Below are 144,179 nucleotides of genomic sequence, written 5' to 3' on the forward strand. Positions count from 1 at the left end.
GAGTACCGGGACATTTCTTTACAGCCTAAAGGTGGTTAGCTTAGCTTAGCATAAAGCTATAGCAGTGCGTTGGACCAAGAAGTAGTCCAACGTATAATCCCTCCTAAAAACTACAACCTGGCATTTTTACACCTCCAGATGTAAAGTTTTATAGTTGGTGAGTTTAAGAGCTGCTGGGTTTTGTTCCCAGGCTAGCTGTTTCCAGTCTTTATGCTAAGCTAAGCTAATCCCGGCTTCATTGTCACATTAAATGTACGGATATAAGAGTGGTATCGATCTTCTTATCTTATCTCTCAGTAAGAAAGTGAATAAGCGCTCAACCTTTGCTTTACAAAATAAATAAAATGAGTCTGATATTGAGTCCTTTAACGAGGGAGAAGAAACCAATTGGGTAGCTTTCTTTTGTTTGTTGTTAGTTTAATTTGACAGTTGAAAGAAAGAACGGTCAAAACGAACGCAGCAGAAGCCAAAATATCCCGACTTGTAGTCCTTAGCGTGCGTCACGCTCCAAAAACACTGGGTACTACACTTCCCATGTTGCAACTCTACAGCGTCTTTCGTTCCCTCCTTGTGTGGTAAAAGCGCACTTCTTCCGATATTCATGCTCCGGGTTGATTACACGGTTTGATGACATCACCAGGATTATTTTCTTAGACTTCAGAAAGCTCCCTTCAAAGCCACAGAAAGCCTTATTGTTCCCACAGGTTGAGTCGTACTCTGCATGACATGTAAACTGAACTTTATATGTAAAATCCCCCTTTTACAACAAGCGAAAGAGGTGTGCCACAGGCTGTGATTATGTCACTATCTCAAGGCAGCAATCCTTCCTACATATTATTCTGTAAACACTCATAGGAACTACATTATCTCGACCTACCGAAGTAATGTGTTGATCAACAAGGTTACAGAAAACCATTTCGATGACAACACCGACAGTGAATCCAAGACAAATAGTTGTGAAACGCTCTGTTTCTGACTGATCTACCAACTTAATCAGAGCATCAGCTGTGCAAATATACATCTTAGTGACAAGCAATCTGCTTCAACATGATCTCTTCAGCATTAGCTTTCATTAAAGTAAGGACACTGATTGTATCTCTCTAATGAGCCCTGAGAGCTTTGAGCCGGTGCCATTTCACCCCTGGCTGCAAAAACAGAGGTAATAGTTCCCTTCTGACTAAAAGGAGGTGTTTGGAAGACAACAAACGGCAGGAAAGCTTAATCATGCCCAGTTAGCAGGCTTCCACACTACCCATGCAAACCGCACTAACCACCTGAGTGTCTGGTAGTTACTTGTGATACGCTAACATGCTGCTCAGGCGTTCTTCTTCTCACTCAGCTCTTTCTCATCTGCCTTAATGATATCTGCAAAACAATGCGTCTGTCATCAAGCTGACACAAAGCTGTTTATTTGTTGGCTTGTTAAATATAGATTACTTGCATATTTCAAATTTCCCCAGTTTGCGTCACTAGACGTCATTTCCTGTGCGCTGGCATTACATTTCCCCCCCCTTTTTAATTTCTCCCAATTGCAAGTTGATTTTGCTCAAAGATATCCCCACGCTCCGTGATGTCACAGTTTGTGTTGAATCAAAGTTGATAGCGATCATTTCCACAGCAATTGCCATTCTGTTTGTTCATTCAAACTTTTTTAATCCAGGAAATTGCTGCCACTGATCAAAGTTATTGCCTGGCAGGAACAAGGAAGCTAAACAAAAGTGACACTGCCTCATTTCTAATTATGAGTTGTGGCTTTGGATGGACACACATCTCTGTCAGCTGGATATTTGATGGTGTTTCAAAGTGAAAGCGACAATTAATTTATTGTGTCGCGATGAAGATGAAGATAAATCTGTTGATTTATTGGAATGTGTGGATTATTTAGATTCAGCTCCTCAAATCAAATGAAACTGATTAATATCAAGTACAAACACAGTACTGTTCCTTACCTGTGTAATAGTGAAAGTGATGTATCTATTGAGCTTTAACTAACAAGGGGAAAGAAGTACACACTTATCATGTCAGCACACTCTGAAATCAATTCATCTGATCAGAGGGTGACAGACAGAAAGTGAATCCTGCAGCCGCAGTAATTCACACAAGCAGCAAAACGTCAAAACATGTCAAAATGTGTAAACTGACACTCGGCTGCCTGCGAGTGGGAAACTTTGACTCAGTGGATGTATGCAAGTGTGCATATGAGAGGGCGCGTGTATGTACGACTACAGCAGTGGGAATAACAGCCCAACAGGAGTTAATGAGGCGAGTGACTGACGGAGCAGCCTGCCTGTGTCAACAGAGTATGGAAGACAGTCTGGTTGGGAGCTAAGCGTCTGAGAGAGCCCAGGTGAGGAGAGAGAGCGAGCCGGCAGCCAGTGTTGATGGGAAATGTCAAACGCTGCTCCGGAGGACGAGTCTGATTAGCACCCAGACTGCACTGCACCTCTCGCTCGAACCTTGGTGATGACCCCTGTCTGTCACACCCCTTCCTCCGCCGACACCCTGAATAACAAAATCCACCTCGAGACATCTTCATTCATTTTTCTTTTTTTTAAAGAAGCAGAAACTCCCCCGGTAAACTTCAAATACTTCAAATCCCTTTATGGCAGCTTCATAAAAAGCTGCCAAACAATCTGCCGCTGGGCTCTCTTACCTATTTTTATGATTTGTTTAGTCGGTGTGGTTGTGTGGGGGTAATTGTCTTGGCAGAAGCTTCTGTTCGTTGTTTCCTGACAGAGAAATTGTCTGTAATGGGTATTGACCTGCATTAAAACTCCTTTGATGCCTGATCAGTAACAGATTAAACTGACAGATGATAGATGGATGGATGGGTAGCTTGTCCAATATGTCAATGCGTTGTTATGATACATCTTTTAGTGTGGTAGATTAGGGCGTGTGTGAACAGGTTGGAGGGTCAGCACAGACGTCACACAAAGGATGGGTGTCGCTTGTATTTAGCCGTTGATGTGACAAACGTGGGAGACGCCAAGAGATGTTGAGTTGAGTTGATGTTTGATTAGTTTTTTCTGGGCCTGTGTAAAACTTTGTGGTTCAGACACTTACTATCATCACTAGGCAGCAAAAGGACGTTTCAATCTTGGGGGTTGGTTAAATCGAACTCCCCCCCCCCCCCCCCCCCCCCCAGGTCCTGGAAGCAGAACACAATCATAAAGGACAAAGAGGAACATCCTATTCTTAGTCCTCTAAATGAAGCGATAAAATCTGTGGTTTGTCTGTGCCCTCTAGAACAACACACACAAGTAATTAGTTAAGGTTAAATATTGTGGCGTGGGTTTAAATGTGTGCTTCGTTACAATGCTTTTTATCAACAACAATAATAATAATAATAATAATAATTAATTGTATTTGTACGCACACTTTGCATTTGCGTAAAACAAAACTCAAAGTGCTACAGAATATAAACAGCGGACAGTTGTGCCTTGAGAGTTAACCAAAACAATGAGCTGAAAGACGCTAAAAGGTTCCAAATACGTAGCTGAGGGGAACCAAAGAGTAGTCAAGAAAGTTTACAGATGTGTAGTTGAGATCAAAATGAAGGAGTCTGAGGTCCAAGCAAGTTTACTTTACGCCCCGTGCCCCATTTGGCGTTGCGGCTGGTGTGATGTCCAGTTCTCCATGTGTGTGTCACTACAAGTGACCCCTTTCACATTACATGTAATCATTTGATTCCCTGTTAATATAAAACATATTGATCAATGCAGCTTCAACTTGTAATACATGATATATATGAAATTACTTTCTCCCTATTTGTCTTCGCATGTATACACATTTAGCCGGTTACATTCTTTCATGCTCCACCAGGGTTCACACAGTCCAAAGGGCCAACTGCTTCTCTTTCTCGATGCGTCTGTGTACAGCTTGGTAATCCGGGACTAATCCCGTCCTGCCACTGCAAATACAACCCCAAGAACTAATACATTTCAACACTACAAACAAGTAACTAGAACATTGCATTAGATGGGATGTATGTAGAAGAAGGGGGCTGCATGGGCATGTCAGGACAAGTCCCACACATCATTTTACGTTGTGTTATCAGAGACTTTATGGTTAACCCAACGGTTGTCCTGGGTGTTTGTTCATATTCTGAATTAGGATAAAGTCTGAGAGGTGAAAGTACAATCAAGTGTCTGGCAGCTTTGGTAGTAAGTGAACTTCTCCCCACTTCCTGTCTGCAGGTGGGAAACTCCTCATCCTTTATCTTTACTACCTCAGAGAACGGCTGCCCCGTCAGGAGCAGAGGGGAGGAGTTTACGGGTTGAAAGTTTTTCCGCCCGTGCTACTGCAGGCTGGAGAGCTTTATAAAAGGCTTAGATCACAGGTGAGGGGATCACAGAGCAGACTGTGCAGGTGTTTGAGGAGTGTACTGAAGGCTGTTTTAGTACCGTGTACACATGAACATAATGTCATATCGTACATTATCTTTCAGCTTTGTGAAGACGTGTTCCATCTGCACATCAAAAGCACAGGAAACGGACTCGCTCAGAGTGGAGATGATGGTTACACCTTGCAGTGCAGCCAATCTCACAGAGATTATCTCGCTCAAGGCTCTTATTATTTAATAGTAGCACAGATTGATTATTGTTTAGTGCTGCTCAAATTGATGTTTATGCTCGGTTCTTGCAGAAAAGGTGTTTTCCCATCTTTTGTTTCTCATGTAACGTCACCTAATGCCATTTCTTATAAGAACATTCTACATTACGGTCATATTGTAGGATATTCTTCAGTAGCTACGTGGATTTGTCGCTGTTATTGCCTCTTTTCAAGGGTTTTTGTTCATCTTAGACCCTCTTCTGTTCCTCTATAATCTCACCAAACTATCAGAGGCCGGCTTCCACCGCAGAGTTTTTGGGATAGTCGGTGCCGGTGTGAGACTTTGCCACATCCTCTGCTTGCGTAGCTCCCTGAAAACTGACAGCGCAGTGTTTAAAAACTCACCCACTCGCTACATTGTCGAGTAAGCTGCCGCAAAGACTGGAGCTCGGCGCTCAAATATGTGTTGAATTTACTGCCCTGAATGCTTTTTCTTCAAATACAGAAAGTCGGAGACCGAGAGAAGGGTTATTGTCCAAACAGGCGATAGGACTCAGACATGAGGGGGTTTCAATCCTCTTTAAATGATTGTGAAAACTCTGTCGTAATCTAGTTTCTGTAAATCTGCACAAGGCAAAGAATATCCATGAGAAGAATAGCAAGAGCTGCGTAAAAGGAGGACAAACTGATTTGTATTCAGCGTGTCCACTTGTCTTGTCCCTGTCAGTGTGTTTGTTTGGCTGGATGTCTGGGTCAGGGTTGAAACAACGTGCAGCGTGACGCATAGCAGGCCGATATAGGAAGCAACACTGCCGATAGGCTGATCAGATCTGGCCTCATTGGACCTGTTGGAGGTCTGTGCTAGTTTATGTCCTTTGATGTGGATCAAGAAGCACCTTGACGTCCTCCTGAAATCTATTCTCATTAAAATAACAGAAGCTAGATTCTTATAAACACGGTCGTTTTAGAATTTACAGTCTGGGCATTGCATTTAATATGAGATCATCTATAAACTGTGATCATCCTGGGAAATAAGAAATCCTTTGTGCGTCTAAATGACTGAAATGCACCTTTTATATAAATGTTTTTTTAAGTTCACAGGGTCCTAAAAGTGATGAAAGTCAAAAAGTAACAGCAACACTGGAGTTGTAGGGCTGTCACACGACGGCAGTGAATAATAATAATATGGGGTCAGCGCTGCTCTGATCCCTAAACTATGTTAAGAGCCTTATTTTGCATTGAAAAGACATTTAAGGCACTCGTATAAAAGTAGCAAGTGAATAAAATGGATGTAATGGAGGTGGATCGATCCGTGGGAGAAGTTTGCATAAAATCATCTTCTGATAGTCCTGTCGTTGTTGAAAAGGTGGTTGTTAACAGCTCAGAGAGAGACTTTTAGAGTGGCGACTGCCGCAGTGTTTAAAGCACTTAAAGAGCAGCGAGTGCATCAAAGACTGAAAAAGGAGAAAGTGAACAAATTTAATGAGGGTATGATCAGTGTGCAGCCGCCGTTCTTTGTCGTGTAGCAAGCGAGGAAGCTGGCAGGGCTAGAATATAGACTTCTCCCCTGCTGCGTGCCATAATTTCCTCCCATAAGAGCACCTTACCTCACGTCTGCACCTCTATATCCCTGAGCCTGGAGAAAGAAAGTGTAAAGACATTAAAACAGAGAAGATGTAGGTGGAGGATCATAAGAACACATAAAGCATCATCTTTTCTTATATATAGTTTCTCTTATATATCAATACCAAATGGAGGCATGTGTATCTTATGATGAACATTGAACAATCATTTTTCACACTCTTGTTTTTCCCTCATGAATGTAAAGGATCAGTGTATGTGAGAGGATCAACAGATGATTTGGGGGCCAATAGGGGGCACTGGGGGCCTAATCCACAAGTAGCACTGCACATGCATTTCCTTTTACTTCATCCCCGTTGCACTGAACCTACTTTGAGCTGGTAAAGTGAGAAAGATGAAAACTTCATGACTCAGGTGTCATTTGCCGAGATTAATCTGGGGCAAGGCGGCCTCGTGCAATCAATCTCACGCGCTCGGTGAGACCGCGGACACGGCTGCTGCCGTCTGAACCGTCATCAACGAGCCAGTGAGGTCTAATCAGGGCTTGATTGGCACCCCGGGTAGAAACGGCCTGTAAATCAATCAGAAGTGAAGTGCTCAGTTTCAAGGGCTCAGTCAGCTCTCTGTAGAAGGAGAGATGCTGCTGATCAGGAATCACATGCATGTGTTAGCCATTGTTCAAACTAAACGCAGTTTTTAGAATATAAATCTGCTCATTATCAAACTGTATTCAACAACTTTTAGAAGCCTTCCCACTCATTATAGCTACTCGGCTTCTGTGATGTATTCGCTGTACTGAATTATGATAAAGGACATTGTTGTCACCAATTACCCTGCACAGAGAGACTGACCTGCTCTGCTTCTCTACCTCATGAGCTGTGGTTACCAATGGAAACAGTGCAAGGCTAACATTTACCCTCACTCCTTTGTGTGATGTATTGCAGTAAGAAAAAAAAAGATGAACAAAGCACAGTAGCATACTGTGTGTGTGTGTGTGTGTGTGTGTGTGCGAGAGAGAGAGAGAGAGAGAGAGAGAGAGAGAGAGAGAGAGAGAGAGAGAGAGAGAGAGAGAGGGAGAGAGAGAGAGAGAGAGAGAGAGAGAGAGACAGAGAGAGAGACAGAGAGAGAGAGAGAGACAAGGCTCTGCAGAGACTGAACTTTCCCAACTAATGTACCTTTGCAAGTCTGCCGGTGACAAAGATAAATTAGCCAAAGAAAGAGCGGGGGACGCTTCAACAGCAACCGACCCTCCGACACCAATTAGCAGATTGATTACGCGCCTGAGAGAAGCGGACGCTTGTCAATCAGCGCCACACAAGGGGAGCGACAGGAAGGAGCTGGCGTGGATGTACCTGGAATGTTAAAGGAACAAGAGGCTGCTCCAGGGGATCCATACAGAGGCACTGATCCATAGAACTGTGTAGCGCTCAACACTGACACACTGAAACAGCAAAGGTGCAAATACCACTATGCCACATGGAAGCCGGAATACCTTCACAGGCTGCAAACTCAAATACCTGTATAACTGGAGACACACAGGGCCTGTTGTGATGGCTGGTCATGCACCCAGCTTCCTGTACTGTATGATCTGAGTGGATTACTGCAAACAGTAATTGTGCAGAAGGAGGTTTTTTTGTGTGTGCACGTGTGTGTGCATGCATAGATTATATGCACACATGAATATTCTTGTTCTGCTCACGCACACACACACACACACACACACACACATGCAGATGTATACATCCCCACGTTATCCATCAACTCCCGAGGGGCTGGGCAGTGCTGTCCTCTGGATGGTGACAGTCCTGTTCGCCTTCATTTAGTAAGGACACACCAGCAAGGACATAAAGTAAATAAACGCCGGCGGCTAGATTTAGTGCTGCCTGACACAAACAGCAGAAGAAGAAGAAGAAGAAGAAGAAGAAGAGAGAGTTGGTTTTAACTCAGATATAAGAAAACTGCTGCTGTTTGAGGAGGTTCAAACCAGGTTACCTGCATGCTGATTATAGCAGAAATATCAAGAAGCACTGCAGCTCAATTAGATATAAAACTACACATATGCAAAAACACACACAGGCAAGCCAACAGTTAATGTCCAGACAGCTCAATCCTCTTCAATGGGGCAGTTAAACTTGGAAGATAAGGGCACAATTAGATTTGGCTGAAGGAGGAAAGACCATTAGGTCCTGATTCTCTGCCTCCCCTTCAGAATATATGGTCCACAGTCACTCTTAAAAGGATGAGACGATGACATCACCGCCATATTCAGAATACCTACTGCATGAAAGAATGAAAAAAAAAGAAACAGAAACCAATTTGTTAGATTAAACATTTCTCATGCAGCCGCATGATTTAGAAGGTCTGCTGACCGCAGTCGTACAAGGTTTTACCTCCCCTAAGACACAGCATTCTGTCAATCTGCCCCAGCCAGAATTTCTAATTATAGGCTGCAGACGCAAGAAGGTCAAAAGCTTATTAAAAGTCAAGATTAAAATTCCCAATGCATATTATAAGCTACCGCCTCCCCTGACTAGCAATTATTTGCTAACTCATGCCAGTAAAGTGAGCAATATATCTCGGGAGGAACAGGTTACGTGTGAGGTGAATGTGTTGGGGAGATAATGGTGTTATAAATGATAGTGCTCATAGTTATTTGACTTCGCTGACATCTGGTTACACCTTTGCACTTACTAATCTCTTAATGGTCAGAAATAAATGACAGTTTAGATACGAGCAATTATTGAACAGTTTACTTTGTTTATCAAGTTGTCTCTTTGTGGTTTGTCCTGACCGAGACACAGATGAGCACACAAATATTAAGCTGATGGGTCCAGTAGAAAGTGAGAATAGGCGTGGACAGACAGATAATCTCCTCTCAGGTTAACGCCTGGTGGATATAAAACAATCAAAGAAATAGTTCAGAGAAACACATCCAGGTTTATTATGTATTAACAGTTTAGCATTTTGATTTGAATGTTGTTAAATCCTGATTGGTGAACAGAAACACATGACATAATCTTATGCAGCTAAGCCCCGCCCCTTCAAACCAATGAGAATAGCTAGGACAAAAACACAAATATAAAAACTGTTCAAAGTTTGACAAAAACACTTTTTTCATGCCTGTAATTCTGGTTTATTACAATTTATTATCATCATTTGCTTTTGCTTTCTCGTCCAAATAAATCCCGCCAACATGGGGGCTTCTGTAAAACATGTCCGCTATGTTCCCAGATCCCAACAATTAACATGGTAAATGAAATGTTATTATAACTGACGGACATGATGGCTGAAACTATGAAAATACTATCCAATTTTCCAGTCCTACAATGATCTGATAAAACAAGTACAGCTACAGACTACAGCAGAAGAAGAAGAAGAAGAAGAAGAAGCACTTCAGCAGCTTTGAGGAAGTAAAGGTAGCAGAACAGAAAGATATGGAGAATGGAAACATCGGGTGATCTGCTTCATGCCACGTTAATATAGTTTCAGAAGTCTTTGCTTGCAGGTTGTCTGAAAGCCTAGCCCTGGAGTAGCATGTTGTTGTACCGAGGAAGCAGCCTCACAGTGTCAAGCGGGGTCATCACAATAAACATCTTTTCCTCCTTCTTTCTCAGAGAGACTGCTTTACTCACCGTCTTTAAAGAACCCCCCCAAAAGATGTGTGGACAGACACCTCAGTGGACCAGCTAAGCTGTTGCTAGCAGACATGGTCTGTTATGAACCAAGGCCATTTCAGTCAACAGGGTCGATCTTACTCGGGGGAAAAAAAAAAGTGTCTCCCTCTTTCTTTTTTTCTTCTTCTCTGGAAAGCTTCCAGCGGCGTCTAATCACCCCGCTGCTCCGGTATAGATCCGAGTTCATCTTCCATTACAGCATTATAGAGCCTGAATCATAATTGAAAAATTGATTACAGAATAATGACATGACACTTGTTAAATCAGCTCACTCCGAGTCAAGCAAATAAACCTGCACACGGGCATGCACACACTTTGTGGTGTGTGGATAATGAAAGCGGCAAGGTGAAAAGCACTTTATCAAATGAATGGCTGAAACACTGCAGACCATAGTTATTATCAGTCCAGGCTGGAGGCTGAGACTCCTGTGAAGACCAGGATGCAGCTGAGAGTAATCTCTAACTGGATTTAATTGCTAGGTGGAGAACGGGTGTGGGGAGGGGGGATGATTTGGGGGGGGATTGCCATATTTATGAAAGTAAACGTGATACCTCGCGTCCATGCTGCCTCTTCACATGTGGTTTCCCAATCTCAGGTCATCTTCCCTGCATCTGCTCCTCATGAAGGCAACTGCTGGGGAATAGAGTATTAATTATGGCTGTGTGGTTGAATGGTGTCTCAGCGTGGCAGCACATTTTGAGCTTTGCCCTTCATAATTCCTGTATGTTTGAGCTCCGACGCAGGACCGGGCATGTTTACAGTCTGCATTGATGCATTCACGGCCTTCAGAAAAGCCTCAAGAAAGCCATACATCTGTATTCATGTATTCGTGATACAACAATGACCCTCTCTGTGGCTTTAAAAGGGAATAACACAAGCTATGTGACATCCACACGGTGATCAATTTACTGTGCCAGACAGACATTATTTCCTGTATCTTCCTGTATCCTCTGAATCTACTTTGTGATAAAAGGGTCACTTGATATTTCGTGGTTGTCCACATTGCATCATTTATGGCACCTGCTGGGGGGAGAAAAAACAAAAACCCTTCAGCTCACCACAGTTTTGCACATTTCCATTATGGTGATTTTCAAGTCTCTGTTTTTGTTTTGAGTTTCCGGGTAGAGCTTGTCATCTTCAGGCTTAACCATATAGTGGATCACCTTGTTTTTAAGTTTTAATTTTAATCTCCTTTTGATGTGTTCTTCCACGGGGGGGGGGGGGGGGGGAGAGGTAGTTTAATGCACAGGTATCAGTAGGAATTACAGGAGGGCTCCTGCACAGCGTCAGCCACACTTTCTTGTGGCTTACTAAGTAGAGCTGGCTGCTGTCGAAGATGAAGGGCCACTGTGAAGTTTTACATAGATGATCATGCCTGATTTTTTTTTATGTTCTCTGCTCCAACCTTTGAACACAGGATGTGTTTCCAAGTCGAGTCATTAACTCAGAGCACAGCCATTTTCATCCACAAACGCTTCGATGGAAAGTTTCCAAAATAACGGAAATAAAAGATCAATACTTTGCAATATTACATCCCCAGTTGCATTATTCAAATGTGTGTGACTCAGTTGCAGTGATTACTTAAATTGTGTAATGAGGTCATCGAAGCCACAACTTAATTCGAGCCAAGTTCTAAAACCGTTTTTTTTTTTTTTTTTGCTTGGCTCATAATTCAGAAATGCCTCGGTTGAACCCGTTGCTCTGCCTTCGCCAAAGAGGAAAGTATATTAAGGATTATAAATTTCAGAAAAAAATTAATGACAGGCAGTTTTTGCATTGGAGTGAGTCTGAGAGTGCGACTGCGTGAGTGTGTTTCTATACGTGTCAGATTCTGTCCTCAGAATCCACTTATTGTTGTCATTTTAATGTCTTGTTGGCCTCGTGGCAATAAAGTAAGATTTGAGCGCACTTTCATTTCCTGTGAGTCTCTGACTGGATCAAAGCAGGTGATAGGCAGGAAGGGCGGACATTGTGCGAAGTCATATAGGCTGCTATTGGGGGTCCGATTCCCTGCTCCTCTTGTCCACATGTCTAAGTTGAGTTTTATCTCTGCAGTACTGGAAAATTAAAATGTGTTTTTTGTCTGATAATCCCTGTAGCTCTGGGGTGTTGGTAACAATGCACTTGGACATTAACTCCACATATGAATCTTTATTTCTCAGCACAGAGCAGACGAGTCACTGCATCAAAAAAAGAGGTTATTGTAAAAAGTAGCATCTGAATTTCCTAGACTGATAATAAATTACGGAAACAAAACAGCATTTCACTACAAATACATAGAAAAAACATGATTAAATGATTAAATAAACTGCAGAAATCCTAAATCAGCATTTAAGTATAGTAGCTAAAACCTCCTTTAAGCAGTAAAACTTCACTTTAGCTATAGCAGAAGTTGACTTACCCACACTTAAAACAAGAACCTAATCCTCTGAGCTCACAGAAAGTCTTTGCAAAACAAATGACTGACACTCGCCACTGAACAGGAAATAATAATTGACTAACATGATGTGCTGTTGCTTTGCTAGCCAGTTGAGCTGATCAGGTGACTTTAGCCACTAACATGATTCAGTGTGCCTTAACTCTTCTTAAAGACAAATGGAGATACATTATGAGCGACGTGACAGGCTCTCATTTTCAAAACCCAGCCTCTCCACCAGAGTTGATCAAAGGCTGCGCTCCGCACGAGGCGCTTCGCTTAAAAGTAATAAATTTGTCAGGAGGAAAAGCAGACGACATCTCAGTCGGTGTCAGTTTATTAGAGCGTGACAGACGGAGCTGTGCCTCTGGTTGTGTGAGCTGTCAAAGTGAGCTAAAACCTTTGCATTAGCTACAGTTTACCTGCTGCCGTAATATGTCTAACATGAAATGAGATTCAGTCTCAGCAGTAAATGTGGTTGTCAGTCCCTGACACTGACAGGCTGGGTGATCAGATGGCTTCTTCAGGGTGAAATACGCAAATTATAGACAATGCTTGTACATGTTGAATCCCTTGTGCAGCGGCACAAACGGCACCTTCTTCAGGGTGGACCTTTAGTGTTCCCTCTCACAGAGCACAGGCACTACACTTGTTTGAACCTTTTCTTTTTGGAGGTTGTGCTGCATGCGTAGAAGCCCTTGATCAATTACTGTACGTAGGACTTGGCCAATAACTGATTTATTTTAAATCACTGTTAATATTTCAGGGTGGTGTTTTGACAGAACATGAAGCAAACTTTATCGACGTTACTGACGTGACAAAGTTGAAAAATGCAAGCAAATGTGAATAAACACACATGGACAACACAAACTGAGGCAAAGACGTGTTTGCACGAGTTGAAAACCTATCCCATGGCTCTAATGAAACTATTTAATGAATGTTCAGAGACAAGGGAAAGAGACTTCTAAGATCATCCAAAGGCTGAGCTGTCACAAAGACACGCTGTCGGTGTGTCTGTGGCGAGCTAGCTTAACGTCCGTACAGTTGGTACTTACTTGGCAAATAGAAACAGTCTATTGAATGTTGGGAACCACTGGCTCACTGTGTTCAACCCTGTCTCCTAGAAATAATATAGGAATATCTATATATATATATATATATATATATTTACAGGCAATGTTCTTTCAAGTGAACTGACTGACATCGCGCCCTTTACTGCTGGAAAATAAATGAAATACGTTGTCAGTGAGTTTTATTCTGGTGCGTTCAATATCAACATTTACCGACTTGGCAAATTTGTTAATTATTGACGTTTCCTAATTAAGTACGAACCTAATTCTCAGACGTACCGAACGCATTCTCCGGCTGCCTTCGCTGCTTCAGCTCCAGCGTCGCTGTAGCCCGAGCTCTGCCAGCCGGGGGTATCAATGATGTAATGCTCATCCAGAGACAAATACAGATCCATGATATTACATCATCGCTACTAAACCTGGGTTGAGAGCACACACACACACACACACACACACACACACACACACACACACACACACACACACTCACACACACACACACACACATTTAGGATAATTAAGCTTTTGCTGCTCAGCCTCCATTGTTGACATTCAGCAGCCTTTCAGAACTTTTGAATGTGGCGCTAATTTGGCAACGACGGTGCCTTTTTATCATTTAGCAGATGCTTTTCAATCATGTGTAACGCTGTGCGGGAAAATGAGTATCTCAGGATAGTCTAGAGGAGTTTGGTAAGTTGGTGGATTTTGGGGGGAAATGAGGAAGCTTTCAATGTGTCTACACTCGGGGTGGGAATGACAAGACCAGGGTGCAGGAAGAAGCAATTATATCCCCTGAAGAGTTGTTTGACAGTTTTATAGTGCAACATCTATTTTCTCTATCCTCCATATCGACATCTGTCTGGGGAAAAGAGTGCCATTAGTTCCTCTAAAACACATCTCAATAATTAATGTTATGCTTTGGAAAATCACTGAATATGGTGGATAGAAATGTTGTAGTTGGGCCATTGTTTTCACTCTGGTCTGAAGAAAGTATCGGGCTCTATTTTCATAACACGCTTAAGGGTATTAAATGCTCTTGACGTGTTCTCACATGTTTAAAATGAGGCGCTGACAAAGATAAATGCTACTTATGACATGTGTAAATCATTTTAAAAGCTTTCTGTGCTCAAATGTCAAAGTATATTTATAATTAGATACTTTAAAGTCTGTTATTTTAGACATCTGACAACAAACAGAATAAGATCAACAACTGCAGGATATGATTTCTTAAGGAACATCCATAATGAGATATTTCATATATATATATATTAAATGGAGACTTCCCTGTGCTTCAACTGCAAATTCAGCAAACCCTGTTGTTTGTGCAGCACTTGTTTTTCTCCTCATATGTACGCCTGCGTTTCCTTCACGCTTATCAGTTGTGGTGCAGAGCTGGAGAAGGAAATGAAGCACCTCAGCGCGGCCTTATGTAGTTTAATTACACTAGAGATAAGGATGAGTTTCCAGATATTGGAGTCCAGGACAGCAAATATTTACCTCTCCCTGCTCACAAGCCTGCCAAAGTACAATGACACTCTATAACGGGAGAAACTGCTTCCAACAGTATAAAGTGACAAACCTCAAGTTTACGATATGCTCCCTAGAAGATGGGATTAAAATCAATACTAATTACCCACTCCAACTATATCTGCATTACACGTCAGTATTTCTCTTTAAGTGATTATATTATACTCGACCAAACTAATTTGTGCTAATGTAGTATTTTTATGAACAGAAATTCACATTGGGACTATAAAATACCAAATCCAGCAGGACTAAATGTATCAAAGGTCATTTTGTGGTCACTGGAATGAGATCTTTGGTCCATTTAAAGTGTCTGATAACATTTCAACAGGAGACACAAGCAGTAAATGAAGTTATGATATCATCAGTGAGATCAGAGAAGCAGCAGACGGCGTTTCCTCACACCGTGGAACGGCCTCGGGTCACGCACTCTCGGCCAAGTAGCTTCCACGCCGCTCAACTGCGTGTCGCAGTTAAAACCCCCGTAGGCCTACATAAATCACAATGTATTGCATGACGAGCCTACAGTGTGTAATCTGAGATGTTATTAATTAGCACATCAGTATTTGGGATCAATAAGACATTCCTGTGAGATTTGTCAGAGCCTGCAACGTACAAGATCTCCATCCCGGGATCTGTCCGTCACAGGCAGGAAAGAAGCTGCACATCTGTCTTTTTAAGGAGTCATTTCACCGTCACAGGTCGTTCGCTGCAGTATTAAAAACCTGCAGGACTTCCAATGTAAACATCAGGAGGATGTGAGGAAGCTTTCCACCTGACACACAAACTCTGGTGCAAATAACTCTCAGTCTGAACATGCAAAAACATACATGCATGTGCCTCGCCAGGGTTAAAAGATTTCACTCAGCGTTGCAATCAATTAGCATCAGTTAAGTGTTGTATACAGTTTCATGTAGGACACTTAAATATGCATCCAATGCAGACGTGTTGACGTGTTTTCTTTGCTGTTATTGTACACTAGCTTCTAAAGATTGGGTAAATGCATTCTTTCTAGATACACTGTTGTAATATTGGATAAGAACAACTGTATGGATTGAAGAAGGTGCTTAAGTCATCACATACTGTTGAATCGTAGAGATTATGCAGACAAGCAGAGTGAAAGTAAAGTCGCTGTTTTGTTCCTTGATTGAGACAATGTTAGCTTCACGTGACCACATGAAGCTAGAGGCTAAATCTAGTTGATAAATAAGTGTTGTTGGCCATGAAGGCACGCGAGCAGACATCACCAAAGTTCAGTGTAACAGCTGCTGCAGCCTTATGCGTCAAAAACGTGTTGAGTTGTGCGTCCTGAAGTGGCATTCGGCACATCGCTGAGCTGCTATTGTCTTCAGAGTTCTCATCAGTGGCTTTAATCCAAAGATCTGCCCATAATTGGATGTTTATTGAACCGAAATGGTTCGAATTCAAGCCACTGTACTTAAAAACGGCACGACTGCGTGGAGCTGCTGATGCATCAGCAATCATATCGTGCTGAAAGTTGCCTAAATCACACGTCTTGCCCTTTCTCACATTTAGTCAAACAGAAAGTAACTGCTGACTCACCGTCTGCGGGATCAAGCTGTGTATAAACAGGAAGGTGTACCTAATGAAGTGGCCGCAGTGTATACGTGAAGAAAAGGGAAAACCTGCCTTCTGACCCACCTAGTATTTTCCCACAGAATTAAATTCATCACGATATTGTTACGACGCATCCTGTAACATAGGCGTCAATGTATTGCAGCTTCTGTAAGAGTTCTTGTTGCGTCTCACAATTACCTGAGTGTCATCACTGTTTAGCAGAAAACCCTGTAATATTATTTCTTCTCACCGTGAATTAGGGACTATGAAAATTACAGGCTGGAGATCTGCATCGCAGTTTTATGAACTTTAAGTGCTGATATTGATGGAAGGGTAATGGTAGTCCTCGGCCCCGAGTGTAAATAGTATCTAAGGTGATTACTCTTTTATCACGTGGGGGAAAAGGTGGAGAAGCACTTAAAGGGGAAATATTAAATGTGACGCAGGGCCACTGAGACTGAGAACACCAACGCCATGCTTTGTTTCGATGCTTTCATCTTTATTGGTTGTTACTTTCGGTGCATGATGGTGATAATAAACAAAGAGGGAAATATCGTCCCTATTAACGCCACTAATTGAATCTTTTAAAACTTTGCCAATTAAGAAAAACACATTATTAAAGAGAAAGATATCGAGCAATAAATAAACATATTGAAATCAACTGCAACAGTGATATGCTGCCTACACATTAATGCATCAGTAATACTAATACAATAATGTAATGTATAATATTCTGCTGTTTGAATATTTCTTCCTCTATTGTTCATATCTTAGGTGATGTTGAGAAACATGTTACACATAAACCAACACGCATACGCAGATAAATACAAACATGCAGACAAATTTACGCAAATGAAATTATTTTATAATAAAAAGGCTTTTGATAAAAGTAGTCAATGTCAAACTATAACTCATTTTGTGACACTTGTCGTGGACTGCAGATCAAAATATGTAAATGTTGGCACTTTTACATTTTAATTGAATAATTGAAGGAAATCCCTTTTGTGTGCACGTGTAACGCAAGTGCACCGTGACGGCAGAATAAAACAAAATAGAAGAAATCCAAATATATTTATGTGATCTAACACAACAAACAAGTGCAGTCGCTCTGCCATGTAGTGCACTGCATCTCCTCTGCATACTGTTCATGTGATCTTAAGACCTGGCAGTGGTCCACGATCTGTTCAGCATCGTTCCACAGCTGAGGACTCTCCGTCACAGACAAACCTGAAAGTTTCTCTCCTTTGCTACATCTCCAATCAATCTGCCTGGCAGCTCCTCTGTTCGCGGTTAAGTAGCTGTTAAATTATTTTGGTTAATTTATATCTGGAGGCTCTCGTTACGCAGAACTCCCTCTCTTGACACCCATGTCGAAGGGTTAAGATTTTTGATTTTCATCAGTGAGTGGTTGCCCCCTCCCTCCCTCCCTCCCTCCCTCCCTCCTCCTCCTCCTACACACTCTTGCATTTGCCCTCCTCTCTCTGGAAAGCTGAACATATAGCTGATATCTTTCAATCAAGAGCTCTCCTGTCCTTGCAATCACAGTGTCATTGTTCGTCTCATGTTGTGGAAAGCTCTTTTGACAGAGCGCTGTGATGAATCACCTGGCTAAGGCTTTTGGAAAAGAAGCCTTCAGATCCCATCGCCCTCTTTTTCATAGAGTTGGAGAAAAAAAAACAACATTCAATTCATTTCTCCTGCTCTTTCATGTCTTCTGCCGCTTTTTTCGTACACACAGTGTTTTAAAAGTTATTCACTGCAAACCCTCCTCTTTTCTTCTCGCTGGGCTTCGCAAAGCAAATATCTGGCGGGTTTAGTTCATAAAGGAAGCGCTTTTACTTGCTTAAGGTGCTGACGGCAAGACACACTCTGTTATGTTGGAGGCTTAGAAAAACAAAACTTTGCAGGGTAAATCTCAGCCGCCAAATTAAGTGGCAGAGGCTTCTAATTCTCCCCACTCTCACCCTGTGGAAAAACCAAGCCCCTCACTCTTTTGTCCAATAATCTGTAGCAATGTAGAGAAACTTGTGCTCTTTTTCAAGTTTGTCATGAAATTCTGATGTTTTTTCCCTCTTATATCAACTCCTAAAAGTGAAAAGAGGGACAAATATAAACTTGCAGGAGCAGCGTGTGAGCACATGAACAGGTCCAGGGTGAGTGTTTTTCAAAAGGCTTGAACACATCATAGAAGAAACCGACTGTGGGAGAAGTGCAAATGACACTCCCTCAAACCAGGCAAAGAGAGTGATTTAGAGCACCTGTGATTTCACTACAGAGAGCACAATGTGCTTTCAAAGCCTGTCAATGATCACTCATTCACTGCAATAGGCTGATTAAAAAACGCTGTTACACATATGCAGCATATGTCAGTATTTAGATCATGACAAGCGGCGGATTAGCCGGAGCATTTTCCTGCGATAAGGCAGCATCTTGTTAGGTTTGTAGCAGCTCTATCGGATGGGGTTGGGTAAAGGTGAGGGATGTCATGCGTGGCAGCCAAAGGGAATTTATAGATCCAGACGCATTGTACCTGCCAGCTGTGAAGCGATCACTCCGCCCAATCCTCCAAATGCAGACATAACAAGCTTCCTGAGTGATGGGATACAACCTTTTGGACTGGCCTCCAAAAGCTTAACCTTAACCAAACACAGCAAACTTCAATGCCACACAGATCAAACCATATAAATACTGATATGTTTTTACATCATGAAATTCCTGACCACACCAAACACTAGAGTGTCTGCCAAACACCTCAGGGGATGGCTTTCTATATCCACGGCAGAGCGATTAAAACACCTTATTGCAGCCGTATATACAATGCAGGGAAGTTATAACGTTAAAGGTATAATGTGAGCGCAAGTACAGTGCTTAACGTGTACAAAACAAGACTGGATATCAGGCTAGTTCGTGAGAGTTTAAAGGTCGGACGTTTTCTTAAGACCGCATTTAAAACCACTACTTTCAAAAGTGTTTTGAAAGAGTCTCTTCCTATTTCTATTTCAGTCTTGAATACACGTTTCAACATTTCAACAAAGGCTTATTTTGCCCCGATTATTTTTCAGAGCTTCTTTTCATGGCAATATTGAATGAAGCAATCTGCACAATTAAGGCACAGAAGCTTCAGCAATGTGAAGTTCGGAGACCTGGACAAACCCTTTGCTGTCTGCAGCGGGGAGGCCTGACACCTGGGCAAACACTGCAGCCCAATGATCTGTCATCAGCTATGGAAACCAGCACCAACCTGGTCGCTTTTGTCAGCGCACAAAAGAAAATGCCTCAAATTAATTTAGCACTCGGCATTCATCTTCTGTTGAGGCTTAAGACCTCATCTAAGCTTGCGAAACAGCAAGGGGCTCATGGGGCTTCATGTAAGAATTTTGGCTCATAGGTGAAGCCAAACACTGTTAAGACGTGACATGTTGACTGTTTAGTAAAGTATGTGTATCCTGTTAATTCAGATAGTTGGTAATACCTGGGATCTACGAAGCCCTCAGATGTACTTCTGTGTGTACCCTCCTTCTCTGATCTCTTTTACTCAGCCTTTTCCTCCACAATGCCAGACCTCTTGAGGACATACAAGATAATTGTCCCTCAGCCTTCGCTCTCCCACAGACAACTTCAAACAGAGCTTTGCCAATTCAAGATTATGTTGAGTATTGCACTGATGACTTCTAAGGCCCTCAATGATGACATGTTGAGGTGTGTGGTGGCCGCGCTGGTGACGCATTGCTCAGACCTGAAGTAAATATTCACACAGTCTGGAATGCAAATGATTAATATGGTACGGCTGTTGGACGTGGTCGTGTGTCACGGCTGATCATTTTGCTCTGGATGAATGAAATGCTTGATCCGCCTAATTTACAAAGCAAACATATTTACTGAAGGTACACTCTTTAATGGTGAAATAAATACAGACAATATCCAAAACAAAGGTAAACTTTTCATTCAAATCACCTTATCCACAGAAAGGATACGTGAAATAGACCATAGCACTAAAATGTATTTCTTACTGTAGTTAAAATAAATGGTTAACAGACAAAAGTACCATCAGTGGTAAAATTCTACATAAATGAACTCGTCGCAGCAAAGTTCTTTCCGACAGTCTAATAACTAATCTAACATATCCAGTCTAATATCTTGAGCAGCAGATGGTATGTCCCTTCAGTATTTTTAGATAAGGTTATAGGAGCAAAACAAAACATTTAAATAGCTCTGTGCAACCCCTCACTCCTACACACTACATTTAGATATCACTCATGTGCAATAGCAAATGTATTTTAAGAAAAACATAATGCAAAAAGTAACTGCAATGCTTTTGTGGCCTACTAAGCAAAACTTCATCACAGTAGAGGGTATGGCCTCAGTATTTCTGCATTAGGTCAAAGGCTTAAACACATATTGATACAAACTAGAGTAAAATACATTCTGTTCTTCGCTGCAGAAGAAATAATTCCTATGAGAACTGTTGAGAGTGTATTTTGGGGATTATCCAGAGTTCGCTGCAAAGAGATGCTGTAGAGGAATTTCTTTAAATCTCATTTGTCAATAACATGAGCACCACAAATTACAGGCAGAAGTCTCCGAGGTGGATACATCAGAATCTCTGCAAATAAAGACAAAACTATTGGCATGGCTACGTGTGTGTGTGTCCCCCCTCTCTCCCCTGTAATTTAGGTGAATTGACCCTTTAAATGTTAAAACAACGTCACACTGCACATCAATTTGCACGCTGCATTCACTTAGTTTCACACTGCGCATTAACTGCAGCTATGAATAAATGTATTGCAGGTATGGCTGCTATAGATTGCCACAAAGCGTAGCAGCATTGCACAAAAGGAGTAACCTGAGTGCCATTTCCATGGTAACACCATGTGGCTTGGCTGCAATCACTGCAGCGTAGCTACGGTTGTCACACAAAGCCATTCAGACAGTCAAATGACGAGAGACCTTGAGAGTAAGACGGAAGGAGAAGCCAGTATGACAGGGCCTTTTCTTCTTAGCGCTGCATTATAAGGCACACTGCTCAGACTTGATCACACACCAGAGGAACTCATCTTAAGCTCTTTAAACTAGCCAGTAATCCACCAATATGTGCGATGTGACACAAATCTTTGGGCTGGAAAGGAGGGCATGCTACTGCATCGCATTCAGGTCACCTAATTCCTTGTCAGTATTATCCATCCCACATCCATGTTATTATTCTTAACAATACTTGCTTTCAGATCAAGCACTTAAAAGGGAGTTAGTGTATCATCTGGATTTACTTGAATGGCAGGAGAATTTGGCAAACACATCAACATGCAGCGGCAGATATAACTAAGAAACATATTTTCGCCGTGACATATTTCTTTTAATTTTGACGTTCGTTGCATCACATACTGCTGCTACTGAATTTAAAGCTTCTATATTAATGTCCATGGCCAGTTATTATCTTCGTTGGTTAGCAGACAGGAAATATCTGAACACTAAACTCAATATGATTTAAGAAGAGCTCGAGATAAATGCAGAAATCAACTCCCAAAAGTATTTTAATTAATGCAATATTTTAGTATTACACATTTTAATTGCAATACATTTGAAATAAATTGCTTATTGTTGTAAAATCTTTTAAAATGTGAAAATATTTACATAAAAAGCAATGCATTTATTTGTAAAAGTATCTGCAAAAAGCCCACCATGTGCACAGTAAGTCAGTCAACAATAAGTTAAATAAAGTTGAAATATAAATCATTTATAATTATAATAGCATCCTCCACAGTGAAAACTCTTCCACAGCATCTAAACATGTCGCTTCTCTGCTCCAGTTGTTTTTTAGTAGTATGAACTCATTCTAACTACAAATGTAACTGCCATCTTTCATTTGTAAAATTCAATCAAAAGCTCAAAATCTATTAACGTGAGTGATAAGAAACTAATTGAGTATTTTATAATTCAGTCGCCCACTTTACAAATCCTTCCCAGGTTTCCTTCAATGTAGCCGGAGGATGAACAGTATACTTTGTCAGCCCACCAGTCTCATAGCTGGCTTCCCTGCAGGTTTCTTTTCAGCGACAGGTTAGCCACCAGGGCAGATTAAGCCTTCTCCCCTCCCCAATCATCCAGTAATACCAGCAGGCTGAATAAAGCCCATGTTGGGTTTTGCCTGTTGAATGGTGGCTTATGGCAGCTAAAGACCTCTAGAGGGGGAATCCTGAGGGGATTACTCTCACGTTCTCCATGAAGTGGGAAATCAAAACAGTCTTGAGCGTCTGGGGATGATCTCAAACATCCAGCATTCCCCCACACGCGCACACACACTCACACACACACATATCTATGCTCATTTGCAAACATGCACGATTACACAATCGCGCAGACACACACGTAAACTTTAAGCATATTGGACACTCCCATCTCTTTTACCCATTGACACCCAGGGTTTTTTGATACCCAAGTATAGACATCTAACAAGGGCCAACTCCACTCTGAGAGGATTAGTGTAAGTCGGACTGATAATGAAATCATGGGCTGAGTAGCTCTTGGGAGGATTTTATACAAAAGAGGCCTGAATACTTTGTCTTTTCTTTTTTCTAATTCTTTATTCTCTACGGTGAGAACATTAAGAACAGTATGAATTCTGCAACGCATGTCACCCTGCGGCCCCCCGTCCTTCTGTGCGGGGAACCCAAACATTTCCACCGTCCATAAAGAAACTGCTTAGCCCGCTCTCATCAGCAGCGGAACACATCGTCATGGCATTAATCTGCTGTAAGGCCTGCATCCTCTTTCACACAAGAATTTCTACTGGGATTACACAGGCGATCAGCGTTCTTTCGCATAAATAGATTATTGCACAAACTAGGTACAAAAAGTAGGCGGTGCTATGGTGAATAGTCAAGTGTCATCCTGAATTTCTTAATTATCATAGAAATGCAATAAGGCTATGTACATGTCCTGCGCAGTTCTTTGGTAGAGTCTCAGTAGCTTTATGGGATCATAGGCCGTAGTTCATGTTGTATCTTTTTGCAAAATGCATTTTTTAATCTAAGAAGAATTACGTTAATGCTTGAATCAAAAGAACAATTCTCTGTTATTAAGTAATATATACTCTTTGCATATTGATAGTTGTTACTCTATATAAAGGATAAAGCCTTATTGTGAAATCTAGAATCTCACATTTTTCAAACCTTTCACTTTGCCTACTTTTAATTGTGTCTTTCTTTTTAAGCCACTGGCGGTCCATGACCTCATCTTTCCACCACAACAAGGAGGCTATACTCTCCGAACTGAACCACTGCTATAGAGTTGTGAATGCTCTCTGTTTTGGCTCTTCAGCATTTATGTCACGTTACGTTATACCACAGTTTGTTATGTTGCTTAATGTGATGTCATACTACATTACTTTATGCCATGATATGTCCTTCTATATGGTGTCTTGTCACATTTTGTCATGCTTTGAGCATTTGTTATGTTACATTCTGTGTCATAGCACTTCATGGTGCATTGTCATGTTTTGTCATGCCTTTAATTGTGATGTCACATTTTATCATGCCAATAAGTGTTATTTCACATTATGTCCTGCCATTAAATGTAATGTCCCATTATGACATGTCATGCATGTTATGTGAGTTCACATTATGACATGTCATGTAATGAAAATGTCATTTTGTGTTATAGTAAATGATGCCATGGTACATTATATTATGTCTTGTTATATTGTTATATTTTGTTGTTATATTACACTTTCATTCTGTGACTTGTTAGCATTAGAAGGAACATATTTATTCAGACAATCCATTAGAAGCCAAACTTCATCCAGTTGAACACCACTCAAGGACCTGTCCACCCACACCATCACATCATCAAAGCAGGGTTTTCAGTGTGAGCAAGTTATCTTTTAGCATTTACAATTGGAGTGAGTCATGCACAAACGCCCTCTCAATTCGCTTTGAGGCAACACAACCATAAACAGCTGTTACTTGTGAAAAGATGGTTACATTTTTGTTTGACAAACACTGTGAGACATTTGTCAATGACTTGGGCTTCTTTAGTTCTGGTCAGAGAATAAAGATTTCCTTCAAGTGTCGAGTCACAATCCCAGTGAAGCTGACCTGTAGCTTATGCACAAAAAAGCTTGGGGAGAAATGTAGGTCAAAAGCTAATTACGTGGTCTGGCAAGTGGGGCTTATATCAAGATATTTCACAAGGACTACCACAGATCTGCCTGCACATGCTTGCTCAAGACCTGTACCATGTGATCGGTTAGGCTATTATTTGTTTGGGTACGGGATACAGTCACACAGTCACACCTTCACCTCATGAACTTAATGATCTTCAAAAGCCAAAGTCCAAATGTCAGCTCAAGCTGTCACGATGCTTTTGTTGACTTGAATACAACAACGGGCGATCGTATTTGTCAAACCTATCCCTCATGGAGGGTCTCACAGAAGAGCAGTAATTTAGGGATCAGGAAGGGAGAGCCACCTGTTGAGAGACGGAGGGTAAAAGGTATCTACTGGTTTTCCCAGCATGCCTCTGCTCACAACCAGGAAGTACAGTTTTCTGGTCTTAACGTTGCATTCCACAAGTCGCCTCGACTGTGATCTCAGAGGAATGCTGCTCTCAAAGTGTGTGAGATTAATATTTAACACAACATTGGTTGAAATGCTGAACCGAGTCTGTGGTTTGGATGGCTGTGTTTTCTTAAGAGCTCTGCTGCCAGCGTTATCAGGTTCTTGTTCATAACAAAGTATTTATGGGTTGTCTCAAGTGATTGATGCACAGGTGGGTGTGTTGTTGTTGTCTCAGAATATATGGTGACGTTTAAGGGAACAGGTATTATTTTGCAACGTATAAGCACTGTATTGTTATCGGCAAGGTTAATATAAAGTAAGTTGTCACGGTACAATCAAAATACAAATAGCAAAGTAATTTAACATAAAGCACAATCAAATATATATATATATTTGCAACTTTAAATTATATTCAGCTTCTTAACATGCAGTGTATCAGTTATACTCAGACTATCAAGATGTAAGATGATCAACGAAGAGGACACAATTTTCCTAATAGTTAAATTCCTCTGATTTTAATAATGTAACAATTCAAGTAAGAATTTAAAGTCTTTATTATTTTAAAGAGTTAATAGAGCTGTGATATGCAGTTGATTGTATGGCATGCCATCTGGAAAACATTTGAATAATGTTTTTGCATTTTATCCAAGGGAAGTTGAATGTGTGTATACGTGGAAAGTGTATATAAGTCCTTCTACATGACTTAAATGTGTGTGTGTGTGATGTAGTCGTGCATACACCATTCTATCTTCTATCTCCTTAATATAAATGTTGCAATACACAACAAGGTAACCATTTACTTTATTCAGGAGCAACCTGGGCCCTTGTCAGCTCCACATATTGCTATAGCAACAACAGCCTGGCCATTGAGATATGAACAATGTGACGGGGCAAATGGAGCAGGCTGAGTCTGGAGGCGCAGGAGAGATGGGAAATGTCTGCTATAATGAAGATGTATTGCGTGTCTGCTCCAGTTCTGCTGTACATCATTCAGAATGACATTTTTTTTTGTCCTCTTCAAAGTTTGTATGTTCTCCAAATTCAAAGGGAATTTGGTAGATTGTCACCAAATCAAACCAAAAAGCATAGTTTACTAAATATTAAGTGGTATTTAACTGATGCATGGCTGCTTAATATTATGCAAACAGGTCCAATTAGATACTTTAATTCATTTCATTGTATTTGTAGTATAAACATTGCTGCTGTTAACCTGCAGAACAGATTACTGTGTATGTGCTGCCGTTTAGAATAAAAACAAATGCAGTGGCAGGATTATTCACATCCCTCCTCTCGTATCATGTTGATTATTTTTGGCTCATAGTAACACACAGTAGCATTACTGTCCAATATGTATGAGTCACAAAAAAGACACCTTTGACAGGAAGCTTAGCTTTACAATAAAAAGAAACATCCTGCTGTTACTGTGACATACAAGATAATTGATGAAAATACACACATTAGACTTAACTTTAAAACGACGGAAGGAAACCAAAAAAGTAGCTTGTAGGTGAAGAATGTGGAGTCTCAAGAAGTAGAAAAAACTGTTGGTCAAACATAACTCCCTCAGAGCGATCATTGCACTGATTGGGTGACAAAGATGAAAAAGGCCTTTTCAATAACTCAGACTAATGTTGTGCCTTTGCTCAGACCGGCTGTTGCCCTGGGTGCGTGTGAAATGCTTGGCGTGGACAAAGTAAACCGCGGCCGGTGCCCATGCTCCATTGTCCTCAAAGCCTCCTAAAGAGGTCTCTTCACAGGTCCAGCAAACACACTCTCCAGACTCTTGGCATATCTCTGAAGATCCTCCTTTTGTGTGAGGAAACACATTACTCTCTCAAGGAGAGGAACAGGGGAAACAAGGCAGCACTAGTGAAAAGGCTTAAGTATCTCACCCCCCACCCCAGACCGCCTCTCCTCCTTGCCAGATGATAATTGGGACCGAAACACTTTTTTTTTGGTCCGAGCCTAATTCAGTGAGTAAATTGCAACATGGGAAAAACATGAATGGGGCCCAAGCTGTGTGGTGACTCAGCCACAGAGACGCTAAGAGTCGCTCTTTGTGGTCGCCTACAAAAGGGAAATGTTCTGTTAATCAGCATTGTTATATAAGTAAGTGTGCTTTCCTTCAAAACTATGTGATTGAACGCTCCCCCTGAGGGGATGCATGAAAAATATTGATAGCGAGGGATGAGCATGAGCACTGCAAATAGTATGTGAGCATAACGTCGGGAAACTCAAAGTTGTAACATCTGTCTGTGCGGTTCATCGGCTCGTTTTTTGTTTCGAGAGAAAGTCAACAGAAAGTTATGAGTGTGTAGTGTGACTGCATCAATCGGCCGTTTCTCACAGCCGTTTAATTCCTTGCAGTTGGCATGGAAAACAACACACAATGCTGATCTGACCAGCTTATGCTGAATTATTTCCCTCTGCTCATACGAACAAAAAAATGCAAAGCAGATTAAAATTCAACTAGGAATGCAAAAAATGCCTCTGCAAGGATCAGCAGCAGTCTAAACTACGCTACACGTATGTTTACTTCACTGTCATACAGAGCGGGTCGACCACCTAGTAAATGCACCTCAGAAAAAGGAAGGCTAATTTACAAAGTAGCTGTTTTCATTTTAGCAAAAGTTTGCAGTGTCTTTCGAAAATAAGGCAACTTCCTGATATCCGAAGAGACCAAATCTTAAGGTTACAAGTCACATAGACTGTCAATCTGCTTGTATCCAAAGCTCCACGTCCAGTCTCATTGCCATCACCACAGGACACCCCGAGAGCGACAACAGTTTATGATGTTCCTGTTGTCCTAGATGATCGTGTCCCTTCAAACGTGCTGCAAAACCCTTGAAAGAGTTGTGTTATGGATCAGGATGGCATTGAACGCCTTTCATGGCTTCCGTAGTTAGAACTATACATCATATAGAGTTGGGTTGCTCAGCATAAACACAGAAAGATATGACTTAACCTAAGAACAGGTGAAATGCTTTGCTTTGTTCAAATTTGTTGTTGAATTTGGGTTTTAAAAATGACCTATAGAATGACAGGTGCAAACTATAGTGTGTGTACAGTGTGCCACAATAAAAATGAAGCCAAAATAAAATATGAATAAGGAAATTATGAATGAAACAGCCTCCCTACAGTAGCTGCTAACTCCCTAAAAGCTTGCGCAGGCCCTACTTATACCAGGAAACATGTTGAAAATAAGAACAAGAATATACAAAAGTATAGCTTCAGGCAATCTCAAGTGATAATTTTCCAAATTGCTAGTCTCCTCTTTCTTCTGTCTCACCGTAAGTTCAAATCCCTCACTCAGACAGACGACTCTCTCATTACCGCTCTCCATACATGAGATGTGAACAGGTAAACAGTAGCAGAGCAGAAGTGAGCTGAATGTGCGTCAAAACTAAGCCGCACTACGTAACGATATTACAAAAGAGGTGGCTTTGCAGCAAGTCACACTATCTGTGTGGACAGGCTGTTGTAAGACAGGGTGGGTTAGGGTTAGGGTTACTTTGAATCAGTAATTGATGACAATCAAACCCAAAGCACTTACACCATACATTAGATTTCATGATTTTAACTTTTATGAAGCCGAGTACATTAGCAGAACGCCGTGTTCTTGCCAGCTTCAGTGCAAAGATCCTGGGAATGTGCTCCGTGTTTCCTGGTGTATTCTGTATATCCACCACCCGCAATGGGTAGCAAACCAAGGGACATAAAGGATGATAATCTCCTTGGAATTCCACTGCATTTTCTTATAGAGACGAGGGGAGTGATGGACAGTGGGGTTGAAAGGTCAACGGGACCAGTTTGCTGAGGCCCATCTGTCGGCTCCTGCTCTATTTACGCACCATCTCAGGAGTGAAAGGCGAGCGTCTCAAGAGCTATCCTGTTCTCATAACACCACAGCGCTTCATATTGGTGGAGGACACACTGAGGGGAAGCTTGTGGTGGTCTGCGCCCAGCTACCAGCAGTGTTCCCCCTACTATTCATCATCCGCTTGTCCGACAAGACCTGCAGACAAAACCTAATAAGTGGTAGAAAAGGTTTCGACTCTAGAGGGCCTTCTCTTTCACAGATTCAACTTTGATGCTGCCAATTTCAAGACACTAGAAATACATAAAAGCCTTACATTTGTTCTTTTAAAAAGGTTATTTTTAGCCAAATCGTGTCAAAACATGGGTATTTATAGACCGCTTAAAGTAACAGATTTGACACATCTATAGAAACACATGACAGAGATAAAAATAAAGATAACTCAACACAAAATGCCAAGAAACAGTTTGTGTACTGTGTGTCCTTTCCAAAGGTATACAGCGTAATTACAAATATCAGCAGATTAACACTGTAAAATATAATGTGGTTGTAGCAATTAGAGAGCAGGCTTCCCATTAGTTTTTCTGTTTCTGTTTTTTTAAGTAAACCCATGTTCATATTCCAACTCAGAAAGGAAAGATTTCATGTTTTTAAAATGACACATTCACACCTGGAGGCTTGCCGGGTCTGAAATACTCCAAGTGCGTGCTTCATGCCTACTTTTATGACTCGACATTCATTCACAAAATCTATGATTATACATTTTAATAACACCGTGCCACTCGATGAGAGAAAGGATGGCTGACTAAATATCAAATGGTGATATATACAAAATGAGATGGTTATCCCAGCCATTTGAAACTATGATACTGTATTTAGAGTGAATTTTGCCTTAACTTGTAAAAATTACAGCCCTGGCTATGTATTTAAGAGGAGCTGACTGCAGTCGGAAAGCAATATATGAACAACCCATGACCACATTAAACAGCACTTTAATATTTGACTTCAAAGTTGCAGAGTAAAAGCACCAGGAGCAAGCACCGACAGCAAAAACAATAATTTCAAACATCATTATAAATATTAGTTCCAATTTAAATGGACTTTCGGTGGGATTTTATGATGTTTACCTCGTGTAATGAGAGGTTTGGATGTGTGAGAAAAAAAGTCCTGCTTTTTCTGAAAAGAGCTCCAATGAATCACTTCTCATATTGTATATGACGAATACAGCTCAAGGTCATTTTGCATCTGTAATGCAATAAAGTATTCATTTAAATACAAAACGTTCTACTTTCTTGTAGATAATTAGATAAGAAGATCAATACAACTCTAATATAAGGCTACAGCCAGCATCCAATTAGCTTAGCTTAGCATAAAGACTGGAAAAAGGGGTACACAGCTAACCTTGCGCAGTCCAAAGGTTAAACAATCCACCTACCAGCACCTCTAAAGCTCTCTAATTAAAATGTCATATATTATTTGTTTTATCTGTGTTATCCACAGACATGCAGCCATTAATGTTTTATTAATGCCATTTCACAGAAAAGGCTATCTACATGATCCTTTTTGTCGTTTGTAAAGACTGGAGGTGATGTGTGCTGTGATTGAATTACACACAACGTAAATTAAATATATAATAATTGTCAGAGGAAACAAGAAGGGAAGTTGTAGTGTTTTTACTCATTTGTAAAATTAGATTTACATGAGCGGTTTGACATGTTTACAGTACTGTTTTTTAATATGAAAGAGGGTGTAATTACAATACAACCCTGTGAGCAATGTTCCTTACATTAATCACAGGAGATTAAGCTGATTTAGTTAATAGGTTCTGGTGTTACATCAGTCACCTTTGTGGAATGAACCCTCCAAAAAGGAAACAATGAGGCTAAATCTTTGGAGATAACCTCACTTTGTGTCAGAGTTGTGTAAACTGGGGAAATTCCTATTGTTGGCAGATGTACCAGCAGGCCTTGAAAGACCTTTAGGCATCTACTGTGCAAGTCTTGGCTGTACGAGACACAGCCTGAGGACCTCAGACAAACTCAGATACAAAAAGAAAGTCAGCTCACAGGTGAGAGAAGAAACATAAGTTGTCTTGTCAACTCGGGGAAAAAATGCTCAATTATGTCATCTTAATTTAATACCACTTAGTAAATAGCTAGTATGAAATAATAAAGTGACAAATAGGAACATCAAAGTTCTTCTAGACTTGCTTTGTGTAGGCAGACCTGAGCATGCATGGACAAGCCTGCATGAACATTTAATAAATCTTACATTGAAGGAGGAAAACCCTTAACAGATTGATTAACTGCTGACAGCTTTATGACAAAATTACTATTGTTGCACTCGGAGCACTCATCATTAGTTAAATCAATGGTAAGGCATGATCATTTATACTATACCGCACTTCTAGTGTCTCTGTCAGCCCTTTCATTTGGTCCAAGTCTATCACCAGTCCTAAGCAGTACAACACACAGGCTCTCCTAATAGCCAGTAGTTATGATAGTAACTGTCATGTGACACCTAATAGCTTTTAGTATGTTCTTTATATCCCAGCAAAGTTGGAATGAAATTTGTAAAGGGCTCATACAAAGTATTTTTAAATGCAACTGTTTCTGTTCTGATATTTAATTTAGTTTAATTTCTTTTTTAATCCTAGCTGAAGATAGAAATGCTTTTTAAATTCAGTCAATTTGGGTTTTTATCGCCTTTTCTTTGTCAATGTGGCAAACATGTTAGCAAACAGTTGCCTACACATCCAGTAGACATGGAAAACATTAGCATTAATTTGGAGTCATGTTTCTGTCCACCAGTGTTGTGCTAGTTACCTATTCTGTATTAAAATAATTACTTTATTAATTACTCAATAGCAAAAGTGATTAGTTACATTACTTTCATCCATCAACAGCTAGCTTAGCCCCAGTGCTGCGCAGTCTGGCTCTTTAGCTTTACAAGCTAGTTGCTAACGTTGTCTGTTTGTTTGGTGCTAGGAGGATAGCTTGTAGTTGGTTTATCAGAGCTTTTTCACTAAAAGAACTAATGGTAATGGAGTTAGCGAGAGACTGAACCATAGCAGTAAAGTTGTGGCCTGTAAAACCAAAACAATGATCTGAAAGATGTAAAAATGTTCGGTAAAGTTGACTTTTTAATTCTCTGTGGGTTCGTCACTTCAAGCCTCAAGTCTCTCATGTTACAGGAAGTTATTTGATTTATACTTAATGTAAAATTATTCTATCAAATAGAATTCTGTCATTATTTATTCCCATTGTTTAAGGTATTTGTGCTGTCTTTATATAACATCTTGAGCATTACTAGGCTACAACTAGCCAGGTGGAACTTTAAAGTGCTGTTTCCTGTCCTAGCACATGGCAACAAAGTGGAAATTAAGTGGAAAAACACTGCAAACAATACCAACTTGTTTGAGTGAAATGATTAGGCTAAATCACATTTGTTTGGGTAAAGCAGCTTAGAGCAAGAAGCATGCATCGCCAACAGTGTAATAACACTGACTGCTGAGGAGCTTAAGAAATACCAAAAGTCTGACAAAACAACAAACAGTTGGGCCTAATGGCCTCATTCTGTCTGAGTTTAGGTATATTATATAATTATAGTTACATTTACACACTGTTTCCAGGTCAAAGGGGTTCATCTGTAGTATTAGTGTACACCTGTGCATCATTGCAGATCTTCAAAAAAAAGATCTGAGCTACATTCTTTATGTGATTTTAATTTAGTTTGAATGAGATATCCATTGTGGCATTTAGTATGACATTTCCCACCACTGTAATGAACCCGGAGGGCCCATATGATAACTCTGAGTAAATCATAGAGGTAATTAGCACTCAGTTTTGCCTAAATGTTTGGCAGGAAAAATCACCGCGCACTTTTACAGCTCTACTGCCACTGATGGAAGTCTTACTGCTGGCGTTTCCTGAGTTTTGACAACTTCTTGTAAGTGCTCACTGTGCCGGCTCTCACTCGACACGTACCCCTTTCAAGACGGGGCAATCTAATATGCCCTTAGCCTCGGGTCAGCCCCTTCCTTCAGCAACAAACGCACAGCTCCAGAAGTTAGTAACTTCATCTCATTCACATCATCTTTCACAAAAGGTGTGTCTGTTTACAAAACGCCGGCAAACGCGACACTTACCACGTCGGCGGGTACAAAGCCCGAGTCGAGTGATCCGGGCCTGGCAATGAAAGATGAAAGACTGAGACTGGTGCTCTGAAGCATGTGTCTGGATGATGCTCTCATCGGCCTTCAGATGGACAGGTGGAGGAGAAAGAGTGCAGAGAAGGCCGAGCAATGAGGACAGGGAGGACGGGGGGTTAAGCCTTGGCAAAGTTTGGGCTAACTTCACTTCTGTTTGATACACTTTGATATGTTCACTCCACCTGAGCCCAGACTGTGAGTGTGGAGGGCGATGAGCAGGGACTTGTCAGACGCTTTATGGGATGCGGCGTTTGTTTATTAATCACTAGGTTCTGTGATGTGTCTCTCATCACCCCAACAGGTATAATTAAGCTTTAAAGGGCATGGGAGGCTTGATGTGTCTGCAATTCATTTTGTTTTATCTCCTTGTTCCTTTTGAAGTCACTGCTGCGTGGGTAAGGTGTGAGTGCACACTGCAGAGTGTGTATGTATGTGCACGTACAGTAGGTGAGTATGTGCAAATCTCTGTATGGTCAGAATGCGTCTTAATAAAGAATGTGTCTGTGGTTCCCATGTTGCATGACCTTCAAAATGTCTGCTTACACGCCAGCTTGTTTAGCCTGACACGTCTGGTTTAGCCTCAGCAGATTCAGTCGTTTTTTGAGGAGTGACAGTTCAAAGGTTGTCAGTTTCTGATGGCCAGGTATTGTGCTGCTTGTATGACATCTTGGGTTCCCAGCAGACAGCTGCGGCGGCCTGTTTTTCAGCACTAGTATGTGACAAATGTTGGGGGGAAAATAAACACAAAGTTGTCTAGCCGTGACTGACGTGCCGCTATTGACCCTATCGAAAGGTCAAGCGAATTGGAATATACATCAGAGAAATGTTTGAATTTCATGAGTTCTTCCCCACTTCATCTCTCCTGAAATTGATTTGTGGTGTCAAATGAGACATGTTGAGTGGGACTATATGTAGGAATGTAAACAAAGCAGCGCTGCCCTTTACTAGCCTTGATCTTTCCGTACAGCTCTGTTCATGCAAGAAAGTTCCCTACATTTACCTTTAAAGGAAAAGAATGTTGTTTTTGCATATTCCAAGCAAAATTAGAAGTTGCATCTGAAGAGGTTTGATAAAGCAACGTAGGCTATCAAAACACCTTTGCTAGCTGTAAGTAGGCCAAGTGATTGTCCATAACTTCTGATGTGCTTCTTCTTGATTCTGTTCCATTTGATTCTCTGTCAGCAGCTGGCAGAGGTGTGAAAAGATGAGAAGCTCACCTGTTTACTTTGGCAGTGGAGAATGAGCAGGCAAACAGCCAGTAGCCTGTCACTTCTCCCACTGGATCCTCCGCTTGTGTCCCCTCACATGTGAGTGAATCGATGCAACTCATGCAGAAATGTTACCTGGCATTGCACTTAACATGACGAGCACGGGTCAGGGGAACGTTTCAGGATCAGTCCCGCCTGGAGAAGCTTACGTAAATCAAAAGGCGGCATTTCTCTGGTATAAATCACATCCATGTGGAAAAACTGATTGTGTCAATAAGAGAAGGGTAAAACAGTAGATTAATATTCATTATTGATGCAGAATTACACTATTTCTAGATACACCAGTAGGATTGTGTTATTGTTTTCCTTGTCTATATTTGTTCCAATGCTTTTATCTATGACTCAAATCTTAGTTTTTCCAATATCCAACTTTCCCATCCCCCACCCGTTTACAAGCTGTCTCTCAAAGTCTTCTGTACTCGCCTGAATGCAACATGGGAAATCCAATTAAGTCATGACAGTCAAACATCACATCAGCTTACAAGTAAAACATTCAGCCTCACATTTACTGTAGCTTCTAGTTAGTCATGTTAGGTGTGGACAGTATGTCACTAGTACAGATTTATTTGATATTCCCTGGTAAAGCTAACAACCATAAATAAACATTCATCAGATGATCGGAGGAATAGATTCGATGAGACAGACAGTGGAAACAAAAACATCTGTGGCTGCACCTTTGGCACATTGAGTAACAAGTAAATAAGTGTTGCTACTTTACCTTTCATCGCAAACTAAAATTACAACAAGAAACCAAGAGACTGAGCTTGTTTGGCAGAATCTCAACACGCTTTGAAGTATGCGAGCGATGGTGAATGACTTGCCCTCTGAATGGAGAAGCAACATGTGTCATTTACACGGCAGAGATTTGATGTTTTTTTTTAATGATCGGGTTTACATTTGACGATCAAATTGTTTGAGGTTGTTTTACTAGAGCAGATGATTGACTGCTTAATACTAAACGCTAAGGTGGTAATGAGACATGAGATATTGTATGGCTCCCATGCAATGCATATGCGATAAGGCAATCCTTTTTTATTTTTGGTCCATTTTATTCCTTTATAAGCCAATGGAAAGTAGAGAGTTAACAGGGAATAAGGGGAGAATACGATGAGTAATTACATGAAACAAAGCTAAACCCCTAACCCATTTGGATCCCACAATGCTTCTTTACTGATCTTTAGTAGAATCAGAAGTAGAAATAAACATAAACAAATTTGGCAATTTCATCATTTTCTGGCTTTGGTCCTGAATGACACCAATCATATTAGCACCTCCCACCCCTGTCTTGCTTTAACCAATCAGGGTCCAGTATTGTGATGGGTCTGCCTCTCCCAAGTTCATACTACATACCATCACTACACACACTACACAGTATGTACTATAAAGAGGACCCGCGTTAGCAGAATTAATCCCATTTGCCATCGCAGCCCTAAATACAATGCTTGCTTGAACTCTGTGTTTTTAGATGTGTGTGTAACACATTGGAACCTTGAAGCCGTCTTAAATGTTGTTCATTGACGGGCTAAATATGGCTCTTCCCACCATGTTCCCACCCCTCATCACCTAAATATGGACTCATCCGTTGTAGTACATATAGGGTAGGAGGAGGAGACAGCGGGGTCCTGTGCAGACGCGGAAAGTCCCCAATTATGTGGTAATTCTAGAGAGTGGTTGTGATATTTATTCTTATTGCCCAAAGAACTTGGCATTTATGAGACTCACCACAAACACATTCCCCACAGCACAGGCAAACTTCATGCTCTTTGCACTCGTTCAATCAGATGAAATAGCAGCTGGTGCTGATTTATGGAGTTTGAAAGGAAGTCTCCAGCAGCCCTGCTTATTTAATTCAGGTGCTCCTTTAAAAAAAATAAAAAATGAAATAAGTTAATTACGTTTACAGTAGCTCCTCTTTGAGGGGGTTGATGGATGTGTGTGTAATTCTCCACAGCCTGTGATAAACACTGCTCTGTGTTTCCAGTCCAAAGATTATACTTTTTAATGTGCTGATCTTAAAAATACAATCAAAAAGTGTTCCCATAGTACTGACGAATGTGGAAATTACATCCGACAAATTTCAACTTCTCAAGAAAGCATCTTTTATTTTGCAGAATTACTGCCATACATTGTGCCTCTCACACATCTCAAAGGTCAATCCACTGCACTCTGGGCTTAAAAGGTATGATTTGACTCGACTGGATGTGCATTGTATGCAATCAGCATGGAGGCAAAATGTAAGGATGAAAAGGCAATGTTGCAGTGCCTCTCAGACGCAGCGGGGGCGGCTGGATTTTCAGTACTCATGCCTTCACAGGGCACAATTGATGGTCATTATGGTGGTCTATTTCTAGCTATAGTGATGGATTCTGCTCAATTATTGTCCATTATGGAGAAAGATGGCCGCACAACCATGCCAGAAGTTATCGGTTCCCACTACAGGGACATTACATTGAAATCATCGCTGTTCTGCCAAAAGAAAATCAAACTGAATTTCTGTTGTTCTGTGACGGATTCATGCAGCAGTTCTTAACCTATTGTTCTGATTCCTAAAATGATCCCTGAATACTTATAACAGGTTTCATATCTACTAGTACAATGAAGTGCATATTTAAGTTTGAGGTTTTTTTTTTAAATCAAGTCCGTCAGAGGTAGCGTTTTCAACCGATTTGTGGCGCTAACCTTCGCTTAAATAGCTAGCGAGATAAAATCTTCCAGCGACAGTTGTCAATTCAGCCGAACCAAATCGACAGTCGCCTGCTAGAAATGAGAAGTCAGCTGTTAACTAGCTGAAATCAAGGACCCATTGTTTAAAAAATGACCAGTGGATAAATTTGCCATTGTTATCATTATAAACTTCATCATGCGGAAACTATTCTTGGTTTGAGGGGATTATACACAATGAAAACATAGTTAAGAATATTATATTCTATTTCTGCTCACAAATCCCCCTAAATCCTGCACACTGCTCCTTTAACTGAAAATGCATCTCACAAGATCCAGTCCAGGATCTTTGAATGTGTTTTTGGACCGTATGTTGTCTGCACAACTTTGCTAATTATCTAACAATTTTCCTACGGCGGTGCTGACCCATACATCGCTATATCCAATAAGTAAGCCCTCCATAGCCATTCTCCTTCCTTTAATATGTTTATGACTGAATAATGGTGAAGAATTGGGAAATTGAGCATAAGTTCCTATTATTCCTGGCATCGGGTCGCTGCAGTGGCTGTCGTCTCGCCAGGGCTCAGGCTGGCAGTCAGCACAAACTGGAGGTAAGTGAGTGGGAGAAGTCCCAGCCAGTTTCACAGCAGGCTTCCACGAGCCTCTGAATGCCACCATAGCCCCCCAGTGGATATTAATCAAAATACTCGATCAATAACTTCTCAAGTGCTAATAAGCACTGGCACATTTCGTGATATGTGAGCCCCTTCATCATTTCAACTACCCGGAGATTTATAGGAAATCCATTGTTAGGTCCAAAGTATGAGGTAATGTAGCACTTAGTAAATGAAGTAAAACCAAAAGCCTAGGGTGATTTGTATTTCATTTACAAAGGACATGTCTAATCATTAGTAGCTCCATCTCTCTAAAAAGCAACCAAACGGCTGTAATGATGGCTGTGTTCTTTTATAGCTTACTTACTCAGCAATGACGCAGGAGATAACAGAAAATAGTAAAGCCTCGCCATCCTCCACTCCTGACTGGTTCACTCCCAGATAGCCATGGGGGACTCCTATCCACCATGGAGAGATTAAAGTCATGTTAAGGAAGCATTATGGTTCAGGTCATAAAATAATTAGATTTCTGTCCCCCTCCACTGTCTCCTATCAAAGTGATTGGTCTCCTGGTCATCTCACTGGCTGACATAATTGCTAATTAACCATTATGGGCTGCCCTCTCTCATCTATATCTCACAGCAATTACTCATTTGACAACAATGCAATATATCACAGTGTATGATGTATGGACACAGACCCGTTTTATGTGTATGAACTGACTCAGTATCATGAAAGTGTTGCGCATTCACTCACGTCTAGATGCTTTATTTACTCAAGTATTGATTGCCGTCATGTTTGTCTCACATGATATTTTCTACAAGTGCCTACGATGAAGTGGTATAGTTTAAAGTCTTGGCAGCTCTATCTCAGTTAGCACCACAGCCTATGCATGGGCTCTGAGGAACTGACTGTTCCCTTTCAAATCTGTCGGACTTGCAAAGCAGTTCCTTCACACAGCTTTTTTTTTCTTCCTCTTTTTTCAACCTTTCGCTTAAGTCATCAGCTCTTTGCACGTCAAGGTGAGTTGTCTTTTCAAAAAATACCACAGATCAGGTAAAGAGGTCCAGGGGGAAGAAAGTTAAATAAAAAGCTCTTTAAAATGGTATTCATAAAGAAAAAGACAAACAATGTACTTGTTGAAAATAAAAGCGCACACAGAAATCCATTCTGATGACAGTTGGAAGAATGCAGGCTTTATGGGGGACTTGAGCCCCATCTTTGCCATATCTTTTAAGCATGATTATTTACTTAAAACAACAAACCAAAGCCCAAAGTCTGGCATTGTGGACGACAGGCCTTTGATTGAGCTCTGAGCTTGAATTCTTAACTAATAAATTGTTCCACGCCTTTGTCTGGGGCATTAACAGCAGTGGTCTGCGTTTTTCTTGCCCTAATCTCAAGAATGCAGCAGCCTCTTGAGAAGCTCAGGGGTTTCCTCTTCTCCCAGAGCCAGGTCTTCACTTTGTTTTCTTAGATGGATTGACAGGCCTCACCGTTAGACATCTCCTCGGCCATCTGTTTTCACCGATTCTGACTGAACACATCAAAGTCAATCAAGGCTGCAAAGCATTTAAAAAGTCCCCCCCCCCCCCCCCCCCCCTCCTCCTCCCCTCCCCATGTTGTGTGTGAGAAATAAAGCAAACTTTTCATCAGGCTCACAAAAAGAGACGGTTTGTGTGTTTGTGTGTATGCTTTTCCATGTAAGGGTGACCTGGGAGGGATCCCTTAGCTCACAGCACAGGTATGAGCAGCTTAGCTTTGTTCAGGGCCTACTCTGACGACAGCTTGGTGAGTCACCTATAGACTAACCTCCTTTGGTCAGGTTCCAACTATTCACTGACAACTCCCTGACAATAAAATAATCATTAGTGAGATTGAGACACAGCACATAGTTTTCAAAGAGCAAAATTGTCTTTGCATGGTGATAGTGGTGAAATACTCCGTTACAATTAAAAGTCCTGCATCTTAAATCAGTAAAATTACATATTTAGTTATTTGATTATTTTATTTTTACTGTTACATAGTTTACCATTCACAATATCTTAAACACATAATTACAGTACTTGAGTAAATGCACTTAGCTCCGTTGAAATACCATTTGAACATTGAACATTCATATTATTACATAATTCACAAGCATAAAAGACATAATTTGAAACACTTTAATTAGGAGGCTTTATTAGGAACCTGAGAGATTGAACCACACCGTTAAATAATTATTACATAAATACATAAAACACATTACAATGTAATTAGTAAACAATAACCCAAGAGGTCTCAGTTCAGCCAATCAGAGGCAGCGATGAGGCTCCGCGTGGGGAGGAGGCGGGCCTGGACTGGTTACCTGGTAACCACAAACACTGTGTTGATAAGATGGCAATGCGGAAGGTTTGGATTTTAACTGCTTTTCACCACATTTTCCCAAATGTTAATTCATAAAAATGAAAAAGGTGTTTTATTGTGCGTCTTTAGACATTGTCTGACGTTAGGCTTGAAGCTCGTGTCGTTAGAAAGACGACGTTGTCTCGTTTTGTACCTGCTGGCAAATGAGATAGCAATTAGCAAACACCTGTGTGAATACGGTTACGTACTCCATACGGTTATGTATACATTGAAAACAACCAACGTACTCTCTACTGTATGAGTAAAATGAGGTTAGACTTACAATATTTTTGTGAAACAGAAGCCGAGCGCTTTGTTTCGGTTTTAAAAAGTCATTTATTTGACACTCGTTGCTGCATTAGTGAATTAGCAATTAGCATTTAGCATTTTCCGTTGGCCATGCAGTTATTTATTCCTGCATGTTGCTAATATTTAGTCTAGACAGTTCACAATGCACTTTATTGCTTATTCTGGTCTGAGCTAAATACAAGTCTACATGTGTTTACTAAATAACATAAATAAAGATTTGCTATGCCTCATGCAGCACTTTATGTCAAAGCTTTGATGATGAACATTCATATCTTATTCTGCAGGGCTTGACCTCTGAAGCTAGAAAAAAGTTGGTGATCACCTCAGTTGCCTTTCAAGACCACATCACACGCAGCCTGTTGCATCCACATTTCTCACTTTCTGACCCTTTGCTGAGATGCAAAAGAACAACACCCAGAAAAAGAGTGGAGGAAACGGGTCTGCAGACCCAAGATCAGCAGGAGGAGAGAGAATATGTGCTCGATTCTGCCTCGCCTCCTTTGACATTGGGTAAAACGGACACTCCAGAAAATTTGGAGATACTTTATTTCTTGTGAACATATAACCAATATGTTTTTCTTATTTCTCTAGCTCAGAAGTTGGGGTTGGTGGCCTCCCCTGCAGGGAGACTGACGGAGGACGAATGGACTCGGGTCAAGGCGAGGTCTTTTCAGCAGGGGGACTCAACTCAGCCCTGTGCGATATGCAGGGAGGAGTTTTGCCTTCAGCCTCAGGTATTCCCCCACACAGTAGCTACTGTTAATACTCAGTGAGAGAGCTCTTTCTTTTCTTCTTATTTTTTACATCTTTCCAATGTTCTTTGTCCTTGGGAAACCTACACACACACACACACACACACACACACACACACACACACACACACACACACACACACACACACACACACACACAAAGCCTCCCCCAACCACCACCTCCCCCTGCAGTTCCTGTATGTTCTAATCTGTGTAGACAACTGTACAAATTTACCCATACTGCCTTGGAACTCAACTGTGACGTGATGATGTAGCAATCAGTGTGTTACTGTGAGGGTCATTCAGTCTTTTACACCTTTCCGATCCCCTTTTAAGATGCCAATCTCCTCAAGAATGCGGGACTAGAATAGGCGGCCTCACAAAGCACAGTTGCCATAGATGCACGTGTAAATATTAGTTTGACTCAAGAAAAAAAAAAAAGTTAATTAGAGCCTGCTAACAAGGAAAAGTGACAGGAGGGAATCTTTGTTGATTTGGCATTTTCCTGCAAGCCTTCATATTGTAACAATGCGTTTGTGTGCCACAGTCTTGTGTTGCGTTCATGCATTAATATGACAATAAATGCTTACAGCAGCAATTGTTCTGAGTCAGTGGTGCGGACTGAAATTCAGCTCATGTTATTTCAATACCAATCAGAACTTGTCTGTATTAGGACAGGATGAGAAAAGCAAATGTTACTCTGCTTTCTATTCCATTTCTATATTGTGTTTCTGTCCATAAAGTGTAGCCTGTAGCCTTAAAGCATTGTGAGTTGTGAAATTTCTCAGTGGTCTAATGGCTTGTCAAGCTCCTGGAAATTGTACACTGCAGGGGGCCCTTTCACTGGTGATGGAGTGTGTTGGTCAGGCCAAAAACAATGGGAAATCAATATGCCTCCCCCTGCCCTCTAGAGATCTGAGTAAACTGGTTTGTGTGCCAAGCCCCATAGCTGTGGCTGTATCCTTTCAGACGATAAAAGGGCCCTTCTCACAGGTAGAGGAGACTATAGTCCAGGTCCCAGCCGGCCCACTGGGACTCCTGCTGACTCCCTCTATCCTCTGAGCAAATAACACTTAAAGGCAGATACACACATTCACATACGTGCATGAATACACATATTTAGCATGGCTTAAGGTTCACATACACACACAGCATGTGCACAGACTGTATACCGTATAAGAGCTTTTTCTAAGCACTTAAACCTGAAAACCAATACACGTTCAGCAGCATCCTCTGGAGACATTTCAACCCACATAGTCTAAACTCTAAGCTTGGTTTAGATGCTTCTTCTTGTTAAATTGAATGCATGATACAATTTTCATTTCACATATACTAAATAACTTATGTCATTGTTTCTTTTTAGGTGTTGCTGTCTTGTTCTCATGTTTTCCATAGAGCATGTTTGCAGGCCTTTGAGAGGTTTTCTGGGAGGAAGTGCTGCCCGCTGTGCAGAAAGGAGCAGTATGAGACACGGGTGATTCACGATGCAGCTCGCGTCTTCAGACACCAATGTGCTATTAGGTACGTGCGCTAAATAAATAAAAAAACAATGCATGAAATACTTTGTCTTTCAATAATTGTATAGAACATAGATTCCCATTCACAGTAATGCACAATAAGAATGCATCACACAGTCTCACCAAGTGAACAACATCTTTCATCTCGTGCTGAAGGAAAAGAAATCCTCAAATATTGAAATGTTTTATACATGAAATACTCAAAATAATTAAAATAATTGTATTTATGAAGCATATTTCATTATGAGTAAAGTCAATCTTCTTTACATAATAACAATTCATCATCAAATTGCTCATACCATAGTTTCTTTTTACTTATAAGATTCATGATGTTATAACAAAGGTTGTCTATATGGGGCCACACTTACTCTTCTAGCTTGGTTGAGCTTTTATATGAGAGATAATGGATTTTTTATGTTCAATAAACTGAATTGGCCCGGTCAAAAAGCTAATGGCTTCACATAAACAGCAATCAGTAATACGGTGTTCTTCACATTTCTGCAAAGATTGACTTTTACCACATTTTTTAACATTTGATTTTGAGTGACTTTTTTTAAATATAATATGTGTGTGTGAAGAATTCAAGCGTGCTGGCGGGGCTATGTTGTCCGAAAAAGGCACAGAACATTGAGAAACTCCATCTGCCCAAAAGACAAACGGCTGCGACGGAAATTCTTCGAAGCAAAGGTTAGTTTGGACTTTGAATCTGCAGTGATGATCTCTACTGGGTCTTATCATCAGTCATGCTTCTTTGGATCACACTGAACATACATAAGCATTGAATAGCATCTGTCTCCTCAAGTCACATTTTTTTCCCCCCACATTTCACGTTGACATTTTCGGCGGTTTAAATGGTCAAACAAAGCCTGCGACGAACATCACAACTTGAGAGTTGAGACTTGGGTTTCAGGGACTCGCTGACCCCACTGCTAACCTACATACACAGAAACACACACACACCTTCACCTGCTCTCACCCTCTCAAGCTCCTTTGATGCTTTGTGAATGATACACTGTTTGTCCACTAATGTGGAGAGAGTTTTGTGTTTTAGTCAAACAGTCTGGACATTCTAGGGTCAACACAAAAGCCTGATGTCTCCTCTGCATGTTTGGGTTCTGGTATTCCTTCATCTATCGATATATGTCTGGTGTGTGTGTATGTGTGTGTGTGTATGTATCTCCGTTACTGGGTTGGATAGGAAAGGGTGAAGAGGTGAGGTTGACCAGGATGTTTGGATACCTGATGCAGGTTGTCATTTCAGGCTTTTGTTCTCTCGTCCCATGTCAAAGCTATAAATCATGCAACGACTGGACAGAGGGATTATTTAAAAGTGGCCTCAAGAGCAGCCAGTGGACGGGGTCGTTTGACTCTGTGTTGCATCACAGTGCTTTCAGGAAAAGGGAACATTGCCACCTAGTGAACCTCCCCTAACTGAGGCCTTGGATGACCAAAGACAAGACTGGTCACCATATATTTAAACCAAACATCAGTTCTTCAGAGATGCAGAGAAATGTATCAAAACAAATTCATCCAGCTTTAAAATACTCACAGCTCCAACACATGCACTGCATGTCAAATGTCATTAAGAACAGGCCCTATTTATTTCTATGTGGAGTGTTGCAATCATGCAGAGTGCTTCTGCGCTTCAAAGAGGCTGATTAAGCAGAAGTGACAAATGTGTGAGGGCCCACACTCATAACGTGTTGCAGGGGTTGGAGTGTCCTAGCCATCCCCTGTCAATGTCTATCATCTCTCCTATAAACCATGCCTTAACATGTCACATAAACAAAGACACAGCATTTACTGAGCCAATTAACTCTGTTCTAACACATTAGGCCATGTCCGGGTCCACATGCTTAGGATGGAGTCATAGACGTTGTCATAGACGTTGTCAGCCACTTTACATTCAAGTTGTGTGATTCAGTGGTTGTGGGTGGTCATGAGATTGTCTCATATCTTTTGTCACACTGAGGATGATCTTCAAGAGCTGTGAGCTGCGCAACACGGCGCTGACAGGTCTGATTGACTTGATTTTCAAGGGGGAGACTTATTTGCTTAGCTGACTGTAATGCAAACAGGCGTGTTAGTGCTGGGCTGGAACCTGTGTGAGACGGAGAAACCTATTCTTTCAGTCTTCCTTGTGATAGCAGGAGGCCATAAAGCATCTTTGTACCACGAAGCCACAGGTGTTCCTGGAAAAAAACAAACTCTCACATATCTGGTCCGTTTCAGAAATCTTATCAGCTGATCCTGGTGCCCAGCTTTCAATTTTTACTCATTTCGGAGGTCCGACCCTGAGTCAACACATTAAGGGGGACACTACCGACATCTAGATGGATTGCTAGTGAGATAACGCCTCTGTGCTCCACCTCTTTTTTCCCCTCTGTGTCCTCTCCCGTCCGCATTGCCTGTAGAGCGAGGCAAAGTTCACTATAGGCTCTTCTGTTTGCCTTGACTGTCAAAACGTCGGCCAGGCTCATAAAACCTTCCATCCGAATGGTCAACAGTTGTTTATTTAGTGATAAAATCCTCGCTGTAAAGCAATTCTGATGTCACTGCGACGGGCTAAGGGATGGGGTTTGTATTTGTATATGTATGTGTATGTGTGTGTGTAGGTGTGTCACAGACAGAGAAACAAAAGCATGTATGCAAGCAGGTGCTGAGGCTAATGCTACTCTAAGTAACATGTTGCGGTAATTGCATTAGTTTTCCCGGATGTAGTGCAACACATTGATGTAGAGCTGCATCTATGAGTTGATTGACAGAACATTATCGGCAGCTATTTTGAGCTACACAAAAATGCCAAACATTGCCTCGTTCCAGCTTCTCATTCACTGTCTCGTGTGAATATCTTCAGATGTTGTTCACACAAAACAAGCAGTTTAAAGACGTCACCTTGGGCTTTAGGAAATTGTTATGGGTGTTTTTTCAACAATCAATTGATAAATTAAAAGTCAGCAGATTAATCCACCGGTTGCAGCTCTATATTTAATGTATATATTTAATGTATATCTTTATGTAACGTTAAACACGTTGTCATTGAACTAGAACACAAATGTTTAACAAAACAATTCTCATCACAAGGATCAATTGCTCTGTTGGTTTTCCAGAGCTTTCACCCACATCTCATGGTCTTCCATCAGTGGATGCAGTTTGCGCGGTTGTCATAGAGATGGTTTGGTTGTTGTTGCTCACGTTATGTGTGGATATTTATGGAAATTGTTCAATTGCATAGTGTCGTTGGAACTTATATATACACTGTATATGAATAGCCTATTGACTGACTTTTGAATTTTTTTGGGATATAAACATGCATATGGCGGCATTAGTTGTTGCCTAGCAACAGCTGCTGTAAATGGGAGAAGACAAATGAGTTCTGTGAAGACGGACAATGGAAAGTTTTAAAATCTGGTCCGTTTGAGAACGTAAAGGTGACCAGGGACCGTCAACAAATGATACTTTATTTAAAACACACATGTGATAAACTGGCCTGTAGAAAGACTGAGGTCCCTAATATCCCTAATAAACACCTGCGCTCTGTAGGACCCTGTCTTCTGGCTTGACTGGTCTAGAAATGTGGCAGTAATTGTAAAGTTATTAGAATTAATTTGAATTATGATATGATTGAAAGAGATTTTACTAATCCCATGACTTCATTTGGAACATTCTGCCCCAACACTGTGTACAAGACAGAGGAGAAGACATGTTTATGTGAGTGTGTGTAGAAGACAGAAAAAGATGTCAGAGGTTTGAGTGTTTCCACGTTTCCCAGCACGGTCATCCTTTTCTGTTTCTTTTACTGGTTTCCATTAATTCTCCATGTTAGTGGGAGACGTGACTGTATCGATCTGGCTGTTTAACAACTGCACCCTGTCAGCTTGCCTCAGCCATTACAATACACACAAACAATTAGCCTTCGCCGAAAACACGACTCTATTGTGTCTCTGAATGAAACATGCCTCCTTTGTGCCACTAAAATGTTTTTTCTAATTAGTTGCAGGAGTTGAATGACAGCTTTGTCCGATACTGTCACACCGACACGGAGGCTTTTCTGAGTGATATCAACCGCTCCCTGTCATCAAGCAGACGAGTGTTCCAGCAGCTGGAGAGAAAGCACGTCTCCGAACCTCAGGAGAGCGACTGGGACCGAATACAGAGCCAGGTCAGGAGCAAGACACACTGAACCAGAAGCCACGTCTATCATTAAACAAAGCTCCCGTATAAATGTCGTCCTCGTCGTCTTCTCCCAGCCTTGCCTTTTTCTTGACATGTTAACGCTTGCATGGGGACGACAGCATCACAGCTGCTGCATAGAAAGTACACCTCTCCAGAGGTGATCATTCACTTTATCAAATGAATGGCAGTGTGTAGGCTAATAATCCTCCGTGTTTACAAAAAACACGAACCAGTCTGATAATGCACGACATGCTTTTCATCGCCTTGACTGCTGTGGAGGAATTGAAAAGACATTAAGATTTGCTGTTCCATAAGGCTCCATTGTTGGCTTTCATTGCTGCCAGTACCATTTTCCATAGAGGGGGCGGGGTGTGTGCAAAGAAGATGTCTTGTTTTTTTTCTTCTTTTCTTTATCTGGTGTGAAAAGGTTGAGCACAAGGCAGGAGTGGCTCAGCCTTGACATGGAGTATCAAACAGTGAATGTGCTTTCAACACATACCTTGCACCTTTTTCACGGGTGCAAACTCTATAAAGCGCTGCGCAGCTCGTTATGAAACATTTAACAGCCGGGCACGTTGGCCCCTAAATCCAGGAAGCTGTCTCTGGTTAATCGTTGGCGGAGCTGTGCGTGTGTTACTTTGTTTTCATAAGGATCACTGATGAACATGTTATCACCTCGTGTCTGATCAAACCCTTCAAGTAGTTGCCAACAGATTTGGTTCAGAATTCTTTATAATGACATGACATGGCAGGGATCAAGTCAGTTATTACCCTGACAAACAGGACATGCACAAATGACTACGCAGCTGTCTGTGCATCTTCTGAAATAGACATCTGTAACTCACTTAAGATGTTTGTTTCCATCTCCAACAGGTAATCCAGAGAGGTGTCTGGGACTGCACCATCTGCCTGACTGCAGTGTTCAGCCCAAGCCCCCCAACAGAAGCAGGTACATCCAGCCATCGACAACACAAGCGCACCGTGCTTCTGTCCTGTTCCCACCTCTTCCATCACCTCTGTCTAGAGGCCTTTGAGGCCTTTTCTATAGAGAGCAGACCTTCCTGCCCTCTGTGCAGATCTCTCTACCACAAAAAACTCATCTTACCGGGTACAAATTTATGCAACATGGCATTTTAGATCATCTCAGGTAGTAATATTTAGAACCTCAAGTGCCTTTTTATTGTAAGAAAACTATTATAGCATCTTGCAGTGAATGACACGATTTTAAAGGAATAGTTCCAACATTTTGGGAAATACACTTATTCACTTCCTTTCTGTAATATGAAGATTACCTTCGCTTAGCATACAGATGGGACGCAGGGGGAAAGGCTCTGCTAGTCTTTATGCTAAGCTAAGCAGCTCCTGGCTCTAATTTCATACTTGCAGACATGAAAATGTTATTATCCACTCGCCAAACTACTCTGTTAACTCATGTCAGTATTGATGTCCAGGGTGTCACAGTGATGAATGAAAAATGAAATTTTTCTACTTTTATTTGCAAACACACAAACATCAAAAAATAACTAAACGTACATTTAGCAAACTGAGAAATTGTAAAAAAATACATTCACAAAACATGTACCAAAAATGACATGCAGACAGTACAGAGAAAAAGCTGCTTCACTTACAGTAAAGGCCAACTCTCAACTTGAAACCCCCCACACAGCCCAGAGATGTACTGTAAAGGCAACCAGAAAAGCTTGCTTCAATAGAAAATGTCCCTTTTGTTCTTACCTCAGAAGTTACTGTGAGGAATGTGATGTTTTATTAGGAGAGTGTCACTACGCTGCTAATTAACGCAGCCCAGTGTTACCAGTCTGCAGCTGAGTGGATGTTTGCATAACCTCAAGCCATTTTAGTTAATGTAGTTCAGATCAAGTCATGGGTTTCTTTTTAATTTCACTAATTCATCCAACAGTTAGAATGATATTTGTCCAATTTACAGTATCATCCCTTTTGCTTTGCCATATCACTTTCGGCCATGTTGATTTTTATACAGATGATCAGCATGGTCCCAACTTCAATAAATTAAGTGCAGACGCTCACTAAACAAATGAAATGGCACACAACATACCAGAAAATCTACCAAATGTTTCTGCCAGTTAAGAATTTTGGTCAAACTGCTCCAGTGAAATGACTTTTTGTTTTTAAGATGGTAAGAGCTGTATAGATCACCCTTTACAAAACATTCTCTGGTCGGATTTGCCTATTTGAGAAGATTGGCTTTTGCACGAGTTTCGTAATCGAGTTCCGTTTTCTTTAAATCCAGTCTTTGTAACATAGCAACAACCAATGGTAGACAGCTTTGATGTAAAACATTCCCTGTCTTAAGAATCAAGTTTCAAATGCATACTTAAATTAAAATCTTTTGTCACTTGAGTCACCATCAAAACACGTGACATTTATAACGCCATAAAAATAAAATAATTGGATCACTCAACCCTATCCTAGCAAGTGCTCAAGTCTTATGGGTAATGAATGAGTCTCAAAATAGAGCCTCTCATTAGATGAGCTACTGAGACAACATTCATGGCAATAAGCAATGTGTACGTTTTACGCAGCTGGCTTGAGACTAGAAACCCTGTGGCATACAGGGGATCACAGTGGAACTGTCTAGAAACGAACAATGCACATGTACACATTAGTACATGTGCATAAACAAACAACACAGAACAAGAAACAACCTTAACATTAAGCCTGCGAGATGCTTTTCGTATAAGGCATTTAAGGTGGTTCTGTAGACAAAGAACATCACAGTTCAGAAGATTATGCAGCAATACAACTACATGTAAATAGGGCCATGTAATAGTCACCAAGTCTTTCTACCAGCTGCAAAGTTGCACATTTTTCACATTCTGTATGTGAGACTGTTACAGGTTTGCATCAGATTTAGGTGTTTAAAAAAACATATGTACAACAAAATACAGATAACCCCTCAGTGGGCTCAACAAGAGCCCAATATTTACATCCAAATAATGCAAAAGAGGTATGAAACACAATATAATATGTACATGTAAATACAACATTTACATAAATGACAATGTAACAACATTTGTGTGAATTTAAAATAGATTTTTTGGGGGATAAGCAAAGATGTGATATTTTTGTTACCAGGAAATACAACCACAGGATCAGCTCCAAATGCACGAAAGCATTCTGCTTTTTAGAACTGAAGTGGATACAACTCCCAAAGTTTCCCAATTTGTAGAGTAGCTCAAGTCTAATCTAGAGCACCTAAAAAAGGTTTTTACCCTACTTCATTCAAACTAATGACATCAATAAATTTAAAGCGCACTTGAGTAAAGCCAAATAAAGTGACAGGACAAGTGCTAAAGTCTCAGCCCGATCAGTTACGACAGGTGCCAATGCATATAATGTAAATTGTATTGATGTGTAGTTGTATGTACGGGCTGTGATGACTTAATAACTTTGACTTCTTTTATACCTAACATATTACATTTTTATTTTCACAATTTGAGTTGAAAAAATGGACACCTTATCTTATGCCTGTATCAGTTCACACACCCCCATCAAAGACGATGAGAGACCATAAACTGCAAATGCTCCATGTATCACCGACACCGATTACTGTGGACATACTGACATTAAAAAATGTGTCTAATTGAATTGTGGGATTCTATTTATTTTTACTGAGGACAGGGTGATTGAAAAGAACCCTTTGCCTTTTAGCGAGATGTAAGACTTAAAAAAAAAACCACATTGTTTCACCTGCTTTACACTCCTTTCTTTTAGTGCAGTGGGGGGAGGTTGAAGAAGAAAAAACAGGTTGCAATGCAGGGAGGGGGGGGGAAGAGTGGCCCTGAAGCAAATGATGGGTGGTTTAAAGTCACAGTCGTGGTTGAGGTCAACATCAAGGTCACTGCAGTGATGCCAGTCTATTTTACTCCTCAGTCTCATCCCTGGCTCTGTCCCAGCTTCCATCCGAGACGCAGAGGATGGAATGTCACGAAGCTAAATTGCTCTCAGCCTCCATTTGCAGCATCCGTTAGACTCTGCCTGGGTTTATTAAGGTCCTTCCAATCCCTTTCACCTTTCAGCTGTCAGGCAGTACTGTCGAAATCTCCCTTTGGCTGTACTAAGGTGTGTGTGCGCGTGTGTGTTGATCTATCGTCCCTATCACAGAGTTTTCTGATGCCCGTTGGCCGATAGCTTCCCAGATTCAGGGTCGGTGGGGCTGTTTGACAGTTGCAATTTATCCAGACCTGGGCAGGGGGAGATAAGCGAGAGAAATCTCATTAAAAAGCCTCAGACTTTCACTTAGACAGAGGTATTGATGTGCGACTTTCCCTTCAGTGCCTCTGTCTGACATTTTCTAACCCTATCCCACCCGGTGTATCAAACATCCAGGGCCTGTCACCACAAGCCTTTGAGACTAGCCCGATCCTCTGTCACATGTCAGTCCCGCAGCACATTAGATCTCGCTGCAATTTCTTCCATTTTGTCACTCAAGGTTGTTGCAGAGAAATAAGCACTATCTCCTTCTAAAGCCACAGAGTAGGTCGGTGCTGTCAGTGTTTCAGACCAAACCTTTGTGGACATGAAATTGAGTAGTCAAAGTGTTATTAGGAAATAAATTGCTTTATATTCCACAGAACACCCAGCACATCAAATGCAGGATTGTTTTTCAGACATTACAGGACAATGAAAGTAGTATGTCGTTGTAGTATATAATAAAAACCCACAGGGCACATGAAAAATAAATGGATAAATTTACCTAAGGCCTTAAGAAGCTCTTCCCGTACAGCTGAGGTGAATTTTCTCACAAGACAGAGTGTGGTCACGACCGCAAACAGCAGGTTGTATGAAAGGACAATGTAAAAGTTTCCCAGCCAATTAAATCTCCCAAAGTCTCCCAAGAGATCAAACCTGGTGATACCTGTGGAGACAGAAAAACAAGTCAAATGACCGGGTTAGAAAGCACGTCGACACAGAAACGTTATGTCTTGGTTGGGGCTATGACAAACAACTATAAAAGTGTGATAACTAATAAGCAAACGTATTAACCTTGAAGTCCAAATGGTTGCAAATTCCAGAAAATAAACAAATGTGGGAAAACGAAGGAAGTTCATTTAGCAGAGTCCCCCCCTTGACAACATTGTGTTCATAAGCTAAATTCTTCCCAGTGAAAGCATGCGGCTGCCACAAATGGGAAAATGTAGGAATGTATGCTCTGTCTGCAGTTAAGACACTTTGAAATGTGTCTCTCTTCAGTGGTCCAGCTCTTTCAACAAGTAAAAATACCCAATTTGAAAGAAGGGTTTACATACAAAAAACAATTTCACATGAGGTTTCATCTCAGCAGTACAAAAGGATGAACACAAATGTTAAGCAGCGTGACCATACTTTAGCTCTATGTGCATCATGTCCTTGTTTGTGGTCTCAATTGGCTAAAATAAGTTTATTTTCTATCTACCAAGTCTTCCATAGAGTCAGTGACCTGTACACACATCTATCTGAGTCAGCCACTGAACGAGCCACATTTCTAATCCAAACAACAAACGAGCACAATCTTGTAAGTCTTTATGCGGAGCTGAGGGGTTGCACAATGTCTGACAGATTTCAATGCAAGAATAGAGATAACTCTTAAACAAAACCTCCACCTGATATTTAGTGTCCAAGTTTTTACTTTTTTAGCCTTAATAGATAAATGCCTGACTGCTGTCATCAAAACATGACGCAGTTTATGGCTCCATCAGTATGTGCCACATGCTCTCTACTAAATTAACGATTAAGTATGATTATTTGGACAAACTGACAACATATCGGGACTCAATGGTTACTTTCTAGCATGAGAACATATTAAAATCTCACAAGACTGAGGAGCGGTCTCAAGCGGCACCTAGACCCAATGCATTGTGGGGTATTTGAGAAGGAGCAGAAAGCCCAGAGTAATGTAGTAAACATCCGGGCATTTCTCGCATACGCAATCCACGTACTATGCAGTACACGACGTACTCAATTTGAAGGAATACTTCATATGAATAGTATATTGGTATGAGATTTCGAACACAAACTATGTATCCTATTTGATGGAGAGTAACAAATTCTCCCCAGCTTACACAAACTGCAGACGTTTGCTTATTTTCACCACCTGACTCTCGGTACTATAATAAGGTTCCCTGTGGAATATGAAAGGATAGGTAACTAAGTATAGCAGCAAAGGTGGTGCGCAGGTGGACTTGATATCTCTCCCTGGACCTTCAGACAGAGATAAAGGCGTCGTTTCTCCTGCAGCTCCTCTTAGCTCCACACTGCTAGACCAATTGTATACCACCTATCACAGCTGATCGCATCCTGCCTGGAAAGCCATCAACAACCTATTGTTTTCCTGCTTATACATTTTGGCGTTACAATCCCGCATTCTCTACCACAAGACGGGCCAATTGAGATGTTAATTTTACATGCAACACTGACCAAGGAAATGACCACATCGATATGTTAAATGTATGCACCAAAACAATCTTTCTATTTCCGTCTTCTGTATGCAGAAATTAGATTTCAGCGGCACAAGTCTTCATACATTCCACTGCTCCCGTAACATCTTCACAGCCTCTGTCGTTAATTAGATTGGGCAATCGATTCAGTGTCTGGAGAGATGTATTTACAGCCGCAGTAAGCAGTTTGCAAGCATCAAGGACCTTTAACAAAATTGCCTGTGAAGAGACAGGGAGAGAGATGACGGAGACCCTAGTCGATACAGCTTGCCACTGTGGTCTGGCTCCATCCCTTTCTAATGCCAAAGGGTTTGAACTAGGTTTGGTAATATGAGGAAATCTAATTGGGGGTAGAAAGACGCTTGGCATTTGAAATGTCAGGGGTACAGTAGTGGAGTTGGAGACATTAGCATGCAGCTGGTCATGCATCAGAAAAACATGTGACAGATGGGGGGGGGGGGGGGGGGTTTACACATCTTCTATATAATGGTTGCCGAAGAGCAAATATCTCAATGGAAAAGACATGCATTTGATTCCGTCTGCGGTGACCATCAGTTAACATTGGTTAGACGGTTATTAGAATATCAACACAGCGTCCTGACTCTTTAGTTTTACTACACAGGTCATGTGCTTCCTCACCTGCTGCTGGCCCGGAAACAACATTTCAAATTATTTATTCCTTTATTCAACCAGGTTTGTCCCAAAGATCTCTTTTACTACGAGAGCTTTCTCTGTAGGCTCATCATTTCGAGTGACCCCCCCCCCCCCCCTTCACATTGTGACATTGCTTTTCATTGTCATTTGATAAATATCTATATCCAGCATTTAATAAAAATGTTATGGGTCCCCTTTTACTGCACTTCAAACCTGCGCTAGAGACAATAGGAGTTTGTTAAACACTATTGGTTTGTATCTAACAACCTAAACTATGTGATAAAGTTCAACCACTGCTGAAACTGCTGATGATACAGTATGCATTTGAAGTAAACAAACTATTTGTCACTACATTATTAAAACAGACGGACTTTAGCAAACTTTGTGTTGTAGTAGAGTTCCCCTTTCTCTGATACAGTGCATACTTCCCACACTGACGCACACAAAAAACACCTCACATGAAGACACAAAACCTTTTCTTGTCTCTTAACGTCTCACTTCGTCAAATTCAACTCTCCACGTCTTTTTCCCCCTTTAGCTGCGAGGCCTTTTCTCTTCAACTCTGTCTCATGCATTTATTCCTTTTAATCTATTCAGCGTCACAAAGCAGAACCTGTTGATATTTTTGTAAAGATCCCAATGAGTCACTGTATGCTCGCTCGGGCCCATTTTCCCACTCTGTTGGTCTCTCTCACACACACTCAAATACACACACACATAGTAGTGCTATTTGAACAGCTGTGCTCTGCACTCTGCATGTTTATTAGTGCCATTGTGATGGTACTACTCCTGTCATTTTTACCCCTTCACCCTGCACTCCTTTCTAATGTCACTATGGGAAACTATAGGAGAATTCAACTTGCTAAATCGTAATGGTCTGCTGTTGGTGGCAGCGTCTCGAAACTGGTGGGGGAGGGGCATGTACACTTTCTGGTTGTTAGTTGAGAGGTTATTATGACATCTCTGACAATTAACTTCAACCTACACGTCTCTTAAAGAAATAGTTTGATATTTTGGGAAACACCGGTATGCTTATTATCTTTCTTTCTAAGAGTAAGATGAGAAGATCGATGCCACTCTCGTATCTTTCTGCTAAATATGAAGCTACAGCCAGCAGCTGGTTAGCTTAGCTTAGCACAAAGACTTGAAACAGAGAAAAAACACCGAGCCTGGCTCTGTCAAAAGTTAGCAAACTGTTACTTTAAACATTTAGTCTGTACACGCATGATTTGTGTGAATATTGAAATTAGCATTCCCACACACTCACACACACACACACACACACACTCACCTAGAGTTCTGGACATCACTGGCAGGGCTGAACTCAGGACCAAGATGGACACACAGCAACCAATGATCTACAAATCAACAGATTTCAAACTTCAGATTTCTCAAGCACATTACGTACAATTATGAGACATGTGAGGAATAAACACCAATTGCACCAACCGTTTCAGCTATGACTTACTTAACACGTATGCACACACCACTTGATGTTAAATTGGTTCCACATATTGTACAATTAGTAGCTCTGAAGTTGCTCATTACCAGGTTCTCTCTGTTGTCCTTTCAAGCCCTTTCACTGGAGCGTCATGGCTAGTTAACAGGCCTCACCACTCCCAAACTCATTACCAAGTGAATAGGTGCCACTATGGGCCAAACAGAGCAAGCATCCTCCACCCCCCCCCCCCCCTCCAAAAGAACCCACTCTCCCTCTGATGTACAAGAAAGGGGCTTGCACTTTGCCAGTGTTTGCGCAACCCACAAACAAATATTGGACAGATCAACTAAAGCCATTGAGGGGGCCCTGAGGAAAACATTAGTGAGCAGTAGGAGTTCAGAGTGGGAGGTAGGCGGGACAGAGAAGAGGAAATAGATGAAACACAGGGGGTCCCAAACACATCGGCATCTAAGGTGCAATCTCAGCACCCTTGCCCCCACTTCACCCCGTCCTTCCATCCCATCTTTACCGTTGTCATGGTTGTGTCATCGTTCCTGGGAGTGAGTCCCTCAAAGATTCGCAGGCTGTAGAAGCCAACGACGGAGGACACCATCAAGTAGCTGTTGAGAAAATCAATCAAGGACCAAAAACTCTTCTCTGCTGGAAGCAAAGTAGCTTCATTGAGTCGTCTTTTTAAGTATCCCGAGTCTGCAGCTTTTCAGCTACGATAAAAGGTTACAAAACGGCACAACATGTCTTCCGGAAGGTGTCCGGCGGAAATATTTCCTGGGTAAACAAAGCTGACCTGACAATGTTGCTCTTGGCTATGGAGCATGTTACTCTGGCCACAGACAAAGGGGGGGTCACTGAAAGGATACAACATGAGGATGATCTCCAGCACTGCCTGAGCCAAGCCAAATGTGGACAGCGAGGTGTTCCCAATGCCTCGGTCCTGGAAGATGAAGACAGAAAACTGGATTATTCAATGTCCTCACACGCCAATCTTATATTAACACATCACAAATAAGAAAAGGAAATGGGAAACAACAGCCCTGCAGGCAGTTGCTCACACATGCAATTACAGAAATCCTGCAACGCAAGTACGCGGTGCATGAAGAATTTCCCCACTTGAGAGACAGAATCAAATTGGCTAAGTAATGAATGGAACAAGATGAAAGAGGCTCTTTTCAAATCACTGTCGATCATACAATATGTGAACAGGTGTTCAAACAAAAACAGCACATTGCTTACGGTAAGAAGAGTGTACAGGCTGAAGGCACGCCAAAAACATAAAAACAACAAAACAAATACTTGCGCAAACACTAGGACCACCCCCCCCCCCCTCCAACCCCGAAAGCCCTAAGGCCTTTTGAAACTGGAGCAGGAATAAGACGTACATCTACATACGCTGCACATACCAAGCATCTGTTGTCAAATGATCAATATTTGCTTTTGCCGAACTTGGCAGCGGGGTTGATCCTCAAAAGGATCAGCGTGTTGTATGGGGCACTATAGTATTTTATGTCCACTACAGTACTTTACATTATGTCCACAAGTAAAAAGGGACCATAGATGGCTCACTTTTAACTTGTACATAAAAAGAATGTATATTTACGGATCTAAAGTATTTAAAAATGCCTAAAACTGTATGATGCATATTCAGATCTTGCAGATAATCATTTGCAGGATTACAAATGTACAGTATATTCTACAATACTCCCATCTCTGTGTCATTTGTACATAGCCGGATTTGTTCAATGCAGTTTATTTGTACAGCAATGCAATTCAAATGCAGCACCTTGCCATACCAATGGCTGACATCCATGTACAGTGCTTATATACAGTATTTACTCTTCTTCTTGCAATACATGCACAGTATATATTTAGTATTTTAGGTATTGTCCTAGATTTTGTTTGTAGTTTGTTATTTATTATTTTAATTGTATTTAATTTCTTCTCGAGTGTCCTTATCTTGATTTGTTTTGTAAAAGAGCCTGAAGAAAAAAGGAAAGCCTGGCAGGTCGTTTCATGCCTTTTTATGCAACTGTCATCCCTGGGAGCTTACTGCAGAGCCATGGTGCAGTGCTCTTTCTCTCTTACACAGGGAATTAGCAGACAGCATCTGATGTAATTTATTAATGGAGGGAGGGTGGGCATGCATTAAGCTCGTGTGTGTGTGCACTCGCAATATGCGTGTATGTGCGCGCTTAGGACAGCTAGCTTTCTCAGTACGCCTCCTTTCAACTCTTACTTCTTTTCATTCCAGTAGCAGGGAGGGTGATGGAGTGTCTGTTTGTGTGTGTCAAAGAGAGGGAACGCTCGGTGGAGGGGTGGGGTGGGGGGGTTGGAGTTTGGTGGATTTGTCTGTGTTGCCTGCCACGGCTCATTCAGCAGACACATTGCAATTGTTGCCTGTGAGATTAACACCTCACATACCTGCGCACTGGTGAGGTCGTCCGTGTCGTATTAAAACACACACACACACACACACACACACACACACACACACACACACACACACACACACACACACACACACACACACACACACACACACACACACACACACCTCAATTAAATAAATACCGTTAGCCCTCTAATATGTTTTCAGTTGGGGGCTACGGCTTTGAGCAAGAGACCGCCATCATTTGACCCCAATAGCGTTCACTCAATGCTCCACTTGTGAGCATTTGCACATACAGTATATTAAAAGCTTTGTCTTACAAGGAATAACTTGCTACGTTGATACCATGGATGTATAAAAAGAAAACTAGGTGCCACGTTCCAAGATGGCGCTCGATCAAAACATTGTTTGCCGATTTCGTAGCGTGCACGTTCAAGACTTCCACTGGCTGCGTTGACGGCCCTATGTAAAATTGAGTCAGAATGAATTTAGTATTTTCTGTTGCTCTAAATGTAGAGGTTGGTGGGATTGTTATAGATCCTGTACGTACTGTTTGCTAAGATACCGCCCATATTGTGGCTGTAGTCATTGAAGTAATTAAGGCTATGAGTTGTGGCATCTATTTTTCTGGCCATAGTCGTTAAACATACTTAATTTCACTTCATCTTGCCAGAAAAATGTCAACATCATTTATCCAACTTTTTAACTTAGAGCTACGGACATTTATTGCCGACGAGTGGTACAACAATAGTCCCTGAGGTACATGCACTCTCACTGTGAGACCATATTGTTCCTCGTTTTAGGAATGAGTTTCTCATAAGTTTTAAATAAGTGCGAGGCGTAGGTAAGCTTCTCAGGGGTAGTCAGAAGGTCCCATTATGGATGTTTATGTGTGTTCAGAGAAGGGCAACTTTAGTGAGGTGAAAATTGCAGTCCAGTTGCAGATAATTGTCCATTTTACAAAATACAGTGTCAAGTGTTGTAGCTACCAAAGAGGAGGGCCTGCAGTAACAATTTTATTAGTCCCTCTTAGTGGTTGTTCATCAAGCTGTAAAACACCGTGTCCTTTGACAGAGGCAGCTCCCCCCCCCTTGTTGATTCTACAGCAGCTCCTCATCTCCATCCACCTGCTTCCCCTCCCTGCTCTCTCTCTCCTAGCTCCTCATCATCCTCCTTCTCCACCTCCATCCTCTGCTCTGTAAAAGGCAATTGGGGCACTGCTCGGTATGCTAAAGGACTATGGCGGGATGCTTAGTAGGAAGGGAAGACAAACATTGACAGGGCACTTCCATTGTGCTCTCCCCCCACAACAATCAGTGCATCGGGGCCTCATTTGACTTTCCCACAGTTTCTTTGCTCCGACAGTAGACCTCAAACCAGCCACTCTCTACTTCTTTATATCGCTTTCTGTCCTCTGTCCTTATCTTCTTCCAGACAGTGTAACTGCGAGGGAACTTCTACGCTAGAGGGGCAGGGAGTTTGAGAGCTGGAGGTGGGGTTAACGGGTTGGAAAGATGGATATCATACCAGTATCGATTGTTTTGGAGGACGAGACTTCCCCCCCCCTCCCACCCCCCCACCCCCCACCAGCTCGTATTGCTGTGAGATCAGAGGTGTGGCAACCATCCAGCTCAACAAACGCATAAACCATTTAGTGAGGCCACACTGTCAGGGAGGACAGCTCCTCGCTGCATGACAAGTGTAATTTGGGGGATTTTCTGTGACGCGTCATGCCAAAGAAAACATCTCTGCTCAATAAAATAATTGGAATTTCGAGGGCAGCTCTGTCAGTTGCCCGCGAGACGCGAAATGAAATGAGGGAGAAATAGGATACATTATGTTGCCCCCTCAGACAAGAATGCAACCACAAACACACACACACACACACAAGCACGCGCACGCACTCCCCTCTGTCACTGCAGATGAGATGAGATAAGGAGAGCTTAAAACACATTGCATGTTAGGCGGAGATGAGAATCTCTAAGAGCCATTCCACACTCAGTTAGTGTGCCTCACAGTAAGAGCCCTTCACCTGGCCCTGTCTGCCTTTGCAGGAGGGAGGAAAAGCAGCTTATTCACCCACTGTGGACTTGAGACGCGTAGCGAGCTCATTGAATCTGCACACTGCTGTGAAATGACTTTCAATGAGCTTCCAAAACAAAACCAGAGGCACAAAGTTCAAGCGTGATTAACATCTGGTCGGGCCTATTCTTCCAACATGCATCTGAGCATATCCGGAATTTGATTTATGTCTCCGCCAGGAACATGGCAGGTCTGATAGGCATGCTCTTCTGCAGTTTACATTCTGGGCGTGTGCGTGTGTGTGTGTATGGGGGGGGCGCTAACAAACGTACTATAGTTAGACAGTAGGCTTACCGTGGATCCCTTGGGCATGGCAGTCTCATCCACCAGAAGGTAGAGGATATTGAATACCACCATAAGAACTGAAATAGTCTGCAGACACAGAGGAAGATAAAGATTTGTTTACACATGGTATAATTATAAAAACATTGATAAAATCCCCAAAGTATCCGGCAACGTGATATAATTGAATGGCGTGGGCCTTGCTGATCCGTCGGTACGGTAATGCATAATAACCATCTTGTGATTGTAAACTGCTCCAACATTAAGCTTCTCAAAACCTGAACAATGTAGGGGTTGTTAGTCGCACGTTCCATGCCTCTCACGTGGTCTTTCTAACTCATCTAACAATATCAGACGGCATAAATAGTATTCCCACACTATAATCTATTGAAAATCACCGTTGTTGCAGGTGGCTATTCGGCATTGTCTGAACCAGCTATTAAACAAAAGTAGTTTCCACACCCTGAGGGTGTTAGTCCCAATGGCCACCAGCCAGTCTGTATACGCCATGAGTAAACAGTTTGGGCTTAATGATAGGTCAGTCCCGGCAGCACTCACCGTTCCTGCGAGCAGGATCAGCATCACTATGGGATACAACAAGTTCTTCTCCCAACCTGATGCTTTCTTTCTTCTCTCTGAGGGGAAATGACAGTGAGCCAAAATGTGAGGTTATTAGTCTTAAGAAATATATAACCAACTCTTTAATTACAAGATTGAGAGATACAAACCACTTTCCACCATATTCATCAAAGACACACACTGAAACCTCAGGCCCTCTGGCTTTATTTACAGAGTTGGTGCAGCTTGGTTTGGTAAAACATATCGTGAGTGTGTGTCGCAAACACAATCTCACCTCTCATTGCAACCACCCCCCCCTCCAGGTAATATACATTTCATAACCTTCAGAAATGATGCTCTTCCTCTTTAATTAGTCACACTCAACATCGCCTTAATTAGTGGAAAAAACAATAAATCTTGGATGAAAAGAAATGCAACAAAATTAATCCTGTGATTTATATTTTGGTCAGTGTGTGTGTGTGTGTGTGTGTGTGTGTGTGTGTGTGCGTACTATTGTGCCTCGTTATTCCAAGCCAGATGAAACATTTCAAGTTTATGTCTTCCATCTTCCTCTTATTTCAACAGCTCATCATTCACGTTTGTAGACACTGCTGACAGCTTGTAGACCACATGCACTATATCTTCTATTATGGACATCCACAGTACCTTACAATGTGTATCTGACTGCCCTCTAGTTCTTGCCATATTGACTTTCTTTCTCTATTTCCAACCTTGTTAGTCCTCCTTATTCTCAAAGTGCACCCACCCTGCCTGCCCGAGAAGTTTGCCAAGTGCACTTTATATGCACCATCCTTCTAAATTAATGACATCACTAAAAGGCTTGCTACAATATAAAGTTTGCATCTTGTCCAATATCCTAAGTGCCTTTGTGCTCCCCCCCCCACCCCCCACCCTGCTCCCCAAAAGGCTCGGGCCTCATTTATAATATCCTAAAATGGATGGAAAATTATCAGGCAGTTCTGGTCCAAGTCCAAATTAAGAAATTAAGGCAGATGGGGAGAAAGCGGCTGCCTGTCAGCAATATGTAAAAAGCTAACTTCTTGGCATATATTTCCATGGCAATTCAAGGTCTTATGACATATGAAATATGTCAGCCCTGTCACATAACACAAATACTTACCCAATTTATTCTTCAGATTTCTAATATTGTCCAGTTCTTTGCTGAGCTGGTGAGTAGAGCTTCCTCGAGTATAAGCGTGTGAGCACGATCCTGCGGAAACAGAAATGAATTGAATGTGTTGTCTGATCAGGTGTCGTCCAGGCCTACAGCTACTTAACTTACAGCTAAGTTAATGAATTGATTAATCATTAAGTCAAGGACATTTCTTAAAACAAATGCCCATCACAACTTCTAAGAGTCTTGTTTTGAACAGTTATTCAATATAAGTGTCTCGTCTGAGAAGCTTCCGTTCTTTCCTTGATAAACGACCATCGATTATCACAAAGTCGATTATTATTTTGTCAGTCGACTTGTTTCAGCTCTAATGTTGTTTTAACAGATCACACACTAAAGCTCCACTGTACTTCCATGTTGTATACTGTATCTGCATCTGCCAGGCCACTAAAGAAACTCTTGTTTCACTTGCATTTCTTATACATCAAATCAGAAAGAAAAGAAAATAATGTCCTAAATTAAGTGTTAACTTCTCAATGTACTTGTCGTATCTAATCAGCATATGGTATTGGACTTATCTTTATTAAGAAATCCTATCAAAACAAGTAATCCTGCTGAGAACATAACAATGTGAACTCAAACAAGTAAAAATAATCTCTTGTGTCAGGAGCTGTCTCGCACATGCCACAACTGGTTGAGTGGGCTGGAGAAGACAGCAAGGGATTCTCCAGGAAAACCACAAGGCCGGCTCATTTGAGGCTAATTTATCTATTTTACTCTGTTTTCCTTCCAGCTTGACGCGCTAGCGTAGAGGCCCCTAGGGGGGCAAAGTGGAAGAGTATCCATTTGCATCCCCTGGGGGTGATTGGCAGATCAAGACCAATTAGTTCAGTGTTACACCGTTACTAGCGTGCAATAAAAATACCATCTTTCATCTATGTTACAGGAGTGAAGGACCAATCACTTTGATCAAATCTTTTTTTCTTCCCTCTTATTATGACACGCCCTGTCTGGATGGGTTTAAGTAGGCAAAGAGGTGAGATAGACGAGGAGAGAGTTAACAGTCTTGTCTGTGCCCTCGCAGATACCTGTCCCAGGATCTAAGCAGGGGAAAGTTTGAACCCTCCGAGCAAATGCAGTCACAACACAACAGGAAATGTCACGGACAGTTCAACAACTCGTTTTCTCCAGAAACGAGCTGAACGCTCTGCCTCGGGGCAGCCAAATCTGCTCTGCCGCAAGTGAACTCATTTATCACCTTTGTGCATAACACACATCCGGAGCCCATTTGGACAAAAGCGTCAACTAAATGTGATATATGTAATATCCTTACCCGTCACACAAGACAGATAAATCATTGATCAAATAATCAGGAGCTTCTTAATAGCCTTGAAAAAACAGCAGATCTAACTATGACCAAGAAGAATATCGTCACTTGTTTAAGGCTGTAAAGGAAAATGGTGAGAATTTCAACTGCAGTATCTTCAATGACATCACTCTTAACTGGAGTTAAATATATCCTCCTTCTCCTTTTGCTGGCAGCATCAAGTAAAAGACTGAGTTACAGCGAGGCAGAGATGCTGAGTGAGGTTTCTGGCAGGCAGGAAGGCCCGGAGTAATTCAACGTATCCTCTCCAACCTTCACCACAGTCAAAAAATTACGTCATCCACACATATGCTAAACACCATGCTGAGACAACAGAGGCACCGGCAAGGTCATTGTGCCGCATAGCATCTGGACAGGCGCTCTGTTGCTCTGCTATCAGCAGATCAGGGTCTTGAGAGGGCAGCGTGGACAAGAGTGTGTGTGCCACAGTGCCTGCAATGCAGTATATTTGTGTACTCTGGTTACTAGATTGCACTTTGACAATATCTTCTAAGCTAACAACCCGATACAATCTGCAGGCATTAAGTGGGAGATCCCTTTGCACCTACAACCTGAATACTTTGAGGCATGGTTGTGCACACTATTCAGTGATTTAACAAAAAGTACCACTTTGCGTTTCCTTTTTCTCCATTTCACATTTCATTTGACAAAGATCTTACTTGTAACATAACTTCAAAAATGACTCTTTTGTATGGGATATCTGTAACTTTGCTAAACTTAATCCTCAATGCATTTAAAGCAGGAGAGAAGGGGCGTAACAACATTGTGTAAGTAAACTGTAAAAATGGTTTCTCGTACGTTGAGCGCGAGCATGCCACTAAACATTACGCATATGAGGTTCATCATACGCTTAACGAGAAAAACTGACTCGCATGTCCAATCAGCCAATTTAAACAATAACCTTCTGATTTGTAAGACTTAAACCATCAACCATTACATTGGGACAAACAAAGGCCCAGTAGCGTAAATAAACATTGCTGCATCAACCGATGTGGCTCAACAGTCCACATCTGCAAACACAAACTGTTCAAGAGGATAATCTGTCGGAGAAGCTGGATCTAGAGCGAACACAGGTGAAGCAAGAAGACAACATTGCTCGCCTCTGGAGTGTGTCCTGTGAACTGTTCCTGAACTGCGTCTACTCAGCAGATCAAAAGGGACACCACTCTGGCCTTCAGTTTCGCCTACGTGTGAGCGTGAATGTTGAGTGTGTGCATGTACATACAGTATATTTATGTCAACATCCTTCCTTGCCTCTAATTCCCAGCCTTTTAACAGGCAAGAAGTGCGTTGCACCTTGGCCTCTGCACATGTTAAGATTTTGACCACAGTTATTTTTTTGCCTCACAGAGACTTGTAAAGATCAAACAGCGTCAGAGATGATAAGGAACAGATTACAATTATATTATCAGTTAGTTCAAAGCAGGCGAGTGTGGAATGAACCCGAAGGAACCATACGCATTGGTGGCAGTCTATGGAAGTGGCCGGTGTGGCATTCAAAAACATGCGTTATCAGGGAGCGATCTCCTTTACCTCCCTGGTTTGAAAGGACGCTCATCCTCTTCATTTACTCGCATCTGTACACTTGGTTGCGTGCTTGAGTTAATATTAAAGTAGCTTTTGGAACTTGGCCCAAATACATCCTGCTTTCTGAGATTCTTCAACGTCAAAAAAAAAAAAAAAAAAAAAAAGAAGGAATTTGAGAACACAGAGGACTGGACATGAAAGGGAAATGCAGGCTAAAAAAACAATCATCACCATCCTTAAACTTTCCCTTTATGCCCGAGTACAGAGAACAGCACAAGGCTCCTTGTCTCCTTTCAGAAGTCCCTGAAAAGTCGCTTTAATGTCCACAAGACCAAGCCAAAAGTTCTTGTAAAAGATTTAATTTCCATCCTATTACAGGCTACCATTCTAGGCCTGACATTAAATGAGGCAATCATTTCCTCAGCAGTGACAGTGACACTGGAGTGTCTTAAATGGATCCTTAAAAACTTCCTAAACATAAAATATGGTCCTTGCCATGTGGCTTTGCCCTTTAGTGGAAAGTTATGAGTGTAAGACAGCGGTGGGGAAAAGCCGCTGCCGAGTGTGCGTGGAATTTTTGCCGGTGTCTGTGAATGTCTGTCAGTGTGTGCAAGTGTGTGTGGCTGAATTTTCAATGCTAATTGATTCCAGTGTGGCGCGCTCCATCACACCCAATAGGGCAGTCAACCCCTCCCCTCCCCTATAATGTGCCAACACGTCTCCCACAGACATACCGTTTAATCTCCTCTGAAGGGCTTCCTCCTGCAAATGGATGCAGTAAATCTGCTCATCCAGGTCCTCCAGGATCTGAAGGGAGGGAGCAGAGGAGGAAGAGATGAAATGGGTTATAATTAGGCCCAAAGTGGGACTGGAGAGATGGCAGATGGGAGGATGAGTTGGTGATGTATTTGTAGTCCTCTGTCGTGCATGTAAATGGCCGACTGAGACAGACATCTTATAGAACGCAGGATCGAAGTGGCTTCAAGTTCAATTCAGTAGCCCTTCAGAGAAACAGTTAGTTTTACATTTCCACCGACCAAACCATTTACAGAACAACCACAAATATCGATTACTTACTGTTGGCTTCACTAGTAACTGGCCCATGATGGTGAACATCCTGGACAATCCCACAGGAGTGCACACTACAAAGGAGACAGAACATAACGTGATCGGCTCGATCGTTTAACCACAATTAGGTGAAACAGTAACATCAATTATTTCATTTTTCAGGGTGTATAGAAAGAAATTAAACGGCTTACTGAGTAACAGCAGTCCTCCCATCAGAGATATACAGGAGTAGAGGTACGGTAGGTAAAAGTCCCAAAGATCTACAAAGAAAGAAATAATAATAATAATTTAAGTAAATATAGAAGGAAAGAAAGAAATGGAATTATTCAACATTTTGGGAAAAACTCAAGAAGTAGTTCCAGCACACAGATTCCAGTTTCATGCCTTCCTTACAAATACAACAAGAGATGTAGCGGCACAAATAACACCGAATCCTTTAAACACGTACCGTAGAGCGACTCCATACTGGCTGCGTCATTGTCAATGAGCGCTGACGCCACCCACACGATGCCCAGGATGAGCAGCGCCAGCAGGAAGAGCATCACAAAGGTCTCTAGAATACGCGCCCTAATGCCCTGACAGAAAGAGTGGACAGAGAAAAGAAGAATCGAAATCAGATATGGCTAATACTATAGGAATCAGTATCATAATAAACAAGGGTTTTATATCACGCTGCATAAAACCCCCCGCACATTAAACTGATGTTCAATGCCCTGAGCTGGGAGGTTATATTACCTACATTTCATATCGCAGAACAAGATTAATTTTGCGAGACATCTCCCTCCCTCCTCCCTCCATCCTGCCTCGCTCATATTAAACACCATCATTTCCACTCACAGCACACAAACATAAACGCTCCCATGGATTCCTGTATAAAACAGCTCTTTTATACACACATATTGTGCTCTATAAAGTGGGTCTAACAGGGGCTGGTGGTGGCAGAGGTGAAATTAAAAAGAGTAAGGGCGCGGGGGGTGCTGTAAGGAGCATGAAGCCTGGCTGGGTCAGCTACTGTCTGCGATCAAGAGCAGGCCTCCCATCTGGGGTCGATTAGCAGCTCCCTTAGCACCACGGTCGTGTCCCGGGCCGCGCAGACTAGAGGGTTTTGGGGTAATTTGGGTTTTCCGGGTCACAAACTGCTGAGTGGTTAATAAAGCCCTCCTCTACCTGTTCACACAGTTTCCATTTCCCCCCCTGCTGGAGAGCCGAGCTGTCTAGCACCGTAAGATAGATAGGCGGTCTCATACAAATGTCAGCGAGGCTTCCAGGCACGGGATAACAAGGGCTCTCTGCTTTTGGAGCGCTGCTTAAATTGGGTACATATGAGCAATTTGTTACCAGCTAACATAATGGCTGTGCGGTTGCTGTTCAGTATTTGCCAACAGGTACATGAAGGGGGTCTCTCTTTGAAAGCCCCCCCCCCGTTAATGAAGTTGCTTTACAGAATGGAAATGGTTTCAATTCTGCAGATTAAATCGGACAATTTAGGCTTAGTTAGGCTGTGTTTCCCAACACAGCTCATGGTTGTTCAAACCACCTGTCCTTTAGCATTTGCATTACGATTTGGGTCAGTTTAACAGCAGTCTTGTCTTTTTATGCAACCTATAATACAGTCCTTTCTAACTCACGCTTGAGCGCTCATCTCTTTTACAAGCACCTTTCATACAAACACTATATTTCCTGGGTCACAGACATATTTGGTACATTTAATTTCTACACTTTATCACAGACCCATTCAGTCCATACTTTGGACAGTGATATAGGGATTTAGGCTTATTCTCAGATTCCAGTCATTGTCAGTGGTGAAAATCCCCCCCCCCCCCTCGCATCCTTTAGCTATTACTGAGCAATCACTCGCCTCTCGCCTCCTTTTACGCGATATTGTGGAAAAGCCTCAGTGAGTGAGTGTAGAATTTTCTAGCACAACAGGGAGGAAAGTGGGCAGGGTCTGGAGTGCCCCAGTGTGGCCAAGGTGGACACTGCAGCCACTTGACAGGTAATGTTAGGGGGGGGTAAGTGGGCCTTATAGAGTCTTTAATCAGCACGAAACAAACCTAAAAAGAATCTTAGTATTAAGAATATATATCATTATTAGATACATCAATGATATTGTATCTTAAGGGATCTATATATGCATATTTTCAGTCATGCCATACACCAACAATAAATCCACCACTCAATGCAGATCAATGCAATAAAAATATAGCCACAAATCTAACATGGACATTAAATTCTGCTGACTTCCTCGTGCTCCTTTGCACACCGAGTTCACTAGATGGATGCTGCAATCAGCCGGGCAGTGAGGAAAACACCGTTGAATAAAAAGGAAGGAGAAAGGAAGAGATGGGGAGCGATAGAGAGAGATAAAGAGAGAGAACAACAGAAGGAGACTGGTGGAGGAGAGGAGTCAACGTCTGAGCGAATCTCATTCCCCGGAGGTAAGAGAGGTGAGAGAGGAATGCTTTCAGGGACTTGAGCCACGTCCCACACGCGCTCTCTTAAGGATGCATCAGGACGAGAAGAAGCCGTAGGCAGGACGTGCGTCCGCTCAAGCGCACCAGTCCACCTTAACAAGCTGCCCATGCCATGCTGAAGGTGTATTCCCTTTAGATAGGTCGCTCAATCATTTATAAGACTCATCATTACCCATTCAGATCATTTAGGGCAAAGGCAATGCTTGTCACCTCCCTTACTATCATCCACTATCAAGAACAATCCACTGTCAGATATGATTTGACTGTGCAGGAGAAAGAGGACACTAAACTGTGAGCCCAGATTGGTTTCATCGATCCATCCACATGCGTGACATTGCACACTGAAAGTGAAGTCTATCCTTAGCTATTCTTCAAGGGGAAAAGTCCTTTGTTCCTCATCACAAAAGGTAAAGAAGGGCAAATGTGTCCTTTTTTTAAAGACTATGGCATAAAAATAGAAAAATGCAACTAAGCTATCATCACTGATCAAAGATAGAACTGTCAACTGGTGAGGGAAGGGAGGAAAAAAAGAAAAAGACCTGTGCCTCGGCATCCAGAGCGCCCGCTGAAAGTTTCTATTCTTGCCGTTCTAAATGTGTAACTACCTCTAAATATAGCAGCTCTGAAATATTCAGCATCCCCTGATCCTCACACCGACATCGAGTGAGGGGCTGGTTAACTGCAGCTATGCTCCAACAAGACTGGGGAGACTTCCAAGAAATGCGTGTAGTGGCCAGAGAGAAAAGTAACCGCTTCATATGCAGTACCAAACACAACATGCATGAATTCACACAGACGATCAGCCAAGTAAATCAACCTCCAAATCCACCCAATTACACGAAGCCGCAGAAGGCCTGGAAAACTGTTTGCAAGCTTTTTTTTGCCTCGCTTGTGCTGCAGAAAACTAAAGCACAATCTGTCACGGTCTTTGATGGAGTGCTTGGGCGGATGAATCCGGCAGAGAGTTCACCTCTGGAAGTTGAATGCCACTGTGCACTGGTGGACAAGTGTAAGAGAGAGAGAGAGAGTGAGGGATGATACTTGGGAAGGTGCAGGGCTGTGTTGGAAGAGAGAGAGAGGAATCAGACAAAGGAAGAGAGTTAGGTGGTGCTGGAGCTTCCTAGTTGCCGCCATCAATCCTTAGCAGGTCAGCAGGCCGTGGCAGAGATCATCCCGCAGACCATCCTTCTGCTCACTGTCAGGGGCGTGTGGAACAAGGGCCAAGAGTGTAATAAGTGTGGGAGGGGGCAGGGTCCTTTTTTTTTTTTTGCTCCCCAGCAAAAGGACTGCCCTCTTTGCTAAAGACATGCCAGATGCCCAGGGACCTTATTAGTGTAGCCTTCAACCAGTCGGACCACAGCGCAATGACCGTGTCAAAGACAGAAAGCAGAGGAGAGGGACACTGCCCTGTAAAGCTGCACAATCAACTTCTAAAGACTCTTAATAAGACTTCATAATAAAAGCACCAATGACACGAGAGCGAGGAAAACGATCGGCATCAAATCGCGTCGTTTACGCCGGAGGAGAAGGGAGGGGGGATATTGCAAAACAAAAAAATAAGAAAAGAAGTGTGTGAAAGTTCATTAACATGTCATCTGCTGATTTCATGGCCGATTCACCAGATGAGTCAAAAAAACAGAAGTATTTAAATGAAGGAAGCCGCCTCAGTATCTTCCGATGTTTTATTTGACGTCCCACGGTGACGACAGCTTGTTCCGATTACAGAACGGTGTCAGACTGATAAGTCTTCAAAGAATAACTGTATCCTGGCTTTTTCTTCAAGCAAACGCTACGACCCAGTGCAGCTCGTAGTCCTTCGACGTAATACTCTGCCCCGCTCGTGACGTAAATGTGTTGTTGTAATTCAATCTACACATACGATCGACGATGTCGCGCTTTAAAAATCAGGAAAAACGGCTAAAAAAACAACGGAATTAGTTGAGCTAGAAAAACACGAGTCACGAGAGGAAGGGGGGGGGGGAAACTCCTGAGCAACTCGCTTGTTCTTTTTTAAATTCCCAGCTCGAACTAATATGTTGCCATGGTAACGAACATTGTAACGGGCAGCTTTAGGGAGACATTGTGACCTTAAAGGAAGGTATGTAAACACCACTTTATATTCTCCGGCTGGCCCTGCCCGAAAGAAGGCCTGGGAAAAATGTCTGCATGTGCAGGAGATTTGAAATAAATATCCAGGCCCCCATTGTGGAGCTCCAACAAAGAGGAGTATCTTAGTAACACCACGCGGGTTTGCTCGGCGAGACGTTTTCTCTCTCTCTCTCTCTCTCTCTCTCTCCTCTCTCCTCTCTCTCCCTCTCCCTCTCTCTCTCTCCCCCCCTCCCCTCCTCTCCCTCCACAATAAACACACTTCTCATCATTGGCGGGTTAGGGCTTAGGATGAGATTGATGAGGAGTTTCTTTAACTACCAGATGAAACCTGTTGGCCCTTTGCTGGGTCAGTCAGGGGGTCAGACTCGTTCCAACTCGTTTCAGGATCAAACACATTTCAATACTGTGGCTAAGACCAAAAGCCTATTCACTGCAAAGCATGCTTTACACAATTTATATGTTTGACGCAAAAAAATATGTTTAGAAAAAAACTTCAATATTAAAACCTACTGCTAATTGTGGCTACTCATCAAACTAAAGTTACAATAACTGTTAGTGACTCAGTTTTAGCTAAAGATAATAAACAGCCGAGCAAAACAAGATTAGACTGCACTAGAAATAGACCAGGAAGTCGATTTCATTGTTTTTCAGAAAATATAGCTTCAAGATATCATACTTGACATGTAGCATTATTAAGCCAACTTAAGTCCCTCGATATAAATAGAACAAAAGGCTGGTGCTGATGTCTTCACTGATCATCTCAATAAGGACGATAGGGATGTCTCATCATTATAATGCCATCTACTGGTGGCGAGGAGACAACTAAAAGTGACAGAAATGCGTTTTAAAGCCTCATTAGGAGGTTTGTATCTTTCCCAATGCAACACATCACTTTATTTAGAAAACTACACCATGCTATAGAGCTTTTTAAAACATCGTCAGAACCAAAAGAAAAATCTGAACTACATAACGACCTTCAGTGGCCTCAATGATGCAGCTCTTTTGCAAACATTTGAGAACACAGCAGTAAAATGGGGAGACATTTTACGGCAGCAGATAAAGCCAGATCATAACATCTGACGTCAAGTCGCTCTGATTCATCCACAATTTGAACAATTTGTTAAACTATTAATCACTCAGGTGACAGAGCCTCTGAAGAGCTGAACAGTTAACATTGAAAAAAAAAAAAAAGCACATCCACATTTCCATCTTTATTCTGGTGGCGTCTTTTAGTACATCGTCAAAAGTAAATACAGCCACATGAAAAGGCTGACTCGCAACGTTAGTCGTGAAATTCATCATTCACTTCATTTCCGCACTCAGAAGGACGTCGCAGTGCCACAACATTAGCCCGGGAGGTTAAAACGCCACTTAAAACCTTATGACAATGTGGTCGAATGCTGTTATTGGGGAAAGGGATAATATCACATTATAAAAACTCAGATCTGTGCTTTACATTCCGCTTTGCTGTCGCCCACATGATTGACTCTGCAGGCAGCTTAGTTATTTTTTTTTTTGGAGTGTCGCCTCCACCCCTTCCATAACACACACACACACACACACACACACACACACACACACACACACACACACACACACACACACACACACACACACACACACACACACACACACACACACACACAATATATATACGTGGAAGTGCAGCTCAACATTGAACAGTGCTTCCTCTAAGCACATTTATGGAAGATCAGTAGCAAGAAACAGTCTTGATGAAATGAAAAAGAACAAAAAGGAGGAACGTGAAAGAGGCCCTCATCCTGCTTCCTACACATCAGGGTCTGCCCCTCTACTGAAGAAATCCAACCCAAACAAATTAGTGTGCCGAGGAAGAAAAGAACTTGCTCTACACTACAGTACAGACTAATTTTTATGTGCTTTTGCCAGGAGGGACATAAACCAGAGAGGTTTCAAACTGTGACACAGGATAGAGGTGTATTAAAAGTAAATCTTTCCCCCTCCATTTTGCGAGGCTCTATTGTGCTGTCATGTTGCTGCGACTTTATGGACTTTTGGAACACGAGCCCCCAGCCTCTTTTTTTTTTTGGGGGGGGGGGGGGGGGGGTAATCAATTAAACGAGGAAGTTCACTGAGCCTTACAACTCGATTATTAGCCTGCCCTTTTGAAGTTTTATTTTAAGGGGGCTGGGGAGGGGGGTGACAAGGAATCAGGCTTTAAATCAGTGGGGCCGATGCAGCAGTGTTGAAGCGTTTGCAGCCTATGGCCTTATTGGAAGGGTTTGTCAGGATGTGGCGCTGGGCGAAGTCCAGATTCAGACTTTCATGGTTAATGAACTTTCTGCGGTGGCAGTTACAGTCAGTGGCGTGAGTCAGAGAGAGGACAAGGCACCTGCTGCTGCGGCCGTAAAGAGAGAGCCCCCAGCATGGATAGCAACGCACACGTATACATCAACCCAATAAACAGGGTTCCACATTTTCCAAATCAAAGTTTCACATTTTGTCCAGCCTTAGTTTCAAAACATTGCAGATTGTCGTATCAGCGTCACAAAAGCTTTTGATAATTATTCTTAAGCTCGTTCCATCCAGAGTTTGAAAGCCCGGCTAAATGTCAAACTCATTTTAAACTTATTTGATAGTTGGTAACCTTGCGTGACACACAAAGAAAATACAAACGATGCATAGAAATTCTACAACAAACATTTAAGTGCAATGTACCTTTTTAGATCCTGCAAAGCCCTCAGACTCCAGGAAGAAATAAGCAAAGGGCATCAGGACAAAGAGGCAAAGGTTGGAGAACAGTGACACCAGGTTCCACAGACCTGCAGACACAGAAGCACATATTACACATTTTATAAATCATAAGGATTTGTATTTTTAATGTTTTATTTGTTCCGGCTCAGTAAGGTTCCACAAACAGGTTTCCATTGAGTATTATTAAGTAGTAGTTGTGAGGTGCTACACAGGTTTTATCTGGTAAGTGTCTTTGTGTCCCGTCCAAGTCGTGGACTCTAATGCCCCCTGGTGGTCACACATTATTACACATTTAAGATTAACACAAATGTATAGTCAAGTAATATTCTTTAAACGCAATTACAAAACGTTCAACAATTCAACATTCCTCAGTATTTAGTATGTGCATCATTTAGTTTAAGAGCTTATATTCAGTCTGGTATGAAAATTAAGACATCATATTATTCATATGATCATAAACTGTAATAACAACAGCAAAGAGATGATCATATTTGCTCATTATTTTTCATTAAAGAGCTAAAGTTTTTAATCAAAAGACCAAAAGGAGCACAAAAGGGAGAGAAGACTGGTCAGTTTAATTAAATAAAAGACACATGAACTGCGAGATCTACTGACCGTGGATGAGGGAGCCATTGAGCCACTGAATGTAATAGTTTTTGGGGAAGGAGAGGAGGATCTCGTTACTAATGATTGAGAAAGGCAGTAGGAAGACGGCACCACCCGACACTGCCAGGGTGAAGGTGCACAAGTATAATCTGCAAATGGAATCAAACACACACACACACAAGTGTTAGGACTAGTCCAGATCAAAACTAAAACATGCAGAATCACAACAAGGTAATAACATATTATATATTATATGTTACAAGAAATGACTTGCTTACTGGAGGACTTGAATGACTTGTTATATTATAAAGAGTCACTTGGTTACAGTGTGAAAAGAATTAATAAGCGGTGAGGAACTGACTTATTTAGTGACAGCAACCACTTGGATATAACTGCCAGCAGGCCCATTGACAACCTACACTTCCAAGTATCTTTCTACTCCTCAGTCTAATCCAGCCCTGCTTTAGTTCTAGGACAAAAGACATGGACTGGCTACTTTTCTGCAATTTCTAGAGATTCAGAAGCTGCAGGTCTACAGATAGGACCCCGGGGAGGGGCCATCTGCTCAGTGGTCCTCAGTAGGGCGGCATAAAGTCCCCACTTCACCATATCACTAAAAAAAGAGCTCATCAACTGAAATGCTTTCCATTATTTAGCTGGACCCTGAAGTACCATTTTGCTTAGCTGGACCAAAACATGCAGGATGCGTGTGGCTACCACGGGCACCCTCGAGTGTGATGTGTACTGAAACTCTAAACTCAGTGATATGCGATACTTTCCACCAGAGTTCTAGCTAACGACACGATCTGTCACACATTCAGTTACAGTGCCCGTCAGTAAGTTAAAGCAGTGCTTTTTCAATGAATGTCATTAGTTATTAGAGTTAGGGCTGCAACTAAAGAGGACTTTCATTATTGATTAATCTGCAGATTATTTCCTAGATGAATCAATGAATTGTTTGGTCTATGGAATGTGAGAAAACACATCACAACTTCCTAAAGCCCAAGCTGAACCAACAAACACGCAACACCCCAAACATATTCACCTCACTATGATATAAAACACAGGAATGCAGAACATCCTCACATTTGAGAAGCTGGAACCAGAGAATGTTTGTGATATTTGCTAGAAATACACAACTTAAATTATTAATCCATTACAATTTATTTTACTCAGATTACATTTCTGTTAATTCACTAATTGATTAATTGTTTCAGATTACTCAAAATATTTCTATTATGTCACTTTTTACTTTCCTTAAATAGCTGATCAGCTTTCTTCACTTATATACAGTATGTCCATTCCAATACAAAAAAGTGTATATTATTAATTCCTAAATGACTAAATGCTTCTTTAAAAAAATAAAATAAAATCTAAAAAAAGCGGAATGAATTAAATCATCAATCTTTACTCACGATATTCTATTGACAACAGCATCTTCATCCTCATGGTCATCTATAAAGGAAAGCAAAGCACGTCAGTCATAAGGTGGGTAGAGTGTGACCTTTGACCTTTCATACGACAAATCTTACTTCAAACAACACTTAGAGGAACACGACATGTTTTAAAATGAGTTAAATATTTGATATTGCTCCATCCAGAGCGACCGATACCAACATGCATTATTGTAGAGTTCGTGTAAAACAGTCTCTTAAAGCAACGTTAACCATTTCCACTCCATACATCTGGAATTGTTCCAATGTAAACCATGATCCTATTATTCCACTGCTAAATGTACATTGTATTGTTATATGAGGGACTCTTATTGCTTAAGACTATCTCTGACTATCTCTTATTAAAAATTTTAAAACAAAAAATGCATGACGGCAACAAATTAGCGAGCGCGATCTCTTAATCGTCACAAATATGTGAGGGAGTAGATAACAAGCTGAAATACACTGTACCTAGTAGTGCATGTGTATATTTCACAACTCCTTTGTACTGGGTGAAAAGATTAGGCTGCTAAACCACCTGCATTTCTACTGTACACAACTCCAGAAGGGATTTCTGGTGCAAAGTGGTCTTCTTTCAAAATGAGAGCAGGGAAGGCCGCGTACTAAGTGTGTCCTGGGAAACGGGGATACAGCTCATAAAGTCTGTCCGGGCCGTCCGTTCTTCATCCCTGTTTTCTCCTTTAGAACTAGGCCAGAGTTTTACTTCCAGTCATTTCTGCCAGCTGTAGCTCAAATGTGTCAGAGGTATTACAGAAGAACAAAACATATCTTTATGTTAAAGATCCCTCGAGTCTTCTTCTTCTAACCCGTCCCGTCACAATTGTTATAAATTGTATTGAACTGTATTCATTTTGCCACAGCACTAAAAGCTATTTGGGGCGGATACAGTTCACACTGACACAGAGCTTGATTACTCAACAGGTATGGGTGTGGTGTCACACACATACACCTAACGCCTTCTTGACTAGGACTTGCTTTCAGTAAAAGCACAATGAAGGGCTCTGTGTGTGAGAGCAAACACGCCGCAGAGACGCTTACTTCTACAGCTGTGCAAGTGTTCCAGATGCTTTAACACGATGAACTCCTGCTGATTCCTGTTCCCATGCAGTGAGACTCCATGTTACACAGAAACGCTTACCACTCTTCCGCTTGTATCTGGTTATGATGAAGTAGGACACGATGTAGAGGACCGCAAACAGGAGGAAGCAAATCTGAAACGACAACATAAGAATCTTAATCTTAAATCAGCACTCGCAATCATTAGCAAGCAGATATTCACAGTCCAGCAGACTTTCTGTTACTGCACGTCCCATACTACAGAGAATGGGATTTCTGTGCTTAACTGACGTTTTATAAACCTGATAATATGATTATCTGTATAAAATGTAGCCATAAATAAAGGCTGCAAGACGTCAGTGTACAGCCCAGACATGCCGTGACAACCTGATGAGAAGTTCAGTTGTTGTGGAACATGTGAGAATATCAACGCCAGAGTAATTGATCGTGGAGTTTCTGGAGTCTAGTCCAGGCGGCGCACAGTTCAGAAGACAGAGTGCACACAGACCTGCTCACTCAAATCTGTCAATTTCCTCCCATGTTCTAATAATACTTGTTCACTTAGTATTTGTGCAATATGTAAACGTGCATGTTTGCTGTGCAAAAATAACTCTTCATTTGGTTTTGGCCTGTTTAAAGTGTGCAAAAATTTAAAAAAATATAAAATATTGCCTGCCCCATTACTACACAAATAATTCACTACAAAGCACTATAGCTCAACATGACCCAGTTAGTTGGTTGAAAAGAACAACAGTGAGCAATGCATCATTGTTTTCCAACATCTGACAGTATTAAATAGGCCAACACTACAGGCAAAGTGGTCCAGAAATGACCAATGCATGGAATTTATTAGGTAACCAGGTCCTCAAAACAAGCTGGGTGGTCTTACAGAAGGATCACATCTCACATTCCCCTCTTCTACTGTGACAGTGACCGGGACGTAACTAATGTTAGAAGCTCCCACTTCAGCACTTTGCACCCTGTCAACATTGTTTAACTCGTCGCGGCCGAACGGGGGATTATGAGATGACTCGGCCAGCCACCAGGTGGACCTTGCACAGACAGACATCCTAAATCAATCTGAGAGGTATGACGGTGTTACATGACAGCTGTGGCAAAAACAGTCTTCCTTATCACTCGCAGTCCAAATGAAAAGACAGCTGATATACACACACAAGCTACAAAACTATGTGGCGACGGTGACTCGAGCAAAACCATGTCCACTAAGGAGAAACCCGAACCAGGTGCACGCAAATGATAAACTGGAACAGACTCAATGGGAAGAGATAACATCAAGTAACATGCAGAACGGTCAACGCCACTAGCAAAGTTATAACTCTATTTTTCCATGAACAAATGCAGAATAACACTTTTAGAAATGGAAAAGACGCAGGTAATAACAAATCCAGATTCTTGCAAGCAGTTGGCAAACATCCCCAACTAATTTAGGAACAGTATTTTACACCTTTATGATATATGGACTCTGTGAGGGACAGTAAGGATCCTGCAAACCCTGCAAGTAGATGAACTGATAAGTATGTATTCATGCACTGCAGTCATTTTAGACTTTCAAAGTAATCGGATTTCAGATCCATCAACATGACACATAGATTTATGCAGTTTAAGACAATATAGGTTATAGATTAACAGATTTCTGCTGAAGAAACCCCAAATACCAGGCCCTGTATGTCATTCGCTGGGTTTATGAAAGCTTTATCAAGTGCAGAAAAGACCATGGTAAAGAAGAGCAACGCAATGTTGGAAAGTCTGTTGGAAGTATACGTTATATTGACTCCTAATGGGAATAATAGTTGGAATGTCAGGAACAGTAAGACTTTTGTTCAACACGTTGCATGTCGGTCACAAAAGCATGTGAAAGTCTGATAATGATCCACATCCTTGTTTAGGAGGTGGTTAGTGGAAAATGTAATTACTGACCACACGTTATGCCGTGTCGACCTGCTCTCTGAGTGACAAGCTTTTGCATTCTTCAATAATTCTTTGCAGTGGGACTCCATCACGGAAGTGTTTCCCACACTTCAGGTCTAATAAAAGCGTACCATCTTGTCACGGAGTCATGTTTACCAAGTAGAAACTTAACCAAGAGGAACCTTGGCTGCAAAATAAGCACATGCATCGATAAATATAATTTTGCGCCTTCAGAAATCTATTAATACGCTGACGCATCATAGCTGTTACAACATCATGCAAAGGCATCTTTCGTGAAGAATGTTGATATGGGATACTGAGAGTCAGGTGTAGAGAGATGCTTGGGACAAAATGTGCAACCTAAAGCTGAGATGTTCAGCTTGTCTGCTGGTGAGACATTTGATAGTTTCTATATTTCACGAGCATCTGTCAGGAATAATGAAGATCTTCTTCAGACAAGTGTCTCTTGAACTTTCTCGCTTAAATAGTTTTTGGGTTTTTTTCTGAAATCATGGCTGGACATCCAGACACAAACGTGGTTTATGGCACAGGAAGATCATCAGCAACAGCAATTTTCAAGGCACTGACAATAGTTAGAGTTATCTTATCTATTGTCACATGCACTTATAGGTGGCCAGCGCACAGGGACACCAAAAGTAAATTTGCAGAAGGGAAATACTTGTCAGACTTCTTGCATATAAAATCACCTGTCACAGGCTCAACAAAAGAAATTCATTTCACTGAAACACAAATTAAAGGGAGACCATTTTACCAAAACCAGTGTAGACTTTGAAAACATCTTTGTATTCATTAAATCACATAACAAGCAAAGCATTTTCACTTCAAGTAAATCTACATATGTCTTATTATAATGGTATTATTGCCTGAATACAGCTTTGACTTTTGTTGTTCTAAATTGTAATCTAGTTGTTGTTCATTAACAATATGATCTTAAATTAGGTGTGCACCTAACACCAACAGATCATCTTTCCTTGCACATTATAACATGAATATTACACTGTAACCTGTTTAGGATTAATCTCACTAATTGAGGGACATTGAATAAGTGAGATGTCCCTGTCTTCAGTGACAGAATAAGTAAGGACTGGGACATTGTGTCCATGTCCCAGATAAAGATATTCCTAGTGAACCGGAGACCTATTTATTACAAATATGTTGCAATATCACCAATCAATACATTAGCTAAGTTTGATCAACTAGTTAATGTTAGCTAACATAAGATAACTTTAATCAGCGTATCCACTCATTGTTTATAATTTAAACAATATTTGACATAAATCGGACATAAAATAAGACATGTTTTGGAGGCACCCTAATATGAACTGATATGACCAAGCTTAATACCCTGCCGTGCCGTGCCAGGCTAACTGACAGGTGAAGCTAACGTTAGCAACCGTCGCTGTGCAGTAGAGGACGTTGTTAGCCTGCTAGCCGCGACTAGCCGCCGCGTACGTTACTTACGATGTACTCTCGAACTTGGCTGTGGAAATTCTGCTCTCTGATAGTAACGTCGTCTTCTTCCATTCTTCATATTGCAAATACAAATAAAGCTACAGACTCACTACATGCTAGCTCGCACAACTAGGCTTCATCAGTAACAAATCCAGCGTCTTCTTCCCTCTGCAAAGAGTGCCCTGACTGGTGAAGAGACAGTTTACATCGAAGGAAAACCGCTCCGAGCTGTTAAAAAAAAAAAAGAAACAGGGAACGCCCCAAAATAAAGTACGTCATCACTACGCGCCTGTTCTCCGCCGTGCCCTGGAAGAAAATAGTCACATGCTTTGTGGGTCACATTAATAGAGAATGGAGATACATGTGCAGTCTAAGGTATTTATTTGTTTAAAATAGCCAAGAGCTTTCACCCTGTTGTTTTGAATCATCTGTAGTTCATAACATTAGCTTAGTTAGTTAAGCTAAGCTAGCTGTAAAGTAGCTACATTTTTAAATAAGGGTAGCCGTCAATATACTGAGTGTAATTTGTAGAGATGAAGGGTAAATTGACACAGAACAGCAAAAAGAAGAAGGGAAATGCAGTGCTAGAGAAGTACCTGTTTGCAGTGGATGAGTTTATTAAAAGCAACGCTGGCACCGAAGAAGGGGAGAATGACCACGGCTTGAGATTTGTAAAAAGGAAAAAGCAGAAAGGACCTGCGCAAAGAAAAGCGAATAATGAAGAAAGCCAAAATGAAAAGTCATTATGAGGGTAAAAAGATCCTCGATGATGGTGAAAACTCGGTAATACCAGCTGATGAACAGCCCCAGCTGAAGAAGAAGAAGAAGAAGAAGAAGAAGAAGAAACTTGAGGGAGCAAATAAAGAAGCACAGTCCACTAGTGCTCCCTCAGAGAAATCAGGCAAGTCTAAAACACCATCATCTTCCAAGAAAGGCAAGAAAATCAATACGCTTCAAGAATCAAGAAAAAAAGCACTTCTGGAGGCAAATGAAGACGAGGACAGAGAAATAAAGAAATTAGAGCGGTGCCTGGGATTAAACAGGAGAAAAAACAAGAAAAGTCTGCCTCAATCTTTTGTGGCTGATGGACTCGATTACATCCTTGGTGTGCTTGGCGATGGCTCATCTGCCACGGGGATGTATGATGACGATGACGACATGGACATGGCGAAAGATAATTTTGAAAAGCTTGATAAAATCGACTCTCAGCTGTCGGATGAGAACGAAGAACCTGGAGATGAAATGGCGGGAGAGGGCAGTGATGAAGATATGGGTTCATTTGACGATGAAAATGAGGTGGATGATGAGGAGGAGGAGGATGATGATGATGATGATGATGATGATGATGAAATGGTTGAGGAGGAAATGGAGGATGATCCAGGTGAGGGTGATGCTGACTCAGCAGATGAAAATGAAAAGGAATTGGAGGAAGAAGCAGACGCTCCTGACACAAAGACATCAGGCACAACGTCCGAAACTGTGAGAAATATTTCTTTATTATTATTATTATTATCATATTATTGACATCTTGTATGCTGCAATAATGGATCTAATTGTAAGTTCCATCTTCCAATGTCCAGGTCAACTCTGCAGCAGGCAAGTACGTGCCGCCTCACTTGCGAAACGCCGGAGATGACAAACGCAAAGCTGAGCTGGAAAAACTGAAGAGGAATGTGAAAGGCCTGGTGAACAGGTAACCGTGTTACTACAGCACATTCTGCATTGTATGCCAACGAAAGTGCATTTTGCCAGAGATCCTACACCCTTTCATCTTTCTATAAAGTGTAAGCAGTTCTCTGGTGATGCATCATGCTCTTTGGGACACATGTCTGCCAGTAAGAGAGTATTTATAGGTGTAAGGGTTCCCTGTCAGTCCCTTCTGATTATAAAAACATTACTAGCACTAGTTGCCAAGAGTATGAAAAGGTTGCTCTTGCCCCTTGAGCTCAGCTGGGTCCTGCTTTGTAAGACTCCTGGTGCATTTGCAGTGAGAAATCGGACATGTGTGTAGATCTTTAATCAGTAATCGTCATCACAATCTCCTAGAAGCCACAAATGAAGTCCAAACCCCAAAGATATTAATTTAACAACGATGTAAGACAAACAAAAGAAGCAGGTCCTCACATTTGAGATGCTGGAACCAGCAAATGTTTTGTCCTTTTTGCTTGATACATCTTTTAAACACATTTTAAATATTAATGGATTTGTGCAAAAGAAAAATAGGCCATATGGATTCTTATCTTATGGCTTCTGAGCTGGGTCTTCAGTTGTTTCTATTTCTAGTGGAAATCTTTAAAAAGTGATAATTCATCTGTTTTTCTAACTTCTTCAGGCTGAGTGAGCCCAACATGGTGTCCATCAGTGGTCAGCTGGAGGAGCTGTACATGAGCTGCAGCAGGAATGACATGAATGACACCCTAACGGAGGTGCTGCTGGCCGCCTGCGTCACCCCGGCTCTGATGCCTGACAGACTGCTGATGGAGCACGTCCTGCTGGTCAGCCTCCTTCATCACGCCGTCGGGTTGGAGGTAAACACACCCCCTTTAATTCCTGCCTTGATGGGTCTTTAATAAAACAAGTTTTACTTACTGGAGGCATTTCCAGTTAGAGACCCAGAGTTCAACTGTGGAACGTGGCTACTCCCTGGGTGATGCTGCTCTATTGATATGTTTATAAATAACATGTATATGTATATATGTATATATATATATATATATATATATATATATATATATATATATATATATATATATATATATATATATATATATATATATATATATATATATATATATATATATATATTCATTCCTCATTGAAGCTGTTTTTGTGATACCTCATGCTGCTATATTAAACCATGATGATCCAATTCTAACACAAGTCACAAGTTTGTAATGTTCCGCTTTTGATCATTCTCCAGGTCGGAGCACATTTTCTGGAGACGGTCGTGCGGAAGTTTGACGTGGTGTACAAGAACCCAACGGAAAGCAAGGAGTGCGACAACCTGATCTCCATTGTCAGTCACCTCTATAACTTCCAGGTGGTGCATTCTGTCCTCATCTTCGACATCCTAAAACATTTGGTCGGAGCCTTTACAGAGAAGGACATTGAACTGGTTTTGTTAGTGCTGAGGAATGTCGGCTTCTCCCTGAGGAAGGACGACGCTCTGGCTCTCAAGGAGCTCATCTCTGAAGGTCAACGCAAGGCCAGCGAAGCTGGGGTCGAAGTTTCAGGATCAGACCAGGGTATGTCGAACAGAACTCCACTTTCATTTAATAGATTTACTTTTTAAGGACATAAAAAATGTTTGCTGTTTGCTACAGCATTTTATATTTGACGTCTCAATTATGTGTCCATTTTGGAATCTTATCTAACATCAGTTGACATGCACACACACATTCTCAGGTGCGTTTCATGCTGGAAACCATGATGGCTTTGAAGAACAATGATATGCGGAAGATCCCCGGCTACGATCCTGAGCCTATGGAGAAGCTGAGGAAGTTGCAGAGGACTCTGGTGGGTGACTTTCACAAAATGACCATATTTGGTTTGAAATGTCCTCATTTAGTGAAAATACATTTAGATTTTTAATGTGTAGCTTATAGGCACTAGTTTTATTCATCATACTGAACATGGTTATTGTGTTTCAAGATGTTATTTTCATAGTAGCTTCCCGTTGTACCACCAGGTGGCCCCAGAGTACTGCCTGTACACACCCAGAGTCCTAAACGTTTTTAACAGATGTCTACTTCAGGATTGCTCGTTCCTCCTTTTTAATATTTTAAAACTAGTGTACACGTGCACTAATGGCAAATTCTGTCTCAATGTGGTTCTCAGATCCAGCGGCGTGCAGGAGGCAGTGACATGAAACTGAGGGTCTCTCTGCACAATCTCCTGGCCGCAGATCAAGTGGGCCGCTGGTGGATCGTCGGCTCCTCGTGGAGCGGAGCGCCCATGATCGGCGAACAAGGCAACACAACCTCGACACAGAGTACTGCTGAAGGAAAGGTAGAGTAACTGGAACCATAGAGAATACACGTGTACAGTAGTTATCCCCGGACACATGTGCACGGATCACATCTGCATGGATCACATCTGCATGGAACACATGTGCATGGATCACATCTGCATGGATCACATCTGCATGGATCACATGTGCATGGATCACATGTGCATGGATCACATGTGCATGGATCACATCTGCATGGATCACATGTGCATGGATCACATCTGCATGGATCACATCTGCATGGATCACATCTGCATGGATCACATCTGCATGGATCACATGCATGGATCACATGTGCATGGATCACATCTGCATGGACCACATCTGCATGGATCACATCTGCATGGATCACATCTGCATGGATCACATCTGCATGGATCACATGTGCATGGATCACATCTGCATGGATCACATGTGCATGGATCACATCTGCATGGATCACATCTGCATGGATCACATCTGCATGGATCACATCTGCATGGATGTTCGGCATTTTTGTAAGATGTAAAAGGTTTCAGCCGTGCCATATTAATGAAAGCACACACTGACCTGATCATGTCCCACTGTGTCTGTATTGCAGCATTTATAATATCTGCTGTCTTTGATTTCTGATTTCACAAATGTCTCTTTTAAAATGAAAAGTAAATATTCTACCTCTATCAGTTACGCTTGTCAAATCTAAGCTATTTTATTTTCACTTGTATTTAGTTCTTGTCTTTAGACAACATTGGAGAAGCTTTTCTTTTCCACTTCGAGTGCATTTGGCCTCAGCAGCAGTTCACTAAACTGTTGTCTTTTGTCTTGTTTCAGTTTAGTGCCAAAGTCTTGGACCTGGCTCGGAAACAGAGGATGAACACTGAAGTCAGAAGAAACATCTTCTGCGTGATAATGACCAGCGAAGACTTCCTGGATGCATTTGAGAAACTGCTCAGGTCTGTTACCACTCGCCTCTACAGTCTGTCTCTCGTCTCGATGTTATGTTGGTTGGCCAAAGATAAAAAGAAAGAAATATGACATCCTTGTTTTAATCCGTGTTTCATGTACTTGCGGCCCAGCTGAAAGGTATTTTAAAGCTTTTTATGTGCTCTGTGTGAAGGATGGGCCTGAAGGACAAGCAGGAGAGGGAGATTGTTCATGTTCTGATGGACTGCTGTCTGCAGGAGAAAACCTTCAATGCCTATTACGCCGTACTGGGAGAAAAGTTCTGCTCCCACGATCGCCGCTTCCAGGTACTTTAGCTGGTAAAACGCATATTTTGAGGAAAATACAAACACTCTCACATGCACAGAATCTTACAAACAGAACTACATAACACATCCAGGACTATATCAAACTACGACATCCTCATATAAACTGCCACCATCAACGACAATCAGATTAGTACATGAAATTAAGTCTTTTTTCTTCAGACGATTGTTGGAAACTTAAACACATTCAATTGTTATCTTGATGGCAGTTTACTGCGAAGAAAAGCAGCCAATTTAGTAGCTGGAATGTTTGGACAGACAGACAGACACACACACACACACACACTTTATTGATCCCGAGGGAAATGTCTATGAATGTTGCACATTGAATAAATGATGGTACACTCTGCTGCAATCAAGGATTTACAGTTTCATCATGAAAAAATATAAAGAGTTGCAATCATGATTGAATTACCTGCTGTATGTGTGTGTGACCACCCAGTCTCTTAAACTGTGTGTGACCCGCGTGTGGCCCGCAGTTCACCTCTGCAGTGTGGGAGCCTCTCACACCTCTCACCTCCTGATATTATTTGACTCAAACTGTGAGTACAAACAATGGGGGTGAGACCACACTTCCTACTTTGCTGCCAGGTAAGCCGCAGGGACCATTGTCCTCATCAAAGAGCTCAAACCAGAGCTGGTGGGAATGTTTGCATTTCACATGTCAACTGGATCTGGATGAGAGGATTACCTGTGGGGAGAAGCCGGTCGCTTTCAAGCTTCCACTACTCTTTAGTGAATCCTCCGTGTGTCACTCAGTGCAGTTGTACAATCTTCCAATGTGATGTCTTGTATTCTCCCAGATGACGTTCCAGTTCAGCCTATGGGACAAGTTCAGGGAGCTGTCCAACCTTCCCAGCAGCACCTTCAACAACCTGGTTCAGCTGGTTACTTACTTCCTCCAGATGAAGTGCCTCTCGCTCTCCATACTCAAAGTAAGTGACAAGTCGCGTGTAGGTTGAGGCTTTCACTGTATTACATTTAAATATTTGATGTTATAGATTGAATTAAATCTTAAACCTCTGTTTTCCTCTGTAGGTAATAGAGTTTGGGGAACTAGATAAGGCCACGGTGCGCTTCTTGCGTCAGGTGTTGACCAAACTGCTAAACGAAATTGAGCCTGAGGATCTAGCCAGCATATTTGGAAGGTGAGCTTCAATGTGCATGCACTTACTTAGAGGTTTGGATATTTAAACATGTCAATTAAGGCACAATGAGACTGAAAAAGACCATCATCCTCTGGGGACCGTGAATGTCTGTCCACATTTTCACGTCAATCCATCCAATAGTTGTCGAGATGTTTCAATCGGGACCAAATGTTGGAGACCAACATTGCCATCCTCGTAGCATTGCTAAACAAGTCTATTTTACCATTTTTTTGTTCAGCAATGTTAACCTCCATTAACCCACATCTTGTAAAAGCGCTGCTCTCTGCTGCTTCGCACCATGTGAACGCCTGACATCAATGTCCCTCATTGTTTCCCATCCACCAGGATTTCAGGAATTCCCAAGCTAGGAATGCTGCGGGAGGGCTTGAAGCTTTTCATCAGCCACTTCCTGCTGAAGAATGCCCAGTCACAGGGTCCAGCTGAGCAAGCAGCGGTGCTGTCAGAGCGCGCTCAGGTCGCCACCAAAGCCATGGAGGCCAAAGAGGCCAAGCTCAAACTGTAAAACACGTACACACACACAACCACACACCAGAAAGCCCAGCCGACGTACGTAACACAACTGTGGAACAGAAGGTGGCTTGTTAGAAGGAATTGTCTTTTTAATACAATGAACCAAAACACAGTTTTCTTCAAAGAAGAATAAATATGTTTTTCATATTGTATTAATGCTTTTGCTTTGGGGAGTCCTTGTACATAATTGTTACCATGAAGGTTTTTAAATCTGGACAATCCTGTTGCCTTTAGAGAAACACCAGTGCACACATTTTAATACAGTTCACATGGGTTCAGCTTTGTTATTCTGCAATAAATAAACTACAGATTTTGCTTCATGAGAATTTATAGCAAAACCTTTTTTTGATCATTTATATTTTTCCCCTTCCCAAACTCATTGTCCATAATGGTGCTTGTATATTTAGAGTGAACGCTTCAATAAATTGCAGAGATACTGCCTAAAGTTTTCCTTTTGTAGAAGGAAAAATTCTCATTTCTTCTTCTACGCCTTAATGTTTGGTTTTATCTGTAACCGCCCTCATGGAGGCAGTGTGCAGCAAGAGTTCATACACCTGGAACTCTTCATCTGGGCTTTACGTAGTCTATTTACACTTATAATAAAGTATTTCTCTGCCTTAAACACAGCTGATGAGTGAATATTAGAATCCTTTTCTGTCGGGAGTTCCACTTAGATGTCTGTACGTGTGACTTAAACTAGAGCAGTGAGAACCGAGAGGGACGGTGGTGTCGTTTATTCTGTGTTTACACACCCTGATGAAATGACCCGGGGGGCCTCGTGTCGAGCCTATTCTGTTTGCTCCCTGCTCGGTATCTGCCCGCGCGGTTAGCATAGCAGAGTCATTCTGTTACATTTAATACGTGCTCCTATTAATTAGCTCCATTGGTGCTGCCTGACTCAATCTGAGGCTGGAGCGTCGCCTGAGGTCAGGAATGGGCCACCAAGGTCAACCAGAGGAAATGTCCTTCACTGATCCACAGAGCACACCGTAAACTGGTGTTGAGATCCATTTTAATTCCATGTAACATTTAAAATACAGTGTTTTGGATGACGAATACTCTTCGCCTTGAGTAGCAGTGGTGTTTTTAATGAGAAATGATTAAGACTACTGGGAGAAAAACTTGAATTTGTCCGTTAAAAGTGAGACAGTGGGATCAATATGCTCACTGTGCAGTCCATACACTGCCCATTGTCTGCCGCCGCCAGCCTGAGAGCTGCCATCAGCTTTACCTGGTGTACTCTGTTTGGGTTTGACCCTCAGCTGAACTTAGTCTGCTAAAGCTAAAGCAAACACATGAAGATAACCAACAGATCGCTCAGTAACAAATGGCACATAATCAGTCAACCCCTGCTATAGTTTACCGCTGATGACTGCGGGAACAACGTTAACAAGTATGAACATATTGTGGACGAGTTTCTGTAACGATGCGTGACGTAAACCCGTGGACAGATGGGTTAATACACTGGCCCTATAGCTCAGTCACATTGGTAGGTGTTTTCCCAATGTAATCAAAAGATATTAAAATAATAGTTAATAACACACCCTAAATAAATATAAGTTTTGTGTAGGTAGGAAAATCAGGCTGATGGGATGTTCACATTTGAGGAAGTGCACTGTTGTTTTTCTTGAGCCAATAACACAGTTTACATTCAGTGTGTGTTATGTTTATTATTATTATTATTCCTCATTGTTCATTCAACAGCAATGTTTCATGATGTTTTAATTCTCAAATTAAGACCATGCAAAAAAATTAACAAAAAAAAGAGTTCACAAATGCTTAAATATATATACTATATATATATATATATATATATATATATATATATATATATATATATATATATATATATTATATAATATACTATATATATATATATATACTATATATATATATATATATATATTATATATAGATATATATAATATATATATACTATAGATACTATATAGACCTATATCTAACTATATATATATATATAGTATATATATATATATATATATAATATATAATATATATCTACTATATATATCTATATATCTTATATATTATATATTTACTATATATAGATTTATATATTATAGTTTATATATATATATATAGTATATATTATATATATATATTATATATATATATAGTATATATCTATCTTTCCCATCCATCTTATATATATATATCTATATATATACTCTATATATATAGTATATAATCTATTCTTTATATTCTATTTATACCATATTCTATTCCTCTATCTATTACTTTATCTTATCTATCTCTCTACCTCATACTATCTCTTAATCTCTAGATCTATATATTATATCTTATCTCTCTCCATCTTACTCTATCTATATATATCTATCCTATCTATATACTATATATATATATATACTATATATATACTATATATATATATATATATATATATACACACAAAATATGTAGGCTATTAAGGGAGTAGAAGAATGTTGTTTAAATCCGCTTTTTAATTTAAAAACATTTTTTCTTTAGGCTTGAAATGATTTCAGCTCTGAAAATAGTGCCTGAGCAGCCAAGTTGTCTCTCAAGCAGCCGTTTAGAGCTTTTATTAATGCGAGGCCATTGCTAGTGTGGTGTGAAATGTTTCCTCCGTCTGACTGCCTACTTGCTGTTTGCTCTCGCTGCACGTTAGCACAGATCCGACAGCGCTATTAACAGTAATTCCCATGACCCGACCTGTCAGAGCAAGGAGGAAAACACGAGCCTCTGTTCGCATGTTGCAACACTGCGAGTAAATCAAAGGGGACTATATTTTCTTTAAAACCACAAGACTTGCGCCATAATGCCAACTGCGTTTTTATATAAAAACATTTTATTTCGCATTGTTCTGCACCAAGATAGACGCTAAACAATAATTTGGCATGCACTGGGATGACCATTTTATAAATACAGTATATAAAAATAACATTTTTTTCAGCGTGATATGACGCTACGGAACACCACAAAGAACAACATAAGGTCAAACTTAGACAAAATGACAGACTATTTACTGTGGTGTGGGCTATAGGATATTATTGAAAGGTTATTGCTTACTAACCATCACAGCAGGGAAATATTGCAACGTCCATGCAACATGTCTCAATTTACAGTCGAGTGCTGAACGAGGCTCCTATTATAAAACTTAAATCTCCTGCTGTATTGCTTGTGTGTGACACCAAGATCATCTATTCTTGACCTAAATTGTATTCTTTTCATGACAAAAAAAATGCTCATTAATTCCATGGATGTGGTTAGAGGTTGGATTACATGCAACTGCATTTTTATAGCGAAACCCCCCCCCCCCCCCCCCCTCCCCGCAGTCATTACAAATGGAGATCGCCACCTTCGTCCTTCTTTAGCTTCAAGGCTGCGGACTTATGTCACTGGTGTGATTCCTCTCGTCGTCGGAGGAGCAGTCTGATGAGTTGTACAGGAAATTATCGCCTTCGTCGTCGTCACTGTCTCTAAAGTCTCTTATTCTGCCATTTTTTGAGTCTGTCTTGCTCTTATAGTCCGACTTTTCGAGTCCGTCAGATTTCTCCTGGCCGCCCTTGTTGCCTTTCTGCTTCTCGGCCTCCTGAGCGGCCTGCTCTTTGGCCTTCTTACTTCTCTTCCACTTCATGCGTCTGTTCTGGAACCAGATTTTAACCTGAGGAAAGAAAAACTATTTAGTTTCAGTGGTTTAAACATTTTTTTTAAAAGGAGGCTACCTGTGCGTAACTATGCCTAAAGAGTGCGTAAAGGTCACCAGTCCACCTGCCCTTTACATCTGTAGCGTTACAATTATCCTACAGTGGAAACATTTATCAAAAGTTATATAATATAATATTGAATGTTTTAAATAGAGATTTTTAAATATCAATGGGGTGACCTAATTGCAATTCCCCATACAGTTTGAACCATTGGAGTGATAGGACATTTCCATTGGTCGAAGTCTGAAGCAGTGAAGATGCATCCGGATCAAGACATCATCGGTTTTTAAAATTATTTTCAGAAAATGAAACCAAGCTAAAAATAATTTCAAAAACCTTTTTTGGAGCCTTTAAACAGAGGATCCAAAAAGTATTATTTCTATTTATTTTTTAAATAAGTAATCGGTACAAGAAATGTTACCTGAGTTTCTGTGAGCATGAGGGACGTCGCCACCTCAAAGCGCTTGGGTCGTGACAGGTACTTATTCAGTTTGAACTGATGCTCCAGCTCCAGCAGCTGCTGACTTGTGAATGCAGTTCTTGGTCTTCTGCACTTGCCAAGCAAGTTTGACTGAGCCTGAGCTGCAAGAATAAAATAAAATAACATAAATACCGTACACTTTTTTGAAAATATACATTTTTTTCAATAATTCCTGACAAAATATATCTAAATTAAGAGATTAATGTGCAAAACGAGCAGCCTGCTTATGACCCATAATAACATAATCAAACACGTTAATGTTGCAAGGGGAATTATGGTGTAATAAAATATAATTCTCTACATCTCTGTGCTCCCTTGCTAAAGCAACAAGGTCGTCACTTATGAATATCTCCACAGAGAAGCTATTTGCCACTCCATTTTGAACAAATCTGTTAAAACGAGCAGAAACAAAAAGGCAGTATCTGGTGAGCAAATAGCATGTCGCCTGTGGGTTTCACACTCCTCTGCTACTTTCCCACTGTCCATTATCTGTCCATTTTAGTTCCTCTTAGAAAAACCATCACTATGACAGCCTCTTCATTCATACGGTCGTAATAGTGCGACATAATTAAAAATAAAAACGACTTTAGTTTTAAGCTAAAATAAGAATGCCATGTGTTTCTATATCCGAGTCTGGAGCACAGTAATATTCGCTGTTTTGAAACATTATAGGCCAACATTATTTTAGGGGTATTTATTCATATTTATTAGCAAAATCATAAACACACAAAGCAGACTTTGTAGGTGACGTCACACATTTTAACATCAGAGTGGGTCGCAATACATAACCAAAGATATATTTATTATTATTCTTATTATTCTTATTCTTATTATTCTTATTATATGATTTATTTGGAGTAAAAAGACAAATTCAAGAACATTCTGTAATGAAACAGATACTTACAATTAAAGTCAGACATTTTGGGCAGCATCATCCCGGCTGTGGAGACCCGGAGCCAGTGGTCCAGCTGGAAGGTGCTGGCTGTCAGTTTGATGGGATCACTGTGGTGGTGATGGGAGCTGTGCGGATAGGAGTATGACAGGGCAGGGTGTTGGCCTGCGAGGGCAGCTGCAGAGTAGGTGTACATGGGATGGCCGTAGAGAGCCTGCGTGGGGATCCCTACGGTACTCTGTGGATGTAATCCAAGCATGCTATGCGGACTGTTCAGGAAACCCGGTTTAGGAATCAACCCGCAGTTGGAGATCCTCGGCGGGGACGGCGTCTCGGTGCGTAAAGACTCGGCGCCGCTCAGCTCCGTGGCTCCCACACTTCCAGACGACTGGATAGAGGAGGAGGACAGGGAAGTCACAAGCGCAAGCGGAGAGGTCTGCACCTTGGGTGTATCGACTGCTAAAAGCGCGTCAATGCGAAAGTTTTTAGATTTCTCCATTTGGGCCCCCGGTGCGCGTCCTTGTCGCGTCTGCTACTGTAAACGAAGGAGAAGTCAGTGGTGTTTTCCCACCTCTCAAAAGTTATGATGTGGTGCGGAGTGTGAGAGAGGATCTCCATGTGACACTTAATCCCTGTCGGACGGAGGCTATTGGTGCAGCCGTCTGCAGGGGGCTGTCCCAAGCGTCACAGCGGACCCAACAACGCCTCTCTGCTCTAATCACCGTAAAGCACGGTGTTGGCTGCTTTTATATAATATTGTTATTATTATAGGAAAATTAACCAAACATTTGAAATGCGTTTTTTAAAATCAATTCTAACTGGATGTTATTTATAATTCGTTAACAGAGAGTTTATGGAGTGATGGGACTTTATTCGTTGTATGATTCAATGAGTGAGAGTGCTGTACATTTTTGGGGATTGGTTTACATCGCCAATTTGTTCAAGGTCAAAGGAGCAGCCACCAGCACTCCAGAATGTCCATCATATAATAAACAAAAAATCTAAATTTCTATTTAACAATCTTGTACATTCTTGGTATGACAACATGCAATAGTTGCAGAAGACCAGAACTCATTTGGATTTAATCAAGAAGGGTGACCTATCGTTGAACTATCATGGTTCACCTGAGAGAAGGAAATGGTTACGTCATATTTGTTCCACTTTAACCTGAAAATGTAAAATAAATGACATGTTATTATTAATAAAAAGAAAATATTAAATGACTCTAAACGTCAAACCTTGTTGGATGAACTCAATGATCAGTCTTAACATCTAGGGTGATGTGTAAGGTTATCAGGCTCATCTTTACTTATTGAATTTAAATTGCAATTCAAATAAATAGTCTGTTGAAATACGAAATGCGTATAAGTGAACATCTTGAGCCGAAGCACCCTGTCTGGCCAACAGGGAAATTTAAGTAAAAGCCCTCCTTCTGTCGCTCTCCAGAGCTGAAGGTGACAGACTGGCTGTTATAATGGAGCTGTGTAGCCAAATTGATTAACCTCAGTGCTTCTAACATGATGTATCAGCAAACCAAGTTTTGTTTTCAGACTTTTGTGGATGGATTTTCGTAGATTAAAAAAACGTTTTTTCTCTAAAAAGCCCCTGTAATACTGAAAATATTGTTGGTATATTTCTTATTAAATCAAAAATATTACAGAGAGCAGGCAACTGGATTTTCTACTTCTTAGAAAGCTGCGAGTAGCTGTCAAATTCAGACACAACGAGCAGCAAAACATTTTTAGTAATTGAAAGCCCTGAAGTGTGATGAGCAGAGAGATGTAGATAATAGGCCCGTGGCTTCGGGTGACTTCGGTCTAATAAGCCACTTAAAGTTAATGGAAGAGGAGGTCAAAATGAGAATTATTGACACCCAGTTGCCCTTAACCTGTCTACCAATAAAGCTGATTAGTTTTTGTCAATTCATCAGCTAACCGATCTCCTGGGACGTTTATTTGCTCGGGGGAAATCAACAAGTCACCGGGTAGTTTTCAAGTAAGGGATCGCCATTTAATTGTGGACCTTGATGATCATGACCAATTACAGAATGATAACGGGGAGATTGATGTGGGGGTGGGATGTGGGCCTGCATGGAAGAAGAAGAAGAAAAAAAAGCGGAAGGGAGAAACGTTCAATTCACTCTTATGCTTCTTCTTCTTTTTTTGCCACTAAATGTTTAACTTATTTATGGGGAAATTGTGCAAATGCTGATGATATAGCTCCAAAGTTATTAGATGATCCAATTCGTGTACTTTCACTTTTTTTTTTTTTACTCAAATCTATTCATGGCCATTTTTATTTGACCTTTGCTCTCAATTAAGATTGTAAAAAATAAAAAAAAGCATAATTTGGAAGCCGAGAGAGGATGAGGGTGGCAGAATATTACCCTTATTATGATATTGTGGAGGGCTAGATAAACATCTTCCCCCTTGGACATTCAGCCGACATGAATCGCATTATTTTGCAGTTTTCTGATCAATTAAGCGCTTTTGATCAGCCTCCTGTATGATTATTATTATAACAGCCGGACTCTTGATCGCCACGCGCCCGCGCTGCGCCTTGTCCCCACCGCGGGTTTAATTTCATTAAGGGGCCCGCATGAATATTTCTATTAAAGCAGCGGTGAAATATGGAGCCATTTAGTATTGGCCTTCACCGATCACCCAGATTTATCGCTCCTTTTCATCACATCCAGGGGAGAGGAAATTAATAAGGCACCCAAGATGGAACCGGACCCTAAAACCCTGGTCTTTCCTGAAAGCTGTTAATTTTCTCTGTAATTACTTTCACAATTAACTAAAATACAAATCAAACTGACAAATCGGGATAGTTTATATATTAATTACCTTCGGTAAATGTGTTCATTATGAAAAGGCAATTTAAAGGGACCTGCGCTGTCTCTTTTAATGTCATAAATACGTTCAGTTAAAGTGGCACAAATGGCTTCTTCCATGAAATGTGTAAAACTGCTTTTAAAAACATTTGGGACTCATAATAATTTTGTTCTATGTGACATACCATTGGCTATCTCATTTATGTCTTAATATCAGTGTCAATATGAGATAATTACAGCAAAGAGAAAGTCATATTTCTCTGAAAGAAACATCTGGATATAAATCTCTTTATGAAATTCGATATTGCTGGTTAATTTGTCTCAGACGTGTTATCAATACACTTTGAATGGAGAGTATGCCCGTGTCGCTTTCAACATGGTAACCCTACAGTTTTATATATAGGCCCAATCAGATCATATTGATGAAACCATTTGCCTGTGCCTCATGCTCGTGCTTTTAAAGCCTTTATTCGTTCAGCCCATAAAAATATGATGATATAAGTCATCACTCTGCAATAATAATAATAACAATAACAATAATACAATAGGATGTATCCCATAAATAGTTATATATGGCTACACAAACTAAATCAGTATCAAATAAGTAAATGAATACATAATAAATGTCAGTAATATATGTATTATAACACATTTCATTTCTAAAATTGCACTTTTCTTTTAGGTGTGGAAGCTCCTGGTTGACCATAGTATCCACATATTTTGGCATCTTTCACTCTTCTGCAGTTTATACCATTTTAATAAAAGTCTTGCTATGATTGCAACTTGTCAGGCATTATTCACAAGGATTTTTGTTTATGCATAAACGTGGATAAAGTCAGAAACACTCGTTAAACGTGTATGTTTCGCTCGGTGCACGAGAGCTGAAGTGTTGTGGAGTAAAGCTTATAATTTGCTAATTCGTCCACTTTGTCAGAGAGGTATTGATTCATAGGGGCGGTGTTGTAATTGACAGTGTTGTTTAAAAAAATGTTTTTTAGTCCATGCCACTTAGTAAATGCATGAATGGCTGGGGGGGAAATAAGAAATGTTAGGCTTGTTTTTTTAATTATACACATGAACCTCAAAAAATTATTTAAATGATTACGCAACGTCCTCCCTAGATGGGATCAAATCTTTTGGAGCATGCATACAGAAATACCTCTACTGTTCATCATCATCATCATCATAATCATCATCATCATCATCATCATTATCACCACCATCATCATATACACTTATTTTCATCTTTATGTGTAATATTTGTATACTTTTCAGAACAAATGTACATGCTTCAGATCAAGATAAATGAAATAAAAAGACCAGTAAAACAGATAACTAGCTAAATGAAATTCTAACATGAAGATACATCCAGTTAAGAAGGTTAAACAAGGGGGATACAGTTAGATCTCTCGAGCTATAGTGCTCTATAGAGCTGTTCTAAATCTTAAAGAGGGCATTGTACGCATAACCTTGCTATATTGGTTATTACTCTAACTTTTTTAGTTTGAGAAAACTGTGTGCGATCAGTGTCATATTGGCAGAAGATATCAATTCCTCTGGTTATGTAGACTGTAATCGGTCAAAGGATTGAGCTTTGGGTGAACACATCAAGACACAAGAAAAATGAAAACTCGTAGGAACCACAACATAAAACAACAGAATCAGTAAATTCATATTAAATAAATAAAAAATCAGCAGCATTGCTATGTACATGTAGGTTTGGGGACAGAATAGAAATTATTTTGCCTCAGGCTAGCAGGCCATTGATGTTTGGGCTGTATTTGACTGTTTTACTTATCTAATACAAAAATTAAATCTGCACTACTAATTTATTTAGGTATTTATTTACTAATGTTTTCACTTTCAGGGTCCTATCAAATTATTTCTATAGTTTTTTTCTATAATTAAAAATGATTGTGTCACTGGGATAAAGAAGTTGGTACATCCCTTCAAATATGTTGGATTACACCCCAGAATATTATTTTCAGAAAGGCTCACTAATAAACAGTCCATCTATTAATTTTTTTTATAGCTTTGCTTATAAACTTTCATCTTCAAGGAGATGCAAAAAAGATAGCTTTGAGCAGCACAAGTGTATTATGAATTGTTGGGATAATAATAGTATATTAACATAATAACGTATATTAACATAATACCCCAACAAGCAGCTATGTGTACAGTGCAAATAAAAGAAAATAGATTATCAAACCAATAATTTATAATACATTAAGTATGTGGATTCCCTCTTTAATCTGGAAAACTACCAGTCACAGAACCTTCTCGATGCAGCTAGGTGAGAGGCGGGTTTAAACCGCTCGGATATTATTGGCATGAATGTTGTCCAATCAGCTGTCTGACATTGCAGGAACCGGAAACAGTTCAGTTCGCTGTTCCCTGTGTTGTGTTGATTTCTAGAGAGAGGAGGAAAAGAAGATTTGACGTTTGGATTAACCTAAACTGCCTTCTCAGAGTTATTGTGCCCGTTTCACTCCTTAATCCAAAAGTCAAAGGTAAACGATTCTAATTCTCAGATGAGTGTCCTGTAATATGAGCGATGTCAAAAAGGACAGACGGATAGTAATACACCCCCCGTAAAGTTAGCCTCTCTTGAGTGCTTAGCTCCTCTGCTAGCTAGCTGCAGTACCAACGTCAACAAAATCATGTTTCTCACAAATGTATAAATCAGTACTGCGACATATCATCAATAAATGTTTTGTTATGTGGTGTCTACGTTGCTGCTTGGCGTCAGATCACGTAAACGGCAGCGTTTAGCTCCTGACAGCTGCTGAGTCATTAGCTAGCTAAGTTACCGGTTAGCTAACTATTGTTGCAACCAAACTGAAGCTGTCAGCCGAATACTAGCTAAAGTTTACCTTCCGACTTCGTCGTTAAAAAGTGTTAAACGTTTACGTTCATGATTTGTTTTATTTGGTCATATAAATTACAAAGAGCAAACGCTGGTACAGAAGAATCGATTAGCCCACTTTACGTTAATTGCTTTTAAATTGGATCCAAGTCAGGGGTCGTCTTTTTTCTTTAATTTCGTCACATATTTTCATTGTTTACTATACCATTAGGTTTTGGATCTTGACTTTTGTTTCATTTTCTCTTTCAGAAATTCGTGGCAACCTCTGAATCAGTCAATGGGAAAAATCTAACAATGTTTAGCTTTGAGGGAGATTTCAAGACAAGACCCAAGGTATCACTTGGAGGAGCAAGTAAAAAGGTAAGTGTCATTTGGCTTTTTGCAGGGAAAATTTAGTCTGTAACAAAGTAGTGACAACATGCCTGCTGTTCTTAACAAACATATAGTCACATTTCCCCCATGTATGTGCTTAGCAATCATCACAAAGCATGTTATTGTTTACAGTGTTTTCAGGTTCTCATGTTGTGTTTATTTTAGGAGGAGAAAGCATCTCTGCTGCACCGCACTCAAGAAGAAAGAAGAAAAAGAGAGGTACCCAAGTTTGTGCAGTGCTTTTTGTTTTAATGCCTCTACCTGTTCTGCGTGTTTATTTGTTGTTTCTACCATAAGAATTTAGTTTTACTTTTACTACTTTGCACTTTTCAATTGAATTGAACATGCATGCAGCACAATAGAGTAATACCTTAGTTACATATTTGTATAGTATGATCCTATTCGGGTTTCATGGTGAATGAAGGTGTGTTCTTTTATTATTTAGGATGAAAGAAAACGACTGAAGAATGCCATTATCATTCAGTCCTACATACGTGGCTACCATGACTTGAAAAGACAGGTAAGTCTGCGAGCGCTATACAGACCTGTTTTGAAGGTTTCATATATTACATGTTAAATACTGACTCTTCTGACCCTCATTTTGCGTAACATCTGTGAGATTTTCCCATTTGATAACCTCCAATGACATTGTGTGTCAGCAGGTGGCTTATGAATGGTGCTCCCTGTCTCACAGTCTTGTAGACGCTGTATTTTTGGTGACTTAGTCTGCAGTGCGTATGAGTCAGTGGTGTTAGTGCATCTAGCTTCAGAAATCTGATTTGGGCCTCTGTTTGAATGCACATCTGGGATTTTGGCACAGGGTTCTCAAACATCAAATTAGGAAAGTCTGATGATAAACAAGGACTTGTAGTGCGGTTGATTTCTATTTTTATTTTGCTGCTACAGTTTGTTACAGTAAGGATTTGTGAAAGGCGTGGGCCTACTTACCTCGTCAGTCAGTGGCAAAACAAAACAATATCTTACTGTTTTTGACTTAGTAATAATAATAAAACACTTCTTCTCTGGTCTTTCAGAAGCCTACATTTGTCCCTGTTATGTGTGGCCATATTAGATCACACTTGGTTATAAGGAGTGGATATGGTGAAAATGACTTAATTGTGGAAGTGATTGATCTTTTACAATTTGTCAGCAAACTAAGTTAAGTGTTCCAACTTGGTTCATTTATTGGAGCTCCGATAGTTACCATAAACACGACAAGACCCTAGTAACCATAGCCCGTGTGTTGACAAAGCAGATAAGTAACAACATGTCAAACGACCGATTACTGTCGTGGCCTGATGCATAATAATGGGAGTCAGACTGTAATGTTTCATATACTTGGTTCTGCTTATTCATGAAACATTTAGATGTCTGTTACAACTTGGCTAGTTGCTTAAGTTCTCACTTTTTCTTCCAGTATGCCATCCAGAGGGCCAGGTTTGACGAGTGCGTCGCTCAGACGCAGGGAGGGGGAGCTCCGCATGTCATGGACGGTCCCAGTCTCTGCCTCTTATCAAGACAACTCATATTTTTCTACAGACAGAGTGTGGATGCACATAGATTGGTGAGAATCTACGATACTCTTAAAGTACAAGTATATTGATTGTTTCACAAGCGCTATTATAGCCGGAGGTCTAATATACAACCTTACAAATGTTGCCTGTTTGTGTGTTGATAAAGATATGGTTATGCCAGAACCTGGTGAAACACAACATTCAGTTTGTGAAGCTGTTGGTGGGCCCACAGAGACAGACGTGTATGTTTCAGATCAAAAGGATCTTAGGCTTCTGCTGCAGGTACAGTACTTAACAAAGGATTCATATCTTTAGCTGCTGGATGCATAAACGTGATACAGAAGAAAGCTGCAGTTGTTGTTACCCTCTCACTTGTCTCGCTTTTTGTCTCCCCAGACTCCTACAGAACTGCAAGGATGACAGTTTAAACGTGACGGTCCCCATGCGGATGCTAGACATCTTTTCTTCAGAGAAAACCTATCTTCCCGTTATTCCAGACGCTAACTATGTAGCTTCATTACTCGAGCAGATTTTGCACTATATGGTACAGACAGGTAAGTCAAATAAAAGGCCCAATTGTCAAACATTGGACCTCAGGGTTGTATAGAGATTGTGTATGTGTGTCCATATCAATTAGTCTGAAGTGTGTTTGACTACTTTTATCTGCACATGGGCAGTTCCTGCTCTGACTGGCACCTGAGTATATACAGTGCTGTGCACAGGTCAAGTACAGCTCATAGTGTTTACATTTTGCCATAAGTATGACTCATTTCAAGAGCACTGTTTTGAAACGATTCATGCTCGTCAACACAAAGCATCTTGTTTAATATCCGCCATTATATCAACTGCAGTCAGACGTCTTGAAGCCCAATCAGCCACGCAAACTGGCCAGCACTACTTTTACAGATACAATGTAAATATTGTTGCCGGTTATCTTTGCTTCTCCTTATACACTCTCATCATATACAAGACTTTATCTGATGCTTTCTTTATTCAAAACAACTAACATTTGGTGGAGCAGCGAGAAAAGACTTTAATTCTTATACAAATTCTACACTTGTCGCTGCAAACAGGAACATTTACTGCTTCTTATGTTAATGCAAAGCGTGTAATTATATTAGTTGATGTTTTATAAAATGAACGGGTGTGTTTTTTAATGATTTAATTTCCTCTACAGGATACTACAGGTCGCTGTATATTCTTGTGAATCACAGACTCCCCTCTAGTCTGGAGTACAGTGACGCTCCCTCTATCCCCATGGCAAGCACACTGTTGGAGCACATCCTCAAACCTCTGCACTTTACCTACTCCTCCTGCACAACAGGCGCAAGGTACAGCACCACACTGACATTAAACTGATCAGACAAACTACTTCAGTTTTTTGGTGGAGCAGTAATTGCTTCAGAGACCAATTTACAACAAGCCATAAAAGGCCCAAGACTCGCTCGCTCGCCAGAGTGCAAAATATCAGGCTGTTTGCCCTTCACTTTCAGACATTCTTAATAACAAACGACAGCCGACTTCTTTTCTTCTTTGAAGAAAAGCAAGGCGGGAGTGAGAGAAACTTGTGTACACACTGACTCTAGCAGCTAATTATCTGACTTACCCACCAGATGTGTGTGACGGGGCCTCACAAAGCTGCTCTGTTTGGAGACACAATATTGGAGCAGCAGAAAGAGCAGAATGGTGTTAGAACACCCTTTCTGCACGAACTAACAATATTTAGATCCCTTTTGTTTTTTTTACCTATCATTGTACTCTATTCATGCGATGCGTTAACTTGTCCAACGTCTGTTTGTCTGTCGTCTTGCAGGCAGTTTGTATTTGCAGCCTTTACTGAGGAGTTCATCTCCGCACCGTTCACCGAGCAGATCTTTCACTTCTTTATTCCGGCACTGTCGGACGTCCGTCTCTCGTTCCCATTCGAGGCCTTCCTGAGCTCCCTCCAGGCCGCCGTCGGCTCCTCCTCAGCAGCACAGAGCCGCGCACCGTGGGTGTTTTACTTTGTCCTCTCTGCAGGGGAGAACTGCTTAGGTGGGTGGCACCGTTTCTATGTGTGCACACACAGGCCTGTGTTTGTACTGCACACTCCACATACTATATGGCTCATTTGAAGTATAAACTTTGATTAATGGTGATGTGTGTGTGTGTGTGTGTGTGTGTTGGCAGGCTCACTATCAGAGGAGGGTCTCCTGCTGTACCTCCGTGCTCTGCAGACGCTACTGCCGCTGCTGCCTGTGTCAGAGAGCAGCAACAGGCCTGAAGTTACCAGCGACTCGGAGGACGACGATGACACTGGCATCCATACAAAACCCAAGCAGGTATGATACATACACACGGACATATACTGTACATACACACGGACATATACTGTACATACACACGGACATATACTATACATACACACGGACATATACGTGCACACACACGGTAGTGGTCATTTCTGTCCTCAAAAGCAACAACAGGGCTTTTTCTTCTTCTTGTTTTGTCATCACTACTGAACTGGAGTAACTTAGTATTTATAACATATCGCAACATAGACATTTGTCAGGAGTACGACATTTTCCTGCTAGTTTTTGTTATATGGATTAACAGTTCTATTCTTGTGCACATACAGGACGTTTACTGTTACTAATGTGGGTAAATATAACACATTAATAAGTGTTCATGTAATGACCATTTAAGCCTTTAAACACCCCAAAGAATGTATTCTGTATGTGTAAAGATATCCTTCGGATGGACAATTTAAATAGGATTGATGCTTTTGACCATTAGAATCAATTGATGTACTTAGCAAATACATAATATTTTACTATATCCCTATTATAAACAAAAATGTGATTTTTCACTAACACTAATATGTTGGCGCAGCAGGGCAAAATGACCCCTCTTCCAACCTCCATGTGTTTCCTTCTCCATCAGGATGACAGCAGAATCTCTGTACAGCTGATCACTAAGGAGTGCGTCCACAAGCTGGACACTAAGCATCAGACTAACGCCCTGCTGAACCTGGTTTGGAGGGATTCGGCAAGCGAGGAGGTTTTCACCATGATGGCCTCCATCTGTCACACACTCATGGTTCAGCATCGCCTCATGGTGCCGAAAGTCAGGTAAAAATATAACATGAAAACTCATTTTAAAGCCTTTTTTATTTCATATCATAACATTTTGCACGCCTTGCGTTCAGAGAGCTTGTTTACACCCCCGACCTGATTGAGAGGAAAACTGTGTCTTTATGTGTTTCCGCGCTGTAAGCAGTAATGTAAATAACGGCGAAGTGAGGCAGGCAGTTATCAGTGGTCCGCACCCACTGGCATTTACAACCGGCAAATCAGGGATGTCAGGGAAGCTGTCAGTTCTGGATGAGGGCAATTACCCCTTCTCAGGTTGATTACATTAGGGCCAGGATGTCAGAGGTGGTGTGGGGGGTGGATGGTGCATTGACTGACGGGAGGTGATCCAGACTGAGCTTCGTGGATGGTCAACCTGCTCTAGTTAATTATTAGTGCAGCCAGTTGCTGTTAGTTGATTTAATGTTAAACGTGTGGGTGGGGATGCACAAAGATTCATATCACGCTTGCGATGCTATATTACTTCTCTTAAAGCCGTAGCACCCCCCAAAAAAAAATGATGCGTAAAGGAACAAACATAAATTAGCTTCCTCTGGAATATAAAGCTGGACACATGCAGCTCGAGTCCAACGGTCAACTAGTTATTTTGAAGTATTGCTTACAAATGGTCGAACTGAATTTAGAGGAATATCACTGTATATCCCCCATTCCCCTTAATTTTTTACGGCTTCCTCCTTCTCTTCGCTTTTACCATAAATCCTGCCCTTCGTCTTCCATCATTATTGGATATCTGTACAAAATAATTAGCTCACTGAGAAAGATTAATCACTGCAGGAGTGGACGGGATAGCTTTACAAGAGGCTAAGGGGAGCAAATTGCATCCCTGCCTTGATTTACTGCTCTTACAGCAAAAAAAAAAGAGAAAAGAGTCTGGCCAGTCGTCCAGCCTGCCCGGCACACTGCCTTTTTAATGAATATGTAAAATGTCTCATAAAATGATTTTTTTTTTTAGAGGACAACTTAAAAACTGTCTCATTTTGGGATTTGGGATCAAAATGGATTTTTGATTGGTTTGCTAATTGTACTCAAGGTTTGTTCAAGTAGGTATGGTGTAATTTCCCTTTAATTGTTTAGTGTTGGATATTTGGTGTAATGTCACTTTGATAGTTTGGTTTGACCCAACGTAGCACTCTGTTGCTAACGGGGCTCGCTCTGATGACAGCGAGCACAGATGAGCTTTAGTCCTTCATTTACTTTTGAATGGTTGCTGTGATTTTGGTGTTGTCATGAGATAATGAAGTTGATCATTTTAATGCAGAAGTCGGCGAAGCAAAGTTGTATTTCGGTGGAAACTCGGTCGTTTACGGTTTCAAATGGGACTCGAGCATGACTGTTATTTTCTTTTCTTCTGCTGAACAGAGATTCTTTCATTACTTCAAAATGAAATGATCCGGCGTGATTCATCAAGCTGCTTTTCACACACACGTGCACACACACATGCACACACACACACACAACCCCTTCTGATGTCTTGACTTAGTTTATTAGTGGTTCATTCCATGATTGAAATGGGGGTTTGGGTTCTCTTAGGCCGTAAATCAGCATGTCAGCTGGCATTTAGTGCTTTGTTTCCCATTTCAATCAAACACCCGCATCACTTGTTATGAGCCCACAGCTCTACTCCTCGCTTCTCTCCTGAGCCTTGTAGTACTGACAGATGGCGGGTGCTCGGCACAAACCATTTTTCAAGCCTGTATTGAGGGTTGTCTGACACTCTGCACCCTAATGCTCACTTCCACTTTGGGATCTTTGAATGGGTTTTTGCAGATTGAATGGTGGAATGGGAATTTGAGCGTTGACATTGAGATGAGAATATTCAGCAGATCCAGGATTCCCTTTTTTCTCGCTCTACTTCCTTCTCTCTTTTTGTCTCCTTTTCTCCTCTGCTCTCCTGAGAATACACGACGCCGCCCTATTAAAGGCGAGCATCCTTATAGGTGTCAGCACTGTCACTCTTAAACAAGGGCCTATTATATGCAGGGGCACTTTATTTTGCCTTTTAGCTTACTTACCACATTATTGTCACCTGTACTTACCCTCTGTGTGAAAAGCCATGCAATTTAAGGAGCACACACAAACACACACACACACTTGAACAAAGAGCAGCTTCACACCTTGGTGCCACAGCCCGTTGAGTGCAGAGCGACTATAGCGAGGTATGTGGGCCCTCCTCGGTGTTATCATGTAATTCACTGCGAGTGTGGAAGCATGCTGGCGCTGCGAGGTCACAGTGAGGGCCAGGCTTCCCCTCCTCCTCCGTCCTCCATTGTCTTGCTCCCCTGGCCATTAAGTTAAATGGGGCTCCAGCAGGAAGCCAGAGGGCTGTTTATGACCTGAGCTGGGTACCCTCGCCAGCAACTAGTTTACTAATGGAAGGTGCCTCGCCTAAATAAAGCTTAATGGCTCATTTAATCTCTTTTCGGGCCTCACGCGGTATAAAAGAGGAGAGAAAGGGAATTCTGTGAAGGAAATGTTGGTTAACAGTCTCATTTATTTGTCCCCCTTTTACTCGTGTCCTTTGGTTAACAGGGAAACGTTAACAGTCTCAGCATAGCGCACAGACTGACGGAAAGTCCTTTCACTGTTCTTCACACTGATTGTGTCGTCTTATTGAAATGGCTCTTAAACTCATGTCGTGTTGTTGATGAGCGCCTGCATACTTTATTAAAGTAAATGTCTGAATTGAAAGTGTTTCTTCTGCTTCTTTGTTCTCTGCAGACTTCTTTACAGTTTAGCTTTCAACGCACGCTTCCTGAGGCATCTCTGGCACCTGATAATTACCATGACAACAAAAATGATCACGGGGTGAGTTAATTCAAAGCTGATTATCGACAAATGTATCTTCTGTGCACGTGCGGCGTGGACCTCGTACTTAGCTCTCGTTTCTGTCTCACCCCTCAGCTCCATGGTGCCGCTGCTACAGGTGATCTCGCGAGGGTCTCCCATGTCGTTTGATGACTCCAACCGCATCATCCCCCTCTTCTATCTCTTCAGCTCTCTCTTCAGCCACTCGCTTATCTCCGTGCATGACAGCGAGTTCTTCGGGCACGAATTGGAAGGTAACCAACCTTCTGTTTTCACTGGATCTTAAAGAAATGGCATTGAACAGTCCTTGTTTGCACCCTAAAGCTTTTCATTCATTCTTTGACAAATGAATACATTGTGAGGGGATTGTGGGACATCATGTATCTCTGATTGGGACCCAGTGGATCATCTAACTTCTCCCATTTCCCTCCATTTTGGTGGTTGTAGCAAAAAAACAATATTGTCATCAGCAGCCACACGCTCTCTTGCCGCCACGCAAATGTGAAAATCAATATCTGTAAAAGATAATGAGTACATTCTCCCTCTCAACAGGTCAGGCCCAGTCCTCCATGATGCCCTTCACGCTGTTAGAGCTGGTGACTCTGTCTCGCTGTCTGAGGGACGCGTGCCTGGGAATCATCAAGTTGGCCTACCCCGAGACCAAAACAGAGCACCGGGCGGAGTACATGGCTGCTTTCCGCAGTGTGGGTGTCAAGACAAACACTGCGGTTCAGCAGCGGATCCAGGCCGAGCAGAAGCGCTGGGTACAGCTCTTCAAGGTAAGATGTGTGAAGCTGCCCACAGGCTTCAGCTGAATGTGCAAACGATTATTTTGTCAAATATCTGATGTTTGGTAAGCATGCCTGGCGTGCAACTGAATTTATTTTCCTCAAACCAATCTTGACATTAAGTCACAGGGACCTTGACCTTTCTCCACCAAATTGTAATCAGTTCATCCTCGAGTCCAAGTGGACGTTTGTGCCAAATTTGAAGAGATCCCCTCAAGCTGTCCCTGAGATATCACGTTCACGATAATGCTCCTCATGGACGGATAGACGGACAAACCAGAAAACATGTCGCCCCCGGCCACGGCTATTGCTGGAGTGATAAAAACAGATTTCAGAATGTTCCGCACACGGGAGGTCACACAACCCTGCCTCCAACTGTAAAACTAAGATACCTGCTACTGTATGTCAGGAGTGTTGAGTGTTGACATGAACATTGGGATTAATCCTTGTGTAGCCTCTCTGTGCATTGAAGCATAATGACCTAATGCCTTGTCTGTGTTAGTGGAAATCAAGCATGTCTGCATGAGCAGGCAAAGACAAGGTGGAGCGCTGCCATGGAGGTCATCCATTGGTTATTTACCCCAGAGGAAATGAGGCAGAAAACAGCATTAACTTCATTCTCCTTGGCGTTTCTTCTCATTCCGCACCTCCCTTTCATTTCATTCCCTCCGCTCTCTATCAAGGAAACGGTAATTAAGCCACTTTGTTCTTGTCTTGTCTGACGTTCTGTGAAAGGTGGCAAATACGTGAAGAGCACATCAGGACATTTTTTTATAAAAGATCTGCTCCAGGCCTCTTGTCAGCTAAAACGACCCATTAAAGAAGTGGGGAGCAGGGAAATGCATTTTCCAAATTGAACGGTGGGATTTACAGTCTGTTTAACGCTGCTGACCCCTAACACGCTAATGTTTGGTTCGTGTCATCAGCCGTCCCTCCCCATCTTTTATCACCTCCATTGTCGAGCTATCTATTTAATTGAAAGAAGTTAATTGAATGAAAATGATCATCTAAGCTTGTATTAATATTGCTAATGGAACTTTCTTCTTGGCCATGTTTGGAGAACGATGTCACGCTGGAGTTTGGGAAAGGCACATTAAGGCTTGCACTTAACCCGATGGGCTAATTAAGGAATGCTTATTCATTCCCAGAGTCAGGGGGTAGGCCGGCTCCAAACCCATCGCCACGCGCCTTTTACAGCGTTTTGCACTTGCCATTATTGCGGACTCTGGTTGCCTCGCGGTGATTGGCCGAGATTGATTGTCGCTCTATGAAAATGACGTGCTTTAGAAAGGAATATTTCGATTGAAATAATCGCCGTGGCATTATATGGAAATGGACCGGCTGTAACTGTTATGACAGACATAACCGCTCTCTTAACGAATCTTAATGCAACGACATGCATGAGGTTATACAGCGGCAGCTAGCCATAGCAACAGCAGAGCTCATTACGTCCCGGTGAACGTGCTGCTATATACTGTATTCTCATTGATTACATCCCAGATCTGAATATTTGCTTAGATTTTAAAAGCACACAGGTTGTCAGCGTACGTAAACGGTCCCCTGAACTGGTTACACAGTCGCCACATTGCTTTAGAGCGAAGCGTCTGTGTAACGCTGAGCCTTCTGCAGGCCAGTGGAGAGCCGTGCTTGTACTTGCAGTGCTGCGTGAACCAATGCTGTCTTGTCTTTTGCATTCTCTGTCCGATGGCTGATGTCAGCAGACCTCGCCAGTAATTAACGGGGCTGGACATTGAGGGACGGCACAGGTCGTTTTTCTTTTATACTCCCCATAAATGGCGCACTAATGGCTGAATTCTCAAATTGCTTTTTTTCCCCCCCTCTCTAAGCGAGGGCTCCTCATCCTGTTGAACAGCTTATACTCAGGCAAAGCTCTTCATCAGTTTGAGTTCTCTACTCTGAAAAATACTTGAAATGTACATTTCTTGATCTTACAATGAAGTGGCTTTTGTAGGGATTTAATGGCCCAAATTAGAGAAGTTAACGTGATGTGTGTGTGTGTGTGTGTGTGTGTGTGTGTGTGTGTGTGTGTGTTTGATCTACTACCCAGGTCATTACTAACTTGGTGAAGATGGTGAAAGCTCGCGACATTAGACGACCCTTCTGTCCTGCAGGTCACTGGCTTTCTGAGGAGGTCAACATCCGTGCAGATAAGGTATTTGATTCTGTATTTATTCATTGTTGGACGTGACATTGGTGGACAGTGGCAGGAACTTAATCTTTTTCCTTCCCTCCAGGTCACCCAGCTGTACGTCCCGTCTGCGAGACACGTGTGGAGAACGCGGAGGATGGGCCGCATCGGGCCACTTCAGTCAACACTGGATGGTAGTGTAATCTGCTAAATGTTTTACAAACAGGGTTTAACAATATATTGATATCAGATCGACATCATGATATGAGTGTAGATTTAGACGTACAGTTTGAAAGGAAATGATTTGAGGTTTTTGTCTTAATTGGGCGAAAGAATGCACACAAATATGGCATGAATATATTGTAAATGCCGCACTGGTGTACAGCTCAGAGCGGCTCCGTTGGCATTGAATGAAAATGTAGAACGCTTGTGTCAGTTTGATACATAGCCCAGGAAATCATCCTAATTGCGGCCCAAAGTCACCTTCTCCATGTTTTGCTTTTCATATTGGATTCATACGGAGCCGGCGTTAATATTATTTCCCATGTGAGTTAGGAGTCATCCCCGTAGTTTCCATCCGTAGTCGATGGAGGTAAGTGGAAATTGAACTGTCCTTCGGTGTAAGACCAGGAAATTATTCTCACTAAACAAGTGATCATGTAGCTAAGAAGAAAAAGCCTCATAATGTGGAGATGTTATTTCACAGCGCTTCACAGGGCCGGAGAAAAAACCTCTACAAAGTCATTAGCCGTCCCCGTTTTAGCGAAGATATATTACCACATTTTCTCTTCATTGACTCAATTAGGCACTCAGAGGAAAATATACTGACGCAGGCAGAGCTTCATGCGTCCCAGGTTTCTGTGTATGGTGTGAAAACAAGCTGATAACAATGTGTGTATGATCTGCCTAATCCCACTCAGACGCTGTATGGGATAAATTCAATTAGTGTGAAAGTACCTGATGAACTCAGCCACATCTGGTCCATGTGTTTGTCTGGCCTTTTCTCATTTCCTTAAATGGACAGGCCCGTGGCTGATGAATGAGCAACGTATTGACCACTCCGAGGCCATATTTCTCCTCAAAGATGGAAACCTGATGGGGAAAATGCAGATCAGATTGACTAATTGAGCAGAATAATTGAGCTGCAGTGGACGCAAAGTGAGCAGGGTGAAGAGCGGTTTAGCTATTGTGGCAATTTCTTTTTTTTTTTGTGTGTGGGCTAAACAATCTAAACCCCGAGTTTAATACAGAACAAACATCAGCTTAATGGATGAAGCCCGGCAGGTGGATTGGCAGCTCCCAGTTGGGCTAATTAAAAGGGTGTAGGATGGAAATGGATTTAATGGCTGACCTGTAAACGGTACACTAGGTTTTACTTACAGAGCTTATCAGTGAGAAAGGTAATGATGATGTTACACACAGAGGACACCTGATGTTGGGAAGTATCCCCCAGATAAAGTCTCCCCGAGCAAGGCTGTTAATCCCGGTCAGATTCACTCCTGTCCACTTGAAGTTGACCCTGACCTTTGAACCCTGTGGAGGAGAAGACAAAATAATCTTCATATGTGTCAATATCACTTAATTATGATGAAGTAGCCAAGAGACAAATGTGATTTTCCTATTAAATCAATGATTTATTTCTAGTGTTGAACATTATTATACTCAGATAATTGTAAAAAGTTAACATAAAATGTAAATTCTTTGTGTTATTTAGAAAAAGCTAAGTTTTGGCCACACCATGTTTGGTTATAAACACAAGGAACTGTTTGGTAAAGGCTCTAATGTGTCGAGTCGTTTCTCTCTCTGCAGTTGGTTTGGAGCCTCCACAGCTGTCTGTGTCTGAAGAGAGACATCTGGCCATCCTCACAGAGCTGCCTTTTGTGGTTCCCTTCGAGGAGCGAGTCAAGGTAATGCACCGCTGTCCTCCACACAAACAAAACAAATGATCCGTTGTGTGGCGTATTGGGACTGAGTAACGCAATTATACATCCTACATCTTGAAGTGGAACAGTGCTACAGTAAACCACAATTCATACAAGCTGAAATGTGGGTAGTATATTGATGTTTTATTTATTTATTTATATGCATGTGTAGTATTCAGGTTCTGTCAGAATTAACAAACATCCCACTGATCACATATTTTAAAACCAGCTGTTGGACCTTACAGATAATGCCCCTGGGATTCCTCCTGTCTGAATTATGCCCAAGACACTTGCCTTGATTTTTATTTGTCATTGATTTTATTTTTTTTGACAGACATAGTTTGTTTTAAGTCCATAACTCGTCCTTTGTTTCTGTTTTTATACCCTTTTCCCTTGTTTTGGTTTCTTTTCACTGTAATCTACCAAATAAAAAAGGCATAGAGAAAGATGATCAAACACAAAGGTTGAATGATATATAGCTCTATTCTAATCTATTCTCAGAATTAAACGTTTTTACAACTGAAAGGATTTGTCACTGACCCTGCCTCCGGGCTAACATCTGTCTTGTAGATCTTCCAGAGGTTAATCTATGCTGACAAACGTGACGTGCAGGGGGACGGGCCATTCCCTGATGGCATCAGTGTCACCATCAGACGCAACTACATCTACGAAGATGCCTACGATAAACTCTCTCCAGAAAACGGTACGGCTTGCATCGCTGTACAGTTGAAATATCATTTCATGTGCATCGTTTGCTGTGTAGAGTACGGGAGGCCTGCACAGTGTGCTGTTTGGACAATGTGCCACAGTGCCCCCGTGTTATTTCCTGCATTTGCATGAAGTACAAGCGGAGAGGAAGCCCGGTGCAGCAGCTGTCGACACTGTTTCTGAAACTTGTTATGCTCTATAAAATCTTAATATCGAGGATCACGGTTCTGGTTAGTATTAAAGATGAAGCTTCGCTCCTTCCTTGCGCAGACTATCGAATTTCGGTAAACCATAATTGCGGTTCCGATTATTATAATGGAGCACATAAAAGCAGAATCAATTATTTTAAGTCACCTCTTTTGTGTTTGAATTTGAAAGGGCACTTTGGTGGGGGCAATCTGATTAAAAAGAGTAGTAGGGAGACCTGGGCTGAAGACATGATCTATATCATTTATGTGTCTATAAGTTATAGCTGCTTTGATTTATCACTGTACATTAATTATTCTGAAAGATGACCTTTTATACAATTTGATTTGAATATTCTGCAGGTCAAGAAAGTGCATTCTTGCAAAAATGTTTGTCTCTATTTACAGGAAGCATCAGGTCAATAACTAATATATATATAAACATATTGCAGAAGAAGCAACCCTCCCTGAACAAGTCAAATACAGTATAATAGAATAAAACAAATAAACATTTGCAGATAATACTAAATGATCTTAATATTTTAAATATAATTAGAGTGACCTTCAAGATGATTGGTTTAGGAATGATGTATGTGAAACTTTCATAACATCCCCTTTACTGGAGAGTGTCACTATGACCTCAAGTCTAAAGCTCAGAGTTTAAAGCTTCTGTAAAAGTCTCACTGCTTCTCCCCCACGTCCAATGACTCGTCTGTGGGGGGGATACGTCATCTGCTTTAACTCCATATTTTATTGTATGTTCTAATTGTTTGTGTACAACTGTTTATGAGCTGCTGTCCTCAAACTCAAGTGGAGGTCCTGGACACAAAGTGATCGTAGGAGTCTGCCGATACTCCTACATGAAAGGACTAAGTAACTGTAGTTGTAACATTATACTTATTTCCATTAAACACAAGTTGTCAAGTGGATCTGATCTATTGCTGTACGATGTTTTTGTTTGTCTCTTGGTTTCTTTCTGTGCTCTCGTAAATCCCCCGTCATTGCTCTGCGTCCTGCTGTTAGAACCGGACCTGAAGAAGAGGATCAGAGTCCACCTGCTGAATGCTCACGGTCTGGACGAGGCCGGCATTGACGGCGGCGGCATCTTTCGGGAATTCCTCAACGAGCTCCTTAAATCGGGCTTCAATCCCAACCAGGGCTTCTTCAAGACGACCAACGAGAGCCTGCTGTATTCCAACCCCGCTGCGGAGATGCTGGTCGGCGAGTCCTTTACGAGGCATTACTACTTTCTTGGCAGGATCCTCGGAAAGGTGAGCCTCCAACATACAATCTAACAACGATGATTTCCTTTTTAAATACCGTAACATCCAAGTACATTGTAGGATTCAGTCAGACTGCCTTGATTTGATGACTCCGATCAATAGCAGGCGGTGTCGAGGCTGCCCTCGCTGCTCGTGTACGTTTAGAGGTTGTTTTGGTGTTTGTTGTAGAACCCGTCATTTGTTTCCTTAAGTTGGAACTTTAACCCGGCACTCGTGCACGCTTTAGTTTCCTTAATTAGCCCTTAACATAATCTGTTGACGGCATTGTTTTCCTGTCTCTTCCTTCCTCGGATGGCACTATTTATTAGAGCCTAATGTTTCTAAATCATCCTTAATGCATGTGCTAGTGATTGTTTATCAAGATGCCTTCCTCGCGGGGAGGCTACCATCTCAACCCGGAGAAGAATTACCTCATGACAAGCGGTCGCCTCTCAATTAGAGCTTCCATTAGCCGATGATTCCTACCTCTTGTTTGTGTGGTGATTGCATTTGGCTGGCACTAAATCAGCGAGCCCACACAGACAGGACATAAATAAGCGTTCAAAGCATGTGGTAATAGCATTTTGATCTGTTTCACAGTCCGCAACTTCCAGGTCTCTTCTCTCTTGCTCGGCCCGACATGGTCCGGTCCACTTATCGGAGCATCGCAACAACTCCTCCTCCTCCTCCTCTTCTTCTCCTTCCTCTCCTTCTTCTTGATATTCTTTACAAGTGAGAAATGATCAATCAGCAAGCTAGAAGCTCTCCGCCCCCACTCCCCTTGATATTGTGCTCTCAATAGCTAATGGTTCAGGCAATTAGGCGAGGGGAAATTAATTTGAATTTGACTTTCAATTAACCCTACCTTAAGTTCCTCTTTCTCCATAAAAATGGACGTTTGAGTGGCCATTTGAGAGGCGTATTGATATTTGTTTAGTGCCAGTTATTGCCTGGATAAAAGGCAACCCTTTATATGGATTGGGATTGCATCACTGCTGCCGCAATGTGAACAGTGCACACTGCGGCTCAAAGGACACGGGAGATTAATATTGTTAATTAATGTCCGAGGCGTGCCATTGTTGTGGAGGTGATGTATTACAGGCAGGAGTGGCTTGTCTGGGGTACTCACTGAAATGGGATTGAGCATCAGAATAGAGGCCGGTCATCATCCTTCTTCCTCACTTGTCCACCGCGCTGACAAGCTGAAAGATTTAAGCCACAAATGGTGAAACGTGAAAACAGGTTTCTTGGCTTTTGTGCTTCGGTCCTTCCAGACTTCAGCCTGAGAAGTGAAATTAATCGCGACGGGAGTGTTGTGCTGACATGGATTTTCTTTTTTGTGTCAAAATCACGTTTCTAATTATGTAATATGACCCGCAGGAGGTTCTCTTTGTGCCTCATTCGTCTCTCATTAGTACAAAACCTCCAACCTCATCAGCAGTGGCCTCTCCACTCTGTAAACTATGAGGGTGAGGAAAGTTTCACCCTCCTCCTCCTCCTCCTCCTCCCGTCTTAGCCACCAGACTTCTGCACAGTCTCCTCTCCCCCACTGATAGTTCCCTTTTGGAGGTGTGTGGGGTTGGCACCTCTTATTAATAGAGATGCGTTTGAAAGGCATTATAATTTTATTGATTCTTAATGTTGTAAATTAAGGAATGTATTTGGCAGCTAACAGAATGCACCTGCAATGTTGCTGGCATCTATTCCACCTGATGGTGTCGCGATCTGCTTTAATTGCTTTGCCACTGCACTCACTTATATTAAAAGGCCCGGGCCATAATAATTAATTATTTCCGCGCCAAGTCATTTTGGCACAATTTCTGGCAATAAACACTCATAAATAAAGTAAGTGGCATTGAAAAAATAAGGCTACAGGTTTTTCCCATATACTTACCGCTGCCTCTTCCCGGCATAAGTGTTATTGATAGGTTTCAAGGGGCCACGCGCGCATATGGTCTGAAACGAGCGCCGGCCACGAGAGAAATACTAAGTGGATTATTTTGCATAAAAAATAGACAATGTTTGGAGTTGTGCAATTAACCTGTGTTTAGAAAACAGCTGTGATTTATGCGTGCGTGTGTGTTTAAGATGCATGCATTATGGAAATGCTTCTAGATTTATAATCCATTTAGCTGATGCGGTCAGGGTTTTTAGCGCTATCATTTATAAAGACCTGTATATTTTAATGCCTCCAACGGGCTCTTTTTCCTACTATTCCAGTACATTAGCTTTGGGTTTTATGAGTCACCTGCCCGGCTGTGGTTCTTAATGGCATTTGAGGTCAAGGTGAGAATTGGCATTATAAAGTTTGAGGCGGGTGAAACAGAAGCCTGTGTGCTTTAGATAGATTGCGTTCTGTGTTTGGCTCTCAGTCACTCTGATGTGACCAGATTCACTATCTTATCACTTGATAATCTTCATTCTGTATAATGTATGTTTGTAATCAGATCTTTGAATATGTACTTAGTAATGTTCTGCTCGCCACGTGATGCGGTCTGCAGTCCATTTAGTTATCTGGGTTATCTAATCATCATGTTTTATTCAGTGGCACCCAAAGCAATAAACAATCGCTGTGTTTAATGCTCGGAGCTTTTTCTCATTTGTACTGATTGACTGATGTTTGTGGGGGAATTTACAAGAATGAAGTGTATCCTTGTCCTGCACTTGTCCTTCAGTAAACATTTTCCTCCCCCAGGCGCTGTACGAGAACATGCTGGTGGAGTTGCCCTTTGCCGGGTTCTTCCTGTCCAAACTTTTGGGAACCAGCGCAGAGGTGGACATCCACCACCTGGCTTCATTGGACCCGGAGATGTACCGCAATCTCCTCTTCCTCAAGAGCTACGAGGGTGACGTGGAGGAGCTCGGCCTCAACTTCACTGTGGTCAACAACGACCTGGGGGAGGCTCAGGTGACCGGGGTTTGGGACAGGGTGGGATGGAGCCGGATAAATGATTCACGTGTTCTTTTTTTCCATCTCTATTTCTACCCCGGTCAGTACGTTTCATTCAGCCCTCTTTCCTTCCTCTTTGTTGCGTTAATAATTCATTTCCCTCACGATGTACCACTTTTCAGCTCTGAGAGAGATAAAGCACGTCGCCACTGTCGCCCTGAGCTCTGCTGCAGTGCAGGGAACACAGAGGCTCTGTTGACCATTCCACCTGCCTTTCCCCCCCAGAAATGATCTCTGAACACGCCTGACAGAAGCAGCTAGCTGCTCTTAAGCACGTCCCCTCCAAAAGCTCAAGGCTGCGGAGACGAGCCGCCACCAGCACTCTGAGTCACCTGGGCCCAGACCTGCACTCTACCCGGAGCCCCTGTTTGCTCAGGGCCTTAACGCGTCTTATTAGCTCTTCTCAAACAACACCTGAAATGGTCGAGTTACAATGTAGCCCTCCTGGTCGCAAATAGGGCATCGCAAACACGATAGGGAAAACAATTTGCTGAAAGATTAGGCACACACCCGGGAGCAGTCTGCCCCGCATTTGCCCTCGTGAGATAGCCAAAGCAAGCAAGATAAGGACAGTAATTCTCTTACATTAGCACATAATCAGAATCCACTGTGAGGGAGAAAACAAGCAGAAAATGATTGCCAGACAGTGGACCACATGCTGCACGCAGCATTCAGGGGATGGACATGAACTTTATAAATCACTGAATACCTTTGTGAAGCTTATCTAAATGAAAGAAGTGGGACAGGAAGAGTGTAGTTACCTAAAGTAAAGTAAGTAATGAAGACATTTAAACACGAGATCACATATAATGCAGGGAAACGTAATGTCGCGTCCCCCTCTGTAGCTGCCATGATGTCGTCCCACGCGGAGCTTTAAGGAGAGACGCGAGGACGTCTTATCGAGCGCTAACTGCTCTATAGCTGATGAAAAGAGAACTTGAGGCCAAATTGTATTGGACCAGATGTTCATTGGATGTGCGTTATATTTAGAAACAGTGAAATGCACTTAAGCAGCCACACACACACACACACACATTGAGCGATACCTTTAATCAGAGTGCTGTTGGAAAACGTTTTAATGACCTTTCTGCGATTGAATTAAATCCACCTGGCACAATTAAAGCACTTCCTTTGTTCGTTGGTCATCTGGCACCCGAGGAAAACTCGACGATATGTATAATGTGATCTGCATAATGAAGTGTGCGGTATGGCTGCTGGTGATGTGGGTGGGGCCGGGCCGGCAGTCCTGACAATTGCGCTACTGCATTACTAAAGGCCACCTAACACTAATATTACTATATTTAAGTACAACTGTGAGGAAACTTGTAAGTGCAAAGTGCCTTTCTGACCCAGGTGGTTGAGCTGAAGCTGGAAGGCAAAGACATTCCTGTGACCACAGCCAACCGGATAGCCTACATCCACTTGGTGGCCGACTACAGACTGAACAAGCAGATCCGGCCTCACTGCCTGGCCTTCAGACAGGGCCTGGCCAACGTGGTCAACCTGGAGTGGCTGCGCATGTTTGACCAGCAGGAGATCCAGGTACCGTCCCGTCCACTTGCAACAGATTCAGAACTCACAGAAACGTTAGAATTTATGTTTATCTACCTTTTTCTTTTCTTTTTTCTAACAGGTGCTGATATCTGGGGCTCATGTGCCAATTTGTCTCGATGACCTGAAGAATTTCACAAACTACTCGGGTAGGATCTGATGTTCAAAGTGTTTATGTTGCCGTTTCAATTTCCTTTTGACGCCTTTACATTTTTACAAGGGTACTCCGGCGAGTTAGTACTGCTCTCCATTTCAATCATTTCATTTTCTCCATCGTCATCTCCCTCAGGCGGGTACACAGCCACTCACCCCGTCATCCAGACCTTTTGGGAGGTGGTCGAAGGTTTCACAGACGAGGAAAATCGCAAGCTGCTGAGGTTTGTCACCAGCTGCTCCAGACCTCCACTGCTGGGCTTCAAGGTGAGGCTTTACCAGACTTACACTCTCCCCTCGCGTCCATCTTTTCTTCTCCCTACACTTCCTCTGCAGACTGTGTACTACCTGTATGCTCCATTATTGGCAGGTACACGCTGAACGGCAGGGAGTGTTCCCTCTTAATGGGCTTGTAATGAAAATGGCCAGACTGATAACAGCCCTCAAAATGGATCATTTTCAAATTAGGCTGCGATAAGACCGAGCCAGTGTGGTGAGGTCTTATCTCCACGTCCACGGTTGTTGTGTAGTTCATGACCTTCCTCTGTTTAAGAACTCCTCCTGCAGCCTTGTGCGTGGTGAGGGCTTGGGTCTGAGATCCTGGCTGGACAAATATTACCGTTCAGAACGCGGAAGCGGGTTGAACTTTTGCCTTCTGTGTGACATGGCAATTTCCTGTTAAATGAACATACAAGAGAACTATATCCCCCCGTACTTCTAAACATTGTTTTAGCAGTGCTGAATCATTATTGCTCCCATTTCTGAAATGATTTCCTAATTGGAAGCTGTTTCACTTTCTCACGGACTTGATTTGTGGGACACTTAGGTAGTTTGAGGTTTGAGATAAAAGCAGGAAGTGTTGCTCGGGGGCCATTAAAGAGTTTTTATGTGTCTTACTTGGTCTAACCAGAAGCTGTAATCATCATATGATTGGTTTTAGTACTCTTTATGACTGTCATTAGTTGAGAAAACCTAATTGCAGTTCCGCAGCAGAGTGAACAAAAACTCTCCTTAAAATGTTTCGCAGTACCTCCTCTCGGGGTTTGAGAGTTGCTTTCCCTCCTCATTTAATCAATTTGACTTTGGCCAACGTGTGGATGTCCCCCCCCCCCCTCCTTCCTCGTCTCTTCTCCGGGCCGGAAAGGGCGATAATTTGTGAGGGGATCGGCCTCTGACCCGGCCCTCAGCCTGAGCCAGCTAAGCCTTAATTAGCTGTCGTGAAACGGCCCAGGATTCATTAGAGGAGAAATAGCTCTGTCAGGAGAAGCCATTTAAAAAAGATGATGGAAACTCTCTCTTTTTCCAAAATGATAGCCGTGGTAATGGCACTTTCTCAATAAGCAACGATAGTTTAATACGGTAATTGTCAGAAAAATGGGGTCATTACGGCTAAGCCCCTGAAGAGCCATTTAATCGGGCGAGCGTTGCCGCTGAACCGCATACGCTGACTTTAAATAGCGGGATGAAATCAGGGCGAAGGAGCCTATTCGTCGGCCCGCCCTGTGATGGAGACGGTCAGTGTCACAGTCTGCAGATGAGGTGGCCTCATCACAAGGAGGCTTGATTTAAAAAAATGCCAGATAGACAACATGAAATGACCATTCCCTCAGCGTCTCATCCGAGGGTCAAACTGTGGGCCACTTGCCCACTCGATGCCGTTCAAGCACTAACCTGATTTCCTACATTTATATTTCTGCCTATTAGCTTAACGCTTAATGTCTCTCTTTTAACATTTATCCCCTTGTGGGATTTGACATTTATTGCTTAATCGGGATTGCTTTGGACATTGCGATCATCAGCGACGAGTTGATTCACGTCTCGTTATTTGTCTTCGAATGCCTCCAAATGTTCCAGTTTCTGTGTGACTTGCAGCCAATTTGTCGGGTGCTCCTTCACTAACAGCTTACGTACGCACACAGGAGCTCTACCCGGCCTTCTGCATCCACAACGGCGGCAACGACCTGGAACGCCTGCCCACCGCCAGCACCTGCATGAACCTGCTCAAGCTCCCAGAGTTCTGCGACCAGCACCTGATGAGGAACAAGCTGTTGTACGCCATCGAGTCCTCCGCCGGGTTCGAGCTGAGCTGAGGAGGGCGAAGGCTTCTCTGTCCCTGTATCCATGGACTCGACGCCACAGAGATGGCTTGGGAGAAAAAGTTCAGAGTAAAAAAAAAACTAAAAAAAAAAGAGTGTAGGGGGAAGCAACCGACGCACTGACCTGCCTGATTTACTGTGTTTGTGTGTGTTTGAGTGTGTGCGTGCCAAGACGAGGGCGAGGACACCATCACCCGCAGACTGAAGGAAAAAAAGGGGGTGTGCGAGGATGAAGCGTGGCAGGAAGCCGTTTTCATCCGTGTTGCTTTTAAGTAATTTAAATGTTTAATCACTTGTCAGCACACTTTAGGAAAACAGCGTTATGGTTGAATTGAGCAGGAAATCTGATCTGCTGAGACGAGAGTAGCAGCTGCTCTCTCGTGTGGTTGAACATCAACGGGCAGTTTTATTTTCACCAAAGATTAAGTGGCATCATATAGAAAAGGCAATATAACGACAGAGGGACTCTCAAGCCACCTCGTGGTGTGCCAAGGGCTGCGGAGGTGGAGGAGCTTTTTGTGTATAGCCATCATATGTTTTCATGTAGAGGTTTTTCCCCGATGTTTATTATTGCGAGTAATTCCCGTCGTGTCCGATAACCATAGCGTAAAGTGTGCACATGCCATGTTAAGTGTGGAAATGGCTCATTGCTGGACTCAATTTGGGGGGAAATTATTTTATGATTATGGATTTGTGAATATGTATATGTTTACAACTACTCTTGTATTATTCATTTATTCAGTATTTGTACAGGTTTGTTTTTTCTTTCCTTTATGTGAGGAATGGAGGCCTCATGTTTTCACACATGCTCGCTAAGGTGAACAATCTCGTCCCTGGTCAGCGCCCCTGAAGTCTGTTCTTAGGGAGCAACAACCGTGTCGCGTTGATAAGGCTTACAAATGATCAGTGTAACAACAGGGTGAAAAGAAAAAGAGTGTATGGAAATGAATAAATCCACTTTTCTTTTTGCATTTTCCTTCCATAAGTCTCTTTTCTTGTTGCTTGTAATTTATAGTAATGAGCAAGACATAAAACAGTGCTTTGTGGGAAAATCTCCTCTTGAGTTTTATGGCCTCTGACATATAATTAAAGAAACATCCAGTTAAGAAACACTGAGCAGAACTATTCTGGCCTGGAGATGCATTATCGGGCTGAGCACAAATTAAGATTGTGTGCGTTTGTCATAAATCTACCTGCCCTCTGATGCAGAACAGCCCACGAAGATATCCTTTCCTCTTTGGACCGAGTCCATCTTTCCATCGTCTCCTCTCTGCTGAAACAGCCAACTTTACTGCCCCCTCGTCTCCTCTCAGAGCCCGAACCCCTCACATCCGCTGGGCCAGGGAACTCAAAGTGATAATTGGGTCTTAAAAACCAGACTTGTCATTGAAATGAGGGATTCATCTCAATTACTATGAGATTTATTTAAAAATATTACCCTGTGATGGATTATACTTGACAAAGTTAATGCAGGATGTTATGAATCATCCTCAGTCTGTAATATACTTTAGCTTTCTCCTAGGCCTTTTAAGAGCTAATCGAAGCTTTTAGGCTTGTTTATCTTGCTGCAGGGCAAGGAAACATCAAACACCACTTGAGGGGGGGATTGTGGATTGTAGCCTACTTTGCACAAGATTACTCCGAACGTGCCATTAACTGCATGCCTGGAACGCGAACATTAAACCAGAGGAGTGTGTGCTCAACATGGAAACATTGTCTGACAAGTCAGTCCTACCTGATACTGTGTTCAATGAACAAGTAACGAATCATGAGACACAATGTCATTCACAGCTGCAGGTACTGCGTTAAAGAGAAAATGCCTTGCACCCATCTCAGGGTCTGTTGTGTTGTAACAGACTGCCATCTGGTGGTCAACCGGTGTTACTGCACGACGAACATTTTTTAATCTTTATAGGCCTGTGTTTTGTACAGTTGTGGGACATTTCATGAAAATCAGGCACAATCTGCTAGTGCCAGCTTCTAATAAATAAAACGGGGTCAACAGCAGCTCATTGTGCTGGTGACCCCCCCCCCCCCAGGAAACATTTCAAAGATGCATAAGTAATGCACTTAGGCCGAGTTTTGACAAGAAAATTCAGATTGGGCTTTATGAATATGGATACAAGCCCAAAGAGGTTTCAGGCAAAATGTAGGTTCATTCATTAGTACAGCATTGTGTGTGACAGTGCAGCGTTACGAGTGTGTGTTCTACCTGTCCTGACATGAACAGGGAGTGGACTATCCTTATTTCTGGGTTCCACAAATGTGCATGTAAGCAGCAGCTCGGCCTACATTATTTGGGCTGCTTCGCAGTTTATAGTCAAGAATTATCATTGTGTGTCTTTTAACCTTCCGCATTTGTCAATGTATGAAGTCAATTGCAGCCTACAGTCATAACAATCAAAGAAAAGCAAATGGAAGTCTGCGTGGATTCGTTTAGAGAAAGCTATCGACTGTATGATGAAAAGAATGACCTGTGCATGCTATCTATTGCTGTGATTCCTCCTGCTCAATGAGTCTAATTAGATACTGACGGGCCATAATGTCCAGTATAATTAATAGCCATCTGTCATTTTCATTGGGTCTTCCTGGCAAGAGCTTCGGCCGCCTTTAACGGCAAGAACGACCTTCGTTTTCCATTTAAAATCAATGCCAGTCTGTAATTTCAGCCTCAATTCGGTTCAAAACTGCAATAACCTGCGCTGCTTCGTTCAGTTTCTTTGGGTTATGATAAGTTCAGCCTTCTGATTTTCTCCTTCTTCCCCCCCTCCCAGATCCTATGTGTCCTTCCCAGTTTTTTGAGCTGTAACTTCAACATATGGAAGCCCATTCCTGCCATGTAATTTATATATTTGGACCCTTGTTTGCACTTGTTTTGCCTGGTTAGACCTTTTCTGTGTGGACAGGTACATTGTGACATCTCAATGACTCCCCTGACATTTTAATAACAACATAACATAATGTTTTTATATAGCACTGGTCAAAATCACACAATAAAAAACAAGTGAGGAGTGAAATCAAATAGTAAGAACAAAATGAAAAATTACTAATACAATATTAATATACATACTATATACATGTACACACATTAGGGAGTTAAAAGTCGGTTTTGCATAAGCAATTTAAAAGAAGTCGAAAGTCGAAGTTCCCCTGGCAGGTTATTTCCCAGTTGTGGTGCCTGACAGAAACAGCTCGTTACTCTTAGATGTAGCTTTGATAACAGCCAACTGCCTCAGGACATCAGGCATGTGTGCAGGTTGGAGAGAGATATAATCTGGAGCCAGGCCATAAAGGCTTTAAAAGTAATGAGTAGGATCTTAGAACACCTGTGTGGGAGGTGGAGTGCAGGGCATTTATAAGTTGCAATTAAATCTTCTGCAAAGGTAGTACCGTGTTGCATGTTAGTATCTCAAAGTTTTAACTTAACGTAAAATGATGAGAAAAAGAGCTTGAAAATCAAAGGTACCATAGCATAATATTAAAAATGATCCCCCTGAGCCTTCTATGAGTCCAAACGTTTTTAAGTTTTTAATACATAATTTCAAGCTATTCATATTTTATTTATTTTATTGGCAGGGAAGTATTTTGTAGGCTGATCAAGCTGATTATTATAATAGTCATAGGTCACCTGTTTCCCACACTACACGACAGATGGCGCAGAAAGCCGTTTGTCTTGTCTTGGTTCCGAAACGTTGCATAACAGAAGCTCCGATAATTAATTCAATTATTAAAGAACTGAGACACGAGGCCTGTCCTGTGCAATGCACAATACACCTATTAAGAGTAAAAAATACTCTTGTTTGCTGGGTCTGTTGAGTGTCATCATGGATGTGCGAGCAGGTCAGTGAAGCAGCGCTGCTGTCGACCCTCAAAGACACGGTGCTTTCAAGTGCCCCTCGTAAAACCCTCCATCGTGGGTTCAGAGAAGTGCAATATCAGACTTGCTTGACTCTGATGCCAATTGCTTTCAGCTCAACCTTAAAATAAACAGGATGGCATACAATTGCATTGAATAGCCTCATTTTTTTTAAAATATTGACCAGATTTATCCTTTATGTGTTCTGATGGAAACAATTATGCAATGACAAAAATAAATCTCTGTAAAAAAGTCAATAAAACCTTTTATTTTGCTTTCCGGTGACAGAAGCAGCACAATAAAGGAAATATAATCTGAAAGTAGATCTATGCAATTAAAGTCTCACTCAATATAATATTAAATTAACAACATAATATTTGCAGAAATAAGTATTCAGAAAAAGAATTAGAGTTCATTCCAAATTCACTGGTAATTATGGTTAAATCACATGCAATTTACTTTTAAACACGATTAACTATAGTGCTCATTGATAATTGTAATTATCACACAGTATCTCCCAAATGGGCTTCACACTTCTTCATTTGAAACACAATGTTCTAACTACATTTGCTAAATGTTTGTACTGATGATTCAGTTGCAACAAGAATAATTTCATGTCTATCCAAGCACGACTGGATTTACCTGCTAGGTGGCCTTGGGGCAAAAGTGCAACCAGATTGCGTATGCTGGAATACTACCTTGCCCCGGCTTGTGTTAAGTTAGTTTGTGATAACTTGATCAACACACATTTGTTTAAGACTATGCACAGTGTAAATACAATAGCAGCTAAAATATTAAAAGTATCAAGATTAGGTAAACATACAGGACATAGAGATACATAGAGTTAGAGCCTTTTATTTAGTGTATGAATGTCTTGTGATTGAACCGTCAACCTTCCTGAGCCACAGCCGCACAGTGGATCTTGTCATTTTGTTTTTTATTGTTTTTTATTGGCTCATATTACCAAATAAAATGTGAATGTAATCATGTTGCCACAGAGACAATCTGTACAACGGCCAGTCAGTCCTGACATTGTCTGTGAAAATGATGAATAATAACATTGGTTTGATGTGCGTTTATGTGGCGTTTCCTATATCCGACAGTACCTGAAAGCAGCAGCAGCATAGGGGGCTAGTCGACATCAGTAGCCACACCACCAGCGACCATAGTTGCCAAGTCCGCTTATTTTAAGCAATTTTGGGCTTGTTTTTCCTGTAAAGTCGCAAATATCGCTTGTTTCTAAACTGTATTCGCTTATTTGGGCTTGCAGATATGTCTCCTGTCTCTCGTCTGTACTATGAAGGTATTAAAATAACACGGAGGATCCGTAGTATGAACCAAGACTGCAAAGTCCACGGCAGCGGCGGCGCATTTCAGCTGAATATTTTTCCAATTCTTACCTTTCACAATAAAAGCTCGACATACACCACAGCACATCACATTAAGAGATCACTCAACAATATAGTTTACAGTAGTGCTCGCATGGTTGCTTGTATGCAAAACATAAATGAATACTTGTTGTATGATCGTCTGGTTGTTTTGGGTCTTTTGGGCTTGTTTTCACGTGCATGGTTGCGTGTTTCCATCCACAGACTGTATGTTTCTCTCACGAGATCTGGCAACACTGCGAGCCACCAGCGGCTGCAGTTACAGATTCTGCACTCAAGCCAAGACAAGGGAATAGTGACAAAAGAGAGGCCCTTTGAGCGGACATTTCATTAAAACAGGTGAGCACTCCTTGTAGAAATGTAAGCAGTGTGTATGTGTCGATGGGGATTTACTTTGTTTGAAAAACAGTTGGATGTGTTAACCGTCTCCTCTCGCGCAGACTCCAACGTTATGGTATCGTTACATGTGTGGATGCTGTGTCGCAACCTGATGTTGTACGCTATTCTCGGCATCATTGAGTTGTATATGAGATTATTTTGACCGCATCTGTAGTTTTTAATTTAAGAACAAACCAGAGTGAAGTGCCCGCTAACGTTAACGTACCCTAAAACATAACAAATGTTGAACTCGGGTGTTATTGCCGGGCTTTAGCTAGCTACCCTAACCCAAATAATGGTAACTTAGCAACAGCTAGCTTCATTGTTCGCTATCCAAGACCTTTGAAACGATGAAGGGTTTATAGAAACTAATTATAAGAACATTCTGTCAACATCTTGTGGAAAAGATAAGTTTTAAAGATGGTTATATGTTTCTGTCACCAGTCCAAATGTAGCTAGGTGAGTTAGTGAATGTCCCAGACCAATATTGAAGTTAGGACTATTTTTAGAGATGTTTTCACTTGTTATATAACGCTTTTGCTATTATTATTTATGTCCTCATGTTGTCTGTCAATACATTGAGCCTTTCTGTTCGTGTCTGCTGTGTTTCCCACACTTAAGACGTCTGATTTGCCTGTTGATGGTAGCTTCCACAAAGTCAGCAAGAGTGCAGAAATATTACCTACAGAAGAAGAAAAAAAAAATGTTTTCTTCTTCTGCAGGTAATATTTCTGCACTCTTTTGCATGTTTGCATGTTCCTCAATTTAAGATGGTTAGTTTTCACTTCAACAGTGATTACAGAGGCTTCTGGGAGAGGAAATAGTTTAAGGCTCAAGTTCAACACATTAAAAACTTTATTTGCAAGTGTAATAAAATACAGAAAAAATCAACTGCAACTAAGTAGATTACATACATTGCTTCATCTACTGGCTGATTAGCTGCAAACACCAACACAATCTTAATGTCATGCTATGTAATGTTAATAGAGACAAGAAAACTATATATATATATACACACACGAGGCTGTAGTGCTGAACAGATCAATTAATCGATTAGTTGAATGGCTTTGATAGTTAAGTCTTTTATTAAGCGAACATGCTAAACATTTGCTGGTTCCAGCTACTCAAATGTGAGGATCATTGAAAACAAGACATTTAAAAACATCATATTGGGATCTGATAACTATTTTCTGACATTTGTAAAACCCTATGAGGCTTTAACAAACAAAATTAGGTATTTGTTCTTGATGAATGAATTTTTATTGAAATTAAAATCTATTAATTTGGACTTGATTTCTATTATTATCTATTTGATAAATAGACTCGATTACAACTCGGTGTAATGTAAAAAGGATAAAAACAGATATGAAACAAAACCTTTAGGATATACTAGTAGATATTATAATATGTTATATGCAGCATGTATTTTTCCCATTTACCCTAGAGTTTACTGGAAAAGTGTACTATGTAAATACTAGAAAGGTTGGCTCTCCAAATAATATTAAATAAACTGATTCAATCTGTGTTAAATTAAATCTTGCAAATAAACTTCTATTTACCAATTTTCACTGAAAAATACCCAGATTTCTATAAAAAAAAGGAGAACATCAATGTGAACAGATTGGGATTTGTAAATGGATTCCCTGTCTAAGATGACAATGCTCACTGCTGTTTACAGTAAATGAGGTCTTCTTGAGATGAGGACTTGGACCATGTTTCCACTAATCCAGAGTCCAGAGAAAACTTAGATAAGCTGCTGATCATGTGCACACATAGATTTTCTTCTCCACTCTGTCCTATGTATTATTTCAGGTAAGGTAGAAGCTTGTGTCGTGTTGCATCTGTGTCAGCTGTCTGTGTTAGGTGTTGGTTTCTGGCTGCTCCGAGCCTGTTTTGTCCAGTGCTCTTGTCTTGTTAATGTCAGATTTGTAGCGGTGTTTGAGAGTTCTTGAACACTGACAGACCTACTCCAGCATCCTTTTGTTGATGTGCAATCACAGTGAGGACAACTGTGTACTCGGTGAGTGTTATGTAACAGTATGAGGCTTGGTTTGCAGGTACAAAAATAAAATCGGTAGACAAAAGATTGGGCAGCACAAGGGATGTCATACAGAAACTGAAACACTAAAGTCTATTCAGAGATTTTATTCAAGAGATAAAACCAAGAGTTGCTTTGCAGTGAATTAACAAGGGAGTTGCTGTGCAGACACATCTTTTACAACACTGATATATCTTTTTTATGAGCCCACATCCTAATGATCTGCTGACATGATGTTGCTTAAATAGTAAGTATGTAATGGAGACTTCAGGGCTCATAAGTTGTGATTGCAGTCACTGTCGGGGAAATTCCAGTCGTGTTGTTTGGCTCCAAATCTTTGATCTGTGTCCCATTATGTTGAGTTTTTGGGGGGTCTGGTTGGATATCCATTTTTATTATGCATTTGTTTAAGTTCTCCTAAGTAATATAGCCACTCAATATACACTTTGCCTGCAATATAACTACATTAAAAATCAATACGCCAATTTAGATGTCTCGATAGCTCTGCATTATGAAACCTCAGATCTGTCCTTTCATACTATAATACTGTATTTTCCATAAGTAATAGTGGTTTTAATTATATCTGTGGTGTTTAAGTACAGATCTGTTGTCACAGGAAGGTTTGGACAAAATACTGAAGTTCAAATATAGATCTACAATATACATGAGCAGGCGGATATTGTTTAGCCAATATTGTCACAGATACTGTATATCAGATTTTTATGGTATATATTAGCGCTGCACAATATACAAACAAATTAAACATTGAACTGGACACAAAAGACACCAATAATGATGTTGTTATCGCACAAGTTCATATCGGGATGACGACCCAAAAACTATATATTGTGCAGCCCTAGTATATATAATAATAATAATAATAATAATAATAATAATAATAATAATAATAATAATAATAATAATAATAATAACACAAATAGAAATTGCAGTACAAAAATGTTTTATAATCTGCGATTCTATGTTTTGCTGACACTTATATATCTGATGCGTTTGTGTATTTATTTATATGTATTTTTATTTAAAGTTTACCAACCATACACTGTAAATTAATGTTAATTGTTACTATAATTGAGTGGAGTACATGTCATTGTATTGTATTATTATGTGTAAAATATACTGCCTCCTGTAAAGAATTTGACATTCAGTCTCATTTATCTTCTGTTACACAATATTGCCCCTTCAAGGAAAATGTAATTTGGCACACCAGTAGGGCACAGCTGGAAAACTAAATAAACTGGGAACAGATGTTGTAATCTCTTGCTGCTCAACTTGTCTGGAAGTGTTGCTCCAACATCCTGTGTAGATTCCAAAAGAGCTGATGCTTCTTGAGAAAGATGAGTGCTGAGATCAAACCATGACTTCTGCTGACTAACCCCTGAAACCATGAACACGAGTGTAATGATGACTCGTAAGGTCGTCTTTTTAAATCATTGAATAATCCTTCCTTCATATATCCATCAATGTGCAGTCTTTCTTTCTCTTGTAACCTCCACACGTTGCTTCTGGGAATCCCCCATTTCAAAGCCAGCTGGTTGAAAGTCCCGAAAGTCGTGCCCTGAGGTACCCTTGCAGTGTGGTGGTGGGGCTAAGATCCTCACAAGTTTACCCCAACCACCACAGCAGGCCCCTGTAAACACGGGAGACGCAGCTCATCGCTGAGGTCTTTACCTGATCACCCTCTGCACAGTTTCATTTTGGCTGATCATACTGCACCTAGCTGGCATGTCCATGATTTCTTTAACCTTTTACTTTGAAATCCAAGATACTTTTAATTTAGGCTTATATTTCAACCAGCTCTTACACTACAATGAAAACAGAAGTCGTTATATACAACCATGACCGTGATTGATCATTACTGTAATTTCCTTATGAAGTATAGACTTGAATGGGGAAAATCCCTAAATGTTGAAATATTTATGGGAACAGCCGTTACCACAGTCAATTTGATAAAACAAATATGAAATCCTTTTTATTTTTGAATACTAATTAACAAGAATTTAAAAAGCTTTACCTCTCTGTTAACTTTATTAGGAATTTAACTGCGACTAGATTTTTGTTTCAGTAAAATTTAAAATAAAATAATGTACAGCTTGTGTCTGTAAACTGATTTAAACCTTTATAACCACCACCTCTGGTTCACTGAGGCATCATGGGATTGGCTGACCCACATCTGTTGCCCACACTGAGGTTCACGCTGAGCCAGCCTGGAATCCATCAGATCTGGGTTAGCTGTGTAATGCTACCACAAGGCATAAATCTGCACATAACATGCATGGATGCACACACACACACACACACACACACATACACACACTGCACAGAGCCATGGAAAACCACATCTGTAGCAGGCACTAATGTCCATTAACTCCCAACTGCTGCAGGGGAACTGGTGGCAGGTGAGTGGGTCAGAAATGACTAAAGTGAGGGGGATAAAAGAAGATCCATTTAATATGATGAGTCATGGCAGTGGGTCAGTTTTTTTAAAACAGAAAACCAAGAGGAAAGCGAGGACTTTCTGGGTCATATCTCTTTGTATTTAGATTGTGGCCCATATTCAGATGTGGAGATAGAAAAGAAGACTTTCTAATGGATTAGATGGAGACATCAGTTCGGGGGAATTCAACAGGAAAAGATGATCAAGTGTCAGAGGGAGATTTGGAGTTACTGCACAACTCAAGCATCTGAAAGATGGAGTTTAGTGCGTCTGCCATGTCTCAACCAGGAGTCGATTACTGGCACTGCCATTTGCCAAACACCCCCAACCCCCCCCCCCACATGCTCACAACACACAAACACAATCTAACTGCAAAGGCCACAGGTTATAAATAGCAAACAAACCGCACACAGTGGACTCCCTGTGTAAGTAGTCCTCACCGGTTTGTTTATCATTTTATGCGCTAGATAAGAAATGTTTCGATGATAAATGGGTGGCTGGGGGGTGTTCTTGGCATCTTCCTCATTGTTTTAGTGGGCCTGTGTCTGTACGATTACGATGTTGCCCGTGTGCTGAAGACAAATATGTGGATTATTCGTTAGAGTCAAGATGTGGAAGGGAACCCCAAATGTCTCTTTGAGTGACAACTGGGTGTGATTTACCAGGTTTGGTTGATATTTTGTGTCGTAGATTTCTTTGCCTAAGGTGTGTGTGTGTGTGTGTGTGTGTGTGTGTGTGTGTGTGTGTACCTCCTAACATATTTTTATTGTCCCCCCCCATGCTCTGTTAGAGAAGTGCAGATTTGATGGTTTGGTTCCAACAAACTGTTTATGTGCGAGTGTAGTAACTGTCTTGTTAAGTATGATGCAGTGTCATTTATTATTACATAAGTGGGGGGGGTCATGTGTCCTGTGTGAAATGAATGCAACCCAACAGCAGAACATGTTTTCCCTTTTTTTCTTCTTCTTCCTTTTCGAGTGAAATAAGATTTTTGCCAAAACGTACAGAGATGAACTGTTAAACTGTAACGCTTTAATCTGAGGGAAGAAACGGATTTTCCACTTAGTTCCTCTTTACACAGACCGCAGAGCATAAAAACAAATCAGAGCTTTGCTTCTATGGTCACGTGCTGTGTTTAAGTCCCACGCTAAGCAAAAGAATACGGCAATGGGAAAGTACCCTTTAATTAAAAAACTATTATAAAAACCTGTTTCCCATGTGCGATATTCACATCGCATCAGTGGATCATGCACAACATTCCTAAAACAAAAGAACCTCGAGAGGAAAAATATTGAAAAGGTCAAGATTAGCTGACAACGCAATCTTCATTAGACGCATAAGGACGATGGCAGCTAAAAGATACATGTGGTTCAGAAATGATGTTGTCCACTGTGACAGTATTAGCCTGCTAAAGGGATCTTAGATATTAATGTGATACAACATGACTTTGTGGGGTTGCTGTTCTGTATTATCCAAATGGGATTTAAGATTTTAAAACAAGAAGTAAATAATGTGCTCCCTTGCCCTGAAGGTCACGCTTAGTTATATCTGTAGGTAGCAACGATTGCATTTAGTGATGGGTAGCCTCTGACATTTTGGCAACTCTGTCAGTCATGTGATCCTTATCATCTTTGTCTCTGTTGCCTCTTTCCACATCAGAGAGATTTGTGCAGAAGTGTTTTACACCATAGAGATCATAATCAAATCTCTGCTGCTTTTTTCTTTTTGATATTTCGTGGTATCTACTTCAAGAATCAGAGTGTTGGCAGCAGCCGTTAATATATTCTAGCCATCGAGGTACAATGTGCGGAGGAGATCTCCAGCGCTTTGATGACAAAGATGCGTTGGTGCAGGTTACCCCTGTAGTATTGCAATTTTATTTTTGGGAAATCCTAAACCTAGATGACTTTGCATATCTCCCGATTCATTTTCATCGGACCTGTTGGGTCTTGTTTTTGAGAGGCTAAGCTTCATACTTTGAACATTAGGTCATGTTTCGTGGGCTTTTACAGCTATTTCAAAAGCAAAACATGATTTCTCTCTTACAGCCTCTGGGTCAGGGATGATCACCTGCTTATTATGTAATTTTGCTGGGCTTGTATTAGCTTAGCGCCCCCCACCCCCCTGCGTCTCTATTTCAGTGCCGTTGATTACATTGATGGGTATTGCCACCCTGTTTAATGCCAATGCCCCCTCCCTCCTGTTATACTAATGTACCCCTCGGGTCTTCCAGGGAGGCGTCTCACCCGTCACACATGGCTACGCTCAGTCGCAGTTTGTTAGGTTTTATTTCTCCAAGCTAACATGTCTTAACAGAACTTAACTTTCTCTCCACAGAAGCCACATTAAGGACCCTGAAACAGGACAGTAACTGCAACCTCATACAGACCGAGCCATGCTGGAATACTACCAGACATTAGGAGTCCAGAGAAATTCAACGCAAGATGATATCAAAAAAGCGTAAGTGTGCCTGAGATTCTTCTGCTCTTATTTCCCCCCGGTGTTGTTGGTAAATGTCGCCCACTCAGGGGGGTGTAATAGGTTAATTATATCCCTCTCTAGGTGTATAAACGGACACGAGGAGAGAGAGCGAGAGAGAGCGAGAGCAGAGAGGCTGCAATGCAAAAAAAAGTTTCCACTCTTCTTCCTGTAACCTTGCTGCTGTGAAATACCTTCCCCCTACACTCACCCACCTCTGCGGTCGCCAGTTAACCAGTTAACTACTTCTTCTAACAGGTTATTTATTTTTTCTTTGAAAAAGAATTTGACTTTAAATGTTAAGGACAGAAATAAGCCTTTTTGAAATGTGCCATTTTGGTAATACAGTAAATCACTTAGTGGAGTAAAGTGATGTGAGACGGGATGAAACCATTTAACATGACTGATTATTGCTGATCAAATCAACCAGTGGATCCAATTTGCCAAGACTCCAGCATAGACAGATAGCGAATGCTGAGCGCCTGCTATCTCTATGCACTCGATGGTACGCTGCCAAAGTCAATGTTATCTCGACTGACACCGATCAATAAGTCATATCTTGAGCCTATGACCCCAGCTCACTCTTCTCTTGATCTTTGATTGAATTATTTGGCAAGCTAACAGCTTGTTTCTAGGGACGGCAATGTCGGTCGCTCGGTCAGTCCACCAATTCAGTCCAGACTGAATATATCCACAACTATTGGATGGATTTCTATGGAATGTAGTACAGACGTTCACGGTGCCCAGAGGACAAAGCCTAAGGAAATTGGTGATCCTTTGACTTCGTGTCACCGGCAGGTTGACTTCAGTGGCTTTTGATTGAAATGTCGCAACAACTACTCCATGGATGAATCGTAATAACTTTAGTGATCCCTATAAACTATATTCAGGCAATTTATTTTAGAAGTGTTTTTGTTATATTTGTTGAAATTCTCTTTACATTGAGTTTTCCACAAGGCTAGGTAGGCAGGCAACATATCCACATTAATAACATGCTAGCTGTGAGTTCTAATGATAGCCATGTTTGTTTACGTTCATTATGTTAAGTGTCTTCTTATAAGTGAATGAGACATGAGGTAGTTGGGTACGGGTAGCAATGGCAAAGATGCGCCACGCTCCCCAACGCTCTCTCGTGGACTCATCCTCCAGCAGTGCTCAGGCCGTGCACGCTCATATGTTATAGGTTTGGCAGTTGCATATATCAAAATCTATCTTGCTCTTGATGGTTTCTCCAAAGTGTTCGATAGCTTCAATATATCCGACATGGAACCTATTAATACCGAAGTGCCTGGAGAAACAAACCAGTATTGATGCATCACATCAGCAAAAGGCTGTTAAACGTACTCAAATGAAATGGATATAGCCGACTTGATTATGTAAGAGCTAGCTGTTAACATCTCTACTTCCACCCCATATGATGGGAACACGGCCTCACAGAGCTAACATGGCTTTAGACTCTTAAGTCCTTTTTGTTGATTAAATAAATCTAAAGAGAGCAAGAGTTAATACTGTCCTCGGAGATTTCTGAGCTTAACATAGTCCGAGCAAGATAATAGCTGCTGTTGCTTTTACTAGTGAACATACTGGCTTCAGACGACAAAGACACATTGTTCAACTTAGTCTGCCCCGGTTGACCATTGACCAGGCTTTAGACGGCCAGATGATGTCACAGATTACAACAAAGACGTGGACTACAAAGACTATTCATCGTAGACCCATAAAGCAATCCGTCCCTGGATTGTGTGCAACCTGTTTTGCTGGTTGACTCTCAGTCCGTAGTCTTGTCCACATCATCTGTGTGTCCGCTGCTGTGCTTAGAAACAAACAGCTGATGCAGCGTAAGCCGCTGTGCGGGCCTCCGCAGCGTGTCACTGTAGTTCAGGCTGTCTTTGTTATTTCTGCTTGGATGGGGGGGGGGGGGGGGGAGAGGACAGTGTGTGCATGTATGTATTTGTGTGTGTGCATAAAGGGGTGCATAAAGGGGTGTCTGTGTGTTTGGGTGTAGGCATGGCAGCCACCCTAAAAAAAGACTTGAATGTTGATATGTGTTTCTGATACGGGGATGTCCGCATAAAACATTTTCCGTTTCCCATTTCTGTATGAAGAACTGACTATCTACCCTCGGAATATCTAGTGTGTGACATGCGTTCCATGTCAATGTCTGTATTTGAACTGTGTGGTGTTTGTGTCTCAGTTACAGAAAATTGGCATTGAAGTGGCATCCAGACAAGAACCCAGACAACAAGGACGAAGCGGAGAAAAGGTTCAAAGAGCTGTCAGAGGCATATGAAGTGCTCTCAGATGGTGAGGGTTTCTGTAAAACTGAGAAAATCTATCATTTAGAATATGTGAATGTGATGGCTGGTGTTTAAAATGTAAGAGTTGATATTATTGTCATTTCAAGATTGCACTTAAAAATAATGTTGCTAAATCCAGTATGATAACTTTCGGTTTTGGAACTAATACCAGAATTTATTAATCAAAAAGAACTTTGCTCGATACAGCCTAACATTGGAACAACTATGATTTAAATCAAGAATGAACTGAACGGACACATTTAGTTTGGTAACACACTTTTATCATGCATCTAACGAGCAAAGCAGGTGAATGATTTCATGGTTCTGTTTTTTAAGTGGAAGTAATTTACCAGAATATTGCTGTTAATTGTTAATTGTTAAGTGTGTGGAGTGCGAATGTAAGTTCTGAGAACAAAACGGAAGCCTGTCACATTGTAATTGTATTAGTCACAGTTATGCACCACACAGCCGGTCACAAGAAGCCGGTTTTGATAGCATTCGCAGGGAACAATGTCAGGATTGTTCATGCTGGAAAGAGCTCTTGTGCAGTTTTACTTTCTGTCTGTCATTTGATGTCAAAAGCTGTTATCAGTTCTGCCTGTAAATGTTCAGACACTGATGGTTACGCCTTTTTGTTTTGACCGTTGAACGACACGAGTAAGTCCACATGCAGATGGTCAAAGTGAAGAATAAACTGAGACATCGGTTGGTTTTGGGAAATGTGCGCACATGTTTGATTACTATGATTAGTCGCAGTGAAAAGCAAAAAATGAAAAGGGGGCAGTTCATTCGCTGCTAACATATACTTTGCATTGTGAAGACTTTCGTGACCCTGACTAGGGTTTGAAATGAAACTTTATGAAAGGGTGTAATCTGTCTCTGTCGTCTCTAATCTGAAGTCCCACTCTTCCCTCGACAGAAAACAAGAGGAATACTTATGACAGATATGGCAAAGAAGGCCTGTCAGCAGGAGGTTGTGGAGGAGGAGGAGGTAAGGAGAATTACAAAACCACAAAAGCATTCATCAATTTCTAATATTGAAATATCCAAATGTGATGAGTCTCTGTGCACTTGATGTGTTTGTTTTTTTAGTGGCATGGTTCCTACACTGTTAATTTAGCCACCAGCACTAACATGTCGACGGCATTTAAAATCCTACTTCTAAGATATTATTGCTGTTTTATGTTTCACAGGAGGCCATTATAAACACTTTGGCGGCGGCGGCGGCTTCACATTCCGTAATCCTGATGACGTTTTCAGGGAATTCTTCGGCGGCAGAGATCCATTTGCAGATTTTTTTGGTAAGTCCGTTTCCATTCGGGCACTGACGGGATTTCATGTTTTCAAAGAGTATGAAGAAAGAGCCTCACAACAGGGGGGTGTGTAGGCTGCTTTATTTTATCTGGTCAAAAATATACACGGCTGACCTGTGAAGACTCAAGAGAGACGGAGAAAAGGAGAACATCCCGTAGCTTCCACTTCTATATCCTGTGAAACACTCTATTCCTACTTCCTAATTAGTTTGCCTGTTATCTGTTGGGTAGCAGCCCCTGCTGTGTAGAAATGTGAAAGATGGAGCATTAGACCCAGGAAACTATCTGTAAAGCCGTGTGCTAATCCCCCCCCCCACAGCACCGCAATGCGCATCTCCCAATACTCTAAGCGCTGTTCACCTCGGGGGGTCATCCGCCTCTAAGTGCTCCATGTTGGAGAACACTGAGTGTCTCTGCTGGATGTTGACCTCAACTTCATTACGTAGCCTTTTTTAATTATTTTTGACAAATACTCTTATTGTGAAAAGCAATTGCATAATTACAGAATAGTTTCTGAGCGAGAGTAACGCGCTCAATTCAAAGAAGATATATAAAGAAGTGATTTGTAATATATAAAAACAATAAACACATAAATGTATCTACACGCACAGATTTAAATACACTGAGATACAGATAAAGATTTAATATTGTTTAGTCATTTCATTCGAATGTTAGTAGAGCTGAAACAATTAATTAAATATTATATGCCATGTATGTAGAGTATATGTCGCTCTCTAAAAAAAATATATATATATATATATATATATATATATATATATAATTCTTTCCTGCCAAACCAAATTTAGTTTAACATGCAATAAATTATCTATCTTACAATTAGTCCATTTTGATAATGGATTATATTATTTTTCTAGCAAAATTGGCAAATATTCATCAGAGGATTTAGTGCTTTACACATGTAATAATAAACTCATTATGATTGGGGGGGGGGGGGGGGGGTTAGACTGCTACTTATATAAAAGGTCACTTTTGGGAAATTGTGATGTTTTTTCTCTACTTTCTTTTATATTTTATACGTTTAAACGATTAATAGATTACAAAGATAACAAAGAAAAGCAGATTAATTTATTATATTTATTATTTATCAAGTTGTGGACATATTTGATTAGTTTGAAAGAAGTTACTCTTAATATTCTTCACAGATACTCCGCTTCTCTCTACATATTTCCCAGAAGTGTGAAATTATGGGAGGTTTTTTAATTTTTTAGGGTTATGTAAGTTTACAGCCCTTGTAAGCTATTCTACTGCTGGCCTGCGGTAACATTCTGTGAACCCGTGCTCATTGGTTATAATGACAGCTTCTCGTACTGCCTGCTAGCTGATTGTATCAGGAGGGTCAGTAGTTGTATCATGTGTAGTTCTAGGAGTTCAGCGCCTGCCCCGGGTTGTGTGGGTTCCTCAAAAGGCTGATTGGAAGGCATGTGTAGTTCACCCCGTGTAGCTCTAAATATGGAGTTCAGACGCAGCCAGAGGATGGATTTGAACGTCGACATCACTCAACTGGAATGCTTTCAAAAATAGCTTCCGTATTAAAACAAAAGCAGATGTAATAACGCCGTGTGTGTGTGTGTGTGTGTGTGTGTGTGTGCGCACTGTGTCAGAGCACATGTTAACATGGTTCTGTGTTCGTGGGTGTACAACATAAACTTATTGAAAGAACTGTAATGTAACACGAGTTATTAGATAGGTGCTACTGAATTAGAACTGGGAGTGAAAGTCCTGCCGTCTTTTATATCAGATTATTTTTATAAACTGACATGTAATAATGTTTATTAACACGGAGAAGATAAAGTGTTGGAGCACAGCTGTTGCTCTTCAGTAAACAAGCCAAACGACGATGCTGTCTGCACTGAGAGTGAAGTTCAAGTTCTATTTTGACTGGGGACAACCTTTTATTATGCTTAATTGGTATGCAACAGGATATGTCCAAACGTCCATCTTGTCAAGTTCATTTTAACTCTATATTTAGTTTTCCTCCTCGGATGGATCTATGCAGAGAACCGTTTCGGTTGGACCCTCCTCAGGATGGCAGCCGCAAGAAAGAGTGTTTAGATGTGTTTTTAAATTCCCATCCAGTCCTCACTGTCTCAGTGAGCAGCAGCTGGTCTTGTGGATCTGTCACTCACCCTCCTCAGAGCGACCAGCACACTGAGTGAGTGAGGGGGGGGCGCGGGGGGCACGCTGTAGAGAACATGATGACGAGGGCTTAGTTGTCTGCCAAGAACAGCACACACTCGTTCTCAAACATGTGAAGGAAGTAGGCAAGAACGACAAAGCGACTGTTTTCTTTTTGTCGGACACACGGCAGAAGTATCAGAAAATAGCTCCTATAACCTGACCTTATGTAACCTTGTACATTATTGTGTACATGCACATTAACAAAAAAACAAAAACCCATTGGAACTCTAATTCGTTCTCTGCGTTTACATCCTGTGCCACGCAAGGTGCGGCACATTCTTCACTGATGTAATCACAGTCTTTGTGCTTGACAGGTCTTTTGATATTCTGTCAGAGCACACGAGTGTGAGGGCGAGAATGACTTAACTTTTCTCACAGTTATCTCTTTGTGTACTTTGATCATGTGCACAAGTATTACACACAGTTCTACTCTATAAGCAGCATTACTCAGCGTCTTTCTTCCACTGACAGCTCTGTAAGAGCTCTTACAGATCCCTGTCTTCTTCCAGCTAAATGGACAGTAATGCAGTTACAACAGTGGTCAGGGGATACTTTTATTTAAAGCTTGTAAAGAGGGAACAAGCGAGGCTTGCTTGTCGCTGCCTCTGTACATTCAAGGTTGAAGGAGGAGTCTTCTTTCAGCAAATGGTGCCAGTGCTGCAATCCTGCTGGGGCGACCCAGATCAGCAGCGTGCAATTAGTAGCATGTCCGCAGGGTGTTAGGATGAGTATTAGTGGTGGGCATTATGACAGTTAGGGGTTAAGATTTTTCCAGAATTGTTTTTTTAAAGCCTTAAAGCTGCTCTTATCAATATTTTTTCTGGATTAAAAAAGATCAAACTACGTGTAATCACACTGGTCACTGGTCATCATCCAAATGTGTGTTGAGCTGAAGCACTTTGAGCTCGTTTGGTTCTATACTGCTAACATTCTCCATCTCCTCTTTAAAGTAAGAATACATCAGTGTTGTGTTTACAGCTTGCTTCTGCTTCTCCCAAGTGAAAAGTTATGAACGCACGTTTAACGTTTTCTGAAGAACTGAAAAAGAGAAGTAAAACCCACGAGCTGAAGGTCTCCTCACGCTCTTATTCACAAACCTGCCATTTGTACTGTTTCCCTCCACAGCCGATGACCCCTTTGACAACTCGTTCGGACGCAGTCACCACAGAGGTGCAACCCAAGGCAGGATGGGGGGGGGATCGCTCTTCGGTTTTGGGAGCTTCCCAGCGTTTGGACCTGGCCTCGCAGGGTTCGATTCAGGTGCGTGCATCCAAACAAATAAGTGGATTCATTTATGAATTATGATGCGTCTCTATTTTTGTACTGAGGTTTTTCTCTCTTTGCAGGTTTTGGCTCATTTGGAAACATGGGTGGAGGAGGATTCACTTCCTTCTCTTCTTCATCCTTTGGCGGCGGCAGTGTTTTGGGGGGAGGAGGAGGAGGAGGAGGAGGAATGGGTAACTTCAAATCTGTGTCGACCTCCACCAAGTTCATCAACGGCAGAAAGATTACTACGAAACGGTACTTAAACATCCAGCATTTTTAAAGGAATAGTTTGACATTTTGGGAAATACGCTTATTAGCATTCTTGCTGAGAGTTAGATGAGAAGATTATCTTCTCCTTCCTCTCGTGGCAAGGAAGGGGAAAGGAGTGTCTCCCTAAATGTCAAACTATTCCTTTAAGACCTCTTTATCAGCCTGACTTCCTAATCTGGGATGTCTGCTCTTTGTGTTTTGATGCAGGATTGTGGAGAACGGCCAGGAGCGGGTGGAAGTGGAGGAGGACGGTCAGATAAAATCTCTAACAGTTAATGGTAAGGAGCAGCTCCTAAGACTGGATAACAAGTAAATATCTCGCCACAACATTTGACCAACATGCAGTTTTCACACCTGGAAAAACAAAACCACGCCCAGTGACTGTTTGGTTCTGGCGTTTGGTCTCTCCTCTCTCTGTCCTTCTGTATCTTATTCCCCAAGAACAGTTTTTTCTCATTTTTAGCTTAGTTGCAAGGGAGGCGAGAGATATGTTCACAGTATTTGTATATTTGTATTTATTCCATTATTATGGAGGGACCATTTTGTTTGGATTTGTGTTTTTGTTTACTACAATAATTGAATTGTACTTTAATTTCTGCCATAAGCACAACGCTGGGTACGTGCTATATACATTTTTTTTTTTAATAAATTTCCTTTTGGGTGGATATTGTCGCTGGAAAACAAGATGCTGTACATTTAGACTTTACGCATGTCATGTTTGCTCTTCTCATTTGACCAATTTAACAAGTGAATGATAAAAGCTTAACCACTTCACCCAAATGTCTTTAACTTGAACCTCACCTTGCTAACCTGTTAGCTGTTTCCATGTTCACGCGTGTGTAATATGAATGACATAGATTATTAATAAATTAATTAGAATGTGCATTTTTCTTACTTTTAACATTTCTTTGTGTACTTGAGAATACCACAGTGTGTTTGATTTTGTTTTTGCATGATTGCTGATTCCAGGAGGCTGCTTTGTAGTTTCACTGTAACTGTTTTCAGCAACTCAAAACCATGAACCTAGACCGCACAACACCTTACATTGTTACCGGACAGACAGGGGAATTTTCATTCTTTGTAAAAAGAAAAACCAAAAGAAAGAGTTCAGATTTGGTCAATAAACTTCAGTTCATTGAACGTCGTGGAAAGTCTTCTGCAGTCACCTGGTGTCTTTGTGATGTTTTTTTTGGCTTGAGTGGCTTTTTTTTATCATCTCTCTCTTCCAGGTTGTATGAAGTGTGTGTGTGTGTGTGTGTGTGTGTGTGTGTGTGTGTGTGCGCTTGTGCCTGATCACATTTTAAACCTGCTTCACACAACTGCAATAAAGGAAACCACAGTGGCTGCTTCTTTTGTGCACTCACCCATCATACAGCTCACAGTGTGCAGTGTTTTAACCTACTAATGCCTGGTGACTCACATGAGGGTTTGGTCAGTGATTCTACAGTTCACTGGTAATGTGCTGTCTGTGTGTTCTCACTAAAATAATCCTGGTTAGATTAAGAAACAATGGGGGAAGAAATGCATTTTGTTTTCAGCAAGGACACGCCTGTATCTTCATACCCTGAGGTGTGTTTTTTTCTGTGTGGTAGGTATGCTTTACTTTGACAACAGGTGAGAGAAGCAACAGGATCAATGTGCTCTTCATGTTTTCTCATTTCTGTCTTTGCCCCTCCCATCAGGACGATTTTATGGGCTTGTTGAAGTGCTGATAGTGCACCTCTATTCAATACGCCCTCAAACACAACCTGAGTTCTGCAGAGATATGGAGCCAAGCTAAGGACTTAGAATTGAACAAATTGTTCAGTCTATAAACTAAACTAGAAGCCAACGTTTAGCTGGGAAAATCCAATTTGTATTAAAAACTAGTCTCATTTGGAGACATTTAATAAAAAAGGTCTGCCTGCATGTAATATCTTAGTTTCCTATTAAACACCTAGTATGCTAGGGCCAGATTAAAAGTTAAATTGAGTGGTGCTATGATGCAGTTGATTTAGAGGTCACTGTGTACAGACAAGTGTGTGTTTGTGTTTCTTGAGGAATGTGCTTGGGGCCAGTGTATTTACACAAGCCTCACTGCATATCTTTCTAAGAGACAAGTCTGGAGGGAGAAACTGAGGAGAAAAAGAAAAGAGCATGGGTGAGGCCGTTTAGTTGAGTCAAGCTGCAATGGACCGAGTGTGTGTGTGTGTGTCTGTGTCTGTGTATCTGTTCCTTAAATGTCTTTATCATCTGTGCTGATTGAAGGGGCGTTTGCGCTTGCGCAGTCCTGTTGCTAGGTGATATTGCCGCCCTGCGCCAATCTATTGCAAACAGAATGTGTATGCTTCTCCCCCCCCCCCCCCCTCTCTCTCTCTGTAAGTGTGTGCGTGTAAATGTGATGATTAAATTAGGGATAGATATTTCAGATAGGGATTGCTACACACACTAGCAATAAGCCGCAGTATTTTATAACAAATGATATGATCATTTTAGATCTACAAAAACATGTCGGCGTCAGATGTTGAAATAGTGAAGAGTGAGTAGGTGTTGCAGGAGAATTAATTATACTTATGGTGCAATAGCTCCCTCTCCTGGATCAATTGAGGTGTTATAATATTGTGCTAGAAGTTATAGCATTATATTACATTGTGTAATTCCTATTATTAATCTTTGTTTTTTTATTTGTAGGGTAATCTAGTTTTAAATGTTGGAACTACAGTTCTCATAATTTGTGAAACAGGAAGTAGTTCCCTGAGTTAGCTGTGGGCTACAAGCTATGGCTAAAATGTAAGCCCCTTTTAAAACATATTTTGCCTATTTGTTTCCATTTTGGAAAATTGGCACAATTAAAAGTATACCGAATTAGCTATTCACAGTTTGTTTTTGCAACGTAACCTCGTTTATACAGATAACTATGACTGGTTTACGTTAATACTGAAGAAAACTTAAAAATGTGATGATTCTTAGGCGGGTTCTGGAGTTATGACGAGCGTCTTTTTTCCTCCGATTTTTAAGCAGATTAATGGACAAGATAATGGTATCCACGGGTAGTTTAGGTCACGCTGAGTCTAAACATTATGTTCTAAGTATTATGTTTGTATTTTCAGATTTAATTGATTTAGTAGGACCCCGAGAAGGAGTAGGTCTATTTCTGACGCAATCTGCGTCAACGGTTTAGCCTACTTTAATTGCCTTTAGCAGCTCCAACTGATGACTAATGATAAGCGGGTCAAACAATAACTTACTTGACCCTATTTCATTTGGACATTTGTTTTTATTAATGTACAACATGTAGTTGAAGAAAAGTAAAATCATTAGACTATAATTAATTATTTAGTTCATTATAAAATGTCCCTCAAAAGAAAAAGAGAACTTTCTGATATTTACCAGACATTTGAATTTGAAGGTTGACCCTCATGTGGCCACTAGGTGACACTCTTTGTATACAAAAGACAGCATGACATCATCTGTCTGAATGATAATTTCCTCAACAGGAATCACAAATACTGTAGACACCACCCCGTGATGGGTAGGATAACTAAACATGTGACAAATTGTAATTGATTTCTGATCAGAAAACTTGAACTTCCTCAATTTAATCATCAATACTCCTAATTATTTGTCCTTTTTTATTAGGTATGATTTGATCAAATTGGCTTTTTTTTCTCTTTGTTTTAATAAAGTCTTGCAACCTTTCCAATATGACACACAATACTGTGATTTCCTGTCTCAGAGTTCCCTCATGTAATGAAAGATGGCTTCCTGTTGGCAGAAAGCAGCATCCGGTGTTCACCCCCCTCCACCTCGTCTGCCTGACAGCTTAACATGAAGCATCGATACGGCTCGGAGCCGCTGGCCACTTTATGAACGATGGCAAAGATAAGCTGCCAGTTTCTCTTTGGCCATGTCTGGACAAGGACACTCTGTATCTCTCTGTGCTCAGTAGTAGAGTCACATCAGCAGGACACCAGATGTCTTGAACCGGGGGAGGGTGGAGTGTTGAAAATAATATGGTCCACAGTTGTAGTTGTCATGTAGGGTTAGCCTCCTCCTGAACAGTGATTTATTTTAGGCTTTAGGCTCCAGTCGGCTGCAAGTAAGGATGCTTTTGTCCGTCACACAAATATTTTGTGCCTGTGTGTGTTTAGGTGTTAACCCGGGCGTTTGTGTGTGTGTGTGTGTGTGTGTGTGTACACGCTCCTGTACTGCAGCCTAGATGGTGTGTATCAAACTGCTTTTACAGATTCACAAAGCATTGTTTAGGCTGGAGACAAATGACAGGCACTCTCAAGACATAGCTGCAAATGAAAGCATTGAGAACTGTGTTCACTCTGCTTTCCAAATGAAGTCCTTGATCCAGAAAATAAAAAGGCAATCTCATTATCGTCACTGCACTATGATATTGTCTTTGTTGAAATTAAGGAATCTTATCACCCAGGTAACTCGGCCCATAATCGCCCCGTATATTGATCCCCTGTAACAAAGTGCACAAGGTTTGAGTCACATGCATGTTGGTTTATAACCCTGCTGACTAACTTCACCTGATTGGCTCACCAGATGAATGCAGGTTGGGATTAGTTTCTTTTCCAGAGCTGGATAGAGAATGAGTAGCTTTGCCACCAATTGTCCTGTTTCCGTTGGGTCCACTGGGTGCTGGTCTCTCCTTGCAGGGGTCAGCTCTGTGTTTTTAAAAGTGTGTTCAATTTAAAAAACTGATGCGCAAACTCTAAAATAAAGAAGTCTGGGACTAAAGCAACACAAATCGCCTGTTTTCAGCAAGAAAATAAACCACATATTGCAAGAATACTCAGGCAATTTCGACCTTAACTCACTCCAAAAGCATTTGGGACAAAGAAATCGACTCGGGTCAAAATGGAGGTCCTGCAGTAATAAGATGCCTATTCAAAGACAATTGAAATCCAGCGATGCCTTTGTGTCTGTTCAGACCTGAGCACATGCAGCATAAAAACCCTTGAGCGCCTCCTGAAAGCCTCGATAGAGCCACCCCCCTCTGCAATGTCACATAAAGCAAAGAAGAAATGTCAAGGATAGTGTTGCAGTAATCTACATTAAAATGACTCTATGTTTATATTGAGGTGCTCTTACAGGTGTACAGCAATATGTCAAACAAAGCGGCCATGTCTCTAATGACTTCTGATGTGTTTAAGGCAGGACTGTTACACACCGTGCAGGGGATTTTAAAATGCTGGTGCAGATCCTCCTCTAAATGGGACCAGGTTCAGCACGGCGAGCATCTGGCCTCCTTTCTTCTCCTCTCCACTGCCTTAATTACACAACACAATGGCGATGAGATCTGCCTGTAATCTCGCAGCATAATAAGTCTCCCCCCCCCCCCCCCCTCTATACCCTGCCTGCCACTAATTCAATATAAATGTAAATTACCTAGAGAAAAGAATAACCAAATCTCATTTTATTTACATGACTAATCACAATAAAGTCAGGCGGATGAAATATGA

General features: G+C 41.4%; 6 protein-coding genes across 9 annotated transcripts in view; 4 read left to right on the top strand and 2 right to left on the bottom strand.

The window, feature by feature from the left end:
* The first annotated feature begins 39,815 nt into the window (after window positions 1-39,815).
* Window positions 39,816-63,379, top strand: rnf32 (ring finger protein 32). Its single transcript, XM_029457327.1, has 8 exons — window positions 39,816-39,907; window positions 40,495-40,720; window positions 40,802-40,944; window positions 42,326-42,483; window positions 43,058-43,166; window positions 46,474-46,641; window positions 47,529-47,763; window positions 63,209-63,379. Exons 1-8 carry the CDS (start codon window positions 39,893-39,895, stop codon window positions 63,283-63,285), a joined length of 1,131 nt encoding a protein of 376 aa, XP_029313187.1. The 5' UTR covers window positions 39,816-39,892; the 3' UTR covers window positions 63,286-63,379.
* Window positions 48,131-79,718, bottom strand: lmbr1 (limb development membrane protein 1). 2 transcript variants are annotated; one of them, XM_029457324.1, is made up of 17 exons: window positions 79,492-79,718; window positions 76,163-76,235; window positions 74,986-75,025; window positions 73,580-73,719; window positions 72,929-73,032; window positions 66,097-66,223; window positions 65,840-65,908; window positions 65,658-65,722; window positions 65,315-65,387; window positions 61,673-61,762; window positions 60,532-60,608; window positions 59,986-60,063; window positions 56,084-56,157; window positions 55,735-55,825; window positions 55,056-55,122; window positions 51,391-51,552; window positions 48,131-50,878 (listed from the first exon to the last, which is right to left on the bottom strand). In XM_029457324.1, the coding sequence occupies exons 1-17, from the start codon at window positions 79,552-79,554 to the stop codon at window positions 50,793-50,795; spliced, it is 1,479 nt and encodes a 492-aa protein (XP_029313184.1). In that variant the 5' UTR covers window positions 79,555-79,718; the 3' UTR covers window positions 48,131-50,792. The 2 variants fall into 2 exon arrangements, with proteins under 2 accessions (XP_029313184.1, XP_029313186.1); XM_029457326.1 differs by lacking the exons at window positions 76,163-76,235; window positions 79,492-79,718 and adding an exon at window positions 76,063-76,157.
* A 297-nt stretch (window positions 79,719-80,015) lies between these two features.
* nom1 (nucleolar protein with MIF4G domain 1) lies at window positions 80,016-86,862 on the top strand. The gene is given in 13 exon segments (XM_029457323.1): window positions 80,016-80,162; window positions 80,164-80,961; window positions 81,063-81,175; window positions 81,815-82,010; window positions 82,403-82,693; window positions 82,695-82,727; window positions 82,888-82,998; window positions 83,320-83,490; window positions 84,302-84,423; window positions 84,588-84,720; window positions 85,542-85,673; window positions 85,777-85,886; window positions 86,232-86,862. Coding segments are annotated over 13 exon segments (2,535 nt in total). The 3' UTR covers window positions 86,410-86,862.
* A 2,931-nt stretch (window positions 86,863-89,793) lies between these two features.
* On the bottom strand, window positions 89,794-92,076 carry mnx1 (motor neuron and pancreas homeobox 1). Its single transcript, XM_029457985.1, has 3 exons — window positions 91,510-92,076; window positions 90,546-90,706; window positions 89,794-90,081 (listed from the first exon to the last, which is right to left on the bottom strand). The coding sequence occupies exons 1-3, from the start codon at window positions 91,994-91,996 to the stop codon at window positions 89,794-89,796; spliced, it is 936 nt and encodes a 311-aa protein (XP_029313845.1). The 5' UTR covers window positions 91,997-92,076.
* Window positions 92,077-96,691: 4,615 nt separating this feature from the next.
* Window positions 96,692-119,758, top strand: ube3c (ubiquitin protein ligase E3C). 2 transcript variants are annotated; one of them, XM_029457753.1, is made up of 24 exons: window positions 96,692-96,840; window positions 97,446-97,556; window positions 97,734-97,787; window positions 98,014-98,088; window positions 98,986-99,132; window positions 99,249-99,364; window positions 99,479-99,636; window positions 100,260-100,413; window positions 100,896-101,116; window positions 101,252-101,403; window positions 102,005-102,192; window positions 104,932-105,018; window positions 105,115-105,272; window positions 105,571-105,797; window positions 107,875-107,979; window positions 108,062-108,149; window positions 109,765-109,862; window positions 110,448-110,580; window positions 111,794-112,041; window positions 114,728-114,940; window positions 116,336-116,524; window positions 116,616-116,682; window positions 116,823-116,953; window positions 118,606-119,758. In XM_029457753.1, the coding sequence occupies exons 2-24, from the start codon at window positions 97,491-97,493 to the stop codon at window positions 118,774-118,776; spliced, it is 3,246 nt and encodes a 1,081-aa protein (XP_029313613.1). In that variant the 5' UTR covers window positions 96,692-96,840; window positions 97,446-97,490; the 3' UTR covers window positions 118,777-119,758. The 2 variants fall into 2 exon arrangements, with proteins under 2 accessions (XP_029313613.1, XP_029313614.1); XM_029457754.1 differs by lacking the exons at window positions 116,616-116,682; window positions 116,823-116,953; window positions 118,606-119,758 and having other exon boundaries at window positions 115,105-116,477.
* Window positions 119,759-124,211: 4,453 nt separating this feature from the next.
* Window positions 124,212-144,179, top strand: part of dnajb6b (DnaJ heat shock protein family (Hsp40) member B6b) — a 22,779-nt gene continuing 2,811 nt past the window's right edge. The window contains exons 1-8 of one of the 2 annotated variants that reach the window (XM_029457486.1): window positions 124,212-124,365; window positions 131,235-131,357; window positions 133,570-133,679; window positions 134,592-134,663; window positions 134,866-134,973; window positions 138,310-138,444; window positions 138,531-138,705; window positions 138,928-138,998. In XM_029457486.1, the coding sequence (XP_029313346.1) occupies window positions 131,293-131,357; window positions 133,570-133,679; window positions 134,592-134,663; window positions 134,866-134,973; window positions 138,310-138,444; window positions 138,531-138,705; window positions 138,928-138,998 (736 nt within the window). In that variant the 5' untranslated portion in view covers window positions 124,212-124,365; window positions 131,235-131,292. Of the gene's footprint in view, window positions 124,366-129,366; window positions 129,563-131,234; window positions 131,358-133,569; window positions 133,680-134,591; window positions 134,664-134,865; window positions 134,974-138,309; window positions 138,445-138,530; window positions 138,706-138,927; window positions 138,999-144,179 lie in introns of those variants that run through there. The other variant, XM_029457487.1, reaches the window with a different exon arrangement.

Source organism: Cottoperca gobio, chromosome 20, assembly GCF_900634415.1.
Source record: "Cottoperca gobio chromosome 20, fCotGob3.1, whole genome shotgun sequence".
Classification (NCBI taxonomy): domain Eukaryota; kingdom Metazoa; phylum Chordata; class Actinopteri; order Perciformes; family Bovichtidae; genus Cottoperca; species Cottoperca gobio.

Excerpts from the sequence above, each read along its gene's own strand:
- mnx1 (XM_029457985.1), bottom strand. The coding sequence starts at position 91,996 with ATGGAGAAATCTAAAAACTTTCGCATTGACGCGCTTTTAGCAGTCGAT. Across the intron at positions 90,707-91,509 it reads CAAAATGTCTGACTTTAATT|CTCAGGCTCAGTCAAACTTG; the intron begins GTAAGTATCTGT and ends TTATTCTTGCAG. Across the intron at positions 90,082-90,545 it reads TCATGCTCACAGAAACTCAG|GTTAAAATCTGGTTCCAGAA; the intron begins GTAACATTTCTT and ends TTCTTTCCTCAG.
- lmbr1 (XM_029457324.1), bottom strand. The coding sequence starts at position 79,554 with ATGGAAGAAGACGACGTTACTATCAGAGAGCAGAATTTCCACAGCCAA. Across the intron at positions 65,909-66,096 it reads CAGTATGGAGTCGCTCTACG|ATCTTTGGGACTTTTACCTA; the intron begins GTACGTGTTTAA and ends CTTTCTTTGTAG. Across the intron at positions 61,763-65,314 it reads CCTTCAGAGGAGATTAAACG|GATCGTGCTCACACGCTTAT; the intron begins GTATGTCTGTGG and ends CTGTTTCCGCAG.
- ube3c (XM_029457753.1), top strand. The coding sequence starts at position 97,491 with ATGTTTAGCTTTGAGGGAGATTTCAAGACAAGACCCAAGGTATCACTT. Across the intron at positions 98,089-98,985 it reads ACCATGACTTGAAAAGACAG|TATGCCATCCAGAGGGCCAG; the intron begins GTAAGTCTGCGA and ends TTTTTCTTCCAG. Across the intron at positions 105,273-105,570 it reads CTTCGGGCACGAATTGGAAG|GTCAGGCCCAGTCCTCCATG; the intron begins GTAACCAACCTT and ends CCCTCTCAACAG.
- rnf32 (XM_029457327.1), top strand. Across the intron at positions 46,642-47,528 it reads GGGACCGAATACAGAGCCAG|GTAATCCAGAGAGGTGTCTG; the intron begins GTCAGGAGCAAG and ends CATCTCCAACAG. Across the intron at positions 47,764-63,208 it reads CAAAAAACTCATCTTACCGG|CATCAAGTAAAAGACTGAGT; the intron begins GTACAAATTTAT and ends TTTTGCTGGCAG.